The sequence below is a fragment of the Phacochoerus africanus genome, chromosome X (genome assembly GCF_016906955.1).
Source record: "Phacochoerus africanus isolate WHEZ1 chromosome X, ROS_Pafr_v1, whole genome shotgun sequence".
Classification (NCBI taxonomy): domain Eukaryota; kingdom Metazoa; phylum Chordata; class Mammalia; order Artiodactyla; family Suidae; genus Phacochoerus; species Phacochoerus africanus.
This window is the reverse complement of record NC_062560.1, coordinates 72,409,017-72,553,195: the sequence shown is the minus strand read 5'-3', so window position 1 is coordinate 72,553,195 and position 144,179 is coordinate 72,409,017. Positions and strand designations below refer to the sequence as shown.

Genomic DNA, 144,179 nt, shown 5'->3' with positions numbered 1-144,179 from the left:
ATCAGGTGTTGCTGTGGCTGTGGCGTAGACCAGCAGCTGTAGCTCTGATTAGACCCCTAGCCTGGGAAATTCCATATGCCATCAGTATGGCCCTAAAAAGACAAAAAAAAAAAAAAAGTCTAAGAGCATGGTCAATCTATTCTTCTTGATTGTGTTGGTGAGTTTTCCCAGTATTCCTTTCCCCTCCCCTATCACATTTATACTACACTGTTGTAATTATTTATCCTTGTTTTTATCATCCAATTCCACACTGTTTATTGCTTATATGAAATTTGAATACTTTGTAGAGTTGCAATTTTTCATTTTGCAGTTTTTGTCTTAAGAGCTGGGTCATTTTCTGCTCAGTAATATCTGTTTCAAATGGCTCTACCCAACTAAATAGTTTTGCTTTTGTTATTTGGTATTTTGGTTTTTAAACAAAATCTTGTTTATGAAACTTGGTATACAATCAGTATTTATAGGCTTAATAATTTTTATTTATAAGCATTCCTCAGATTCATTTTCCTCACCGTTTTCAAGTATTTTTATGCATATAATTTTATTTTTTATGTATTTAGTATTAACAGAGATTGAAAATATGGCCATAACTGGGAATATGTTGCAACATTGCTTGAAATGCAGGAAAAAGAACATGGGTCCTAAATGTTTATGAATATGGAAATTGATTTATAATGCCTCCATACATTGGAATATTATTCAGCTTTTTATAAGAGAATTTTCATTATGCTATTTATGTAAAAATTGCCCATCATAAATTGGAGGAGAAAACACATTGCAGAATATTTATATATGTGTCTATGTACGTAAGTATACATATATCTATCTATCTATCATCTACCTAAATATCTAGGAGAATACACATGATACACACAAACCTACTAACATTATTTACATATGGAGAGTGATTGGGGGGAGATCAGGAGGATTTCAGTTTTTATTTTATATCCTACTGTATCATTTGAATTTTCTATCTAAGTGTGTATTGTTCTTGTAGTTTAATAAGTGAATATTAACATAGAGTGGGAGGAAGGGAGGTAGGGAGGATTGGAAGGACATGCAGCCATATCATGTGGGAACATCTGGAAAGCTGATCACTATTTTCTCACTTAAGGAGATAGTAAATAGATGAAATAACCAAACAACAAGTCATTCCATGATATTTGCTGCAAACTTTTGAGAACTTCTTGAACATGGTAATAACATGTAAATAAGATGATGTTTAGGTTCATTTCTACCCTCAGATTTTATTATTCTAGCTCCAAGTAGTCTGTTAGGAGCCATGGGAGATATATAAGTAGAATAAAATATTTGTCTTCCAGAAATTGTCAAACATTTATCAAGTACAATTTTTTTCTTTTTTTCAAGAGGATCTTAGAATCTATGAGATGTACAAAGATGTTTACATACATGTGATGTATTTTTATAAATATAATATATATGTAATAGACATTATTCACCGATCCTCTAATAACGACTCTCCCCTTTCCCTTTCTAAATAATCTCAATCTTGTTTAGGTATCTGTTCCTTCTCATTTCAGTTCATATGCCTCAAACAAAACTGACTTTACCTCTTTTTCCAAAGGTAGGTCTAATAGATCCAGGAGTGAGCATATGACCCAGGTTGGTCCAATTCCAATGAAGGGCTTCCAATCAACTTCTTCAGATTATGTGAGAGAGATGTTCTTTCTGCTGCTAGGTATGAATGAGGAAGTCTGTAACCCTTGTTGTTACCTGCAAGTATCATATAAACTTAGGAGAAATTGCTTTAGGATGAAATTGATGCTGTGGAGAATAGAGACTTCCCCCCCAAATTAACAATCTATTGGTATCACTGAGCTGCTGAATCAACCATCTCTGAATCTCATCCCACCACTGGGATCCTTATTAAATAATAAATATCCTTATCACTTACGCCTCTTTGAATCAAGTTTTCTATTATCTGTGGATGAAATCATTATATATAATGTGCAAAGCACTTTTTGGTGATGGTGGTATTGCAGAGGGTTTATTTCTTTTCCTATATGGGCTAGCTTTTCCAAATATTTTACAATGTACTTGAATTACTGCTGTAATTAGGAAAGAAAAATAAGTGTTATTTTAAAATTATATTTTGTATTACAAGATCAACATATGCTCATTGTAGGAAATATGGAAAAGGGTAAAACAAAGCAAATCTTGTAAATACATTACTTCAAAATGGCATTTTATTGTGTCCTTCTAGTCTTTTTTCTATATATGCATATTTTTCTTTACAAAACTGAGATCACACCTTACATAACCTGCTTTTGCACTTATTAATATATTGTTTTATGAAGAGTATCCATGAAATTAAATTTATATGAGATAATATTAATGGCTGCATAATAGTTCATAATATAATATAGCAATACATTCTTGAATATTTGGGTTGGTCTTTACCCAGAAGTGGAATTGCTGGAAAATATGATAGATGAATTCTTAAAATTTGGAGGATCATCCATAGAGTTTTTCATATATTTTTCTATTGTTCTTGGCTTAACCAATTTATATTCCCACCAAGAGTGTATGAGGGTTCCTTTTTCTCTACATCCTTGCCAACACTTGTTATATCTTGTCTTCTTGATAACAGCCATTCTGACAGGCATGAAGTGATATCTCGTTCTGATTTTGATTTGCATTATTCCGATGATTAGTGATGTTGAGTCTTTTCATGTATCTGTTGGCCATTCTGATGTCATATTTGGGAAAATGTCTATTTATCTCCTCTGCCCATTTTTTTTCTTTTTTGATTGTCCTGTGGCATATGGAGTTCCCAGGCCAGGGATCAGATCCGAGCTGTGATTGCAACCTATGATACAGCTGCAGAAGTGCCTGGATCCCTAACCCACTGTGGTAGGCCAGGGATTGAACTTATGTCCCAGCACTCCAGAGCCTCGGATCCCGTTGAGCCAGAGGAGGAACTCCCCTAAGCCCATTTTTAATTGGACTGCTGGTTGTTGTTATTAAGTGGTTTGAGTTCTTTTTTCTTCATTTTTTTATTTTTATTTTTTAATTTGAAATATATTTTTTATTTTTAATTGCACAATACAATTTCTTTTCCTGCTGAACAGCATGGTGACCCAGTTACACATACATGTACACATTCTATTTTCTCACATTATCATGCTCCATCATAACTCACTGGACACATTTCAAGTGCTACACAGCAGGATCTCCTTGCTAATTCATTCAAAAGGCAACAGTTTGCATCCCTTAACCCCAAGCTCCCCATCCACCCCACTCCCTCCTCCGCCCCCTTGGCAACCACAAGTCTATTCTCCAAGTCCATGATTTTCTTTTCTGTGGAAAGGTTCATTTGTGTGTTATATTAGATACCAGATATAAGTGATACCATATGGTATTTGTCTTTCTGACTTATTTCACTCAGAATGAGAATCTCTAGTTCCATCCATGTTGCTGCAAATGGCGTTATGTTGTTCTGTTTTATGGCTGAGTAGTAGTCCATTGTGTATATACACCACATCTTCCTAATCCAATCATCTGTCAGTGGACATTTGGGTTGTTTCCATGTCTTGGCTATTGGGAATACAGCTGCGATGAGCATGTGGGTGCTTGTGTCTTTTTTAAGGAAAGTTTTGTCCAGCCATATGCCCAAGAGTGGGATTGCTAGGTCATATGATAGTTATATGTATAGATTTCTAAGGTACATTCATACTGTTCTCCATAGTGGTGGTACCAGCTTACATTTCCACCAAGAGTGCAAGAGAGTTCCCTTTTCTCCACACCCCCTCTAGCACTTGTTATTTGTAGACTTATTGATGATGGCTATTCTGACTGGTGTGAGGTGGTATCTCATGGTAATTTGGATCTGCGTTTCTCTAATAATCAGGAATGTTGAGCATTTTTTCATGTGTACATCTTCCTTAGAGAAATATCTATTCAGGTCTTTTGCCCATTTTTCCATTGGGTTGTTGGCTTTTTTGCTGTTGAGTTGTATAAGTTGCTGGTATATTTTAGAGATTAAGCCCGTGTCAGCTGCATCATTTGAAATTATTTTCTCCCAATCTGTAAATTGTCTTTTTTTTTTCTTGGTTTCCTTTGCTGTGCAAAAGCTTGTCCATTTGATTAGGTCCCATTGGTTTATTTTTGCTCTTATTTCTGTTGCCTTGGGAGAATGACCTGAAAAAACATTCATGAGGATGATGTCAGAGAATGGTTTGCCTATGTTTTCTTCCAGGAGTTTGATGGTCTCCAGTCTGATATTTTGGTCTTTCAGCCATTTTGAGTTTATTTTTGTGCATGGTGTGAGGGTGTGTTCCAGTTTCATTGCTTTGCATGCAGCTGTCCAGGTTTCCCGGCAATACTTGCTGAAAAGACTGCCTTTTTGCACTTATGTTCTCACCTCCTTTGTCCAAGATTAATTGACCATAGGTGTCTGGGTTTATTTCTGCATTCTCTATTCTGTTCCACTGGTCTGTCTGTCTGTTTTGATACCAGTACCACACTGCCTTGATGACTGTGGCTTTGTAATATTGCCTGAAGTCTGGGAGAGTTATGCTTCCTGCTTGGTTTTTGTTTCTCAGGAGTGCTTTGGCAATTCTGGGTCTTTTGTGGTTCCATATAAATGTTTGGATTGTTTGTTCTAGTTCTGTGAAAAGTGTCCGGGGTAATTTGAGAGGGATTGCATTGAATCTGTAGATTGCTTTGGGTAGTTGGCCATTTTTAAGATATTAATTTTTCCAATCCATGAACACGGGATATCTTTCCATTTCTTTACATCTTCTTTAATTTCCTTGATTAATGTTTTATAGTCCTCGGCACATAAGTCTTTCACCTCCTTGGTCAGGTGGATTCCCAGGTATTTGAGTTTTTGGGGTGCAGTTTTAAAAGGTGTTGTATTTTTGTATTCCTTTTCTAATATTTCATTGCTGGTATACAGAAATGCAACTGACTTCTGAATGTTCATCTTATAGCCTGCTACTTTGCTGAATTTATGAATCAGTTCAAGGAGTTTTGGGGTTGAGTCCTTAGGGTTTTCTGTGTCTAGTATCATATCATCTGCATACAGTGACAGTTGTATCTCTTCTCTTCCTATATGGATGCCTTTTATTTCTTTTGTGTGTCTAATTGCTGTGGCTAGGACTTCCAAAACTATGTTGAAGAGCAGTGGTGAGAGTGGGCATCCCTGTCTCGTTCCAGATTGGAGTGAGAAGGCTTTCAATTTTTCTCCATTGAGTATTATATTTTCTGTGGGTTTGCCATAAATGGCTTTGATTATGTTCAGGTATGTTCCCTCTATACCCACTTTGGTAAGAGTTTTTATTGTGAATGGATGTTGGACTTTGTCAAATGCTTTCTCAGCATCTATTGAGATGATCATGTGGGTTTTGACTTTTCTTTTGTGAATGTGGTGTATGACATTGATTGATTTGTGCATGTTGAACCATCCTTGTGAACCTGGGATGAACCCCATCTGGTCGTGGTGTACGATCTTTTTGATATGTTGTTGGATTCGGTTGTCTAAAATTTTGCTGAGAATTTTTGCATCTACGTTCATCAAAGATATTGGCCGATAGTTTTCTTTTTTGGTGGTATCTTTGTCTGGTTTTGGAATGAGGATGATGGTGGCATCATAGAATGTCTTTAGGAGCATTCCTTATTCCTCAACCTTTCAAAAAAGATTGAGGATGGGCACCAGATCCTCTTTGTGTTTTTGGTAGAATTCACCTGTGAAGCCATCTGGTCCCAGACTTTTATTTGTAGGGAGTGTTTTTATGACATATTCAATTTCATTTCTAGGGATCGGTCTGTTCAGTTGAGCTGTTTCTTCTTGATTCAGTTTTGGTAGGCTGTAAGACTCTAGAAAGGTGTCCATTTCTTCCAGGTTGTCAAATTTGCTGGCATACAATTGTTCATAGTATTCTCACATGGTTTTTTGTATTTCTGTAGTATCCGTTGTGATTTCTCCCTTTTCTTTTCTTATTTTGTTTACTTGGGTTCTTTCTCTCCTCTTCTGAGTGAGTCTAGCCAGGGGTTTGTCAATTCTGTTTACCTTTTCAAAGAACCAGCTCTTTGGTTTTACTGATTTTTTCTATTGTTTTTTAAATCTCTGTTATATTGATTTCCTCTTTGATCTTTATGAGTCCCTTCCTTCTGCTGACTTGAGGTGTTGTTTGTTCTTCATTTTCTAATTCATTTAGGTGGTGGGTTAAGTTGTTGATTTGAGATTTTTCTTCGTTTTTCAGGAAGGCCTGTATTGCTGTGAACTTCCCTCTGAGCCCTGATTTTGTGGCATCCCATAGATTCTGAGTGGTTGTGTCTTCATTATCATTTGTCTCAAGGTATTTTTTAATTCCCTTCTTGATTTCCTCATTGACCCATTGGTTTTTTTTTTTTTTTTAGTAGCATGTTGTTTAGTCTCCATGTAGTAAGTTTCTTTTTCTCATTTCTTTTCCTGTGGTTGATTTCTAGTTTCATGCCATTGTGGTCAGAGAAGATACTTGAAATGATTTCTATGCTCCTAAATTTGTTGAGGTTAGCTTTGTGCCCCAGGATGTGATCAATTCTTGAGAATGTTCCATGCACACTTGAGAAGAAAGTGTATTCTGATTTTTTTGGATGTAGTGTCCTGAAGATGTCGATTAAGTCTAACTTTTCTATTGTGTCATTTAGGATCTCTGTTGCTTTATTGGTTTTCTGTCTAGAGGATCTGTCCATTGATGTGCATGGAGTATTAAAGTCTCCTGCTATGATTGTATTCCCATCAATTTCTCCTTTTATGTCTCTTAGTATTTGTTGTATGTATCTGGTTGCTCCTAGATTAGGGGCATATATATTAATGAGTATAAAATGCTCTTCTTGAATGGATCCTTTTATCATTAGATAGTGTCCTTCTTTGTCTTTCTTTATGGCCTTCATTTTAAAGTCTATTGTGTCTGATATGAGTATTGCAACTCCTGCTTTCCTGTCATGTCCATCGGCATGAAATATCTTTGTCCATCCCCTCACTTTCGATCTATATGTGTCCTTTGTTCTAAGGTGAGTTTCTTGTAGACAGCAGACTGAAGGTTTTTGCTTTTTTATCCAATCTGCCACTCTGTGTCTTTTGACTGGAGCATTCAGTCCACTGACATTTAAGGCAATTATTGATAGATATGCATTTATTGCCATTTTAAACCTCATTTTCCCATTGAATCTATGATTCTCCATTCTTTCTGTCTCTTTTTGGTTGGATGGTCTCCAACTATTTTTTACTTGAGTGTTTTTGTTTTCATTTTTTGCGAATGTAATGTTTGGTTTTGATTTGTGGTTGCCCTGGTTTTTAAGTATTTTAACCCCTTCCTATAATTGTGTGTTTTAGCCTAATAGTCCTGTAGGTTCAAACTCTTCATTACCATACTAAAATTAAAAAAGAAAAGAAAAGAAGCTGTTTATTTCCTTACTTCCTTTGCCCACATTTTAATAATTTTATGTCTCTTTTTTTTCTTTTTAGTTTTAAACATCTTCATGTTCAGATCTGTATGCTGGCTTATTTGAGTGACTGCTCTCTGATTGCAGTTTCCTTCTTCCTAGTTCTTCCTCTGTTTTTTTTTCTTTAGAGAAACCCTTTCAGTATTTCTTTTAGAATAGGTTTTGTATTGCTGTATTCTTTCAGCTTTTCTTGTTGGAAAAAAAATTTATTTCCCCTGTTTAACCTTATTTATATAAAAGAACTAGAATTTATAATAATAAACCTTCCAAAATGAAAAATGTTGAATTCCACCACACATTTAGGGAAAATTTTTCTATACAATATCTTCCAGAAAATAGAAGAGGAAGGAAGACTTACAAATGTATTTTAAAGTCAGTCTTAAAAGCAGACAAAGACAATAGAAGAAAAGAAAACTATAAAGTATTAGCCCTTATGAGCATAAACTCAAAACTCCTCAACAAAGTATTAACAATTCAGGAATTTCCTGGTGGCTCAATGGGTTAACAATCTGGCATTGTTACTGCTGTGGCTCAGGTCACTGCTGTGATGTGGGTTTAATCCCTGGCCTGGGAACTTCCCATGCCATGGGTGCAGCCAAAAATATATATACTAACAATTCAAATCCAACAATATATGAAAAAACAATTATATATTATCAACAGAGGGATTTATCCCAGGAATGTAAGACTAATTCAACATTTAACAATCAGTTGGTATAATTCATGATATTAACAAACCAAAAAAGAAAAAAATATAGTCATCTCAGTTGATTCAGATAAAGCAGTTGACAAAATCCTAAATTCATGCCTGATGGTAAATCTGATAAAGGGCATCTAAAAAACCCCTCAGCATATATCATACTTAATGGTGAAAGATTAAATGTCTTTCCCCTATAATGAAAAACTAGCAAGGATATCTGCTCTCATCACTACTTGAAGTCCTTAATAGTTAAAAAAGGGAAGAAAATGAAATAAAAGTATTTATAATTTGAAAGGAAAAAAATAAAACTACCCTATTCTCAAATGACATGATTGTTTATGTAGACAACCTGAAGGAGTACAAAAAAACCTCTTGGAACTAATGTAAATAAGATTGAGATGACTGCAGGCTATAAGATGAACATACATAAATCAATAGTATTTCTATTGATAAAATGAAAAAGTATAAATTTAAATAAAAACAAACCTTAACATTTTTCACAACCCCCCAAGGGAAATATTAATGTATATCAAACAATATATGAGCTGTATGCTGAAAACTATATATCAAACAATATGTGAGCCATATGCTGAAAACTACAAAACACTGATGAAAGAACTCAAATAAGACCTAAGTTAATGAAAAATATCCCATATTCATAGACTGGAAGATTCCATATAGTTATAATGCCAATTCTCTCCAACTCTCTATAAATTTAATGCAATCCCATTAAAAATCCCAACAAGATTCTTTGTATATATACACAAGTGGATTTTTAAAATTATATGCAAAGATAAAAGTAATAGAATAGTCATAGCCATACTAGTTTAAAAAAAAAAAGAAAAGTTGGAGAATACATACTACTCAATATTAAGATCTACTATAGAGCTACAATAATCAAGACAGTATGGTATTGGAGAAAAGATAGACACAGAGATTGATGGAATCAGAAGAAAGAGTCCATATATAGACCCACACAAATATGGTCAATCAACTTTTGACAAAGATGTAAAAACGATTCAATGGATAAAAGCAATTCTTTTCAACAAATGGTGCTAGAACAACTGAATATGCACATGCAAAAAAAGATGAACTTTGGAGTTCCCTGGTGGCTAGTGGTTAAGGATCTGGTGTTGTCACTGCTGTGGCTCAGGTTCGATTCCTGGCCCAAAAAATTCTGTATGCCATGGATGAAGACAAAAAAAAAAAAAGAGAGAGAGAGAGAGAGAAAAGATGAACCTAAATCTAAACTTCTTACCATATGCAAAAGTTAACCCAAAATGGATTATAAACTTAAATATATTTCTAGAAAACTCATAGAAGAATACACAGGAACAAATTTTCATACCCTTGGGTTAAGCAAAGACGTATTAGATCTGACATCAAAAGCAAAATTCATAAAAGAAAAATTCACTATATTGGATTTCACCAAAATTCAAAACTTTGCTCTGCTAAGGACACCATAAATAGAATGAGAAGGCAAGCCACAATCTGGCAGACAATATTTGCAAATTATGTATCTGATAAAAGTCTTGTATCCAGAATACATTTTTAAAACTCTCAAGCTTCAATAATAAGAAAACAAACAATGCAATTTCTAAAAATGAACAAAAGATTTTGACAAACAATTCACCAAAGGAGATAAATGGGTGACAAGTAAGCATAAGAAATATGCTTCGCAGCATGAATCATTAGGGAAATTTAAGTTAAAACCACAATATACCATTAAATACTTAATAGATTGGAAATAAGTAGTAATAAAAACTTGACACTAGCAAGTGCTGACAAGGATTAGGAGCAACTGGAACATACTACCATTGCTGGTAGAACAGCAAAGTGGGTATGGCCACTTTGAAAAACATTTCGGCAATTTCTTATAAAGCTAAATATACACTTACCATGAGACCTATCAATCACACTTCTAGGTATTTATCCTAGAGAAGTTAAAATTTATGTTTACACAAAAGCCTACATGCAAACATTTATTATAGCTTTTTTTATAATTGCCCTAAACTAGAAACAGCCCAGATGCCTTTCAACAATTTTACATTCATACCATGGATTACTCAACAGTAAAATGGAATGGATTTTATATATGTAACAATATAGACAATTTTTTTGTCTTTTTAGGCCCACACCTGTGGCAAATGGAAGTTCCAAGGCTAGGTGTCAAATTGGAGCTGCAGCTGCTGGCCTACACCACAGCCACAGCAACACCAGATCCGAGATGTATCTGCAAACTATACCAAAGCTTGCAGCAGTGCCAGATCCTTAACCCACTGATCAAGGCCAGGGATTGAACCCTCATCCTCATGGATTCTAGTTGGGTTGGGTTTGTTACTCCTGAGCCACAACAGAACTCCTGGATGAATCTTAAGAGCATTTTACTAAGTTAAAGAATGTAAACTCCAAAGGATGCATATTATATCATTCCATTTATGAATTTATGGAAATGATAAATTGACAGTGATAAGGGATGCCAGAGGTTAGTACTGGAAAGAGGGAGTGAATACAAAGGGAATTATTCAAGGTGTTGGAATGGTTCTTTATCTTATCGGTGGTGGTGACTTCAAGAATTCATGCATGCATTAAGGTTCATGGAATAGTACACCAATAAGAAACTTAATTTTACTATTTGTCAACCAAAAATAATAATAATGACAATTTTTTTAAAATATATAATCATTAGCACTGGGATTCTGACTTCATGATCAGCACGTTGGGCATACTTGGCCCAGAGGAAGCCTTTAGTCTCCCTGGTGAATAATTTCTTGGGGCATTCTTGAAGGAAAGGGTTAATATTAATTATCAGGCCAGGAATTACTACAGGGTAATATCCAAAGAAAACTGTATTGATTATTAGGGAGACATTCCTTCCTTACTCTGAGGATAGAGAGAAGTCATTGGGAGGCATTTCCCCTGGTTTTTTGTCCTCAGAATCTTTTTCAAGACCCACAAGAGGCACATTTTTGTAGCTATATTAAAAAGTTGATATTTGTCAATGTGATTCAGTATGAGAAATTAATTACTTGTGAGTTGAATAACCATGACTACCTTTCTATTTTCTTCTTTTTCCTCCTCCCTTTTAAAAACAAAAACAAAATATAAAGATTGTCATATGCTTATGTATAGGTAATTCTGCAACAGATGAGAAATGACTGTATATATATACATGAATCAGAGGTGTTACAGTTCATCCATAGATACATTGCTCACTTTTATGATTTAAATAATAAGAAGTGTGATAGTCACTTTTATTTTCTGGCAATGTTAAATGAAGCAAAAGAGTTAGGATCTTGAAGATCCTACAGATTTATTTTATTACAAGTAAAAGTCGAATAGATATTCCAAGTGGGCTATACCTTTCTTTTTAAGCATGGCAGTTACAACATCAAAATCTTCTATCAGCTATGTTTATTTATTATTAAAATGGATAAAGTTTGAAGTAACTCAGAAAGGACATTTTTTTCTAAAAGGGCCATTTTGGGGAGTGCTCTTGTGGCTCAGTGAATTGGGGATCTGGTGTTGTCACTGCAGTGGCTTAGGCTGCCTCTGGGGTGTGGGGTCAGTCTCTGGCCCTGGAACTTACACATGCTACAGGCATGGCCAAATAAATAAATGGGCATTTTTCTCTAAAAGCCCAAATAGTAAATAATTTAGGATTTATAGGCCATTGAGTCTCTTTCTCAACTACTCAGCTATGCCATATACTGCAAAAGTGGCCACAGATAATATGCAAAGGAATAAAATTGGCTGTTACAATAAGTTTTAGTTACCCCCCAAAAAAGTGTAGGCCATAGTTTGCCAACCCCTATAATATAGGTGGTGATAAGTTTTTATTGATGTTGCTGTATGTTTTTTTAATGCTTTTAATATGTGCTTATTAGAGATTATTTTAAGGAAAAGTAAAACATTATTTTTTTCTTTTTTGGCCACACCTGCAGCCTATGGAAGTTCCCAGGCCAGGGATCAAATCTGAGCCACATCTGCAACCTACACCACAGCTTTGGCAAGGCCAAATCCTTAACCCACAATGCTGGGCCAGGGATCGAACTGACAAAGCCACAGAGTCCTATTTCCTAATTTTCTACACCCTTTAGAGAAATATCTAATTTTCTTCAAATTATAATAAAGGATAAGGGAGGTAGAAGTCAAAGGATATCTATTCCATATTTAGTTGGGATTCACAAAGTGTTACACTCTCTCAATAAGGGTGAATCAGAGATAAATCTTCCCATTCCCTATTCCTAGGATATTTCTAGAGAATTACTATCATGCTGAGTAGAGCAACAACAGTGAAGAAAAAGGAAAATCAATTCCCAAAGTTGGATTTGTACCCCAAATTTGTAGCAGCAGTATAAGTGGTATGATACAAGGAATCAGAATCTGTGAAACCAATTTAAAATGGTTTAAGACTGGTAGTACCCCCAAGCACCTGGAAGTAGTAAACCACAGCCTCTCTGGTGGAAGATCTTAGGCTCAGGAGAATCTTCTTAAATAAATTTGCCAGGAACAATGAACACCACAGTGAGTGGCAATCAATGACAAAAGGAACAAATACCATGAAGTAAATCAATAGATAAAATAATCAGACTCTTCAAGTCTGTAGACATTGGACTTATCAGATATAATATAAAACACCCATGCCAATTATTTGTCAAGAAATAAAAGACAAGTTTGAAAACATCTTCAGGGAAAGGGAACTATTAAAAAATGATATAGAAGACTTGAAAAGGAATTTTAGAAATAAAAAATTTATAAATGAAATATTAATTTTGGTGGATTAGTTTAATAGCAGATTAATCACAGCTCAAGAAAGAACTAATGAACTAGGATATAGGGAAGAAGAAATTTCCCAGAATGCATCAAAAGAGAAAAAAATATAGATAATACGAACAAAAAGATAACTAATGCAGTGGTAATGTGAGAAGATTTAATTAATGTCTCCTCTGAGTTCCAAAAGGAGGAAGAAAGAGAGAATGGAGCAGATTAAAATAAAAAAGGTAATGACTTAAAATTTTTTTTGTCTTTTTGCTTTTTCTAAGGCAACTCCTATGGCATATGGAGGTTCCCAGGATAGGGGTCTAATTGGAGCTATAGCTGCCGGCCTACAACAGAGCCACAGTGACACCAGATCCAAGCTACATCTGCAGCCTATACCACAACTCATGGAAACACTGGATCCTTAACCCACTGAGCAAGGAAGCTGCAAACTCATGGTTCCTAGTTGGATTCATTAACCACTGAGCCACGAAGGGAACTCCGTGACTTAGAATTTTTCAAAGCTGATTTAAGGCATGAATCTACTGGGTCAAAACACCAAATGAATCCCAACCAGGGAGATAAAAACAAATAACACTAAGACACATTGTAGTGAAAGTTCAGGAAATCTAAAAGTTAATAAAATTTAAAATCAGTCAGAAAAAGGAAATATTTAAAAGAGCAACAGAATGCAGACTGACTTCTTTACAGCCTCATAATAAGATGAAGCAGTCAATTAAATTATATCTTCAATACGCTCAAAGAAAATGACTGTCAACCTAAAAATGTATTATCAGTGAAAATGTTCTTTCAAGAATGAAGGATACTGGAGTTCCTGCTGAGATGCATTGAATTGGTGACATTTCTGCAGAACCAGGACACAGGTTCAATCCCCAGCCAGGTACAGTGGGTTAAAAGGATCTGGCCTTGCCACAGCTGCAGCGTAGGCTGCAACTGTGGCTTGGATCTGATGCCTGGCCCAGAAACTCCATACACAATAGGACAGCCAAAAAAAAAATATATGAAGGAGACTTATTTCAGTTTCCTATTCATGCATAAAAAATTACTCCAAAACATAGGGACTTAAAATAACAATTATTTTATTATCTCTCCCAGTTTTAGTAGGATGGACTTACTGGGGTAGTTCTGTGTTGAAATCTCATGCAAAATCAGACAAAGAATCTACAAAAAAATAATTACAGACTAATACCTTTGATGAATACAGATGCAAAAATATTCAACAAAAATTTAACAAACCAAATCCAACAATATATAAAAAGTATCATGCTACAACCAATTGGATTTATTCCAGGGTCACAAGGATGGTTAAACAATCACAAATCAATCAATGTGATATACCATATTAATGAAAGAAAGGATAAAAACCACATGATCTTCTCAATAGATGCAGAAAAGTTGACAAAATTCAATAGTCATTCACAATTAAAAGGTGTCATCAAAGTGGGTATAGAGGGAACATATCTCAACATAGTAAAGGCCATTTATGACAAACCCATAAACAACATCATACTCAATGGTGAAAAGCTGAAAGCCTCGGTCCAAATTGAGGCACAAGACAAGGATGCACACACTCACTACTTCTATTTAACATGTATGGGAAGTCCTATTGATAGCAATCAGACAAGAAAAAGAAATAAAAGATGTCCAAATTGGAAGGAAAGAGGTAAAATTGTCACTATTTGCAGATGATGATACTTTAAATAGAGAGCACTAAAGTATCAACCCAAAACTATTATGGCTAATAAATGAATTCAGCAAGGTTGCAGGATACAAAATTAATATATATAAATATTTTGCATTTCTATGCACTAATAAGGAAATATCAGAGAAACTAAAAACAATCTCATTTAAAATCACAGCAAAAAAGAATAAAATTCCTAGAAATAAACTTAACCAAGGAGGTGAAAGACCAGTACTCTGAAAACCATAAAACACTGATGACAGTTATTGAAGATGATACTAAGAAATGGAAAGGGTGTGGAGAAAAAGGAACCTTCCTACACTGTTGGAGGTACTGTAAATTGATGCAGCCACTATGGAAAACAATATGGAGTTTCCTTGAAAGACTAAAACAGAGTTGCCATATGATCCTGTGATCCCACTCCTGGGAATATATCTGGAAAAGATAAAAACTCTAATTTGAAAATATACATGCACACCAGTGTTCATAGCAGCACTATTTACAATACCCAAGACATGGAAGCAACCTGAATATCCATCAACAGAATAATGGATAAATATAGTGTACACACACACACACCCACACACATACACACACTGGAAAATTAATCAATTATAAAAAAGAATGAAATAATGCCATTTGCAGCAAATAGGTGAAGTAAGTCGGAGAAAGAAAAATATATGATACTGTTTATATATGGAATCTAAAAAATTGATACAGATGAACCTATTTACAAAACATATAGACTCATAGTCATAGAAAACAAACTCATGGTTACCAAAGGGAAAGAGGAAGAGAGATAAATTAGGAGGTTGGGATTAATATAACCACACTATTATTTATAAAATAGATAATCAACAAGGACCTACCATATAGAACAAGGAACTCTACTCAATATCTTGTAATAACTTGTAATGCAAAAGAATCTAAGAAAAGAATGTGTGTGTATATAACTGAATCACATTGCTATACACTTGAACCTAACACAACAGTACAAATCAACTACACTTCAATAATAAATAAAATAAAAATAAAATATGATATTAAAAAATAAATAGAAAGATATCCCATGATCTTGGATTGGAAGAATTAATATGGTTAAAATGGCCATACTACCTAAAGCAATCTACAATTAATTTAATATAATCCCTATCAAATATTCATGACATTTTTTACATGACCAGAGCAAATAATCCTGAAATTCATATGGAAATGACAAAAGGCCTAAATTGCTAAAGCAATCTTGAAAAAAAAAAAGAACAAAACTGGAGCTATAATACTCACAGACTTCAGACTACTCCAAAGCTACAGTAATCAAAACAGTGTGGCACTGGCACAAGACAGACACATAGATCAACGGAACAGAATAGAGAACTCAGAAATAAACTCATGTCCCTAAGGTCAATTAATTTATGACAAAGAAAGCAAGAATATCCAATGGGAAAAAGACAGTGTCTTCAACAAGTAATGTTGGGAAAACTGGACAGCTACATGTAAAACAAAAAGATTAGAACATTCTCTCACACTTCAAAATGGATTAAAGACCTAAATGTAGAACCTAAAACCATCAAACTCCTAGAAGAGAACATAGGAAGAACACTGACATAAATTGTAGCAATATTTTCTTAGATCAGTCTTCTGGGGCAAAAGAAATAAAAGCAAAAATAAACAAATGAGGCCTAATTAAACATCCAGTGTTCATGAATCAGAGAAATAAATATTGTTAAAGTGTCCATACTACCCAAAGCCATCTATAGATTCAATGCAATCCCTACCAAAATTCCAAAGATGTTTTTCATAGAAATAGAATAAACAATACTAAAATTTGTATGGAACTCCCTAAAATCTTGAGTGGCCAAAGCAATCCTAAGAAGAACAAAGCTGGAGGCATCAAACGTTCTGATTTCAAACTGTACTCCAAAGTTTTAGTAATTAAAACAGTATGCTTCTGGCATAAGAATAGACACATAGAGCAATGAAACAGAATAGAGATTAAATCCCTTCATATGCTGACAACAAATATTCAAAAGGGGGCCAAGAATGTCCAATGGGAGAAAGGATAGTCTCTTCAACAAAGGGTTTTGGGGAAAACAGGTGGAAATGCTGAATAATGAAAATAGATCCTATCTCACACTGCTCACAAAAATTAACTTAAAATGAGTCAAAGACTTAAACATTAGACCTGATTCCATAAAACTCCTAGAAGAAAATGCAGGGAAGAAGGTCCTCAACATTGATCTTGGCAATGATTTCTTGGATATGACACTAAAAACACAAACAACAAAAGCAAAAATCAACCAGTTGGAAGTACATTAAACTTAAAATCTTCTGCAAAGCAAAAGAAACAGTCAATAAAATGAAAAATCAATCTAAAGAATGGGAGAAAAATTTTGCAAATTATATACCAAATATTCAAAAAAGAACTCAAGAGGGTGGAGCAAGATGGTGCAGGAGTAAGAGGTCGTGCACACCTTCTCCCACAAACACATCAAAAAAACACATCTACGTATAAAACCACTTGCACAGAACATCAACTGAATGCTGGCAGAAGAACTTAAACCTCCAAAAATGGCAAAAAAAACTCTTGACTAACTGGGTAGAACAAAAGAAAAAAAGAGAGAGAGAAAAGGAATCATGATGGGACTAGCATTCCTGAGAGGGAGCTATGAAGGAGAAAAGGAACCCACCTCCTGGGAAGCCACCTAACTGACGAAAGATCAGCTGAGTCGGTGGGACCTCAAAGTCACCGAAAAATGTGCAGCAGCTGAACTGAGAAAAGCAAAGCAGAGTGAGAGCATCACAGATCATCTAAACCACCAACCCAGACACTACAGCCTGAGATGCTTGGGTGGGGGCTGGGTGCTGAGACTCAGGCTCCGAAAGTCAGTTCCAGGAAGAGAACTGGGGATGGCATGAGGGGCTAAGGAACACTGAGCCACAGGCTAGGGAGGGGAATGTCACAGCAGAGGGAACATTAGGAGAAGGTCCGGACCTGCAGGAGAGGCAAGGCGCCATTACTGGGGAGGGGAAAGGAGGAGGGGCGGGCCGCCATAGGAAACTCCCTGCTCCAGAGCGTGTGCATGCCCATGGGTTTAGAGGGTGGGGCAACTCTGCAGAGGCTACGGGTGGCAAGGAGCCTCCTGCTCCTTTAGCTGAGAAAAGGCGCTTCTCGTGCAGGCTACCAGTGGCCAGGCACCTATTCTGTGGGCGAAGGGCATCAGGGGTCTAAGCGCAATGTGGTGCCTCTTGCACAATCTACAGATGGCAGGGACAGATTTTGGTGGTCTTCTCAGAGGCCAGAAGGAGGCATGGCTTGCCACCACTGGTGGCCTGTGAGTGGGCTCCACCTGTGACCCCAGTCACCTCAGGGGTTGGCAAAAAGAAAAAAGAGGGCACTGCAACCAATCACCATAGGCTGTTGTTCTCACTCCCCTGGGAACAAACCCACCCTGCTGCTGCCACTGCCAAACTCTCTGGGTGGCAGCCAGACACTTAGTCACTGTCCCTTCCCAAGACCCTAAAACTAGGAGCAACTGATGCAGCACATTCTGTGTGGGCTAAGTGGACAGGGTGCTTCTTGCAAGGTCTGCAGGTGGCAGGGGCAAACCGCGCAGTTATCCCTGATTCCAGAAGTGGGTATGGCCCATTGCCATTGGAGATACCTGAACAAAAATCACTCGCAGCCCCATTTGCCTAAAGGGCACCACAGAGGAGGGCATTGTGACCAAACACCACCTGTTGGTGCTCTTGCACCCACGGGAACACACCCATCCTGCTGCTGCCACTGCCAAACGTTCTGGGCAGTACCCCCATGCCTGATCTCTGTCATTTCCCAGGATCCTTCAACTAGGAGCACTCTGTACAGCACCTCATATGTGGGCTAAGTGAGATGGGTTGCTTCATGCATGGTCTACAGATTGCAGGGGCAAACCACCACAGTTACCACTGACTCTAGAGATGGTCATAGCCTGCTCCCAATAGGGGGTCCCTGAACAGGCACCTACTGAGGTTCCAATCACCTCAGAGGAGGGCATTGCTGTTGTTGCTGTTGTTGCTCTCACTCCTCTGGGAACTCACGCACCCTGCTGTTGCTACTGCCAAATGCTCTGGTCAACTTGAAGATCTGCCTAGAGCTTATTACCACTTCCCAGGGCCCTGCAACTAGGAGTAGCCTATGCCACTTTCCTGCAGGTCCTTGCTGCTGTTGAAAGCCCAATGACCAGGCACTGACTGCTAGCCCTACCCATTGCCTCCTCCCTGAAAACACACTGAGCATCCTGGGAATAACAGCCTACTCACACCAAAGAAAGAGAGCAAATATTCAAACTCCCACAAAAAAAATAAATAAATAGTAACCACCCCCAAAATACAAAGGGTTATTCTTGCAATAAGTTGCCTTACAAGACTACACTTTGGCTTCCACAAACTCACAGAAAAAGAAAAACAAAAGCAAGATGAAGAAGCACAGAAACCACTCCCAGTTAAAGGAACAGGAGAATTCACCTAAAGCAGTCAACAATGAAGCAGACCTCTGCAGTCTGAAAGACATTGAGTTCAAAAAGAAGGTATTGAAAATACTGAGGGAATTAAGAGAGGCTATTAACAGTAAAGGAAATTCCTTTAGAAAGGAACTAGAAAATATAAGGAGGAGCCAAGGAAAAACTAGAAAATTCATCTGCAGAAATACAAACTGAGCTTAAGTCAATAAAGAGCAGAATGTATAATGCAGAGGAATGAATTAGTGATGTGGAAGATAAAATAATGGAAATCACCCAATCAGGACAGCAGACAGAAAACCAAATGAAACAACATAAAAGCAATATAAGAGACCTATGGGATAATATAAAGCAGGTAAATCTATGCATAATAGGAATTCCACAAGGAGTAGGAAAAGAAAAGGGGATTGAAAATATGAAGAAATTATCCTTGGAAACTTTCCAAATCTAAAGGATACTGATAACAAGATACAGAAAGCACAGAGGACCCCAAACGGGTTGAACCCACACAAGGCCACACCAAGACATATTATACTAAAAATGGCAAAAGTTAAAGAAAGCTTTCTGAGGGCAACAAGAGAAAAGCAAAGTGTTAATTACCCCCATAAGGCTATCAGCTGATTTCTCTACAGAAACACTACGGGCCAGAAGGGAGTGGCAAGATATATTTGAATTTCTGAAAGGAGAAAATCTGGAACCTAGAAAACTCTATCCAGCAAGAATATCATTACAAAATAGAAGGGGAAAAAAAGAATTTCTCCAACAAACAAAAGCTAAAAGAGTACAGCCACACTAAACCCATTCTAAAAGAAATACTGAAAGGGTTTCTCTAAAGAAAAAAAAAAAAACAGAGAGAGAGAAAAGAAAAAAACAAGAATTAGGATGGAGGAAACCACAACTGGAAAGCAGTCATTTAAATAAAGCAGCATACAGATCTGAACATAAAGATGTTTAAAAAAAAAAGAAAGAAAAAAAGAAAAGAGGGAGTTCCCGTCATGGCGCAGTGGTTAACGAATCCGACTAGGAACCATGAGGTTTCTGGTTCGGTGCCTGCCCTTGCTCAGTGGGTTAACAATCCGGCATTGCCGTGAGCTGTGGTGTAGGTCGCAGATGTGGCACAGATCCCACGTTGCTGTGGCTCTGGCGTAGGCCGGTGGCTACAGCTCTGATTCGACCCCTAGCCTGGGAACCTCCATATGCCGCGGGAGTGGCCCAAGAAATGGCAAAAAGACAAAAAAAAAAAAAGAAATCAAAATCATACAATGTGGGGAAGGAAAGTAAGAAACTATAGATTCTTTATTTATTTTAATGATGTATTTGAGCCTATTTGTATATCAGGCTAAAGCAAGCAGATATTAGAAGGGCTTAATGTGCTTAAAAAACAGGGCAACCACAAATCAAAACCAAACATTACATTCGCAAAAAATGAAAACAAAAAACTCAAGTAAAAAATAGTTGGAGACCATCCAACCAAAAAGAGATAGAAAGAATGGAGAATCATAGATTCAATGGGAAAATGAGGTTTAAAATGGCAATAAATGGGAGTTCCCTTCGTGGCCCAGTGGTTAACGAATCCGACTAGGAACCGCGGGGTTGCAGGTTTGATCCATGGCCTTGCTCAGTGGGTTAAGGATCTGGCGTTGCCGTGGGCTGTGGTGTAGGTCTCAGATGTGGCTCAGATCCCACGTTGCTGTGGCTCTGGCGTGGGCCGGTGGTTACAGCTCTGATTAGACCCCTAGCCTGGGAAGCTCTATATGCCGTAGGAGCAGCTCAAGAAAAGACAAAAAGACAGAAAAAAAAAAGAAAAGAAAAGAAAAGAATAAAATAAAATAAAATAAAATGGCAATAAATGCATATCTATCAATAATTGCCTTAAATGTCAGTGGACTGAATGCTCCAGTCAAAAGACACAGAGTGGCAGATTGGATAAAAAAGCAAAAACCTTCAGTCTGCTGTCTACAAGAAACTCACCTTAGAACAAAGGACACATATAGATCGAAAGTGAGGGGATGGACAAAGATATTTCATGCCGATGGACATGACAGGAAAGCAGGAGTTGCAATACTCATATCAGACACAATAGACTTTAAAATGAAGGCCATAAAGAAAGACAAAGAAGGACACTATCTAATGATAAAAGGATCCATTCAAGAAGAGCATTTTATACTCATTAATATATATGCCCCTAATCTAGGAGCAACCAGATACATACAACAAATACTAAGAGACATAAAAGGAGAAATTGATGGGAATACAATCATAGCAGGAGACTTTAATACTCCATGCACATCAATGGACAGATCCTCTAGACAGAAAACCAATAAAGCAACAGAGATCCTAAATGACACAATAGAAAAGTTAGACTTAATCGACATCTTCAGGACACTACATCCAAAAAAATCAGAATACACTTTCTTCTCAAGTGTGCATGGAACATTCTCAAGAATTGATCACATCCTGGGGCACAAAGCTAACCTCAACAAATTTAGGAGCATAGAAATCATTTCAAGTATCTTCTCTGACCACAATGGCATGAAACTAGAAATCAACCACAGGAAAAGAAATGAGAAAAAGAAACTTACTACATGGAGACTAAACAACATGCTACTAAAAAAAAAAAAAAACCAATGGGTCAATGAGGAAATCAAGAAGGGAATTAAAAAATACCTTGAGACAAATGATAATGAAGACACAACCACTCAGAATCTATGGGATGCCACAAAATCAGGGCTCAGAGGGAAGTTCACAGCAATACAGGCCTTCCTGAAAAACGAAGAAAAATCTCAAATCAACAACTTAACCCACCACCTAAATGAATTAGAAAATGAAGAACAAACAACACCTCAAGTCAGCAGAAGGAAGGGACTCATAAAGATCAAAGAGGAAATCAATATAACAGAGATTTAAAAAACAATAGAAAAAATCAGTAAAACCAAAGAGCTGGTTCTTTGAAAAGGTAAACAGAATTGACAAACCCCTGGCTAGACTCACTCAGAAGAGGAGAGAAAGAACCCAAGTAAACAAAATAAGAAAAGAAAAGGGAGAAATCACAACGGATACTACAGAAATACAAAAAACCATGTGAGAATACTATGAACAATTGTATGCCAGCAAATTTGACAACCTGGAAGAAATGGACACCTTTCTAGAGTCTTACAGCCTACCAAAACTGAATCAAGAAGAAACAGCTCAACTGAACAGACCGATCCCTAGAAATGAAATTGAATATGTCATAAAAACACTCCCTACAAATAAAAGTCTGGGACCAGATGGCTTCACAGGTGAATTCTACCAAAAACACAAAGAGGATCTGGTGCCCATCCTCAATCTTTTTTGAAAGGTTGAGGAATAAGGAATGCTCCTAAAGACATTCTATGATGCCACCATCATCCTCATTCCAAAACCAGACAAAGATACCACCAAAAAAGAAAACTATCGGCCAATATCTTTGATGAACGTAGATGCAAAAATTCTCAGCAAAATTTTAGACAACCGAATCCAACAACATATCAAAAAGATCGTACACCACGACCAGATGGGGTTCATCCCAGGTTCACAAGGATGGTTCAACATGCACAAATCAATCAATGTCATACACCACATTCACAAAAGAAAAGTCAAAACCCACATGATCATCTCAATAGATGCTGAGAAAGCATTTGACAAAGTCCAACATCCATTCACAATAAAAACTCTTACCAAAGTGGGTATAGAGGGAACATACCTGAACATAATCAAAGCCATTTATGGCAAACCCACAGCAAATATAATACTCAATGGAGAAAAATTGAAAGCCTTCTCACTCCAATCTGGAACGAGACAGGGATGCCCACTCTCACCACTGCTCTTCAACATAGTTTTGGAAGTCCTAGCCACAGCAATTAGACACACAAAAGAAATAAAAGGCATCCATATAGGAAGAGAAGAGATACAACTGTCACTGTATGCAGATGATATGATACTAGACACAGAAAACCCTAAGGACTCAACCCCAAAACTCCTTGAACTGATTCATAAATTCAGCAAAGTAGCAGGCTATAAGATGAACATTCAGAAGTCAGTTGCATTTCTGTATACCAGCAATGAAATATTAGAAAAGGAATACAAAAATACAACACCTTTTAAAACTGCACCCCAAAAACTCAAATACCTGGGAATCCACCTGACCAAGGAGGTGAAAGACTTATGTGCCGAGGACTATAAAACATTAATCAAGGAAATTAAAGAAGATGTAAAGAAATGGAAAGATATCCCGTGTTCATGGATTGGAAAAATTAATATCTTAAAAATGGCCAACTACCCAAAGCAATCTACAGATTCAATGCAATCCCTCTCAAATTACCCCGGACACTTTTCACAGAACTAGAACAAACAATCCAAACATTTATATGGAACCACAAAAGACCCAGAATTGCCAAAGCACTCCTGAGAAACAAAAACCAAGCAGGAAGCATAACTCTCCCAGACTTCAGGCAATATTACAAAGCCACAGTCATCAAGGCAGTGTGGTACTGGTATCAAAACAGACAGACAGACCAGTGGAACAGAATAGAGAATGCAGAAATAAACCCAGACACCTATGGTCAATTAATCTTGGACAAAGGAGGTGAGAACATAAGTGCAAAAAGGCAGTCTTTTCAGCAAGTATTGCCGGGAAACCTGGACAGCTGCATGCAAAGCAATGAAACTGGAACACACCCTCACACCATGCACAAAAATAAACTCAAAATGGCTGAAAGACCAAAATATCAGACTGGAGACCATCAAACTCCTGGAAGAAAACATAGGCAAACCATTCTCTGACATCATCCTCATGAATGTTTTTTCAGGTCATTCTCCCAAGGCAACAGAAATAAGAGCAAAAATAAACCAATGGGACCTAATCAAATGGACAAGCTTTTGCACAGCAAAGGAAACCAAGAAAAAAAAAAGACAATTTACAGATTGGGAGAAAATAATTTCAAATGATGCAGCTGACACGGGCTTAATCTCTAAAATATACCAGCAACTTATACAACTCAACAGCAAAAAAGCCAACAACCCAATGGAAAAATGGGCAAAAGACCTGAATAGATATTTCTCTAAGGAAGATGTACACATGAAAAAATGCTCAACATTCCTGATTATTAGAGAAACGCAGATCCAAATTACCATGAGATACCACCTCACACCAGTCAGAATAGCCATCATCAATAAGTCTACAAATAACAAGTGCTAGAGGGGGTGTGGAGAAAAGGGAACTCTCTTGCACTCTTGGTGGAAATGTAAGCTGGTACCACCACTATGGAGAACAGTATGAATGTACCTTAGAAATCTATACATATAACTATCATATGACCTAGCAATCCCACTCTTGGGCATATGGCTGGACAAAACTTTCCTTAAAAAAGACACAAGCACCCACATGCTCATCGCAGCTGTATTCCCAATAGCCAAGACATGGAAACAACCCAAATGTCCACTGACAGATGATTGGATTAGGAAGATGTGGTGTATATACACAATGGACTACTACTCAGCCATAAAACAGAACAACATAACGCCATTTGCAGCAACATGGATGGAACTAGAGATTCTCATTCTGAGTGAAATAAGTCAGAAAGACAAATACCATATGGTATCACTTATATCTGGTATCTAATATAACACACAAATGAACCTTTCCACAGAAAAGAAAATCATGGACTTGGAGAATAGACTTGTGGTTGCCAAGGGGGCGGAGGAGGGAGTGGGGTGGATGGGGAGCTTGGGGTTAAGGGATGCAAAGTACTAATCTTGGAATGGATTTACAATGAGTTCCTGCTGTGTAGCATTGAGAACTATGACTAGATACATACATCGCAACACAGCAATGGGAGGAAAAAATATGTATACATGTATGTGTAACTTGGTCCCCATGCTGTACAGTGGCAAAAAAAAACGTTAATCAGTTTATTTATTTCATATTGTGTCAGTTATGGTAGTTTTCAAGGAACTGGTCCACTTCTTCTAAGTTGGAGAATGTATGTGCATAGAGTTGTTCATAGGGTACTTTATTATCCTATTAATATTTGTGGAGTTGACAGTGCTATCTCATCTTTCATTCATGATTTTGGTTATTTATCCTTTCTTTTTTGTCTGTCTTATTAGAGTATTATCATTTTTATTGATTTTTTTTCAAAGAATAATCTTTTTGTTTTATTGATTTTCTCTATTCTTTTTCTGTTCTAATCTCATTGGTTTCAGTTTTTATTCTTATTTTCTTTCCTGTATTTGCTTTGGATACTCTTGTACATATATTTTTAATAATCTGATTACATTAAAATTACTCCTTTCCCATTGTGGCTCAGTGATTAACAAATCTGACTAGGAACTATGAGGTTGTGGGTTCATTTCCCGGCCTTGCTCAGTGGGTTAAGGATCCAGTGTTGCCATGAGCTGTGCTGTAGGTTGCAGACGCGGCTCGGATTCCACGTTGCTGTGGCTCTGGTGTAGGCTGGAGGCTATAGCTCTGATTCAACCTCTAGCCTCGGAACCTCCATATGCCGCAGGAGTGGCCCTAAAAAAGGCAAAAAGACAAAAAAAAATTACTCTGTATAGTTTCTCTAAATTATAACACAGATACCTAAAACAGATACCACAGTACTTTACCTTCTATCTAAGCTCTTCTATCCTAGCAAAGCTTTTAAAATTATAAAGGAAAGCCTTACAATCAAGCTTAATTTTATCTCTCCTTTTTTTAAAGTTGTGGGGCCTTCTCTGTGACTATGACATCTGGAATTTCCCCACTTCTGTTGTTTTCTCTTTTCTCAAGTCAGACCTGTCTCATACAGTACTTCCTACCATAGGCAGATTTCTATCTGCAAAACCATGACAAGCCCTTCCTTTATCCCAAGCCAAATCTAGAGCATAATCTTAAGAATTCCCATTTATTGTGTAGCTACTAGGTACCAGACACTGTGCCAAGCACTTTACATGCATTTTATCTAATCTACACAACAAGTCATTTGTTAGGGGCTATTAGCCATTTCATTCAGAAGAACAGAAGCTCAGAGAAGCAACACGATTTGCCAGGCCACACAGCTAATATGTGTTAGAGCAAAAATTTAAATCCAGGTCAGTCTGACTGCAAAGCTACACCCATTGACCCTATAGTATGGAGCCTTCAATATTCTCTTGTTATTAAAATGAAAATTTTATTTTAAATATCATAATACCTTAGATAGCTACAATTAATGTACTAGAGTATTGTTCATTCTCATCCTAACTTCTTCATATATGGAGAACAGTGTGACTCTAACACTCACCTTCACTTCTTTCTAGATTTTTAATCACCCACTCCTGAGATGCTTACAATTTCTTACCCAACACAGTGGAAGTCTCATTTTTCTGGCACTACTGCCTTCCTCTTTTGTCCAAGCCTGCCCCCAACATACTGGTATATGTCAAGGATTTTCAAACTTTATTGTGCATCAAAATCACAGAAGATCTTAAACAGATTGCTGGGCTCCAACTCTAGAGTTTCTGACTCAGTAGATCTGTGGTGGAGCCTAAGAATTTGCATTTCTAAAGATTTTCCAGGTGAAGAAGCTCCTGCTTCTGGTTCAAGGACCTCACTTTATAGTGGTATAGCTGATCAAATGGTCTTTGGCATGTTTTCATGGTAGAATTTCATTGTAGAATTATAAACTAGTTATGAATCTTCGCTTTATGAATTTAGTTTAAAACATGGAAGAAAAAAAGCACAAAGAAGAAAAAAGTCGGAAGAACACCGGTCACTAAAGCCATTCCACACAAAATATATTCCATCACCAACAAAACTTGAAAAACTCTACACATCATTGACCCATTTAGAAGATCACAGTGTCCATTAGCTTATGAAAGTCTATAAAGATTATGTCAATAAAGCTACTTTTCTAATTATTTTTAACCGACTATTGCTTAAACGTATTTGGTCACAAAACACTTTTCCAAGCACAACATGCTGTAGACTAGTGTTGATCAGGACATACTTTGATAAATGCTGCTGTAAAGCGATCTCTTTTACAGGAAAGGTCGCACATCCCTGGGGATCTGCCAGAATCATAGAGGCTTGGCGCCTGTTCAGCTGCAATCAGATCATACAGAGGAGTTATTTATTCTGTCCAGAATCTAGGTCTGATTTTCTCTAGTGTGGCTCTTGTAACATTGGAATTAGTTAGTTCTGGGAAAAATTATGCCCCACTTAAAATTTACTTAAGGACAGAGATTCAGAAACCATAATAAGGGGATACGAAGCATTTTCAGGGATCACCCATCTCTAAGTATGCGTATCATCAGACACTTGACAATCTGAATTTTGACTTGAATTTCTATCAGACTAAACTGTTCGGTATGTAACTTTGCCATTCATTATTTTAAAATAAAGACTATGATTTTTCATTTCTGATATTCCCAAACATTGCCTAGTCTAAAGTTTCCCAACAGTAGTTAAACAAGCAGAACTTTAAGTTCTGTCAGATGGCTGGAATGGAATTCTGCTAGATCAAGTGACTTGTACCCATTTAGTAAAACATAGATGCTTTCCTACAATCACCTCACTACCTTGGCCTTTAACTCCCTTAACAAATGCTCATTGATCTTTTCTTGATCATAGAGAAGGCAAAAGTAAAAAGATTTGAATAAAGTTGCTTTAGCTCTATCCTTTGCTATTACACTATTAGCCTGAAGCAATGGGTTAGGGCTAGAGATTTGAGCGTCAGCCCCATAAAACAGGAGGTGGAGTACAGCATTAGTCACACATGTAAAAACTCCACTGCTGATGCTGATGAAATTCATTCGGTGTTAAATTTATAATTTTTTATTATTTAATATTCAAAGATAGTTCTGTATATCAGTGTTGATAAAAATTACTGAATTGTTTTACCTTAATGGTTTTAGGTAGCTAAGCTTTTAAAAAACTAAAACTATGGAGTTCCCGTCGTGGCGCAGTGGTTAAGGAATCCGACTAGGAACCATGAGGTTGCGGGTTCCATCCCTGCCCTTGCTCAGTGGGTTGATGATCCAGCGTTGCCGTGAGCTGTGGTGTAGGTTGCAGACGCGGCTCGGATCCTGCATTGCTGTGGCTCTGGCGTGGGCTGGTGGCTACAGCTCTGATTAGACCCCTAGCCTGGGAACCTCCATATGCCGCGGGAGCGGCCCAAGAAATGGCAAAAAGACCAAAAAATAATAATAATAATAATAATAATAATAATAATAATAATAAATAAATAAAAATTAAAAACTAGAACTATAACCTCTTGGAACATTCATATTTGCTTTTCAAAGCCTGCTGTTTCACAAAAATCATACCACATCTGTGAATAATATATTTAAAAACCGTATATCTGGATAGTGTATTACAATTAGCAGGCACTTTTGCAGTTAATCCTAATAACAATTTTACGAGGTAGGTAAAATCAGGACAATTTCAGATGGCCTTCAAAACAGCTTAGTCAAAGCATAAATCACTGTTGTTGTTTTTATTACCAATAATGTATAAGGCAGATATTCCTCGTCTTTATTCCATCTCTTGATCCCACCATGTATATGGGAAGTTTCATTTTCTACTTTATTCATGTCTTTAGTTATTTGAATTTTTAAAGAATGAATTATTTGTATAATCAAAAACAATAAAGATTTTTAAAAGTCTGTTAGAACCGAATTAGCTTCTAAAGGGATATCACTCTAAGGGGAAATCAAATTCATAATCACATGACATTTTCTTCAGTACTAAACATAAAGTATCTATGTTACTGAGTGCAACAAAATAACTGCCAGGAATATAGTCAAAGATTCTCTGAAAAAGTCTGGCGCTGTGAATAAGAAATCAACTCAATATCTCATTCACCAATGTAAGAATAGTAGCATAATTACAAAGCTGGCAAAATGCATATACAGTGTCAATGCCTTGGGTTTTCAAGTAGAAAACAGAGCAAGTACCATCATTAAAAAGTCAAATATATTTATATGCATTTATTAATAAAAATAGGTGAATATTAATATTATTTGCACAAAGGAGAAATAATACAATTGGAGATGCAGATCAATGAAGGCATAATGAATTCTCAGGGAAGCACAGACTTTGGTGAGAATGATTGATAATTATCTCTGAGGTGAGAAAGGGTGATTAACATCTGTTTCATAGTTAGATGTGGTTTGTTAGTGTCTAATCTCATTTCTTATATACTATTCCTGAGCTTCAAGTTCTCTCTTTCTCATACCCAGACATGTGGAAAAATAATGGATTAATTTCAGGAATTGGATGAGGAAATTAGTTACATATATTAATTTTTGCCCAATTGTATCAAGGTGGTTGCCTCAAAATACCATCTATCCAAGGAACGTGGAGGGCAGGTATGGTCACTATTTTATAGATGAAAGAACTTTTATTTTCTGTCTCAACATCTTACTTTATTTACTAGGTCACCTCTTGCAGATTATTAATAGCACTGTGTGTGTGTGTTTGTGTGTATTTTAAATTCAGATTTCAACAATCAAACCTGACTGTATAACTCCACTTAATATCTGCTCCCTGTTCACATATAAAGCCTATTCAAAAATGATACTGCTAATGATATTAACAAGTTATCGATCTGATATTTTGCCAGGCTGTTTGTCAGGTCACATGTTTCTAATTAAACTTTCATTGATCCTTGAGGAACAGCATTGTAATGAACAAGGATTGGATTTGAAAACTCTGCACACAGCACACAAATATAAATCAAAATATACAATAAATTATTTTAAAGAGTTTTAAGGTCGATGTTCAGCATTTTGCATACCTGTCTCCCATTAAAAAAAATAAATAAATAAAAAATAAAACAAAAAAACCAAAGATTCGGAGTTCCCATTGTGGCTCAGTGGAAATAATCCAACTGGTATCCATAAGGATGTGGATTCAATCCCTGGCCTCACTCAGTGGGTCAGGGATCTGACATTGTTGTGAGCTGTTGTGTGGGTCACAGCCGTGGCTCAGATCCTGAGTTGCTGTTGCTGTGGCTGGCAGCTGCAGCTCATATTCGAACACTTGCCATGGAATTGGAATTTCCAAATGTCACGGAGTGGCCCTAAAAAGCAACAAACAAACAAAACCCAAAAAACCCCCAAACCGAACCAAAACAAAAAATCAAAGATTCCCCTTAAAAACACTTACTTGGAGTTCCCATCGTGGCGCAGTGGTTAAGGAATCCGACTAGGAACCATGAGATTGCGGGTTCCATCCCTGCCCTTGCTCAGTGGGTTAACAATCCGGCGTTGCAGTGAGATGTGGTGTAGGTCGCAGACGCAGCTCGGATCCTGCGTTGCTCTGGCTCTGTCTCAGGCTGGCAGCTACCGCTCCTATTAGACCCTTAGCCTGGGAACCTCCATATGCCGCGGGAGCGACCTAAGAAATGGCAAAAAGACAAAAGCAAAACAAAAAAAAAACACTTACCTGCTAGTAGTTCAAAACTGCTTTTTTTTTTTTTTTTTTTTACACCTTAAAGATATATTGGATGGCCATGGCTAGATACAGAACATAATTTAAATTTTTATCTAGCAGTGTAATATAGTAGGTAAGAACTTTGGCTCTAAAAATGAATAAACTTATGCTCAAATTCCAGGCTCATTTACTAGTAGTTTAACTTTGGGAAGTTTTCAGCTTCTCGGTGTCTCCACCTCAGTTTCTCACCATTAAACCCTTATAAATGTGTGAGAATGACAGATATTCCACGTAAAACTCCTGGCATGGTCAGAGTGAATGACCAGTAAATCACTACCTTTTGTTCGCTCAGCCGATAAAAACCTGGCTAGCCAGCTCCTTGATGTTCTCTTCCTATCCAGAATGATGATGTTCTCCTGGGTTTTCTGGTGTATATGCACACTAGAAAAACATCCCTTTTCTGAAGACACCTTCAGTGAGTGTTCTAGAGTTCAGTGGTGCTTAAATATCAGGTAAAATTTAGTGAATAAGTAGGCATGATGACTGTAATTTCCAGTAGTAATCAGTACAAGTGCAGAGCATATTTCAATCTCATTGTATCAGGTAAGACACCTCTCAGGACTTGCAGCCCCCTTAACAACTAGATATTAAAAAGGCAATCAAACTCACTGTTTCTTAAGGCACAAATAAAGTCAAGATACATTACTTTGTAAAAAGTGGAAACAATAAATATAAGTGCTAAAATGCAAAGCATTTGTGGAATGTTTAGTTTTTTCTTCACTGATTTCCCACTTATAGACAGTAATTTAATCATTTAGACAAATCTACATCAATTTAAATTAGAAAGACATAGGAGGCCTGGAGCAAGATAAACAGGTCCATAAAATAGAGAGAGTTGCTAGAAGGAGACCCCATAGCAATCTCCCTTAACTGCAATTACCAGCTGGGTTTTGCGAAGAATGCAAAATTTATCTCTGAAAACAAGTGTGTCCCTAGGCTAACACCTCATAGTTTGGTCTGGGAGTCCGGAATGATAATACTCAAGTTTGTAATTACCTTTGCTAAGCTTAAAAACCATGGCAAAGCCACTTTTATGTGACCTTTGTGATTTTTTTTCTCTAGTAACTTTTGGCATGGACATGTCTTTACCTATTTACAGTTCAAGTGAATGTCCAAGCCAGTGGACTTGGAAGATTTGCTCTTTCCAGACTTCCTTAGTCTACTGGGCAGCCTTGTAGCTGTCTCCATAGCATAGCAAGGCCTCTCCCACTAGTAAACCTGCCTGGCGATTCCACCCCTCTGGGGCGTGGCAGTACTATTTCCTGGAGCAATCTCCCAGGGTGGCTCCACTTTGCATTTGCACTCAACTACTTTGCTGCCTCCTCTGCAGCTGCCAGACCTGCTTCTGCTGCTGCTAAGGTAACTTTCGTGTCTCCCTGGGAGAGGTGATTGATAAAAGGCTTCTACATGTGTCTGCCTGCCTGCTTTCCCATTCCTTTCCTTTCATGAGTTCTCTTTGTTTGTTCCTTAGGGAGAGCATCTGGGGAGTACCTTGCTGACCACTGAGAATATGATGAGCTCAAGCTATTGGAATGAAAGAAGCAGCAGCTGTGGGACTCAGCAGTCCCCAGAGGGGCAGCAGTGCCAGCCCCAGCATTACCACTGGTACCATCAGTCAAGCCAAGCCCAGCAGCCTCCAGAAAAAAATGTAGTGTATGAGCGTGTGAGGACCTACAGTGGGCCCATGAACAAGGTGGTTCAGTCCTTGGACCCCATCAGCTCACAGGAAGTGCTCTCCCCTCTCAAAACTGCCTCCTCCTACCAAAACTTGGTTTGGAGCAACCATTCCCAGGTACTACAAAGAGAGCTATGCCAGAACAGTAGAAAGGGGAAATCTTGAACCTCATTTCTTTTCTTTTTGCTTCTCTGCCCCTGTTCTACAGGATATGATCTCTTGAATTGCAGCTATATCTGCAATGTGCAGTCACCTAAATTCCATCTCTTGGCTATTCTTTCATTTCCTAGTGCCCATAGCCATTTGTTTACCAGTTCCAATGCTTTTCATATTCAAAATAAAGCATAGGATGGCTCAGTTTTTGTTGGACTTCACTGGAATATCTGATCTGAGGTATTCCTTTTACTCCTACCAGAAAGCAATCCTCATCTTGACTACAGTCATTTTTATAAAGTAGGTTCCCACTGATTCAGTTCATATCAAAAGTAAATAGGTTTTTTGCGTCAAATATGGTGGCACAGGGCCAATGCATCTGTGGAGTGACTAGCAATTTTTATTTTGCTTAGCAAATAGTATGCTGCTCCATGATAAGTGACAGGCACAAATGCCTGTTTGATATGTCATATGTGTTTCATCTTCTAAAAAATGACACATTGGTTTTTTTTATAGCCAAGGTGAATAATTTATGGATATTAATAGAAGGAATATTGAAAGAGTGGATACAGGATTGAAGAAAGCAAGATGCAAGCAGTAGTTATATGAAAGCTAAAAATGGTGGAAGTCTAAGACACCCCTTAAACTGAAATAAATTTGTTTTTAATGAGGTTATCTTAGCATCAGTGTCTTGCCAATGAATGTGAAAGAACATTGCAAGACTATAAAATTAACAGCTCTCTGTCTGTTTTCATCTTTGACTCTCTTTACATTAAATTTGCATGTCTTTAAACTTTCTAAAAACTTATGTCCAAACTGAAATTTTGTTTCAAAGTACAAGTTGTACTGTGAAGAGCTCAAAAAGCAACGATTGGGATGATATTATTCTATGTTGCTTTATTATGCTGATCTGAAATAGTGTGGATTTTTTTTCCCCAAAAACAATTTTAAGAGGGATACGAAGCAACATATCTAAAGTATATAGTAAAACTGTTTTAAAAATAATTTTGTAAAGATATTGGTAACCCAATAACTGCAAAGGCCATGATTTTACTCTTTTATTTAAGTTCTAGCTTAGTTTGAGGGGGAAAAATCAGGAAGAAAAACCTCAGCATTTACTGTCAGTAAGTTCCTAGTTGAAAAAAACTTCACCTGCACTGAAGTCAAAGGGAAGGAAAAAAAGGTCAAAACTGCTGGTTTATGATAATAATAATGCAAAAGTACTTTCCAATATGCAATATTAGGATGTTAATGAACCACAAAGTGGGTGTTGCCTATATTCCTGAGCAGTCCTAAAACAATGCTAGGGATGAAAACAAGTTACCATGATTATAGGAATGCTAAAATCACCCTGTCTGGCATAGCTATTTAAATACATTGACCTCTTTTCCTATCAACTTCCTAGTAAAAGAAAGATAAATAGATATAAATTTAAAAGCTAAAATTTGGCAAATTATAAATACTGACCACAGAAAATTTTTTAGGATCACACTTTATTGTATACTCTAGTTCACCTTTCCTTTTTAATAATCCAGGGACCAAGCTGGTTGAGCTTTTTACAAGACTTACCTTCTTTCTACCTGCTATTTGCTAAGCGATTCTTAGAGCAGCTCCATCCTGAAATCTAATTCCCCAGAGAAGTTTATAAAGAGCCTTAGGGACAGAAAGTAGAGCCACAGGAACTGGGAATAGATACTGGAATGGAAGGTGTTGTGAAGTCTGAAATTATTTATCATTGAAAAGAAAGAAAAGTAAGGGCTGAATGAGGATGAGGGAGGTGAGGTTCTAGACGTGCGGTGAAGAAAATCAGAATCTTCATTCCCTTAGTGAAAAAAGCAGAAAGAAAATTTGATGATAAAATTTCAAACTGAGTTAGCTATCAAAGGGCATTCATAAATCCACTAAAAGGTAAATTTGGCAAGAAAGCTTTTAGATAGCTGCCACAAAGAATGTGACTAGGAAACTATTATTTTATTTCCTTTCTCCCTGTTTAGCGGCAGGATGACATGTACAAAGTAGGACCTGAAATTGATCTGAAATTACTTTCATGCTAACGAAATGGGTAAGATGGTGGCAGCACTATTATATACCATGCCAAGCACAAGCAAGCAGTACACATTATTTAAAATCCTTTTTTTTTTGTTTTGTTTTATGTATTAAAAATTCTCTCCTTAATATGCCCTGTTTGAAAGACATTTTGAGTTGCAATACAGCAATTATTCTGATGCTAGAGTTTGTGACCATGGCAGCTAGGAAATGGGTATTATAATCAATTGTTGGTTATCACGAATTCGTTTAAACTTTTGCTTTAAGTGTTTTTAGCATTTTGGGGTTTGGATGATATTTAAAGAATTCATAAGATTTTTAAAAATATATATAATTGTCAGTAGTAAAATATGTTCCTTTTGAGAAACTAAAGTTAATGCCACTCTGCTTTGCTTCCTGAATCTTAATTTTAGCTTATGTAGTAGACGTAAGATTTAACCAAATGCTTTTTGCAGCGCTTTAGTATTTTCTATTTCTGGCTTTTTAGTACATGTTTTTCCTTTATGGCCTTCTTGTGCACTAAAATGGTGTTTATAGACATAAACATATTTTAAATTTCTCCAGATACAATGTTGCTTTGTATCTTGTATACAACTGATCAGATATATTTTAGGATTCTCTCAGTTATTATTTTGTCTGATTGATACACTATTTCTCAGAGAAAACTGAATATAGAATCTAGTTGCTGGTGAAATTGTTTAAATTGATGGTAGAATCAAAATTACTAGCTTTATCCACATGAACAGGAAAAATCAAAAGCAGGCATAATCAAGGTCATAGGTGTATTTTAGAACTGAATGTGGTCTTGTAAATAAATGGAGTTCTAAAAACTACATAAAACAAAAGAAAAGCATTACAGTTCAACCTTTTAAAAGGCCTAAATATTAAACAGCCATCATTAACTCAAAATGAAATACTACCTAAATGAACAGCATCAATGTTAATACACACTGGACATGTATATTTCCCTTTCCATTAATTTAAGCTTTTTTACAAAGTTCAAGATATTTTCCATGTATATAGAGGAGCTCAGCTGTGTGAGAGAGAAATTGATTAAAATAAAATAATTTTAATACCAGTCATTCACTGAACACATATTTATTAAGTGCCTATGATGTAGGAAGCACTGAGATTATCTGGATAAATACCATTTGCTTATTCAGGAAGAGTCCACATTAAGGAGAGATACAAGACCTGGTCTCTAAGTGTTCTGTATGTCTATATTTCACTTAAAATATAGTTTTGTTCTTAGTCCATCAATATTTATTGAATGAAACAAATTTTGGTGCAACAACGGACCTCTTATAGCATTTATATGGATTGCCATTCTTTTCAAATTTGAAACTTGCAACCAAATTTAACTCAGAGAGCAACTGAGGGAAGAATGTGAGCTTATGAATGGCTTCTGCTCTCAATAACTATTCAGCTTGGGCTTTTCTTTGTTTACATGATTTTTTTTTTCCTTTTTCTTTGGTTACGAAGATTGTGGATAGCTCTCTTCCTATGCCAGGATTTCTATATACTATCAGAAAATGTTCCTGTTCCATGGGGATGGGTGTGTTGCTTTGATAAATTGTTGTTCAAAGGTGTGGTCACTAAAGTGAATAATTGTTCAGGGAAGTAGGTTGCCTGAAAAAGGAATGAGGTCATAGGGTAAATAAGCCCGAGTTTTCAGCTTTGGTCATCCCTTTTGTGCTTACAGTTAAATGAAGCTATAGAATTTGAGTGCAGCTAATTGCTGGGTGAAAATGCCCTTGCCAATTGTCTCTTGTTTAAGGGAGGTCTGATAAATTGCTGGGCCTGTTTTCAGTCAATGGCACTAGCAAGCTATCTATCACTGTGTGTGTGTGTGTGTGTGTGTGTGTGTGTGTGTGTGTGTGTGTGTGTGTGTGTGTGAGTGAAGGTGGGGGGCAAGGGGAAGAGAGGTGAACTTTTAACTATTGTGGTCCAAATTTTTTTTGACAATTCATGGTTAAATAAATGCAAGATTTGCCATGCTTTTGAACCCCATTTAAAAGTAAAAAATCTTTCTAAACAGGTATATTCGAGCTAACTTTCTTCACACCAGCAGCTATCTTAACTGTGCTTTTTTTATTTCCAGTGGAGCATATGTACTTCTGGGTTTTAAAGACAAAAAGCATGCATTGCAAAGCGACTGTGTACTTTATTTTCTTTCCTATTTTCCTTAAAGAAAAGAAGAGAAAGAATCCAGGAATGGGTCTCTTAAATGAGGAAATTTAGTTGGAGGGAAGGGAAGAAGTGAAGGAGTTCTAATACTATTACACTCTATTGCTTTTTTACTGAGAATACAATCACAGATTTTATTATAAATTAAGGAAGTGTTTATTTCATCTAAAGGGAGATCATTATAATTTACAGGTTTCTTTCTGTACAGAGTTCAGAACAGCTTCTCAACAATAACCTAAGGCATATATTTAGCCATGTTACTGGCTTCGAAAGCTTCTAACAAAAGCACCTCCCATGGTACTCAGAGAATTTATTCAAATGGCAGTTTGCCTTTGTAAATTCTGTCAACGTAAATGTCAGGTGGTTTTTAAAGGTATTACCTCTTTTGAAACTGTTCACCCTAGACTGTTCCTATGTCACTACTTTCAGTGATTCTCATAGTCACTAAAACTGACAGGAGCATCTACGAGGCTCACATGGTTTTCCTTCTTGGAACATTATTTTTTAGTTTTTAAGTAAAGTTTGAAAATTCAAATTAGGCAACAAGAAAGAGTTCCATGTTCATTTCAACACGTTTCCAAATATTTAGAGAACAAAGTCCTGCCCTGTGTATGCTCTTCCCAGCAGTCTTGCTGTCTCTCCTTTATGCATTGCACCAAGGTCTTGACCTCTTTGATCAGAGCTATCAATAGGAAAATGAAAACTGATAGATATTGACTGAAGATCAATCTTGACTGTAGAGTCTAAAGATCAGTCACAGAGAACACTGTGTGGAAAAAATACCCATACAAATGAACCTGTGTGTAATGTCTCAGGGAGAGCTACAAATAATAAATGTGCAGTGACTTTGGGAGTATTGAACTATGAAACAGTCCAGTATAGTGGCTAATAGTGTAAGCTTTGGTTTTAAACTTCTTCAGTTTAATTCCTGGTTCAGGCACTTTCTAGCTATGTGCCTCAGTTGCTGCATCTGTAAAATGGGGCAATAACACCTAACTTGTAAGACTGTTATTAGAGTCAAATGCAATAATATATGGTGAAAAATACATAGCATAGCACCTGACACATAGTAAGCGTTGATGCCCTAATACCCGGAATAAAAGACCTCTCAGAATCTCCTGTCCTCATTTGTAAAATGGAGATAATAATACCTTCCTTTAGGGTTATAGTAAGTATTGAATGAGATAACATATGAAGGTGTCCAGCTCAGAGTTAGCATTAATTCCTTCCCTTCGTATTATTGATTTATAAAAATATGTCTAGGCTCTTATGATGGAGGCTGATAATGTGAGAAAAAAGAATGTATACATGTATGTGTAACTGGGTCACCATGCTATATAGTAGAAAAGTGACAGAACACTGTAAACCAGCTATAATGGAAAAAAATAAAAATCATTGTATTAAAAAATAATAAATGAAATAAAAATAAAAATATAGCCAACAAAAGCTGCTAACTGCACTGCCAAAATAAGATGCTAAATTAAATGAATAGGCTATAAAGTAAGAGTTCCTTTGACACTGGAAAGATTAGGTAATAACATATGCTTGAAAGTCTTATTAGGGCTCTACTGGCTAAGAAAGACTAATGAGGAAAAGCATTAAAGCAATTTTCTACAACTCATGGTATATGATCAAAAGACTGGAACAGCAGGAATGCATTTATAATGTTTACTGGCATACATATCCTTTAGAAAGAGTAATTTGAAAGTTCCCATGCTCTTAGTGACTTTGAACTTGAATGTCAGTATTTGAAATGGAGGGGTTTTAGTGCACATTTTTTTCTTTTTCCTTTTTAAAATGTAGTGACGCTAAGCATTAAAGCTTACTTGCAGTCTGCCTCTTACCTACTGCTTCTTCTAGCACTGCACTTCCAGTAGGGTAGCATGTGGCTATTTACATTTAGGTTTAAATTAATTAAAATCAAATAAAGCTAATTATTCAGTTCCTTAGTCACAACAGCAGTAGGTCAGATATAAGACATTTCCACTACTGCAGACAGTTCTACTGGAAACTGCAGATCTATTTAAACTACACATTTAAATACAGAAATCCTTCTAAGATCATCACATACAAAGAAATTCATGGTGGTGCAAATGTGTGATCAAAGTGCTGCCAGCTTACATGATCAGCGATAATGGACACACAGGAATGAAACAAAAAAATGAAGCTGCAAAATTTCAAAGTAGATGTTTAGAATGACTCTTTCAGTAGAAGGAAAATTAAATTGATAAATCTTTTTAAAAGCAGTCAAATGAAAGATTTCTATGTATTATGCACATACAGTCATCCTTTGCTGATCCGAGGGGAATTGGTATCTGGACCAAAATTCGTGGGTCTTCAAATATCCTATATGAACTGATCTAGTATTTGCATATAACCTATGCATATCCTTTCTGTATTTTAAATCATCTTTAGGTTACTTATATACCTAAAACAATGTAAACGCTATGAAAATAGTTGCTAGAGCACACCAAATTCAAGTTTTGCTTTTTGAAACTTTCCAGATTTTCATTTTTTCCTAATATTTTCTTTTTTTCTTTTTTGGCTTTTTAGGGCTGCACCCATGGCATATGGAAGTTCCTAAGCTAGGGGGCAAATCGGAGCTGCAGCTGCTGGCTTATGCCAAAGTCGCAGCAACTAGGGATCCAAGCCTTGTCTCATGGCAATGCTTGATCCTCAACCCACTGAGCGAGGCCAGGCATGGAGCCTGCATCCACGTGGATACTAGTCAGATTCTTTTCCACTGCACCACAACGGGAACGGGAACTCATTTTCCTAATATTTTTAATCCTCCGTTGGTTGAATTTGCGGATGGAGAACTGTGGATACAGAGGGACGACTGTATCTATCCTTCTATCTATATAATTTCCCCAGAACCTCACTTTTTGAAAGAGCAAATGGTTAAAAAGAGGAAAAGATGAAAAAAAAAAAAAAAAAACTCCTCAATCAAAATGCATCTTCCTTTCCTTTGGGCACATGATATGGGTTTCATAGCTTCTTTGGAACTTCCTTTCTCTCTTAACCTACTGAATGAATTTTAAACTTTAGTAAATAAAGTTCAAATATCATTCCCATTTTTACAGATGAGGTAACCAAGGCACAGGACTTGCTTAGGTTCATATGGCTAGTATTATGTGATAGAATTGAGATTTAAATCTAAGCAGTCTAGTTCCAGGTCTAGACTTGTAACCACCATGCTATATTGTATATTCCTGATCTGCTCATTTGAATCTTATTTATGTTTTACAGTCTCTCATATCTAATTCCTGTTTATGCTTCATGATCATTTTCTTGTATGTACTCCCATTATGAACCATGCAAAATCTTTTGGGACACAAGCCAGGGCATAAATAAATAATAGAAACAAACATTTCAATATTTTAAAAGTATTATGTTGTTTACTAAGAAGGCAGAAATATTTTGTTGCTATTCAGAGTTTGTAATATACTTCTCTCATAAGTTTTATTGATTTTTTTTGTATCTAAACATGAAGTTCTAGCACTGGGTAATAAGTTGATTAATTTTAGTTATTTAAAGACTCATAAATATTTTGGGAGAACTTTGATAGAAATGTTATAAAGAAATAATATTGGCTTGTACCTTTTTGTGAAATTCATGATGTCAGCAATAGAATGACCCTGACTGTGGAATTTAGAATCTTTTCTAAAACTTTGATAATCAAGTTCCAAAATTATGTTCAATGATGTTAAAAAGTCTCCTTAAAACAGTCCTACCCTGTTTTTACGTTCTTATCTGCTACAACTCACCTTCTCCCACCTTGTGTTCCAGACACACTGTTCTTTGAACAAACTGAACATTTTGCCTCCCTTTCACCCCTTCCTTTGTTCAGTCCATTGTCTGCTCTGGCGGCATCCACCCTTCTGTCACATTTCTGCTGGAATTCTACTTATCCCTCAAAAATCATCTGGAAAGTTGTCTTCCTCAAGACATCTCCAACCCTGAATCTTCTCCCTCACTCTTCAATGTAGTACCCTGCTCCCACCTCTAACCCAGGTGTGGTCTTCTTTTAAAACTAGCATCACTTTTCATTATTTAACTATATGTGTTATAAGGTGTGTATAGTACTGAGTAGTATATTATTTTTGTGGTTCTTATTCTCTACCATGGACTGTACATTTGTTGAAGGTTAGGACTTTTTAAAAAATCAAAACTCAAAACCATTCAAAATAGTTGCTTTGAGGAGTAGAATAAAACTTCAGATCCACCCTTTCTCCTCCTCTCCCCTCTCCCTGCTCTGTTTGTGATTATGGCTTGCAAAAATGCCTGAATGTGGCTGTCAGCAGTGGCTTTAATAAAGATATATGATTAGGACTGTTCTGTGGATTTCACTCCTCTATGCCCTCTCTTTGATCTGAAAATGGAAAATAAGACACAAATTGCCTCTTTTAAACAGTGAACAACACATAAAATAAATATAAGAAAACTATTTAAGGGTTCCTCTGGTTAAGGATTTGGTGTTGTCATTGCTGGCTCTGGTTACTGTTTTGGCACAGGTTCAATCCCTGTCCAGGCAATTTCTGCATGGTGTGGGTGAAACCAAAAAAAAAAAAAAAAACTATTTAATAAGTTAATTAGTTTTTTAAAAAAATTTTTTTGAATATTCTTTCCTAAATTATATTTTTCAATATTATACTCGGTATATGCAAGGGAAATTATGTCTCCCTCAAGGAGGCAGAAACACTGTTGGTGAAGGGAGCCCCTACCCCTAATTCATAACTTCAGTGCCATTAAATCTGAGGATCTATTAGTGTGTCGTGTACACCTCTGATGGTACTTAAGAGGCTATTAGGTGGTATGAAATAACAGCCCATCACCTGGTGAGAAAACTCATCTATTCAGTTCTCTTTTCTTTTTCCGGGTCACTTCCATGCAAAAAGTTCAGTCTGGAACTAGTGTATCTTTTTTTACAGTACTTTTTATTACTCAATTACACTTATAGTATCCTTTTTATAGTATTTTTTATTACTCAATTACACTTACAGCATTTCCATCCCAAACCCCCACCTCCCAACCCAACCTGTCTCATTTGGAAACCAAAGTTTTTCAAAGTCTATGAGTCAGTATCTGTTCTGCAAAGAAGTTCATTGTGACCTTTCTTTAGATTCCACATGTAAGTGATAGCATTTGATGTTGGGGTCTCACTGTCTGACTGACCTCACTTAGCATGATAATTTCTAGGTCCATCCATGTTGCTAAAAATGCCAGTATTTCTTTCCTTTTAATGGCTAATATTCCATTGTGTCTATGTACCACATCTTCTTGAACTACTCCTCTGTCAATGGGCATTTAGGTTGTTTCCATGTCTTGGCTATTGTATATAGTGCTGCAATGAACAATGGAGTACATGTGTTTTTTTGAGTCATGGTTTTCTCTGGATGGATGCCCAGGAGTGGGATTGCTGGATCAAATGATAATTTTATTTTTAGTTTTCTGAGAAATCTCCATAATGTTTTCCACAGTGGTTGTACCAATTTACATTACCACCAACAGTGTAATAGGATTCCCTTTTCTCCACACTCTCTCCAGCATTTATTGTTTGTAGACTTTTTGATGATGGCCATTCTGGCCAGTGTAAGGTGGTACCTCATAGTGGTTTTGATTTGCATTTCTCTAATAATTAGTGATGCTGAACATCTTTTCATGTGTTTTTTTGGCCATCTGTATGTCTTCTTTGGAGAACTGTCTGTTTAGATCTTCTGCCCAGTTTTTGATGGTTTTTTTTTTTTTTTTTGGTGTTGAGCTGCAGGTGTTTATAAATTTGGAGATTAACCCCTTGTCAGTCGCTTCATTTGCAGATATTTTCTCCCATTCTGTGAATTGTCTTTTTGTGTTGTTTAGGGTTTCCTTTGCTGTGCAGAAACTTTTAAGTTTAGTTAAGTCCCATTTGTTTATTTTTGTTTTTATTGTTATTACTCTAGGTCATGGATCTGAGAAGATGTTGCTGTCATTTATGTCAGAGAGTGTTTGGCCTATGTTTTCCTCTAAGAGTTTTATAGCATCTAGTCTTATATTTAGGTCTTTAATCCATTTGGAGTTTATTTTTGTGTATGATGTTAGGGAGTGTTCTAATTTCATTCTTTTCCATGTGGTTGTCCAGTTTTCCCAGCACCACTTTTTTCCATTGAATATTCTTATCTCCTTTTTCTAGATTAGTTTACTGTAGGTGTGTGGGTTTAATTCTGGGCCTTCTATCCTGTTCCACTGATTTATATTTCTGTCTTTGTACCAGTACCATATGGTTTTGATGACTGTAGCTTTGTAGTATGGTCTTAAGTCAGGAAGCCTGATTCCTCCAGCTCCATTTTTCTTTTTCTGGGTCTTTTGTGCTTCCAAACAAACTTTAAAATATTTTGTTCAAGTTCTGTGAAAAACGTCCTTGGTAATCTGACAGGGATAGCTTTGAATCTGTAGATTGCCTTGAGTAGTATGGTCATTTTGATGATATTGATTCTTCCAGTCCAAGAGCATGGTATATCTCTCCATCTGTTTGGGTCATCTTTGATTTCCTTCATCAGCTTCTTATAATTTTCAGAAGTCCTAGCTATGACAATCAGAGAAGAGAAAGAAATAAAAGGAATCCAAATTGGAAGGGAAGATGTAAAACTGTCACTATTTGCAGATGACATGATACTACACCTAGAAAATCCTAAAGACACTACCAGAAAACTGTTAGAGCTCATTGAAGAATTTGGCAAAGTTGCAGGATACAAAACTAATAATTCTCTTAGTTTTAGATCTAGTTCTTGGATCTTACTAAGATCCAAGAGCATGGTATATTTGACTTGTTTATATTTGGTTAGTTTTTTTCTATAGACAAATATTTATCATTACTTATTATGGGAAATTTTGTTAAAGGATTTGTGATTCTGATCTGTCATCACATCATTTTGCTGGGATCTTGTTGTGATACTTCCTTTAACTGAATTAGCTTAAAGTTGTTAATTATTTTGCTTATAGAGATATTCCCTCTACCTCCCTGTATATTCTGTTAAGTGGAAGTGTTTTCTTTTATTGACTCTTACTCAGTTACCTGTAATTGTTATCGGTTGCATATCAGTTACAATGCCCTGAGATTCTTTCATAAAAACTAGTACTACTGTTCAGTATTTGCCCACATATCAAAATACATTTTGAACTCTCCAAGGAAATATTTTTAGCCTTATTTTTTTATCTATTTCTCTTTATCTCAGACTTCAGCTTGGATGCATACATTGCTGAATAAAATTATTTAAAAATCTTCAGAAACCTAATTACACCTCAGATTATATTCTGTAGAAAAGTTGCTTAAATTCCCTACAAACACTGCATAACACTCTTTGGCCCAAAAAACCTTCAGTGACACTTAATGTCTATAAATTTCTTTGTTTGACTTTAGAAGCCATCCATTAGCTGGCTCCCAGGGTCTTTACTTCCTGGAACTTCCCTTCTAGTGTTCTGTGTTTCAGCCAAAATATAAACTGTTGTTCTTTAAATATAGCCCCTCATTTTCCACAACTATGTTTTTGCGCACGTTGCTCTTACATTGAAATCTGCCTATTTCCTATCCTCACCAATCTAGATATCCTGAAATTATACTAATTTTTCAAGAAACTTTCCTCAGATGTAGCCTTGTGATGAAATCTTAAATTGTCTCAGGCTGAAGTTATCTCTTAGCCCTCGATTTCTGATTTTTCAAGGTCTTGCACCGAAATAATCCTGGAATTCAAAGTATGTCCTAAGTTTTTAAGATTTCCCTTCTAACCTAAAGGAGTATAACATCTCTCCAGCTTCTGCTTTCCCTTTCTCCACTGCACTGAATTATTCAAAAGCTCTTTCACCGTAACTGAGAAAACAGGGTCATTTGCATTTCAGGTGATTCATTAATTCTGGAAAACACAACAATTTTAAAACAGAAATAAGATATAGTTTTTTGACTAGTGAATTTTCCTTAAGGCAACTAGAATTTCCCTACTCGGATTTAGGTTATATCAAGGTGTAGGAACAATTCTCTCAAGTGATGTAGTGAAGTCACCCCAAAAAAAGAGTGATTTTTAATCCACTCTGATCTTAAATTGGTAATGGCATAAGTATTTTACTTTATAAGAAGAAGAGGAAGATGATGAAAATGAAAAAGGTGGGAAGTAGGAGGAAGAAGAGGAGGAGGAGTGGGAAGAAGGCTGCTATAACTTTCTCCAAGATGAAAGTTGTTACTTTAATCATTGTGGAAAAAACAGGCTTGAATTTTATACTAAACCTGAACCTACCTAATTATAAACAAAATTATTTTTCAACAAAACTCTACCTAAAGAAGGTTGCCAATAGGCAATATTTATGTATTTAGCAAATTTGAGTTACAGGACTAAATGACTCAATACTATACTGAATATTTGATCAGACAAGTTAAGGCCTTCCTGCAAAATTGAAGGGCTTAAGTGATAGGAGTATTAAATAAAAATCCAATGCTTTATTGAGTTTAGAGGTCTGTGCATACACTGTAAATATATCATGCTGTCTGTATTAAAAACCCTATTGAATTTGTAGAAGTTTAAATTATTTTATTAGTTCTGTTCTCTCACAGAGTCACTTACTGGTGGATCTCTTGTTTTCAGGGACCCAAAAGTTGCTTTTGACAGTAAATAATTTAAAAAGACAAAATATCTAACTCCCTGTCGTGTCTAGCACTGCAGGGCAGTGGGGAATCCTGGAAGAGGTTGTATGGGAAAAGATACATTTGCCTAGATCAATTCTAATAATGAAGGCTCAAAACAATTAAGTATAACCCAGGGAATTAATGTATCAGCTTTCCAAATACAAGAAGACTGAATAATTTCTTCATTTTAGGATCAGACTAATCTTTGTGCAAATACACCAATTTGCCTTTTGAGTCTCTACTATCTCAGCATCTGAACAATGTAACTCTGCCTATACTGCTATAAATATATGTCCTAAAGATGTAAAATCTATATCTATATCTATATATAATATATATGATATATTTGTACATATGTGTGCATTCCTACTTGGGTTAATTTCAGCAAGTTTATAAAACTCAGTACACTTTTTTATCTTAAAAACTAGTCCACATAGCTAGTAAATTTCATTCTGTTTAACTTTCTGATGTCATCAGATTTGAATAGGGTAAAGAGAAGGAAAAAGAACTATCATATACAGAACAGGTACAGGCAGTGTGCACTAATGGTATTCTCAAAAAAAAGAAAAAATCCTAACATTACTAGCCCCAGCCTAAAAATGTTAAAGTTTGCATAAAAACATCTTTCAGATATGAGTACTTTTACACATTGCTTATGGATGTGTAATTGACATAGCCATTTGGGAAATCAATAGGGCAGTGTCTGTTAAAAAGAATAATGCACATACTCTGTGCCCTTAGCAATCCCACTTTTTGGGATTCTAGAGAAATACTCACATTGCACAGGGATGCTCATTGCAACATAGTGAAAACCTAGAAACAATTTTTAAAAGATAGGTAAGTAAACAACTGTCAAAAAAACATTATGGAACACTATAAATTATTTAAAAGAATTAATTAAAACATTTATCTAATCTATAATGTAAACTATAGTTTGATTTACATTGCAGAATAATAAAAGCAGTGAATATTATTGTTTATACATATATATTTATGTAAAGATTTGCCTGACTATAAAGATTACTTCTGGGTAAGAGATTTGAAGGGAGGATGGTTAAGGGAAGATCTTTGACTTTATTCGTATACATTTTTATGTTAGAATCTTTTCATGTACTGTTTCATACTTAAAAAGCACCTTTTTATTTTCTTGTCTCTCTGAGCCTGCTTCTTTTGCATCTGTGGGCTAAATACACCTGCACTTGGTTATATTTATGACCATTTTCTTAAACCGAAGAACATGTACCTGTTTGGTATACAACCTTTAATTCTTTGCATTTGAGCAATTATCTTCAGCTACCAGCAGGAAATCTGAGAACATATTCAAAGACTGCCTTGAAACATTAAGCTTGCAGTATTGCTGTTGGTGTAACAGGGAGGAGGGATGAAAATGTTACAGATGAAGCAAAAGAAAAACAAAAGAAAAACCACAGTGTGCAAAACATTGGCAGTTTCAGAAAAACCACATAGTCCTGTTTTAAGAACAGCATGTTACATTATACACTTACATTATATTATATATTACATATGTATAATATATTACATATATAATATATTATATAATACATCTTATATCTTATATAATATATTACATATGTAATGTATATTATATATTATTAATTATATATTATATATTACATGTTACATTGTACACTTACATTATAACTATACTTCCAAATGAGTCTGTCAGTGTTTCCCTTGTAAGCCCACACTTCTTATTTTTGAGACCTTGATCTGAAGAGGAAAATACTTTCATTAGTTTAGGAATATATCCTGGAATTGGGTCAGTTGGTTGTAAATTATAGTAATGTATGAAGAAGTTGAGTAATGTGATCAACTTGCACAAATTATTATGCAGTTTGCTGATTTGGGAAAAATGTAAAGAAGGCCAGTGTAGTTGATAGAGTGACCATTTTATCTAATCATTATTAGAAATCATATTCTCACTGTCATGGATCATTTTTTAACATCAGAACCTACTCCTTGAAATTAAACTAGTAGCAGATCAAAGCATAAAGAGTCAGTTTAAAGTAATCTAAGGGCAGAAGTCTTAGTTGAGTTTTCAAAGGTAGTTTCCTATAATGGTTTCATTTTTTTTGACTTTTAATGTTTTTGTTTGACAGCTTTTGCATCTTGTTAATTGTAGATGTATAACAACATTGGGTGATACATCAGCAGAATTCTCAAAAAAGAAAAAGGGATGCAAACTAAGAGTGCAAGAAGAATGTGTTATGAAAGTATTCTAGAAATTATTTTTCACTAGGTTACTTAAAACAAAGGCATTCAGTAATGTGCTGCTTGGAAAGATGGACATCATCTAATATAGAACTTAATAATATTCTTTTTTCTTTTGGATGTTCCCAGGCTAGGGGTCGAATTGGAGCTGTAGCTGCTGGCCTACACCACAGCCACAGCAACGCAGGATCCCAGCTGCATCTGCGACATACACCACAGCTCACAGCAACTCTGGATTCTTAACCCATGAGCAAGGCAAGGGATCAGATCTGAATCCTTATGGATGCTAGTCAGATTTGTTTCTGCTGCGCCATAATAGGAACTCCAATAACGTTCTTATTTCCAACAAATTGGGTTATTATAAAAATAAAGGAAGTAATACCTTAAGAAGCTAAAATATTTAAATGGCATTGCTCAGTAACAGTTTCTGAACCCCCTTTTTTTTCTCTCAATAGGAACTCCATTCTCCAACTCTGAAAATATCTGCTTGTGCCCCAAGCACTCTACATTTAGCCCCAACTACTGAACAGGTATAATAAATTATGGATTAGATTAGGTTTTTTTATGTAAACCTTGCTTGTATGTTTAAGCAGTCTTTAGGCCCTCAAAGTTTTACACATTCACAAAAAATCAGGAACATAAAATTGGAAAGGAGAGTCTTACACATGAAAATCAGCTCAGCCCATTAAAAGAATGTAAAACAAGTGCTGTGAATTGAGATTTTTCAGTTTCATTGTCTACTCATACTGACTGCTTTTAGTTTGAGTGCTGTTTATTTTTAGTCAAGGATCTCCCACTGATTATATACACTTTAAGGGTCCTTGATTTCAGCACAAATAAAGTACCTAGCTCTTGGATTGATTGAGGACGTGGCTCTATGAGTGATAAAACAGTGTACATTTACCTCCAGAGAGAATAATTTATAGGGTCAGAACTAGCCCTTCTCAGAGGTACATGACTTGAAAGATACAAAAGGATCCAGTTCCCTTAGCCTTTATGACCTAATCCCTCCTTTAAAATTATTTTTGAATGTAGACATTATGTCTTCAAAAGGTACATGTAATAATTAAAAGCCACATTAACAAATATATGTTTAATGACCTAGTCTCATATATCTGAAAGTAAATTTGAAGTAAATATACCATAAAAAATCCTACATTTGTTAGTACTTAGGAGGGTAATATAAAGGGTGCAGTATCTGCAGGATACAGGAGGGAGAAAGATGCTGTTCTTAGAGAACATGCCTGTCTAGATGGAGGTGCCACAGTGGGAACATGAATAATAAGAGGACAATTAGACAAAATGTGGTTTATAGACCTGGGGTACAGTAAGGTAAAGGTGATATAATGTAGAACAAATAAGGTTATTGAAGAAACTAGGTGAGTTAAAGTCATATGCACTTATTCAGTGAACATTTGCTGAGTTATAAGTATGTACCAAATAACTGCACATAGATTAATTAGAACCAATCACTGTTCTCAGAGAACTCACAGACTAGCCTGGGTTACATACCTAACCAAACATAGGACAGTGGGATAAAGGCTACAACTGAGTTAGAAATGGAGCCTCAGTGGACCACCAAGATTGGATTATATCTTGGTAAAGTTAAGATGACTTAAATCACAGAGCTGTTTACTACATTCAAATCCAGTCATAACATTGCATTTACTGTTATTTTTCATAATGAAGGGGTTTAGAATTAGGTTTACTGTATGTTTTACTTCTGATAATAATATGTTTATGGTTGAAAAATTTGAAACTACAAAAGAATATAAAAAAGAAAAAATAGAAATCACTCATGATCCTTTCTCCTGCCTAGAGATATTATCCTTAGTATTTTGTTGCATTTTCTTCCATTCAAATAAAAAATTGAGATCATACCATAAATGCAGTTTTATATCTTCATTTTTCACCTAACCTTATATAATATCATGAGCTTTTAAATGTAAATTTGCATTACTGAAGATCATTATTTTAATGACTACATATTTCAGCCTATGGATGATTATTTAATCTTTCCCCTCTCCATAGGAAATTGTTCCTCCAACTGCACCCTCATCAACATTATTATTTTATTTTATTTTATTTTATTTTATTTTATTATTTTATTTTACTTTAGGGCCGCACCTGCAGCATATGGAAGTTCCAGGCTAAGGGTCCAGTCAGCGCTGCAACTGCTGGCCTATGCCATAGCCACAGCATCGCGGGATCTGAGCCATGTCTGTGACCTACACCACAGCTCATGGCAACGCCAGATCCTCACCCTACTGAGCAAGGCCAGGGATGAAAACCGCATCCTCATGGATACTAGTTGGGTTCTTAATCCACTGAGCCACAGCAGGAACTCCCAGCATTATTATTTTAACATTTTTTCCAGTTAAAATATGGTATTCTTTTGTTATGTTTATTTGATTCCTAGTTGGGTTGAATACCTTTTGTTTTCTATTAATCATCTGCTTTTCTGCTTTTATGCCATTTGCTCATTTTTCTATTGGTGTGAAGATTTTTTTCTAACTGAGGTATATAAAAGCTCTTTATAATAATGATATCGACTCTTTTTATATCAAAAGTTTACAAATGACTTTGTTCTAGTGTTTTATCTCCCTTTTAACATTATTATTATTATTTTTAATCTTTTTCTAGGGCCATACCTGCTGCATATGGAGGTTCCCAGCCCAGGGGTCTATGCCGGCCTACGCCAGAGCCACAACAATGTGGGATCCAAGCCACATCTGTGACCTACACCACAGCTCACGGCAACACCAGATCCTTAACCCACTGAGCAAGGCCAGGGATCGAACCCACAACCTCATGGTTCCTAGTCGGATTTGTTAACCACTGAGCCAGGACAGGAACTCCCCTTTTAACATTATTTATGACCTTCCCTGACCAATGCACTGAAGATTTAAATGTTTAAACACACACACACACACATTTTTCTCTTTGTGTCTCTTTTCATTTAAAATATAGGATGTACTTTCTAAATAGAAGATATGATTAATAAATATTAAGATATATTTTCTTCTAGTCATGGGGAATTTACAGTGAAACAACTATTTTGAGGCTCTTATCAAATGTAGTTTGGAATGCGTGATGAATTACCATGTAATGTATATAAGTAGAAATACCTAGGGAGTTCCTTTTGTGGTACAGTGGAAACAAACCCAACTAGTATCCATGAGGATGGGGATTTGATCCCTAGTCTTGCCCAGTGGATCAAAGGATCCCGCATTGCCACAAGCTGTGGTATAGGTTGCAGAGGCAGCTTGGATCTGGTGTTGCTGTGGCTGTGGTGTAGGTTGGCAGCTGTAGCTCCGATTCAACCCCTAGCCTGGGAACTTCCATATGCTGTGGGTGTGGTCCTAAAAAAAAAAAAGAAAAAAGATAAATACCTAGCATATTTAGGTATTTAATAATGCCAAGCCTGTAAACATATGTGTTTATGTTTCATATATGTTTTGAGACTGAAATTAACCAAACATAAACTCATATGTCATTTACGCCAGTGATTTTTACAGTTTCACTTTGAAAATTTCTCCCTATTATTGATTGCTCCAAGGTCACTAAATAACTATGATTTATGTGCAGTTTTATTTTTTCTTCACAGGAACTCCATTCTCCAACAGTGAAAGTCACTGCATATCCACAGACCACTATTAGGAGATATATAGTGCAAAATCCTGAACAGGTAAGCTATATCATGCACTCTTGCTCCAACCTATAATTCCTCAGAAGTTGATAGCTTAAATAAGAAGGGTGAGTCACTTACCAGATTCCTAAAATCAGATTGTTGGACTTTCTTCTAGTTATAAAGAGTTAATTTCTAAACATTAATATGAAAAAAAGTCTGGAATCTTTAATTCCAGACAACCATGTGCCTCAGAGATGCAGCAGTTCCAAGTAGCATGGAAATTCTTGGGTTATAAAGTCTTTCCATCTGTGCAGCACCACCCATGTGCTACAATGGATTTTTGTGCACTTTGAACCAAAGTAAAAAGGGACAAAGTTCTTTCACAGGCTTCATATAAAACTATCACCTGTTGCATTGGGGGTTAGAGTCTTTAGTCTATTTAGATTTGCCATTGAGATATGGGCTAGGAAGAAGAAAATGCAAAGTCAAAAGTTCAAATGTGTCTCCATGCCTTTGGTATTGCCTGTGGTGTATAAACTTTTGTGCCTAGTAATAAGGTCTTTTGAAAATTACATCATTATATCTTTTACAAAGATATACAACCTTATATTTTATAAACTAGGATATTATTCTCTGTCTTATTTTGAGGAGCAAATTATGTAAAAAAAAATCCCTATAGTATGTAATAAGCCTTCCTCAACACACACACACACACACACACACACTCTCTCTCTCTCTCACACACACACACACACACACACACACACACACACGCACACACACAGAGTCTCACTTTGGCTGCACCAGGTGGTTCTTCTATGGGTTTGTAAGGACAGAATTTTCACAAATAGAAACAATGTGCCCCAGATAATAATACAGCAATTCTTTGCTTTTTTCTTTGTTTTTCCAGTATTGCAGGAAACAATTCTCCATTCTCTCACAAAATAAAATTGATCATTTACTTCAGCCAAGGAAAGCAAAAGGTTAAATTTAAATTAGGGTAACACTCTTGGTACTAGTCTAGTTGGGTGGTGAGGATGTACTACTCTTCTGCTTGTATCTATCTCCCCTCTTCATTGTTTTTTGGGGTTTTTTTGTTTTTTGTTTTTTGTTTTTTGTTTTTTTTTTGCTTTTTAGGGTCACACCCATGGCATATGGAGGTTCCCAGGCTAGGGGTCCAATCAGAGTTACAGCTGCTGGCCACAGCCACAGCCACGCAGGATCAGAGGTGCGTCTGCAACCTATAGCACAGCTCATGACAATGCTGGATCCTTAACCCACTGAGAGAGGCCAGGGATAGAACCCGCAACCTTATGTTTCCTAGTCGGATTCATTTCTGCTGCGCCAGGATGGGAACTCCCGCCTCTTCTTTCTTTATTCATTTAGAATTTATTTTCTCATGTCTCTTTAGCTAGGGAGGCTGTTAGTTGTGCATGTGTGCATGTGTGAACCTATGAGCATGCAGGCTCTCTGTTGGAGGGGGTGATTGTTTTGGACATTTGCTTGGGTTTTCATATGTCTATGTAAATATCAAAAGAATGTGATTATGGTAAAGCAGCTGCTTGCTTCTTTTGCAGAATGAAGTGTTTAAGCAACAAATCTGAAAAATGTGTGTAGGGAAAGGGAGATAGTAGGAAGGCCTGGGACAGGAGAGTATGCCTCTTTCTACAACTTGACCAATGACTTTACGCTTTCCCCTTTTCCTTCCACTCTCTTTTTCTTCCTTTTGGCAACTGGGGAATATACTATACTTGGATGTGTACTATACTTGCTATCCGTGGCTTTCAAATAATTAGTTCTAGATGGCACCTTTTTTTTCATGATGTGAGAATTGCTATGTTTGCCTAGAATATATCTGCAGAAAGATTTAAATGTCAAATCATTGGAATTCCAACCCTCTTTGCCAGTAATTAATATGTGACTTTAGGTGAATTCTTACTCTTTAGTTAATGAGGAAATGAAAGAATTAATATTTATTGGATATACACTCCATGCTAGACAATTTACATATTTATCTCATTTAATCCTAAGAAACTGAGAAAACAGAAGCACAAAGTTTTCATTTATTCTGTGATATTTTATTGATTGCCTATGTGCCAAAAATTGCCCTAAGAACTAAGGATAGAGCAATGAACAAAAGAAAATGTCCCAGTCCTCTTGGAACTTAAGTTTTTAACTGGCCCCAAACCATTTTGTTTCAAAACAGCAGAGCTGGAAATGAAATTGAACAATGCAGCTACGGGAGAGAAATATTTGAGAATTGCGGTCTATTGACAATGTAGGTGAATTAGGATCCAGAGACCCACCTACATACCACCTTCCCCACCCCCATCCCCCTCAACCACAGTGTAATCACGAAAGCAGAGAAATTAGAAATATATATGCAAGTACATAACATATTTGTAACACTGAGCTTGCCTCTGTAAAGTCTTATTATTGTGGTTGTGTTCAACTGCAAAGAAGCAGATAGTTTCTCAGGGAGAAGATCTAGCAGAGGGTTAAAAAATGATCATTTTAAAGCTTGTTTAACTCTTTCCATTATTGAGGAATAAAACAAATTTCAATCTCCATACTTTATATACAAAAATAATCTAACTGGTTTTGCAGAACAGCTTAAAAATCCTGTCTAGATATATTCCCCATTTTATGTATCTTTTTGTTTTTTCTTTTAAATTCCCCTAGGAGAAGATTCTGGCTTACTTAAAATATTTATAATAATCCGAGCTTCTTAAATGGCAACTTTATCCTCTTTCACCTCCCAGTTTGTCTAATCTTTACTTCTTCTCCCTGTAATTATACTGATCTCAGCCCACCTCTCTTGTTATGATTTTGTTCTAACTCTGTTCAGCCTTTTTATTTTTGGTTGTTCCTGATCTTCCTTATTTTCCATTTATTGTCATTTTAATTTTTTAATTTTTTATTTATATTTTTTTATAATTTTTTTTGGTCTTTTTTTGCTATTTCTTGGGCCACTCCCGTGGCATATGGAGGTTCCCAGGCTAGGGGTCGAATCGGAGCTGTAGCCACCGGCCTACGCCAGAGCCACAGCAACGCAGGATCCAAGCCGCGTCTGCAACCTACACCACAGCTCACGGCAACGCCGGATTGTTAACCCACTGAGCAAGGGCAGGGACTGAATCCGCAACCTCATGGTTCCTAGTCGGATTCGTTAACCACTGCGCCACGACGGGAACTCCCATTTATTGTCATTTTAGTCAAGGGATTTATGCATTCTGGTATATAACCTGACTCAGAAATAGGGCAAATATTTTTGTTCCATAAGTAGATAGAACCCAACTGATATTAATCATTTTCATTAATTTTCCAGTTGCAGAACTCCTGCTGTAGGAAGGGCACTATACAGCCTTCAAATTGAAAAATAAAAGGAAATGACATCATTTCCAAACCCAAAAAGCTTACAATTCCTCTCAGAAAGGGGAAAAAGACATGTCTACACACAGCTATGTAAAATACATGGTGGGGTGTATGATAGATGCCATGAGAGAAATACAGACAAAGTCTTATTAGAGTTCAGAGGTTGGAGATAACACTTTTGTTTGGGGGAATCAGAGAAGGATTTATCATGGTATTTAAGGAATTATTTCAATGAATATTGTTATTGGTATCATTTTATTAGTGAGGGAACAAAAGCTTAAATAATGTGACTTGCTTAGGTCTTCTGACTAAATCAATCACTCTCTGTATTTTCTGACAGTTATTCTTGGAGTAGTTTTGCCAAGATTTAATAGCATATTAGATTTAGGGTTAAAAAGAAGAAAAATCAAATGTGACCTAAGCTGATTCAGTTTGAAATACTGGGAACATGGTAGCCCAATAAAAAGATTTAAGAAGTAAGAGAGAGGAGAAAATGGTTTGGGAAAGTGGAAGATTTTGTGATCTGTTTGAACTAGTAGCATTTGAGGTACATGGGAGGGAAGATGCCCAATAGGCAGTTAAAAAATGACTCGAGGAAGGTCACATTTGTGATAGAGACATAGGAGTTATTCCTCTTAAAGTTGTCCTCATACCTGTGGGAATGAGTGAGATAACTGAGAGGTAATGGAGAGGGGTTGAAGTCAGAACCTAAAACGCTGTCTCTGAAGAAACAGAAGGAAGGAGCCACTTTCACAGGCAAAGGAATTGCCAGTGAGAGATGTAAACACAGACTAGGTGAAGCAAATAGAGGGAGTGGTAAGCCATCTCAAATGAATAAAGGGCCAAGGAGGATGAGGTTTGAAAATAGAGTTTTTAAAATAGCAATGGTGATATTTGAGAGAGAAGTTGTACATTTGGAGGCAAAAATCGGATGCAAAAAGTAATGGGTAACTAGATCAGGAAGTGGAGGAAATGTGAGGATTACTCTTCTAAGAAGTGTATTGGTCAAAGGAAGGCGAGATGAGATGGTAGCTAAGGGAGAAAACAGTATCTTGGAGATCTCAGAGACTTATAGACAGAGGAAAATAACTAATAATAAAACTAAATATTCAACAGAGAACAAATGGGATACAATTCTGGAAGAGTCAAGAGTGGATACAGGGAGTTCCCATTGTGGCTCAGTGGTAATGAGCCTGACCAGTATCCACGAGGATGCCGGTTCGATCCCTGGCCTTGCTCAGTGGGTTAAGGATCTGGCATTGCCATGAGCTGTGGTGTAGTTTGTAGACACGGCTCAGATCCTGCGTTGCTGAAGCTATGGTGTAGGCCAGCAGCTGTAGCTCCTATTCAACCCCGAGCCTGGTGTGGGCGTGGCCCTAAAAAGATTTTTAAAAATAGTGGATAAAGGAGTTCTCTTGTGGTGCAGTGGGTTAAGGATCAGGTGATATCACTGCAGCAGCCTGGGCTGCTGCTGTAGTGTGGGCTTGATCCCTGGCCCAGGGACTTACACATGCTGTTAGGCACAGCAAAAAGAAAAAGAAAGTCTGGTTGTTGCTCAGAAACTTTTGAGAGCAGTTCTCCTGGGTTCTCTTACCCTGTTGTTTTCCTCCCAGGTGCTCCTTCCCAATAAAGTCTTTTGCTTTGTCAGAAAAAATGGTGCGGGGCGGTTAGGATCCTGGGTACAGATGGAAAAGTGACTTCCAGAAAAAAAAAACGAGTATATCTTTCACCATGATGAGTTGAAGGAGCAAAAACTGAAGAGAGGTTTTTGAGGTGGGGAGAAAATGGAGGAATCTCATTGGATAGATTATCTTAGTTTTCTCAGTAAGTAGAAGTGGGAACAAAGGAACAGGAGCACAAGGTATTGAAGAAAAGAAAGATTTGTAACCACAGTTACAGAGAATGTGATGAATACAAGTAGGACCATGAATGTTGGAAGGCCACTGAAAGTTGGATGACTTGAATTTGTACTGAGCCAAATCAACAAATCTTTAAAAATGTTTTTTTGAAATATAGTTGACTTACAATATTGTGAGGAAATCTTTTGAAAAAAATTTTCTCCAGCAAGATTTCATGGCCTGGGAACAATGAAGTAGATGCTGGGGATTATGTGCTTTGTTAGATGTGAGAGCTACTCCCAGAGGTTCTAAAATTAGTGATTAAATTATAAGATCAACCATTTGAAAACACCTGTTAATTTTTAGGTTGGCTCTGGCACCAATTCAAATGTAAGGTAGGAAAAAAATAAGCTGCCAAAATAGTGAAACTGTCTAGCAGCTCATTTGTCAGGAATCTAAGACTTAATTTCGCTGGCCTGTTTTATGCAGGGTGATTTATTTGTATTAATATTTGGTTTTACTTTCTTATAGATTTGGGGAAAGTAATAATCCTTTAAATTGAGAAATATTTCTTTCATTAGGTCATTTAAAATAACAAGTCCAACACACAGTTTAAGGAGAATCAACACTGTCAATACCTAAGTCATTTTTCTTTTTTAAAAAAATAATAATAGTTCAGCATATACAGTGAAATTTAGTTCACAGAGAAGAAAATTTTCATGCTTTTGCTAAATTTTTCCCCTACTAGAAGATGCTTATATCTTTAGGATGAAAGTTGATATCATCCCTTCTCATTCAATCATCTGTTCATTCACTATGTAGTATTCAAGATGGATAAAGTCAACAAGATTACTTTTGTATATTTTTAAACTTGATATCCTAGAAAAGTTCTAACAAGATGCTCATAAATTATTTTAAATTCAGTATGTATTTTAAATATTATATTACTGTATTATTCAAAACCAAGATCATCTATGCATTAAAATGACAATGTACTTTATCTATATGTTATTTTTCTTGTTGTAAAGTACTCTGCATTACTATCCCTATGGTAAAAGAGTTGAGCCTCAGAGAAGCTAAATGACTTGCCTAAATTTCCACAGCATGTTGGTATAGAGGCAGAACTGAAATCAAATTTCGTTACTCCAGAATTTTTTTCCATTATACCTGCTTCCACTAATTTTAGTAGTCAAATGCGACAGATTTGTAGTAGTCCAAATCTAATCTACTCTGTAATTCTCACCTGTTGACCTCTCTGAAGCATTTATGCCTTCACTCATTTATATCTATTGCCTCTTAAAAATTTCTCTTCTCTTGGCTTTATGACATTTTTTTTCCTTATGATTCTCATACCTCTTAAGACTAGTCTAGCTCTGTCTTTGATCTTCATTACCTTTTCAGCAATTGAGTGATTTTAATTAGAACTTCTAAGCATATGATTCTGAAATCTAGAATGGTAGCCATGAAATCCCCATTCAGTTCTAGGCATGTGTTTTCAACTATGTGCTATAAAAAGTCTTTTTGCTAGTTTTCAGTAAGTTCACACATGTTTAAGGGATTACTGTCAACTATATACTTTGCTAAGTGTTATGAGGAATATGAATCAGACTTAGATTCTTACCAGGAGAACATAAAACTCCATGTGTCCAACTTTACTGTTTTTGTTTTTGGTACCATTGGCCCAGTAGTAGATTCTTTGGGTTCATGATCTCAGATTCATCTTGGAAAAGTATTGTCCTTGATGATTTAGGATAATTTTCTAACTGGTTTCCTTACCTAAATTCTTTCCAGACCTCAATTAATCTTCCTGAAGTAGACTTATATTTAAAGGCATCTCACTGTTGGCAGAATTAAGTTCCATCTGCCAAGTATGTCTCCTATATAAAACATACACAATTTTCCAACCTTGATGTCTTGACTTATTTTGATTTTTTTCACCTGGAATACCATTTTCTTTCACCTCCTTATATTCAAAGACAACCTTAATATTCTCTCAGATGCCACCTGATCCAAGTAACCTATCTGAGCACTGCCAGATGGAACTCCCACAAGTTATTTCCCTGTTCCTTTTGTTGGCACCTGCCTTTTTCTTCCTTACCTTATAGACATGTGTATTCATACATCATCCAGACCAGGGATTAGCAAACTTTTCCTGTAAAGGGCTATATAGTAAATATTTTGGGCTTTGCTGGTCACATAGGGTCTTGGTCTTTTTCTTTTAACCTATAGTCTTTTAATAATATAAATACCATTCTTAGCTTGGCGACATTATAAAAATAAGCTTCTGGCTGTAATTTGATGAACCTTCATCAATATTCAATGCTCCTAGTAATGATTTAAGTTTGATTTGTGCTTTGTAATAATTATCAAAGTATAATGTGCATAGTAAGCTCTTAAACACATGTTACATGAGTGTAACTAACTACCAAAGCGGATTTTTTAAAATAAAAATACACACAAAATAGTTTCTAGGGGAATTCAAATACATATATATTTAGATTTAGTAATTCATCTGCTAGTCAAAATGAATCACTTATGTGTTTGTCTTACCAAAGTATCCCAGGAACATTTAGTTCAAGCATGCTTTATCCAAACTTAATTACAAGAAGTATATACTTTGGGTTCAAGAGTGTCTTTCCTTCTCAACAACCAGTGTTCTAAGAGCTTTTATAATAGCAGTCTACAAAAATGCTATCATATTTTGTTAATTTTGAAGTGATCCTAAACACATTAACTGGTAATGGGTTTGGCCAATCCCATTCTATACTGTTACCCTGTATTACAAAAATAAATTTGATTCGGGGTTTTTAACAAAATAGCCTCAATTCTTCCTATACAAGTGAAGAGTCATATGAAAACCAAAAGAGGGAGAGGAGTATAGTACATATTACATTTATTTTAGACTTCTGGTCTGATTCTTATTAGCTCTTCCCTGGTTTCTTTCAGATCTTGGACGTGTCATCAGCCTTTATTTCATTGGCTGACATCTTCTAAGTACTTGGATAATCCTACAATAATTTAGTTGATTATATGGAAATACAGTGGCTCTTAAAGCCTCTACTTTGTTCTCAGTATTCAAAAACATATGTTGTACTGTCTTAGCTTTGATTATAATCACAAATAAGAATTGTACACTTCAAGACCACCTGAATTGAGTTCCACGAAAAAAAAATTTAATATAATTCTACCTACTTTATGCTCAGCGGTGTCAAATTATGTTTATTTTGTATTTCTCCAATAATACTTTAGAATAAGGAGAAACTTGCCAGTGAACCCAATTTAGGTGAGGTTGACCTCATGCCTGTCTACTGCAGAGGAAACATTATATCTTGCCTTAGGAACAGAAACAAAAATCTTTCTCACCCCTTTCCAGTTTCCCCAAAACACTTTGTTAGGCCTTAGTAGTAGGAGAGATGGACTATCTTTATTACTATTTCCTCATATCTCTCAGAACCTTACTAGGATGTCATTCCACTCCTAAAGTCTGCCACTACCTCAGAGTTTATTGGAGACTGGATATTTGCTTAAGTTCAAATTCCTCTGAAAAGGTAACTTTCAAAGCAAAACGCAGTCTTTACTGTCTTTATAGGAATCACTGTCGCCATTCCTAAGAGGAGGCCATTTCTTTCCAGGAAACAATGTAATTTATGAAAAAACCATAAGAAAAGTGGAGAAGCTAAATACGGATCAGGTATGTAAAATTTGTTTTAAGGCTTATTTTATAAGTTTATACTTTTGAATTATGAATATTTTAATAGAGCTAAAATGGCATTCATTTGTCAAATGTCAGGCAAGACCACTATGAGTCATATAATAATACCTCATTATATCTGCAGCCCTTCATATCATCCTTAACACTTTAATTTCTGTTCCTCATTTGAAGTATTATTTTCCTCATTTTACTGACCTGGAAACTGAAATAAAGATATGTCCAGTCATAGAGAAAATTAATAGCAGAATCTGAACTTAATATAGATATCCCAGTGCTTTGTATCTTTTTTTCTAAACTGGGATCACAAAAATCGTAATTTAAGGCTTTGTAATTTTGTCTTAATTCATTTAATATGAAATGAATTTTTAGATGAACACTATGAACAGATCTGTAAAATACTGTACACTGTAAAAAGATCTAGCAAACTAAGTCAGGTTTTTGAAATTCCATTAAGCTTAATTGAGAGGTGGACTACAAATTACAACACTGCAGCAGGGTGATGGTAATTCCGTGTCATCTAGAGCTCCCCTCTCCCCCTGCCCATCCTTCCTTGGAGCAGAGTTGTTACTGCAGCCAGCAGAGGTATCACATTGCTCTGCTCAGTGGATACAATCATACCTAACCCAGACAAAGCCTGGGATTTATCTCTTGAACTAGGACAGCGTGTTAGTTTCTTAGGGCTGCTATAAAAAAGTACCACAATCCGGATGGCTTGAAACAACAGAAATTTATTGTTTCACAGTTCTGGAGGCCAGAAATATGAAATCACACGTTGGAAGGGCCAGGCTCACTCTAAAGCTTCTATTTGGAAGGAACTCTTCCCTGACAATCTCCTAGTTTCTGGTGGCTGCAGGCATTCCTTGGCTTGTAGACACATAACTTTAATTCTCCATTGTCACACAACATCCTCCCTGTGTGTCTTCACATGGTCTTCCCTCTGCACATGTTTGTTTCTGTGTCTAAATTCCCCCCTTTTTTAATGGAGTACCAGTCATATTTGATTAGGAGTCATCCTAATGCTTTCGTTTTAACTTGATTCTGAAGTACTGGGGCATAGGACTTCAACAAATCTTTTTTTGGAGGGGCACAATTTCAACACATAACAGGCAGTGAAATGTTATCAAGTGAATTTTGATCAAAAAATCATTTTTCTCATATACAAAAGAAACACTGAAACATATTAAATTCACCTTTTTCATTTTCCTTGGCATGAGAACATGTCTTATTTTTATAAACATTTATGGACAGTTGTTACCTAATATATAGAAACTATTGTATTAGCATTCATTTGATACCCAACAAAAATGCAATTAGTAAACTCATTTCAATAAGCATCCAAATCTTTAAGATTCTGATCTCCTTGGAAAACTGGATATAGTCTGAAGGGTTTTGGTATAGTACATATTAAACACATATTTTCCAGAGGAAGAGCAGAATATTTCAGAATACTACAATATCAAATAGAAAAATTTCATCTAACATGTCAGTTCTTCAAAGGGCACTTTTCTCAACCCACCAAATTATAACACCTGTCCTTTAACTAGACTGCCAAAACAATAAGGAATGTTTGAGACACATTTCATGTTGCTTCCAACTTCTTATTTCAAAGAGGATAAATAGCTTTTCTAAATCTTGGCCTTAAAGGAAAATATTGAATATACTGTAAATCATTATTCCTATGTATCTGGAACAATTAAAGAAGACTTTCTTTAAGAGAACATTGGTTCTACCTACTATTAACTTGAATATTGACTTTTATATGTTCACTTTTCTTATTAACGACAAATGATTTGTGAGTTTTGGAACTGTCATGGGAGACTGCTCAAGATAAAAGGAACCATGTGTACTGAACTACAACTGCTTTGATCTAGTTGAATTTCCTCAGTGATAGAGTTACAATAGGATGAGCTGTATAAAGCCAGAGTCTGGATGAACCTGTTTAATGTCACATGAGACTAACTCAAATAGGACTAGCTCTTAGGAGATGGAACCTGTTCAAAAAAGAGGTTTTTGTAGTGAAAGGGTAGTAAAGTAGTGCCAATTGCAATATAAGTATCCAATTCATATAAGTTGTACTCTGTGCATTTTTTCTTGATCAAAGAAGACAAAATATAGAGTTCCCATTGTGGTTCAGTAGGTTAAGGATGCAATGTATTCTCTCTGAAAATGCGGGTTCCATCCCTGGCCTCCTTCAGTGAGTTAGGGATCTGGTGTTGCCACAAGATGCAGCGACATTGCAGATGCGGCTCAGATCCAGCGTTGCCATAGCTGTGGCATAGGCTGGCAGCTGCAGCTCCTATTCAACCCCTAGCCTGGGAACTTCTATATGCCAAAGATGTGGTCATAAAAGGTGGAGGGGGAGAAGACAAAAATATATGATAAATCAGAAATGTTTGATCTTTTATACATTAAAAATTCAGCTTGGAGTATGCTTCAAAAGTATGAGAAATGTATGGATATCTTGCTTTGGAACAATGATTTTAGTTGTCAGGTGTAAGAATTGAAAGCCAAAAACCTGCTAAGACTTCAGCGGTACCAGTGAGTGTTCAGAGGCTCAGGGAAACCACAAGACATCCCAGGTAGAGAGACTTTCAGCATTTGATTCAAGAATCAACTGATTTTCTCAGACTATCCTTCTGCCTTTATCCTAATCTAGTGTATGAAGATATTTTGTAACATAAAAGAATAGATGAGGAGTTCCCGTCGTGGCGCAGTGGTTAATGAATCCGACTAGGAACCATGAGGTTGCAGGTTCGGTCCCTGCCCTTGCTCAGTGGGTTGACGATCCGGCGTTGCCATGAGCTGTGGTGTAGGTTGCAGACGCGGCTTGGATCCTGCGTTGCTGTGGCTCTGGCGTAGGCCTGTGGCTACAGCTCCGATTCCACCCCTAGCCTGGGAACCTCCATATGCCGCCGGAGCGGCCCAAAGAAATAGCAAAGACAAAAAAAAAAAAAAAAACCAGATGCTACATTCATCCTTGAAATTTGTGTAGAAGTTACTGATAGTACACAGTCAGGCTTGTGTAAGTAAACTATAGAGGTCTTACTTAGTGCTAGAATATTTGTAAAGTAGGTCATATTTGAAGAGAGCCTAGAGAGGATGAGTCTATGAACTGAATCTATGACCATTATTATCTAGATGTCTACCAAGGCAGTTTCTACTTATAAAATGTGTTTCTTTATATATTTTTTTCAAAATATTTCTGTATACATGAAAATATATTTGTATACATGGTAAAAAAATTTCAAGCATACAAAGTATTAAAAGGTCCAAAAAGAGTATAAAGGGAGAATAAAATGTATATAGTGAAAAAAAAACCCTTCTCCATCCTGACCCTCATGTCTCTCAGTTACTCTTCCCAGAGGCAGTCACTCTTAAAATGTTTTTGCTCTATGCATTAAATGCAGTTTTATATATTTATAAATATACATGTACATACATTAAAATATTACACAAAATACTATATTCATTCTTATGCATCTTGTTTTCTTCATTTAATATAGCTTGAAAATTGTTCTATATAAAAACCTTAAATTTGAGGTGTTTTACTTTATTATTATTATTATTTTTTGTCTTTTTGTCTTTTCTAGGGCTGCACCCATGTCATATGGAGATTCCCAGGCTAGGGGTCTAATTGGAGCTGTAGCCGCCGGCCTACATCAGAACCATAGCAATGCAGAATCCGAGTCGCATCCGCCACCTACACCACAGCTCACAGCAACACCAGATCCTTAACCCACTGAGCTAGGCCAGGGATCGAACCTACAACCTCATGGTTCCTAGACAGATTCATTAACCACTGAGCCATGACAGGAACTCCAGAAGTATTTTACTTTAATATAGGTCACTTTTCCACAGTCAAAATGAAATAGAGCATTGATTTTATACATTCAAAGTTAATTGTATGTGCATGAATGTAGTGTTATGATTCAAAATAGAGCATTTTTTTTCTTTGAAAACTGGCTTTCAGGTGCCTATTTTCAAAGTAGGATAATAACAAAATAATATAGAAAATTCAAGCATACCTGAGATCCCCAAAATTGAAATAACCAGACATGTTTTCTTATTCTCTGCTCTATACTAATACACAAAAAGGCCATAATAAATAAGCAGATAGTAGGGATTTAGTTTAAAAACAAGTTCCAGAATATTTTGAGGACTGTACAAATTCAGTTTAACGTTCTGAAAGAACTCAGACCAAGAAATCATGAGTTTGAGCCCCAGTTTTGCCATTAATTAGTTGTGTCACTATAAATAAGCCATCTGGCTTCTCTGGACTTCAGGGCTATTTTTTCCTTCTGCAAAATTAATGGGGTGGGAGTTCCCATTGTGGCTCAGTGGTAGTGAACTCGACTGGTATCCATGAGGATGTGGGTTCGATCCCTGGCCTTGCTCAGTCAGTTAAGGATCTGGTGTTGCTGTGAGCTGTGGTGTAAGTCACAAACATGGCTTGGATCTGGCATTGATGTGGCTGTGGTGTAGGCCAGCAGCTGTAGCTCTGATCTGACCCCTAGCCTGGAAACTTCCATGTGTGGTGGGTGTGGCCCTAAAAAGACAAAAAAATTTAATGGAGTGAATGAGGATTAAGTTGATGATGCTGATGATAAATATGATAATAATAAATATTTATTACCCACCTACTTTGTAGTAGTTACCTTGCAAACCATTAGTTAATTTACTTCTCATAGCAACCCAAAGAGATACATACTATCTTCATTTTTACAGATGAGGAAACTGAGGCTTATAAGGTTTGCATATGCAGTTTCCCAAGATCACAGTGTAAGTGGCGGAATCAGAGTTAGAATCAGGTGGCTGTGATCATCCAAATACTTAACCAAGTTTATCCAGATTCCATGTTTTCTGGATCTGAAGGCTCATTGACTGTTTTCCAATCCCTTTTTTAAATTTACGCTTGCTTTTCATAAGCATAGGAACTTCACCTACCCCCACTGTGATTCTAATATACTTCCTCACATTGAAAATCACTACATTATATTATTTTCTAATTTTATATCCATCAATATGTTCAGTATTGTAGTATTATTATGCAATTACATCCTGAAGTGCCTGTTGAATCATCAAAGAAATATTAATTAATATTAATATAATAGTTTTAGTGTTAAGTATAACTGGAATATTAATTTAATCAGAACATGCAATTCCCTGGCCAACTTGGTTAAGTATTTGGATGGTCACAGCCACCTGATCGAATAAAAATAGATTTCAATAAAATTTGTCCCAATGGAACAACTGAGGAAAATAGATCACTTATTATTAATCCCAGGGTTTGAATTATCTTGTGAAAGAACACATAAATTTGTTGAAATAGATTCAGTTGGGTTTTCTTTTAATAGCAATTTTTATTCTCAGTGACTGCTTTTGGTGTGTGTATATGTTTTAGGAATGCTATCCTCAGGTTCAATGCCATCATCACTTTGTCCAACAGCCTCAGATCATCTACTCTCCACACTGTCAACAATCTCATTCTAGCCAGCAAATACAAACAATCACAGGAAGTGATTTAATTTCTACAAACACTGGAAATGAACTGTGCCATGGTGGAGCAAATCATACACATGAGCAGGTAAGATTAATCAGCTTTTATATATAATCCTTTTATAAGGATATAATACTGAAATAATACTCTTAAACCTCTCTCACACTGCTGTACCAATTCCTACATTAAGTTTTCTTCAAAATATTGAGGAGTTATACCATTGGGATTTGTGTTTTGTTATGGCATTTTAAACTATTGCATTTGGAGTGGATAAGCAATGAGATCCTGCTGTATAACACAGGGAACTATATCCAGTTACTTGTGATGAAACATGTTGGAGGATAATGTGAGAAAAAGAATATATATATACATACATATATATATATATGTATGTATGTATGACTGGGTCACTTTTACAGAACCCTGTAAATCAACTATAATATAAAAAATAAAAATCATAAAATAAAAATGACAATAAATAAATAAATAAAAACAAATTTTTTCATCTCTTCTCAGAAAACAAAATAATTCATGTCTACTAATAAATCTACGAGGGAAGTTAGGAATCGATGAATACCTAATTTCTAGCTGATCGTCAGTTCTAAAATATGTCCAATTGTTGTACAATATTAAATATTTTAATGAAGTATGGTATTTAAATGAACAATGAATTGGAAATGATGTTGTCTGAGGTGATTGTAGTGGTCACATTTCACAAGCTGGTAATTACTTCCTATATTTTTTCTTTGAAAATGTGGTATATTAACTCAAGTCAGAATATGTGAACATTTTATTGTATCAACAAAATAGAAACTAAAATTTAGTTGCTAAGAATAAATCTCTTGGGACACAATCATCAGTGACTAATTTATATTCTGAATACTTTCAAATCTTGTAAACATCTGTTTTACAAGTGTTAAAGGCAAAAAGATTTCAACTGGGAGATCTAGGAGAGCTTTGTTGAGGAGATAGAGGTTGATCTGGGCTTTGAAGAGTGAGCAGAATTTCCATGTGTGGTACTGTGGTGTGGCATGGACGTCCCAAGAACAGGAAATCACGTAAACAAAGTCATATATTGGGGAAAGTATATTTTGGATTTTGGGAATAGTTAATGTTTCAGTTTGTATGGCAAGGAAGACATGGGATGAAGAGTACTAGAGCGTAGGTTTAAAATAATACATTAAGGCCAGATCATGAGGTCTTTGGAGGTAATGTTTAAAATTTTGAACTTTATTTGGCAGGCAATGGAGAGCGAGTGAAAATACTGATAGGTAGGATTTAGGAGGTTTATTCTAGCAGTTTTGTACAAGATAGATTGGAATATTGATTAATCTTTTCTCGCAATGATCAAATGAAGAAGGTATCATCGTTGCACTTATTGCTCAGATAAGAAGCTAAGTTTCAGAGACATTACATTACTGGAAAAGGCTCGCACAAAAATAAAAGAAAATAAAAGGGAGTTCCTATTGTGGCTCAGTGGTTAGTGAACCTGACTAGCATCCATGAGGATGAGGGTTTGATCCTTGGCCTCCTTCAGTGGGTTAAGGATCTGGCATTGCCATGACCTCTGGTGTAGGTCACAGATGCGGCTTGCATCTGGCATTTCTGTTGCTGTGGCTGTGGTGTAGGCTAGCAGCTGCAGCTCCAATTGGACCTCTAGCCTGGGAACCTCCATATGTGGCAGGTGCAACCCAAAAAGACAAAAAGACAAAAAAAAAAAAAAAAAAAAAGGCTTTCACAGCTAGCATCTGGTAGAGCCAGGGTTCATATATAGATAGCCTGACTCTGGAGCTTATCGAGAGCTCCCTTTTGAAACTGAGGCAGTAATGTGGAGAGTCCTTGCTCAATAATGTAAACATGAATAGAGAAATGGATTAAGAGTCTGCCGCCAGGGAGGTATGGTGATAGAAAGTAGACTAGCTTCCAGGTAGAAAGACCTGGGTTCTAGTCCTAGCTATGTCCCTTTCAAGCTGTGTGTTCTTTAAAAATACTAAATCTCTCAGAAATATCTTCATCCATAAAATTTAGGTAGTAATGTCTACTTCACATGGTTGATGTAAAGAGTAAATGAAAATATATGTTTGACATGCTTCATAAATTATAAAGTCTACAACATGAAAAAATGCCACAGAGAAGGCTTTGCAGAGAGAACATTATTAAAAGCTATTTCAAAAGTCAAAACATAAAACTTAAACTTAGAATAATGGCAGTGAGAATGGAGTAAAGGACAGTTATCAGAGATGGAAACAATATTACAGGTTTAAGAATCTTGTCCAGTGGCATTGGTAAGCTATGATATCCTTTCATTAGTTGTGTACAATTAATAATATATCTAACCAGATCAGCTATTGTCTGTTTAGAAAATGGGCAGAGTTGGGTAACTAATATATTTCTTTCTATTTTTATTATTCTACTTCAGTTTGAGATACCCATATAGCTTTGTTAAAGTCTGGAGGCTTTTTTATAGATTTTTTTTCCTGGTTTTTCAGTTTATACAGTTAAAGTTGAAGTACTGCGGGAAACAGAATAGTGCCCTGGGGAGCTTAGGAATTTCCATCTCTGTGGATAACGTAGCATTGGATCCACTCCTGGAGTTAGGATGGGGTAACCTGATTGTGCAGATCCCATGGATAAAGGAGGGCAGAGAATGAGTTGTCCCCTAGGCTCCTTGGTGTTTACATGTCTCTTCCACATGAATGGAAGAGTCTCTAAAGAGTATTAGAGTAGATGTCAGGCTTTTTTTTTAAATTTTGTTTTGTTTTGTTTTAGGGCTGCACATGCAGCATATGAAAGTTCCCAGGCTAGGGGCTGACTCAGAGCTGCAGCTGACAGCCTATGGCACAGCCACAGCAACGCAGGATCCGAGTGGTGTCTGCAACCTATACCACAGCTCACGGCAATGCTGGATCCTTAACCCACTGAGCAAGGCCAGGGATTGAACCCAAATCCTCATGGATACTATTTGGGTTCCTTACCTCTGAGGCACAATGGGAACCCTAGTTAGGCTGTTTAAAACTAAAGATTGACCCATGTTTAGTTTTTGTTTAGAGTAAAATTGCAATTTGGAAATGGCATAATAAAGTAGAAAGAACATAGACTATCAATTCAGTTATCTGGGTTTACAAAACCTGATCCCGCTGAGCTGCATGATCCTACATAATTGACTAGCCAGACTGATGTAATTGACTTGACTAAACCTGTGTATAAAAGAGGGCGAATCACACTTAACTTGCAGTGTATCTACAATAGGATTGAGATAAAATATGTAAAGTATCCAGCTCAGTGCCAAGGACAAAGTAGATGCATGTTTGACTCTCTACCTTTTTCTCCTCCAACCCCAGGAACCAAATTTTTCAAAGCATCAAAGTAAGGAATTGGTTCCAGGAGTTCCCTGGTGGCTCAGCAGGTTAAGGACCCAGTGTTGTCACTGCTGTGGCACAGGTTTGATCCCTGGCCTGGGAAATTTCCACATGCTATGGGCATGACTAAAGAAAGAAAAAAAGAAAAAGAAAAGAAAGAAAAGAAAGTTGTTCCCATTGTGATGATATTTTTAAATGAAACTAAATCACCTTTAAAGTGCTTTCCAAGAAGCAAAAAGCATTAAGCTGTTTTTGAAAATCGGGTGTCCAATACCTGGTTTCAAAATATTTTTATAGAATGAATTTATGTATGTTTTCCATAATTCTCCTTAAAAACATCATCATTTTGGTTTTAAGTTCAAAACATCACTGATCACATTTCCTTCCCTAAGGACACTAAGAATAAAGTGCTGTGATCATTTTCGTGCCATTAGCAAGGAACAGATAATTCCACATATGTTAGTGACAGGGAAAAAAAGCTCAGCAGAACTCATTTTACAAGTTGTCATACAGGTGGTGTTTATAAGAAAGACTCAAATAATTATATATATTGCATGTACAACTCTTTTCCACTTGGCCTGGGGCGTCCAAGAAAACTTTTAAAGTCGTGGGAAGATGTAAGAGTCCTGCTCACTTGGATAGATGCCTTTATTCCGTTGTCTGAAATTTTAACTTTTGTCAACATCAAGGCAGCACAGATCTTCTTGTCAGGTGCTTTTTTTTTTTTTTTTTTTGATGTTCCAAAGGCTTTTATTTTTATTTTTTATTACTCGAATTTATCACATCTGTAGGTGTATAATGATCATAACAATCTAATTTCACAGGATTTCCATCCCACAGCCCAGGCACATCGCCCCACCCCCCAAACTGTCTCCTCCAGAGACCATAAGTTTTTCAATGTCTGTGAGTCAGCATCTGTTCTGCAAAGAAGTTCCGTCTGTCCTTTTTTTCAGATTCCACATGTCAGTGAAAGCATTTGATGTTGGTGTCTCATTGTATGGCTGACTTAACTTAGCATGATAGTTTCTAGGTCCATCCATGTTGCAAAAAATGCTGGCATTTCATTCCTTTTAATGGCTGAGTAATATTCCATTGTGTATATGTACCACCTCTTCTTGAGCCACTCCTCTGTCGATGGACATTTAGGTTGTTTCCATGTCTTGGCTATTGTAAATAGTGCTGCAATGAACATTGGAGTACATGTGTCTTTGAGAGTCGTGGTTTTCTCTGGATAGATGCCCAGGAGTGGGATTGCTGGATCAAATGGTAGTTCTATGTGTAGTTTTCTGAGGAATCTCCATACTGTTTTCCACAGTGGTTGCACCCATTTACAATCCCACCAACAGTGTACTAGGGTTCCTTTTTCTCCACACCCTCTCCAGCACTTCTTGTTTGTAGACTTTTGGATGATGGCCATTCTGGCTGGCGTAAGGTGGTACCTCATCGTGGTTTTGATTTGTATTTCTCTAATGATGAGTGATGTTGAACATCTTTTCATGTGTTTCTCTGCCATCTGTATGTCTTCTTTGGAGAATTGTCTGTTTAGATCTTCTGCCCATTTTTGGATGGGGTTGTTTGTTTTTTTGGTATGGAGTCAAATGCTTTTTTTCACAAGTATCTAGGAAGCTTGTTACAGTGTTTGTTTAACATAAGTCATTCACTAATGATGGAAACTCTGGGCTGCTTAGCTCAATAAACTCAGCAGTTCTGCCTGTTCCCTCACTCATTCACATGTGGCTCCAATGCCTCTCCATATTTATTGCCTTCTTCATGTCAGTTATTGAAAATGAGTGTCTTTTGTGTAAAATTCTATCCCCTGCTATCCTTTTCAAAAATTTAATTCATATTTGTTTTAGGACTATTTTTCCCTCAACACCACCCTTCTCTGTCTCCTGCTAACTCCTGCTCTTGTGCCCTTTTGAACTCTTGTTCTGTGGCAAACAAGAGTGGTTATTTATTTAGTCTTTTAAAAATAGTTTTTATTTTTTAAATCAAAGTAATGAATATATATAGTTTAAAAGGTCAAATAGTATTAAATGGCATATAACAAACAGCAATTTCCTGTCCCAACCCTTTCCATGCTCGCCTGATCCCCAGAGGCAACCATTTTCAACTCTTTGCTTTTTCTTCTGGTATTTACCTCTAAATAGCTACATAGTATGAATATACTTAAGCTGTTATTTTTTATTTATTAATGTTGTATATCATATGTTGGTAATTCTGGTACATAAGGATTTAGTTCTATTAACCCCCCCATCTACCTGTTTCCATCCCTTTCATCATCCTAATATAGTTAAATACACATTTTTGTGGCTAAATCATTATTCTGTGTTTATATTATTGTTGCTGTGAAACTATTTATTGCTGATCCAATTTGTGTACTATTTTGCTGCTTTTATTAGTACAGCTTTTATTTGTTCATGTTAATAATAACCTAAAGTTTTTCATGTGTTTGGTTTTCTTTGTATCTACTGTTAATTCATTTCTCAGTACAGTTTTATATAGCCAAGTGTTTTGCTTTTTGTTAATCAACCATTTCCTCTTTTTAAAACCTTGCAATCTGTATACACTGCTCTTCTTGGCTCATATTATCACTATTACTGCTGACCTTCCAGACACTCTCCCCATCCTTCAAGAGTTTCACTGGCAGGCTTACAATCTTTTCCCCACTTTCCCCTGACCCCTGCCCTGGAATGATCTATGAGAACATCACCACTCAGATCAGTGACCTTTCCCATGCTCTGTCCTCATGTTTCTTCATCACCCATAATTTCTTAATTTCTATCATATCTCCAGCCCTCAGATTTTGGCCACTCCTTAAACCCCCTCATCACTCGAAAACTATTTAATCTGAAATTCTGAATGTCTCCTTCTCTTATCACCACTTTCTTACTCCATCTCCTGTCCCTCATTCCCATTGAGCCTTGCCCTCAGCAAGCTCTCTGTCAGACTGGTGTACCTTGTCGGCTGATTCAACAATGATTTTGCTAGAAACACTTAAAGTCTTTGTTGCCTTCTCTGACTAGTCCTCACTTTGCTGATCCCTCAGTTTGGATAGACTCTGCTCCTGGATTTTGACTTCTTTGTGTGCTAGAGAAAGTTCACAAACTAGGCCAATTTAGTCTCGTACAAATCGTCTCTATCTTGGTAGACTCCCTCTGTTTCTAGACAGTCCTTTTAGCTAATTCTAATTGACTTGCCACCACGGTCCTCAATATCTACTCTTTATTTTTCCCACACTCTTTATTCGCCAGATCCTACTGCTGTTCTCTCACACTCTGCAGGTGGTCTTGCCTTCTACTGAGAATGGGTAGTGGAACTTAGATTTTATTGTGCACCAGAATCAGCGGGAGGGCTTGTTTAAATAGAGATTGCTGGGACCTGATATTTACATTTCCAAGTTTACTGGTTATCCTAATATTACTTGGTCCAGGAACCACAATTTGAGTTCACTATGTGAACTCCTTCAACACCTTACTTCATTGAAAAATTTCTTTGTACTTTCAGCAAACTTCTGATTCTTTTGATCTTCAAGAATTAAGACTCTAACCTTATCTTCAAGGTGACTTCCCTTAGCAACCCTACCAATTTATTGATTTATGATCTCATCTCTTTCATTCCTTTCACCTTCAAAATCCCTGAAGTAGGGAAGCATACTCACTGCTGCCATTTCCTCATTACCCACACATCCTTTAACACTTTGAAATCCAAATTCTAGGTTCAACATTCTCATGAAACTGCTTTTATTGACATCTAAGTTGCAATTTACACTTCCTTTTTTGCTTTGTTCTCATCTTAGTCCAGTTCAACAGCATGTGACACTGTTGATCCACTGTACTTTTTTTTTTTTTTTTGCTGTAGACCAGGGATTGAACTCATGCTATGGCAGTGACGCAAGCCCCTGCAGCGACAACACTGGATCCTTAAACTGCTGAACCACAAGGAAACTCCCAATCCATTGTATTCTTGATATCCTTTCTTCCCATTATACTGTGCTATTGCTTCTAATTCTTCTTCTCAGGGTTCTCTTTCTTTTTTCATCAGGATATCTTCCCCAAGGACCCATCCTTAGCCTTCTTCTCCTTTCTCTACCCACACTCCCTTGACTGTATGGTATAAAATCTCTTCTATGACCTTTACATGAACAACTCCCCCAGCTTTCTTCCTAAGCTCTAATCCATCATTTTTACTGGACTGGTTGCTGCTGGGGGTTACTCATAGAGAATTAAATTAGGTCTTTACTGTTGTTATAAATAAAGTCTTCATTTTGGAATTGTGTTCATTATATAATACATTCAATTCAGTAACAACAGTTATTGAAAATCTTCTATGTACCAGATACTGTATAATGCAACATTTCTTTTCTAAAATATCTATGGAGATTAAAATAGCAGTGAGGATTTTCAGAACCTAAAATTCTGACACTTTTTCTCCTGCTAGGATTTCTTTGTGTGGTACAAAATAGGAAGAGACCAATTATGGTTTTTTTTTTAACTTTGTTAGCCAAATTATGTTGTACTTAAAATGTATTTTATTTCACAGGGGATTAATGCTCACTGAATTAACTATCATTTCAGTCTGACAACTAATATATGTCCTAAATCAAAGCAAAATTAATGAAGCAGTAATCTTATTTATATACAAGTGTCACCATATCATAATAAGTTTTGCCAGATAATAGTCTATACTGTGTAACCTTTTCTTAATAGTGATGTTTTCCTTTGTCATATAGTAAAAATTTACTGCTCAGGAAGGTTGACTCAGGAGGGTCAAGCACAACAGACCTTATTATTTAACATGTTCATGACCTTTTAGAGGGTTAGGCATTTATGTATAATTGCTTTTATGTAGCATGGCATTTTAAACAGTTTTAATCCACTAAGCAACCATTGTGAATAGGTGAAAAATGCACACATTTAGTGGAGATAAATTTAATTAAGACAATACCCTCTACTACTAGATTACTAATGGACTGTGACTTGTACCTCGATCATAAACTGTCCTTGGTCCTGAACAGGATTCTCACAAATGTGTGCCATTAAGCTTGAAGGCAAGAAAATATAAATAGCTCAGCTGAAATCTGCAACTGTTGTGTGTCTATTATCTGCAGGACTTAATAATCACTACCACTGAATTTCATAAATGTGGTTGGTTAAAAGTATCATCTTTGACTATCAAACTTTATATAATGTAGATGCTAGCAAGAAAATTCCACCCCTGGAACCTCATAGACCACAAATAAGAAATAAAACCTCAGATTGGAGGCAGGACAAGAACTTCAAAGACTCTAGTGAGGCGAAGCCCTGGTTTTCCTTTACAATGTACTTACTTTCTACAGATTTTCTGAAAAAAATGACTAATTTGCCTTTGATTTCACACCTAAATGTTGTTGCTTTGCCTTGGGTTTGTGGCATTATTTCTAATCAAAGGCTTTTTACTAGCAATCAGAGACAAAGGATTGGAGGTGCTTGGCCATTATTACAGTCAAATAGTGATCTGATTAAAGGTATTTGATGGATGCATGCTAAAGAATCTTTAATAATTTTTGTAAATTTTTGAGAAATATCCTTTGTGTATCTGGGTACAACTCTTTTTCAGCACAGTTTGTATTCCTGGCCTGTTTATATGTGAAAAGCTAAAGCTATTATCTAAGATTGACATTTGACATTTGAGATAGATCTCATTCATCAGGCAGAAAAGTTTATATGAGGTACTTTCTTATCTCAAGTATCTTATCAACTCAATATTGTCACTGAGAGAAAACCTCCATCCATTTGAGCTATCATTATTCTGACTGAAAACATTCATGTTTCCTTGGAAGGTTCCCTATCTTGGCTTTTGCAAGGCAACAAGAACATGGTTTTGAGCCAACTCTAAAAGAAATGTCAAAAACACACCTACAGATGGTTCCAATAAAGCTCATAAGCTCTATTGACCTTTGACCTGTGATTTAGTAATCGAAAATATTTCTAGCTGGCACATCATAGTGTGCCAATTTAAGGAATTTCATTTTATTGTTGAGCATAGTCCTGTAAAAGATTTAACAGCAGATGAAAATCTGATTTGTTTGGAGTACCCATTGTGGCTTAGCATCTTGAGGACCCAACTAGTATCTATGAGGATGTGGGCTTGATCTCTGTCCTTGGTCAGTAGATTAAGGATTCAGCATTGCCATAAATGCGGCATAGGTCACAGATGTGGTTCGAATCTGACCTTGCTGTGGCTGTGGTGTAGGCCGGCAGCTGAGGCTCCAATTCAACCCCTAGCCTGGGAACTTGGATATGTCATGGGTGTGGCACTAAAAAAAAAAAAAATAGGAAAGAAAGAAAAAGAAAATCTGACTTCTCTGTCCTCTCCCGTCCAAACTGTTGAACCCTACTGGGTTTTGGTTTTTACTGTATTATGCAAATGTTATTGTAAAATGTAGACTCCGCAAAACTGAAGAGGAATATATACAAAAAGCAATTAAATTTTACTCCCTGCTTTTCTACTTTGGCATCTCTTTTGTCAATAGAACCCATTCTTGGGAGTTCCCGTCCATCGTGGCTCAGTGGTTAATGAATCCGACTAGGAACCATGAGGTTGCGGGTTCGATCCCTGGCCTCGGTCAGTGGGTTGAGGATCTGGCATTGCCGTGAGCTGTGGTGTAGGTTGTAGACATGGCTTAGATCCCGCGTTGCTGTGGCTGTGGCGTAGACCAGCAGCTGTAGCTCTGATTAGACCCCTAGCTTGGGAACCTTCATATGCTGTGAGTGTGGCCCTAGAAAAAGACCAAAACAAACAAACAAACAAACAAACAAAACCACTCTGCTCCTACCTTTTCTCTAGCTGATTAAAATTTATGACCTAACTTCAGCTGTATTTTATATAGTTTCACACTAAGAAAATCAAACTATTCATTGTTTCAACTCCCAGCCCAACTAACCTCCAAAATAATGCAGTTAGGGCCCATGTAATTCCTAAATTGCTGAAAAAAACAACCAGAAGAGGTCTTCTGGGGAGGCAATGTTATGTAGTGGTTACAAGATATCATTACCTCATTTAATCTTTACGTCAAGTCCATAGGACTATGTCTGGCACATAGTAAGAGCTAAATAACTTTTAGTTATTATCATTTCTCAAAATAAAATCATCTCCCTTTGGTAACTTTTAACACCTCTTTTTATGTATGAACACTGACACCATATTGATGCCAGTCATTCCCTGTCCTGGACTCTGATTCTTTATTTGGCTCACTGAAATCACATGAAGAAAAGTTTTAGTAGTGGCACTAGAGATTCATATTGGTAAAGAATTATGTACTCAAAAAGTTTACTAGTGTACAATGCAATGAGAGGAGAAAATTTGTGCAAAAACTTAAAAAGAAAGAAATAATTTCAAACTATAAAATTACTTTGTAAAATTAATCAAACTGGAAAGGAAACCTCCACACACAATTTTCACAGCATTATGAGGGGATTACAATTGATTTAGAGAGAAAAATATGCAGAATGCCAAGCATATCAAATTAGTTGTTTGCAGATTCTAACAGGGAGCTCTCTGCTTGAATATCCTTGAAAAATGCCCTTCTCTACTTGGGAAAGTTAACGGTTTTGGAAGGGACACACACACACAGGTGAGGCAGGAAGGGGCTATCTATCTGGCCAGCTACAGCAATGAAGTAACCTGAAGATCAGTGGAATGACATTGACATAATAGCTAGATTATCCTCTTATCCAGTTAACCTTGATCTTTAAAATCATATTTGAAACCATGTTTTAAGGCCACTCCCAGTTTGGTGTGGCATAAGGAAGAAATGCATGAATAAAATATGAAATTAAAAGTTAGTGATTATTCTAGTAAATCAATTTATACTTTATTTTTTATTTTTATTTTTATTTTTTTTTCCTTTTTGCCATTTCTTGGGCTGCTCCCCAAGTTCCCAGGCTGGGGTCCAATTGGAACTATAGCCGCCGGTCTATACCACAGCCACAGCAACTCAGGATCCGAGCTGCGTCTTCGACCTACACCACAGCTCACGGCAACGCCAGATCCTTAACCCACTGAGCGAGCCCAGGAATCGAACCCGCAACCTCATGGTTCTTAGTCGGATTCGTTAACCACTGAGCCACGACGGAACTCCAATACTTTAATTTTTTTAAAAGTATAAAACCAAGGAGTTCCCATCATGGCTCAGTGGTTAACGAACCCGACTAGTATCCATGAGGATGTGGGTTTGATCCCTGGCCTTGTTCAGTGGGTTAAGGATCCTACATTGCTGTGAGCTCTGGTTTAGGTTGCAGAGGCAGCTTGGATCTGGCATTGCTGTGGCTGTGGATGTAGGCCAGCAGCTATAACTCTGATTTGAGCCCTAGCATGGGAACCTCCATACGTCGTGGGTGTGGCCCTAAAAAGACAAAAGACAAAAAAAAAGTCTTGCTAATTTCTCTTTTAAAAAAAGTATAACCCCCCCCCCAAATTAGTGATTATTCTGAATAAAAACTTGGCTATATATATTTGACCTTCATTTCCTTATAGGAGTCTGACACTGAGGAGGAGCTGGCCTCCAAGATTAAAAATCTAAGTAGAACTCAAATGTCAGTCTCCAGCTCTTACAAGGAGTTCAGTTTAGTTGCCGCAATTACGCTTACCCAAACTTAGAAAAAGGCTGTGATGGCTCACCATGATATTCTTGAGGAAATGCTGCCTAGGCTCTTTTTTGCCTTCTTAACTATTCTTGGCTAGCTACTTTAAGAGAGAAACTTGTAAAAAAAATATTTCCAGAATCAGTTGTCTCATTTGGCATTTGAGGTCACCTATCATTTCAATGAGTACTTACTGAACAACTGTAGAGTGTTTAAATAGAATCATGCTATGACTCATTCTTTACTCTTAAGTTTGTTTATTTCTTTTGGGTAGGGAGAAGGTGCTGAGAGAATAAAAAAAAATCTTACTTAGGACACTATTCATAGTAATTTGTGTTTAGGATTTCAAATGTCTCTGAGGACTATGAATTTTCCATATTTCACTCTGAGCTACTTTTTCCCATGTCAGATTGACTTGATATTCAGCCCAAATAATAAATGGAAGGAATTCAACAAGAAATAATAAAAATACACTGAATTGAGAAGATTTATTTAATTTAACTTTAAGCTATACTAGTTCATCAAGCTGATTGTCACTGAGAAATACAAGTCCAAATGAAATTCATCTATATTCAGCATGATTCAAATAACTCACATTTTCTTTTTGAACAAGGGACAGATGAATAAGCCACATGATGATGAGCAATTCAAAGAATTTGATTTACTTCTTTTACTTTTTATTTAAGCATCTATATTCAAGAAGTTTTATATAAATTACTCAAATTTTGCATTCATTAGGTCACTTAGACTTGAGTGAAATGAAATTGAAAATGCCATTGCAATGTTGCTTTTCCTTTAAATTCCTCCCATATTGGAAAATGTATATAACAGCTGCAAAGAAAATTTAGTGGGTTGATTCATGTTACGACTTTGTGAAGTTACTTGTATTAATAGGTTACTTCACTTTTTTTCCTTTCACATCAAAATATCTGTGAACTTGAAACACAGTATTATTTTTAATTGTGATTTATGTTTTCTTCAGGTGATAATGCAGGATGATGGCCCTGAAAAATTGGACCCCAAGTATTTTGGAGAGTTGCTTGCTGATCTAAGCCGTAAAAATACGGATCTATATCACTGCCTGTTAGAACATTTGCAGAGAATTGGAGGAAGGTACTGTAAATATATCATTTGCCTTGATGTTGTAGCTTTCAAACATTTTACAATACCCTGGTATTTTGTAATAGACTATTTTTTAGAGCAATTTTAGGCTCACAGCAAAACTCAGGTACTTTCAGTGGGGAAACAGAGCAACTCTATGAGCAGATCTGAGCAAATGTCTTATTTTAAAACTTGATTTACTTTATGAAAATCATCAAAGAGATCATGCAGGCTATTTTGGGGTCAGTAAAGATTTCTATGGACCTTCTTTTGTAATATACTTTGATGACAAATGCAACCTCTTGGACAAGAAGCTCAGAAAATGCACAGCATATTATGACTTGTTTTAACATATTATACTGATAATATAAGATACAATCCCATTGCCAACCCACTACTGTTTATCTTCCACTGATATGTGTTCAATATATGAAGGCCAAGGTTAATACACACTTAGGGTTATATACTATTACCGATGTTATATATTATTTTAACATCATATATCACATATAATATAAGAAATATAAATTATATAAATATGTATATTATACAATATTATATAATAATATACATATTTAAATATATAAATAATTTGTCAACTGTTCATGTGTAGATGAGAGCATGTTACGTCATGAAATAAATTCCATCAGTTATACTCCAAAAATTGCCTTCTACTACGTAGTCACATCATATATGTGGTCATCTGTCAGGCAAAGTCTAGGAAAGCTCCATAAATTCAGAAAAATCTTGAGGATAAAGGAATGTTAGTAGAATTTTTTTCTAATTCAGACTTCACTAACTACATTCTTCTACTTCTTAGAAATCTGTAATCTCTTCTCTATCTCTTTTCTCTCCACTTATTACAATTCTTTGTTTTTTAGCTCCCTCTTCCCTGACTTTTCTTGCTTTCTTATTCATGATTGCAACCATTCTCTTACCATCACCCTCAACTGCTTTGCCTCTTTATTGTCCTTCCCACTTAGCAAAATGTTGACTCTAGATTAGTCTGGCTCACAGCTTTATCTGCTGTTTTCTTTTTTTCTCCATCCAATACTCATTACCCACTACTCCTAAAATCAGGCACTACCCCATTAGTTTTATTTATGCTGGTTTCCTTGGTGCTTAGTGTGATGCTTAATAAATATTTGTTGATTGTATAAATGAATGCCTTTTCTATGTTACATTCATGCAGTTGAACACAGAGAAAAGTACAGCCCCACAGCCATTTATTTGAACTGAAGTCTTTTTTTTTTTTTTTTTTGGCTGGACCCCTGGTATGAGGAGGTTCCTGGGCTGGGAACCAGGAATAGAACTTGTGCTACAGCAGTGACCCTAACCACTGCAGTGCCAACAGATCCTTAACCCCCCACACCACTAGAGAACTCCTAAACTGAAATTATAATTAATGCATCATTTCCATCTTCAGCTAGGATTTAATCACTGTTTTCTACAAATCAACATCCTCTCTCATTACCTAAACAACTATTTCACACATACATTCATTTGCATAAGGTCACCACCTTAAAATCTTTCCCCTCATTCTGAGTAGTTTATTATTTATTGAGTGTCCACAATATGCCAGACACTGGGCCAAGTGCTTTTTTAATATTATCTAATTCACGCAGTAGCTATAGAAAGTTTCAAATGGACACCCAAAGAGAATAAATTATTAAGATCACACAGCTGCTAAGCGCTTGAGATGGATTCAAACGTTTTTACGTATCCTTATACCTATAAACCACAACTAGCTTTTCTGCAAAGCTTTCTCTAGTTATTCACTGTGGTCTAGGTGTTCCTCTTCTATGCATTAATCATACTCTGTGAATATTTCTGTCAAAGTATCACATTGTAAAATCAAGAGCATATAGAGACATAGTCTTAGGTACCCTGATTGTAAATCCAGAGTTCATATACTGGGTTCATGTCCCCACTTTTGTTACACGTTGGATGTGTACCATCAGGCAACTTGTTTAACTTTTTAACCTCTTGTACTTCAGTTTCTTCATCTGTAAAATAGGGATTATAATAACAATGCTTACTTCATTGATTTATTATAAGCAGTAAATAATTTATTTAAGACATGTACTTACAAGCAGCAGGAGCATCATGTGAGAAGTTGGAAATTGATCTAAAGGATCAAAAACTCTGGGTAGGGCCAAGCAACAAACTTTTCAGAGGATTCTGATACCACTGACCTAAGGCCACAAAAGTAGCATATTCTGGGACTAGAACCTATGGGAAAACTTTTTTTCCTTAGGTAAATAAATCACTTAACCTTTCATACTAGATATTTATCTCTAAATTTAACATATTGCAGACAAATTTTAAAACATCAATTTTGAATCATCGAACTTGAAAAGGTGTCAGAATTTTGACCAATTTTAACATTGCTCAAATTTTGCCCTGGATCAATTATGTTTGTGCGACTTACAGGGCAAGATAATATTTGTGTTTGTATTTCCAAAACCAGTTCAGAGCACATGGCCTTGACAAAATTGCTACTTAATAAAGGTTTACAGAATGAGAGCTAAATATATTCTAAATTTATTAATCTCACATTATTTAGAAGTAGACAAAGTAACTGAGCAAGGGAAGTGAAATTATTGTATAATGATCATCCAGGTAAAGGTGTAACCTGCGGTTTTTAAATAACTTCCTCTCATTGAGAGTTTTGATGAATATATAGGGATGACCTAAATGTGTAATTAAGCATGGCAAAGCTTTTTTTTTTTTTTTTTTTTGTCTTTTCTAGGGTCGCACCCACAGCATATGGAGGTTCCCAGGCTAGGGGTCTAATTGGAGCTGTAGCTGCTGGCCTAGGCCACAGCCACTGCAATGTGGGATCCCGGCCACATCTGCGACCTACACCACAGCTCACAGCAACGCCAGATCCTTAACCCACTGAACAAGGCCAGGGATGGAACCCACAACCTCATGGTTCCTAGTCGGATTCGTTAACCACTGAGCCATGCCGGGAACTCTTTTTTTCTTTTTCTTTTCTTTTTTTTTTAAGCACTGCAAAGCATTGAATTTAATTTCAAGAGTAGCTAAAAATACCAAAAAAAGAAAATAGAAATTTAGTGCCTCCACGTTAGTAAACACTCTAGAATGGAGAGGTTCTCATAAAATTTTGGTGCTAATAGTTTCTGTTTGACAGAAGGTTGTCAATTTCTTTCTCTTCATTCCTTCCCTCTCTTCCTCCTTTCTTTTATCATTTTTCCTCCCTATTTCTTCCTTCCTAGGAGGTGAGATTGCATATAGTGAGTATCAGTCTTTTTTTTTCCTCTGCTGCTGTAATTCTAGCCACCACCCCCTTGTGCTGAATAAAGATGTAATCCACACTGACCTTTCCACATCTCCATGCTGTTTTCTTTGTTGCCTCTCTCTCCTTCCTCTTTTGTGTCCACTTGTCTTCTCTTTCTAAATTGCAATTCAGCAGTAAGTGGGCTGGAGGATCAGAATTAAGGGAGGTTGTCCTATGAAACCATTTCGGTTACATTTGTAAATTCCAGTATCAAGTGCTGTTGATTTTTCCTTGTTTTGTTTGTTTTGTTTTCTTGTTTGTAGAAGAAATAAATGACTAGCAATACATGTACTTGATGGCATTGGAATTAAGATTTTAAACACTTTAAAAGGTCTATTACTACTGTGATAATTTCAGTTAACAGTAATGTAGGACTACTATAATTGCACTATGATTCATATTTTTACCTTGTTTTAGCTTCCAATATATACATTCAGTTCCTTTAGTAACACATTAAAAAAGTAGAAGATATTTTTTTTTCTCTAGGGCCTCCCCACAATTTCTATTTTGGGCAATACAGGAAATACCACATATATCATACAGGCGATTGCACATATGCAGTCATGCCCCCAGGAAATGAAATCTTCAATCCTTATTCTCCACATTAGCTTGTATATTTTTATAAATGCATGCAAGAGGTTTTGCACAGTGATTATCAATGTAAGCAATATATTAACTCATAGGCATTTGCTTAGAAGATAAAGGTAGGAGCTAGTGTACCAGCTTATTATCTCTAAAATACTTTTTTGTTTTAGTTGAAGACATGGCAATTACACATCTATGATATCCTGAGGTTGTCTTACTTTAAAATACTCTGTCTTGCTGTCGGAACATGTGTACTGTTTTTTTAGAAGTATGTTCACCAAATGTATTCGGGGCCCAATTTTTCTACTAAGTGCAGAGGGAACAAGTAGGCAAAAATAAAGGCCTGTTGCCACTGACAACACTAGAACTGTATCCTTCCCAGCTTTCACTATTCTCCAAAGGAGCAAGTGTCAGGCTGATAAAACCACTAATAATTCTCTTGCAGCATTTGTCTACCTAAGATGGCTTCACAAAGGGCCTCATGGACATCTTGACACTGGAAATTCTATTATTTCACTAGAATTTTGATCATGTTGCTTAAGGCCATGTCCCTATGTAAACATTTGAATATCCTTTAAGCTTTGTCACTGCCATCTATACTGTAGTGTAGATTGAATGAATTAGTCTTATCTTGCAAATTTTGATTTTGATAAAAAAAAGGTGCGAATAACTAAAGACACTGTAGGGAGAAGCTGTAATCAGCATTGAAAGGGAGTAATACATGGAGGAAAAAAAAAGATTGGAAATAGAGAACCACTATTGTTACTTATTCACTCAGGTAGTACTTATTGTCAAACACTGAGGGCATTTACATCTAGCCGCAAACAGACTGGTGTTAATGGATGGCACTAATTCTGCATGTTCTATTGGTTTATTTGGATATTGTTCATTTTAAATAATTAGCTAGTTCCAGGAAAATTATCTTTATTTTTTTACAAAGTACCATTTTAGTTAGCTTTAAAATTTTCATTTGGGTATTCCCATTGTGGCAAAGTGGAAACTAATCCGACTAGGAACCATGAGGTTGCGGGTTCAATCCCTGGCCTCGCTCAGTGGGTTAAGGATCTGGCGTTGCTGTGAGCTGTGGTGTAGGTTGCAGACACGACTCAGATCTGATGTGGCTGCAGCTGTGGCGTAGGCTGGCAGCTGTAGCTCCGATTTGACCCCTAGCCTGGAAACAAAAGAAAAGAAAAACAAAATAAATAAATAAAATTTTCATTTGGTTTATAAATTGAATTGGTGCTGTAGTAAGAGAAAATAATTACAACACTGGCATTTATTTATATATGATCTATGTATAAATTTTCCTATTGTCTTTTTTTTTCATTCTTGCAGCAAACAGGACTTTGAGTCTACAAATGAGGTAAGTGCAAAAAGAGTTAAAAAACAAATAGAGGTGATAACAAAGCAAATTCTGATATTTCCACTAATAATAATATTGTTTTAGTTTGGTATCTTTATTAGACTGGAAACATATATCAGTGGAAGAAACAATGATTCTTTTGCCTTTAAAGTGATATAACCATTTATATCTTTGTAATGGCTATAAAAATGATAATTGTAAAATAATACTTATTTACACAAAAAATGTTTTCTCAGCTGTCACCTTATGATTTAATTTGTCTTTGCTTATCAGAACATTTAAAAGTTCATTGTTTTAGAAAACTGAAATCAACATTAACCAAATAAATAGCAAATTTTTTTTCATGTTTTTCATAATCTTGTATATCCCACGCCCAATAGCCAGCAACTTGAAGTAAATTTTTTTCAAGTATTAATTCTATTATATATGCACATTTTGTTTAATAATTACTTTTAATGGATAGGTCATCAAATAGAGAAAGAACTGATTTTAATGTAATAAAAAGCACAGTGGCCTCTTTTATGTTTATTTTCATCTTTATTTCCAATGTATTGTTATACTGCATTCATTACAGTACTTCAGTAAGCCCTCAATTGCCTTCATGAAGTATTGACTTCAATTCAGCTTTTCACTAAAAATTTGTTGAAGTTTCTCAGTGTTGTGGTGCCAACATCATAATCTTTCAAAAGTTACCACTGCTGCATGTAAATTCTTAATAAACCCTTATTTTTTTATTTCCCTAAATTTCCATTATTAAAAAGTCAGCCTCTAAAATGTCATATCTACCACCAAACAAAACTTCGAGTTGTTGAAAGATATATTGAAATAAACTGTTAATGGGACATAAGAGATCACCCTGTTGTTTTTAAACTGCTCTTTTTAAAAATAGAAATGGATGATTTCCCACTGTGGCACAGTGGGTTAAGAATCCAACTGCAGTGGCTCAGGTTGCTGTGGAAATATGGGTTCAATCCCTGGCCTGGAGAAGTGGGTTAAAGGATCTGGTGTTGCCACAGCTGTTGCAGCTGTGACTCGATTCAATCCCTTCCCTAGGAACCTCCATATGCCGCAGGTGTGGCCATTAAAAAAAAAAATAGAAATGGAGTATCTGGTTGTCCCCAACTTTTCCCTAAAATTCCTAGAAATCAGGGTTATTTCCAGGGTGTATGTAGTATAATCAGTTTTTTAAAAGTAAGAACTGATAAGATTAGAAGTAAAGTTTATAGCAATTATTACCCAAAAAGTGAAATAATCTTCTGTCCCTAAAATACATCCCTCTGCACAAAAGTCTGCGGACTGCTGACCCACAATTAAAACACTAATGTATATCTGTTAATGGATACACCTCTCTTTTCTTACAGTCGGAAGACATTGAATTGTTGATTCCAAAAGGATTGTCAGAATTTACAAAACAGCAAATTCGCTATATTCTGCAGGTGAGATGGGGACAAGAGCGGCTGTGAATTCAACACTAACAAACCACTAGCCGAAGATGTTTCCTTTAATTAAAAACAGAAAGTTCCAAATTAAAATTCTTTTTCACAAGAGTTGATTATACTTTGATTAAACAAGAGTTACATTATTGTTTGGTCAGACTATCAAACATTAGTATTGAATGACTAGCATTCAGGAAATCATTATAGAAATATTGTTTCCAGCTGTGGAATACCCTTATTCTCTCCTCATTGCTGTAGCACAACTTTACTCTTAATTTATAGGCTTTGCCCTCTTCTTCTCCATTCTACTTTCTATACCCCCCCCCCCACCACTGGCAGTGAGCGATGGAAAGGCCAGTGCCTTGATTTTCCTGAATTGTGGAAGGCTAGTAAATTCTCCTACAATGAAGGAAGAGACAGATCAAGGTAGATGCTAAGGAATTACTGCTAAAAAGGAGAATACAGGATACAATGAACTTCTTCGCCAAACAAAAACTGACTCACAGACTTCGAAAAACTTATGGTTACCAAAGAAATGTTGTGGGGGGAGGGATGAGCCAAGGCTTTGGGATGGGAATGTTGTAAAACTGGGTTTGATGGTAGTTGTACAACTATAAATATAATAAAATTCGTTGAGTTAAAAAAAGAATACACGTGTTTGCAGTAAAGGATTCTAAAGATAATCTAGCTTTGTCTAGTGAGGCAGATTTCTAAGTTTGATATTTGGTCTGAAATCTTTGTGGATCATCCACATATTGGACCTGGCATTATCTGTGAAGCTTAAATGAAATATTTTTAATGGCACACAGTTTGTATTATAAAGAGACAGTGGTGTGGGAAACATATGTTCTGCAGAACATGAATTTTGGAGACATACTAGATTTTATTTCTGGGGATGGGATGTCCATCCAAAGTGCATTCATGGCCTATTTCTTCAGAAAAACTCAGAATATTTACATCAAACTTCCTGAGGAACATTGGTCTGTAGTTTTCTTTCCTTATATTCTCTTTGGTTTTGGCTTCAGGATAATCTAGCTTCATAGAATGAACTGAGAAATGTTTCTTCCTTTTCTATTTTCTGGAAGAAACTGTATAGATATGATATTAACTCTTCTTTAAACATTTGCTATAATCATTTCAGTGAAAATATCTGGGCATGGATATTTATTTTTCAGTAGTTTTAAAAAATTCTAAATTTAATTCCTTAGTAGTTATAGGTCTATTCAAATGATCTGTTTCACACTTGAGTTGTGGTAGCCTGTGTTTTTCAAGGAGGGAATCCATTTCATCTAACTTGTCGAATGTATATGTGTACAATTATTCATAGTATTCCCTTATTATCCTTTTTTTTTTTTGTCTTTTTGCCATTTCTTGGGTCGCTCCCGCGGCATATGGAGGTTCCCAGGCTAAGGGTCTAATCGGAGTTGTAGATGCCAGCCTATGCCAGAGCCACAGCAACGCGGGATCCGAGCTGCGCCTGTGACCTACACCGCAGCTCATGGCAACGCTGGATCGTTAACCCACTGAGCAAGGGCAGGGATTGAACCCACAACCTCATGGTTCCTAGTCGGATTCATTAACCACTGCGCCACGACGGGAACTCCCTTTATTATCCTTTTGACATCTGCAGGATCTGTATTACTATCTCCTATTTAATTCCTAATACTAGTGATTTGTGTTTTCTCTTTTTTTGTCAGTCTTATTGGAGGTTTATCAATTTTATTGATTTTTCTTCAAGGACTATAGTTTAGTTTTATTGATCTTTTCTATTGCTTTCCTGTTTACACTTCCACTGAATTTTTTTTTCCCTCTTGTCTGTATTATTTCTTTCCTTTGCTTGCTTTGGTTTAATTTGCTCTTCTTTTCCTAGTTTTTTGACATAGGTAGTTAGAGTGTTGATTTCAGACCTTTCCTATTTTTTGTTGTTGTTGTTGTTGTTGTTGTTGTTGTTGCTATTTCTTGGGCCGCTCCCGCGGCTTATGGAGGTTCCCAGGCTAGGGGTCCAATCGGAGCTGTAGCCACCGGCCTACGCCGGAGCCACAGCAACGCGGGATCCGAGCCGCGTCTGCAACCCACACCACAGCTCAGGGCAACGCCGGATCGTTAACCCACTGAGCAAGGGCAGGGACCGAACCCGCAACCTCATGGTTCCTAGTCGGATTCGTTAACCACTGCGCCACGACGGGAACTCCCCTATTTTCTAATGTAAGCTTTTAGGGCTATAAATATCCTCTCAGCATGGCTTTAGTTGTGTCTCACAAGTTATGTATTTTCATTTTATTTTTTATTTTTAGTTTTATGTATTTTTTAAAATCTCCCTTTAGATTTCTGCTTAGACTGGTGGATTATTTAAAAATGTATTATTTAGTTTCCAAGTGTTTAGAGACTTTCCTATTGTCTTTCTGCTATTCATCTCTAATTTGATTCTGCTGTGGTCAGAAAATATACTCCATATGAGATCTTTTTTTTTTTCTTTTTGGTCACACCTGTGGAATGTGGAAATTCCCTGGCCAGGGATTGAACCCATGCCACAGCAGCAACCAGAGTTGCTTCAGTGACAATGCTGGATCCTTAACCAGGTATGCAACAAGCGAACTCCTGAGATCATTTTTTTTTTTTTTTGAAATTGTTGTTTTGTTTTATAGTCAAGGATATGGTCTATTTTGATATATATTCCATGGGAACATGAAAGGAATATCTATTTTTGAATGAAGTATTCTATAAATGCTGATTAGATCTCTTGGTTGATGGTGCTGTTGAATTCTTATGTAATATTTTTGGTCATTTTTTGCCAAGTAGTTTTATCAGTTGCTGAGAGAGGGGTATAAAATTCTTCAGTTATAGCTGTGAATTTGTCTATTTCTCCTTTCAGTTCTATCAGTTTTTGTTTGATATATTTTGCAGGTCTGTTGTGGTGCATAAACATTTAGGATTGTTTTGTCTTCTCGGTGGACTGACACTTTTACCATAAAGTAATGTCCCTCACTGTGTCCCTGGTAATTTTCTTTGCTAAGTCATTTTTATCTAATATCAACATAGCATTCCTGCTTTCTTTTGATTAATGTTTGCTCAATGCATCTTTTGTTTATAATGTTTTATTTTCATTATGTATATTTCAATTTTCATTATATTTAAAAAGTTAGGTCATTTTTTTTTTAAAAAAATTACTCTGTCGGTTTCTTGTAACTAGTATATTTAGACCAAGCTGTAATTATTAATACGTTGGGGTTAGATATGCTATTTTTATCTTTTGTTTTCTGTTCACTCTCTCTGTTTTTTCTTTCTCTGTTCTCTTTGTTTTGCTTCCTGTAAATTACTTGAACATGTTTTAGAATTCCATTTTGATTTCTCTCTAGTCCTTTTGAGTATAGCACTTAGTATACCTTTTTTAGTGGTTTCTTCTAAGTATTACATTATATATCCACAACTTATTCCAGTATATTGATGTCAACATTTTATCAATTTCAGTGAACTCTAGAAAACTTTGCTTCCTTTATTTCTCTTTAGCCTCCACATTTATAATGTCTAAAATATTAGAGACACATCAGTATTATAATTTTTTCTTTAATCATGAAATATAATTTAGAAAATGTAAGAGAAGGAAAACCTACTCTATTAATCTATATTTTTGCTTACCATGTTACTTTTTCTTTCTTGATATTCAAAATTCCTCCTTATATCATTTTCTTTCTCTTCAGAGAACTTCCTTAGCAACTTTCTTTTAGGGTAGGTCTGCCAGTGAAAAATTCTTTTCATTTTTTTCATCTGAAAGTATTATTTCCCCTTCATTCTTCTTTTTTCTTTTTTTTTAAGATTTTAATTTTTTCTATTATAGTCGATTTACAGTGTTCTGTCAATTTCTGCTGTACACCAAAGTGACCCAGTGCCCTTCATTCTTAAAGATTTTTTTCATTGGATACAGAATTTGCTGTTGACATTTATTTCAGCGTTTAAAAATGGTGTGCCACAGGGAGTTCCTCTTGTGGCTCAGTGGAAATGAACCCAACTAGTATCCATGAGGATGTGGGTTCAATCACTGGCCTCGCTCAGTGGGTTAAGGATCTGGCATTGCCGTGAGCTGTGGTGTAAGTTGCAGATGCGGCTCGGATCCTGCAGTGCTGTGGCTGTGGTATAGACCGGCAGCTGTAGCTCCGATTCGACCCCTAGCCTGGGAACTTCCATATGCCACATCTGCAGCCCTAAAAAGAAAAAAAGGAAAGGAAAAAAAATGGTGTGCCACTTCCTTCTGGCCTCTTTGGTTTCTCATGACAAACCAGCTATTATTTGAATTGCTATTCCCAATAGTTAAAAGTTTCTCTTGGTGCTTTTAATATTGTAAATTTATCTTCAGTTTTAAGAAGTTTGACTGATGTGACCTGGCATGGATTTCTTTGGGTTTATCCTCTTTGGGATTTTCTGAACTTCTTGAAGTTATATGTTTATGGTTTTTTGTTTTTGTTTTTGTTAATTTGGGAAAGATTATAGCCATTATGTCTTCAAATCTTTCTCAGCTACATCTTCTTTCTTTTTTCCTTTTAAAACTCTGATGACATGAATGTTAGCTATATGTCATATTCCCATTGGTCTCTGAGGCTCTGTTCAATTTTTTTCCAATCTATTTTCTCTCTGATGTTCAGAATGAGTATTTTCTACTGTTCTACCTTCAGGTTCACTGATTCTTTGCTCTGTCCTTTCCATTCTGCTTTTTAGTCCATCCACTGTGGTTTTTGTTTTTTCAGTTATTGAGTATTTCAGTTCTAAAATTTCCAGTTCATTATTCTTTGTAACTTCTATTTCTTTTCTGAGATTTTCTGTTTTGTTGCTGAGACTTCCTATTTTTTATTTGTTTTAAATCTTTGTAATTTCTTGTTGAAGTATTTTTAAGACAGCTGTTTTAAAAGCCTTATCAGATAATTCTAACATTTCTGATATCTTGATGTTGGAAGGTACTAACTTTTTTTCTTATCAAGTTGGTATTTTCCTGGTTCTTGGATGATGAGTACTTTTCTAATTGAAACATGGACATTTGGAGTATTATTTATGACTCTGGATCTTGTGCAGGTCTTCTGTTTTAGCAGGTCTCCTCTTATACTGAAACAAGGGGAAATAGGGGCACTGTTTATTACTGCCAGGTGGGAGTGGAAGTCCAGGTTCTCCATTCTGCCTCTGTTGACACAAGTTGGGGGAGTAGTTCTTTGTTCCTCCTGGGCAGGGGTAGGGATTGTGGTTCTCTACTAGGCCCCCACTGATAACAGCCTGGTTTGGATGAAGAAGAGTGTCTTATTACCATTCCCCTCTTGGCCTCTACTGACACTGCAAGGTGAGTGGCCTCATTTCTGTTGGGCAGTGATGAAAAGTCTTGACTCCACTAAGAATCCTCTGACATGACTCCAGCAGGGAGGTTGAGAGAGAGAGAGAGAAAATCTAGGTTCCTTCTTGGCCTTTAATGGTTTGAGTGGGAGTAGAGTTATAGGTTCTTTTTCTGTGGTACTTGGCTGGAATAGAGTGGTTATTTTCTAAATGTTACCTTCCTTGCTAGGCTACCCTTTTCATGGTACTTTGGCTAGAGAGAGCAGGATTTTCTAGGGACTTTTGTTGTCTGTATCCACCAGTATTTCAGGGTTACTGACTTTCCCAACACTACTCTTATATATGAAGCAAAAAGAAAACCCAGGAACTCACTTTTGTGTTATTTTTCAGCTCTCAGTGTTCCTAACCAGACTTCATTCTTTTTTTTTTTTCATTTTTCAGAGTCTTTTTATGTTTGTTTTATACGTAGAGTCTAGGGCTTTTAGTTATACTTAGTAAGAGGAACAGAGAAAAATATATCTGCTCTATCTTTTCTGAAACAGAAGTTGCCTGTTTTTGAAACCATTTTTCTTTGAAGAAATGAGTTTAATCTAGTGAGAAGGTTTTTCCTCCCTCTTCTTTAAAATGTGAGATGTTTCTATACTTCAAGGTTAAACTTAATTAATATTATATTCTTAACTCAGGCAAAATCCATTCATTTGGCAGCAAACTTAGGAGATGCAATATACTATTTGAAGGTTGACTGCCTCATCTTTTTAATTCTTTAAATAGAGAATAAAAAGTAAATCTGAAAATTTGCTGATAGATTTCTGTGGTGAGAAAGATGATACTTCATCATGGAAAAAATGATAGACCCTTGTACTAATCACATAGCTATGATGGCTTCAGGAATATTGCTTGCATTAGTTATGCATGTTATCGACAGAATGCCCTGCATCACTATTTTAATATTGCCATATCAAAAATGAAACTTAATAAGTTTGCTTGTAGGAAGAGAAAAATAAGATTATTATTACTTATATTGCTTATTTTTATATGCTAGTAAAAATAAACCATCAATTGTTTTCTTCCTCCAGATGAGGGGTATGTCTGATAAATCACTCCGGCTAGTGTTGTCCACATTCAGCAACATACGTGAGGAGCTTGGACATCTTCAGAACGACTTGACAGTAACATTTATTTTGATTTTTTCTTTCCAAAGCCTTTGTTGTTCCTATAACATAGAAATCAAAGCATTCAGGCTACCTTTTAGAAATTTAATACACTACACCAATGTTATGCTCACCTGGATATAGTTTTTTTTCTTGAAACAGTTAATTGGATTTGGGAGAGGAGTAAAGAGCTATTCAGTGTGCAAATGAAAGAAAGTTGGGTGCACACTTATTTATTTACCACTAAGGTAATTTAATGCTTAAAGCCAAGGAATAGTTTGTAAAATTAGAATAATCTGACTCATTGATTGGGAATTTCCTCTTTTCTATAATAATATGGCATACTTTGAATTTCTTTGACTACTTGAAAACTTTTTTCTCCAAGACCATAACCTTTTCTCTTTTCTATTTTAATTGGTGTTCTTCATGCCATCAGCTAGATAGATTCAGAATACTTTCCATACATTAAATAACTCCTTGAGGACTTTGGAGTGGGGTTTTTTGTTTGTTTCTGAGTTCTGATGAAAGCATTTAGACTATAATTTGAAAATTGACCACCTGCTGAGATTAACAAGGAGTCTTTGTAGATTGAAGAAAAACATTAAAAGAATTCAGAAGGCACTGCTTCATTGCACATAGAATTAGTCAATCCATCCAAATGATCAATTTCAATGCAGGCTTTAAAAGTTTCAATCCTCTTGTATCCTATATTTTGATTAACTTTTAAGAATTCTGTTTTATTAAACAACTACAAATGAAACAAGTGCTTATTTAAAACTTCAAGTGTATACAGGTCTTTGTATTATGTAACTGTTGAAAAGTTTCTGTAATTTTGAGTCATAACAAATAATTTTGTTTCTAGTCACTGGAAAATGACAAGATAAGACTTGAGAAAGACTTGGCATTCAAAGAAACTCAAATAAAAGAGTATGAAGAACTCTTGGCATCAGTGAGAGCAAATAATCGCCAGCAGCATGTAAGTTATTTTTATTGAAAATAAACTACATTGGGGGAGTTCCCATTGTGGCTCAGCAGAAAAAAATCTGACTAGCATTCATGAAGATGTAGGTTTGATCCCTGGGCTTGCTCAGCGGGTTAGGGATCCAGCCTTGCCGTGAGCTGTGGTGTAGGTCGCAGATGTGGCTCAGATCTGGTGTTGCTGTGGCTGTGGTGTGGGCCAGCAGCTGCAGCTCTGATTCGATCCCTTGCCTGGAAACCTCCATATGCTGTGGGTGTGGCCCTAAAATGACAGGAAAAAAAAAAGAAAAAAGAAAATAACCTAGATTGATAGTTTTTCATATGCGCAATTACTAGCACACTGGAGTTATGAGATACAATCCATACAATTAAAATGATGGAACAACTTGTTCATATGAGAACTGAGTGGCTTTTGGTAGTTCCAATGACTGAAGCCCTCTCAGAAAAATAGATAACCTTAAGTATTTTAGATGTAAAGTATACACAATTCACAGTTATCTATACTGTTGAGTGACAAAAATTTTATAAATATTCAAAGTTAATTCATTCATTTAATCTACTAATGTGTTGATTAAAAAGCTTTTATAGATCTTAACACGTTTGTGCAATGAGTAATTGAATGAATGGAACTCTAGAAGTTTTCTCCAGACACCTGAGCAGAGATGATTCTTGGGAAATTGTAATAAATTGATAAGGCTGATCCATTTCTAAACTTTGCTCCCATGACAGTCCGAAATTTTGGCTCAGTTTCGAGTTGTCACATAATCAGGCATAAGGTAATTTTGGTGCCTACTAGAAGGTAGGTTACAGTATTGTCAAAGAGTAGCAAGAGTCAGATTGCTAAATTGGTATATTGAAAGTTCATCTAATCTTGATTTCCTCTCATTCAAGATAGGCAAGTGAGAGTAATATATTTTATGGCTGATTTAACTTACTATATAAAGGTAAAGACATAAGAAAACTGGACATGGAAAAATATTTGCTTTGTTTCACTGAATTAATCAACTAAAGAGCACTCTCTCCCAAGAAGTAGAATCCATTTTTCTTATTTACTGGGTCTTCTTTCCAGCAAGGACTTCAAGACTCAACCTTAAAATGCCAAGCATTGGAAGAAAACAATCTCTCTCTTCAGCATACCCTATCAGACATAGAATACAGACTAAAAGAACTGGAATATTGTAAGCGTAATTTAGAGCAAGAGAATAAAAATCTTAAAATTCAGGTATTGAAATTTTGTTTTAAATATATGTTATTGCCTTAATGATACCATAGTAATCCTGGTGTTGACTATATATATCCCAATATATATCCTATTCATCTTGAGAAAATACGTACACTGCTTTCTGATGATCTCCCATGTAGTTAGGTTGTAACTCACTGCCATTTGAGCTATATAAAGCAATTCCTAAAAATTGCTCTCATTTCAGTTCTTGTTTAATCATGTGGTTTTCATCTAATGTTAAGTCTTGTAATATAATATGTATTTCCCTCATAGCAGTCTAATTCCAAAAGATTATTTTGCCTTGTGTAGGTTTCTGAGACTTGCACAAGTCCGATGCTGCAGGCTAAAATGGATGAGATTGGCAACCATTACATGGAGATGCTAAAAAACTTAAGAATGGAGAAAGATAGAGAGATCTGCAAACTAAGGGTATGTATATCCTACAATGCATAAATAAGCAGGTCAGCACAGACTTTCTAATTAGACAATTATAGTTTCAAGTTTAATGCTACAAAAAAAGTCAACTGAAGGTAGAATTTTAGGAATATTCTATAGAAACTTTTAAATACACATCACTGTATAGAGAATATTACTAAACTGATTTCTAATTTAGCATTTATTTATTTATTGCTTTTGGTGGCAGGGGTGAAACTTTATGATCTGGCTTAAAATTTGCTTATGCAGGCAAGAGCAACTTTCAAGATTATCCAGTGAAGCCGCATTTGAATTCATAAAAATCCTCACTTGACTTTGAGGGATGATACATAGCAAGAACTTTGTCAAGCACAAGGAATTATGTTCCTATAATTAGCATCAAAATTAAGGTTATATTGGGAGTTACTGCTGTGGCACAGTGTGTTAAGAATCCTACTGTGGCAGCTCGAGTTCCTATGGAGGTATGGGTTTGATCCCTGGCCTGGTGCAGTGGGTTAAAGGGTCGAGTGTTGCCACAGCTGTGGTATAGGTTGTAGTTGTGGCTCAGATTTAGTTCCTGGCCTGGAAATTTCCATATGTTGTGGGCAATCAGATAAAAAAATAAATAATGTGGTATTTGTGAGAATAAGAATACATTGCCTTATCTTGTCTAGGTCAAATTGATAAGCCCATAATTTACTGATTCCTAAATGTAGTTATGTAAACTCAAGTACTTTAATAGAAAAACTGACCACAGAGTGTTCTCTCCAAATATTGTACAATCTTTCCCCAAAATCAAAATGAAAAAAATAGAATTTGTTCAAAAATCTACTGATTTTTCTTGTAGATCTCCTCCACTGATTTCTTTTCCATTCCAACATTACTAATAACACTTTAACTCAATAGCCATTTGTGCACATATAAATGAGGTAAAGAGGAAAATGGAAAGGATTTGGAGTCAGAAGACCTGTCGTTAAGTTGCAGCTGTGTTGTGCAATATACATGTAGCTGTTGTGACTTTGTGTCATTTAACATCTCTGGATCTCATTTACTTGTTTTGTAAATACAAAGGTATAATAATACTTATCTCAGAGGGATGCTGTGAGGACTGAGGTAAGTCATGCAGGAGGAATATTTTATGAACTGCAAATCATGATACATCATTAGTTATTATTATGAGTTTTCCTTAGTTAATATTTGAAGGAATATAAAGTACTATTTTCTTAGCCTCATTTTAATTCTTGTTGCTCAGGACTGTTACGTAGACAATGCTTAGGTAGGCCTAAATAGTAAAGTCACCTTTAAGAAATAAGAAATTACACAATTCCCATTGTGGCTGAGTGGCTTAAGAATCTGACTTGTCTCTGTGAGGATACAGGTTCGATCCCTGGCCCTGCTCCTTGGGTTAAGGATCTGGCATTGCCACAAGCTGTAGTGTAGGTCACAGACGTGGCTCCAATCCAGTGTTGCTGTGGCCATGGCATAGGCTGGCAACTGATTAGACCTTTTGCCTGGGAACTTCCATATGCCAAAAAAAGAAATGAGAAATTCCTAATCATTTCAATTCATATTTTACATTCATAAACTCTGTAAATTGGTACTTATTGGTATTTTGCTCTTCATTTCATAACTAGCTGTATGACCTTATGTCACTTAACCTCTCTGGAACTCAGTTACCCATTTTGTTAAATGAGAATTATAACTCTTATTTGTTTTTAAATCCTTAGACTCAGTTAAATCAGTACCAAAAGGATGTTTCAAGAAGAGAGGGAAGTTGTAGTGACTTCCAATTCAAGCTTCATGAACTGACAAGCTTGCTGGAAGAGAAGGATTCCCTTATAAAGCGTCAGTCAGAGGTAACAGAGAAGGGGTAGAGGTGAAGAGGAACAATACAACTCAGGCCTATAGGATAGATACTTACCCATGAACTAGAAAAGGACACATTTCCAATACTTATTTTATTCATGAAATAGAATGTGAGTTGCTATGAAGTAGAAGATGCTTATTTCAGAATAAATCATTTAAATGAAAGCTAGAATTGAAGCAAAAAATTTTGCTATTGTGCCTTTAATATTTTAATACATTAATATTCTATCTAATTAACAGTAAAATTCCCATTAAGACTGTGAGCTGCTTCAGCAAGGGATTGTGTTATATTGCTTTATCCGTAGTATGTAGCCCCAGGATCTGAAGGAAGAAACTACCAAAAATGTTGGCTAGTGTTGTATTGCTGTTATTAGCAAATGGTACTTTAAGTAACATTCAGTGATAGACTTTCTGTTAGGAAACAGTATCTGTTTCCATATTGAAGTTTAAATACTTTTCTGCTATGGCTACACTTTTAAAACTTTTTGGAACAAAATTTTCATATCTTCATCTTGAGAACCATGCCCATTTGATCTCATGTTATCCCTTAAACATAGACATCCTATACTGGATAGTGAATTCCTACACAGGCTTATAATGTAACTTATTAAGTACCATGAAGCAAGGATATATGGAATTCAACTAGTGGGATTGGGAAGTTTCCATCGTGGCTCAGCGGCAACGAAGCTGACTAGTATCATGAGGACACGGCTTTGATCCCTGGCCTTACTCAGTGGGTTAAGGATCCAGTATTGCTGTGGGCTGTGGTATAGGCCCGCAGCTGTAGGTCCAATTCAGCTCCTAGCCTGGGAACTTCCACATGTCGCAGGTGTGGCCCTAAAAAGACAAAAAAACAAACAAAAAGAAACAAGTGGGATTGGAACATTCTTACCTCAAGGCTAAAAAGGAAGGGAAAAATGTAATTATTCTTATAACTTTGTTAAATGTTCAAACATACTTCTTTCCTCATGTTTCTACTGTTCTCAAATGATTATATTGTCTTTTATTTGTAAGGAACTCTCAAAGTTGAGACAAGAAATATATTCATCTCATAACCAACCCTCCAGTGGTGGAAGGACTACTATTACCACTAGAAAGTAATGTATTTCTAATGAAATTTGATTATGACTTTGGTTATGTTATAATCCAAGTTATAGCATGTTTAATTGATATATAAACCCCTAGACAGAGTTTGGTGTTTTCTGCAAGCCAGTAATTTGCTGAAGAACGTTCACAAAAAATATAGCTATTGTTACTTTAAATAAAAATCAGCAGCACACTTTTCCTGTATTTAAAATACATTAAGTACAATGGAAGTGAAAAGTAAATAATTAGTTGTTTAACCAACTATATTAGCCAAAACTCTATCAGTTGCACATGCCAGAAAGCCAACTTAAACTGGGGATTAGTTAATTCACTTAATTGGGATTGCTTGGTGTCCAGATGGATTTGTGTGATCAAAATATATCTTCAGAAATCTGTCTTTATCTCTTGGCTTTGCTCTTTCCCTTATAGATATTGTTCTTAGCAGGGTCTTTCTTCATACTAGCTTACATCTCAGCAATATAGCCAAACTAAATAGAAAATAAATTTTTATGAATAGTTTCAGTAAAAGTCTACTTCAGATAGATCATATAAGTGGAATGAAACAAAATGTGGTCTTTGATGACTGGATTCTTTGACTTTGCATGTTTTTAAGATTCATCCATGTTTTAGCATGTGTCAGTAATTAATTGCTTTTTGTTACTAAATAATATTCCATTTTCTGGATATATAACATTTTTTTAATCCATGAATCAATTGATGAATATTTGAACTGTTTTTTTTTCACATTCCTTTTTTTTACAATGATTTTTATTTTTTCCATTATAGCTGGTTTACAGTGTTCTGTCAATTTTCTACTGAATAGCAAGGTGATCCAGTCACACATACATGTATACATTCTTTATTCTCACATTATCATGCTCCGTCACACGTGACTAGATATAGTTCCCAGTGCTATAGAGCAGAATCTCATTGCTTATCCATTCCAAAGATAATAGTTTGCATTGATTAACCCCAAATTCCCAATCCATCCCACTGCCTTCCTCTCCCCATTGGCAACCACAAGTCTGTTCTTCATGGCCATGATTTGTGGAAAGGTTCATTTGTGCCATATATTAGATTCCAGATACAACTGAGATCATATGGTATATGTCTTTCTCTTTTTGACTTACTTCACTTAGTATGATAGTCTCTAGTTTCATCCACGTTGCTGCAAATGGCACTATTTTCTTCTTTTTAATGTCTGAGTAGTATTCCATTGTGTATATATACCACTTCTTAATCCATTCATCTGTTGATGGACATTTGGGTGGTTTCCATGTCTTGGTGATTGTGAATAGTGCTGCAATGAACGTATGGTGCATGTGTCTCTTTCAAGGAAAGTTTTGTCTGGATACATGCCCAAGAGCAGGATTTCTGAGTCATATGGCAGTTCTATGTATAGTTTTCTAAGGTACCTCCATACTGTTTTCATAGTGGTTGTACCAGTTTACATTCCCACCAACAGTACTGGAGGGTAGTATTTTCTCCCATTCTGTAAGTTGTCTTTTTGGGGTTTTTTATGGTTTTCTTTGCTGTGCAAAAGCTTGTCAGTTTGAATAGGTCCCATTGGTTTATTTTTGCTTTTATTTCTGTTGCTTTGGGAGACTGATCTGAGAAAACATTTGTAAGGTTGATATCAGAGAATGTTTTGCCTATGTTCTCTTGTAGGAGTTTAATGGTGTCTTGTCCCATATATTTTGAGTGGTTGTGTCTTCATTATCATTTGTCTCAAGGTAGTTTTTAATTTCCTTCTTGATTTCCTCATCAACCTATTGGTTTTTTAGTAGCATGTTGTTTAGTCTCTATGTAGTAAGTTTTTTCTCATTTCTTTTCCTGTGGTTGATTTCTCGTTTCATGCCATTGTGGTCAGAGAAGATACTTGAAATAATTTCTATATCCTTAAATTTGTTGAGGTTAGCTTTGTGCCCCAATATGTGATCAATCCTTGAGAACGTTCCAGGTGCACTTGAGAAGAATGTATATTCTGATTTTTTTGGATGTAATATCCTGAAAATGTTGATTAAGTCTAACTTTTCTACTGTGTCCTTTAGGATCTCTGTTGCCTTATTGATTTTCTATCTAGAGGATCTGTCCACGGATGTGAGTGGGGTGTGAAAGTCTCCTACTATGATTGTATTCCCATAACTTTCTCTTTTTATGTCTGTTAGTATTTGTTGTAGGTATCTGGGTGCTCCTCTATTAGGGCATATATATTGATGATTGTAATATCCTCTTCTTGAATGGATCTTTTAACCACTAAATAGTGTTCTTCTTTGTCTTTCTTTATGGCTTTCGTTATAAAGTCTGTTTTGTCTGATATAAGTATTCCAACTCTTGCTTTCCTGCCTTTTCCATTGTCATGAAATATCTTTTCCCATCCCCTCACTTTCAATCTATAAGTGTTCTTTACCCTATAGTGAGTCTCTTGTAGACAGCAGATTGTAGGTTTTTGCTTTTTTATACAATCTGCCATTCTATATCTTTTGATTGGATCATTCAGTCCATTGACATTTAAGGCAATTATTTATAAATATGTATTTATTGCCATTTTAAACCTTGTTTTCCAGTTGATTCTATATTTCTCTTTTCTTTTTTGGGTTGGATGATTTCCATTTATTTTATGCTTGAGTACTTTTCTTTTTAGTTTTTGTAAATGTTTGGTTTTGATTTGTGGCTTCCCTGTTTTTTAAGTATGTTAACCCCCTTCTTGTATCTGATTGCTTTAGCCCGATAGTCATATAGGCTTAAACGCATTACTAAAATTAAAAAAAAGAATCTATATTTTCTTACTTTCCTTCCCCACATTCTATGATTTTGAAGTCTTTTTTTAACATCTTCATGTTTAGATCTGTATGCTGGCTTATTTAATTGATCGCTTTCTGATTGTGGTTTCCTCCATCCTATTTCTTCTTACTTTTTTTTTTTTAATTTAGAGAAGCCCTTTTGGTATTTCTTTTAGAATTGGTTTAGTATTGCTGTACTCCTTTAGCTTTTGTTTGTTGGAGAAATTCTTTATTTCCCCTTCTATTTTAAATGATATTCTAGGTTGCAAATTTTTTCCTTTAAGCATTTTAAATATATCTTGCCACTCCCTTCTGGCCTATAGTGTTTCTGTAGAGAAATAGCTGATAGCCTTATGGGGGTTCCCTTATAATTAACTCTTTGCTTTTCTCTTGCTGCCTTTAGAATCCTCTGTTTATGTTTAACTTTTGCCATTTTTATTATAATATATCTTGGTGTGATCCTATTTGGGTTCAACTTGTTTGGAGCCCTCTGTGCTTCCTGTATTTGATATCAGTTTCCTTTACATTTGGAAAGATTTCAGATATAATTTCTTCAAATATATTTTCAATCACCTTTTCTTTTTCTTCTCCTTCTGGAATTTCTGTTATTCATAGATTGGTCTGCTTTATATTATGCCATAGGTCTCATATCGCTTTCATGTTTTTTTCATTTGGTTTTCTGTCTGCTGTCCTGATCAGGTGATTTCCATTATTCTATCTTCCAAGTCACTAATTTGTTCCTCTGCATTATTCATTCTGCTCTTTAGTGCCTTTATCTCAGTTTGCATCTCTGCAAATGAATTTTATAATTTTTCTATGTTCCTCCTTATATTTTCTAGTTCCTTTCTAAAGGAATCTGCATTAATGTTCATATCTGCTCTTAATTACTTGATATTCAGCCTTAATTCCTTCAGTATTTTCATTACCTCCCTTTTGAACTCAGTGTCTGTCAAACTGCAGAGGTCTGTTTCATCATTTGCTGCTTCATGTGAGTTCTGTTCTTTTACCTGGGAATTGTTCCTGAGCTTCTTCCTTTACAGCTTCCTCTCAGGAATGCTAGTCCCATCGTGATTCCTTCTCTCTCTCTCTCTTTTTCTTTTGTTCTATCCAGGGTTTCTTGCCCGTTTTGGAGATTTAAGTTCTTCCAGCATTCAATAGATGTTCTGTGTGAGTCGTTTTACATGTAGAGGTGTTTTCTTAATGTGTTTGTGGGAGAAGGTGAGCACGATGTCTTATTCCTCTACCATCTTGATCTGCATCTGAGATGTTTTCAATTTTTGGCTATTATGAACAATCATATTGTAAATGTCTGTGAACAAATTTGTGTGGACAAATGTCTTCATTTGTTTTGAATATATACCTAGGTATAAAATTGCTGAGCACATGGTAACTTTTTGAAGAACTGCTAAAATTTTCCAAAGCAGCTATACCATGTTACACTCCCATCAGCAGAGGCTTATAGTTTCTCTCCATCATCCCTAATATTTGTTATTGTCCATCTCTTGGATTATAGCCATCCTAACAGGTGTGGTGAAGTTGTATCTCATTGCAGTTTTGATTTGTAGTTCTCTAATAATTAGAGTTGCTTAGTATTTTTTCATGTGCTTATTGCTTATTTGTACATCTTCTTTGAAGAAATGACAGTCACAATGATTATGGCAGTGTAGATGTCTTTGGAGTTAGTGTTTTCATTTTATTCTGATAAATACCCAGAAGTGAAATTGCTAGATCATATGGTAGTTCTATTTTTAAGTTTTTGAGGAACCTCCATACTGTTTTCCATAGTGGTTGTACCAGTTTGCATTATCATCAACAGTGCACAGGTGTTCCCTTTTCAACACATCCTTGCCAACACTTGCTCTTACTTGTTTTTTTGATAATAGCCATTCTAAGACAGGTGCAAGGTGATGTCATCTCTTTCTATATCTATAAATTGTGTGCTCTCTCTTTCTTTGCTAACCAGTCTGGTTAGAACTATATCAATTTTAATGATATTCTTGAAATTTCTTCATTATTTTGTCTGTTTTATTGGCTTATTAGTTTTATTTCTTTTTAACGACTGTTAAATGTTTAAATTATTCTGTTTTATTAGTCTACCTTCAAGTTATATACCTCATCACATGTAGCACACAAAGTTTATGATAGTATGCTTCCATTTCCCTTTCATGATCTTTTTTGCTATTATTGTCATCTATATTTAATTTTACATACAAGCCTACATATACAGTATTATTTTTGCTCTCAATAGTCAATTATTTTTAAGGAGATAATTAAAACAAAAAATGTTTTTAATTTACCCACATTTTATCATTCCAGTGCTGTTCATTCTTTTGCTTTGATCCAAATTTCCATCTGATATCATTTTACCTCTGCCTGAGGTAATTCCTTTAACATTTCTGTCATGCTTCTATGCTGGTGAAGATGTCTCTTGGATTTTTATGTCTGAAAACAGATTTTTTTTTTTTTGGTCTTGGGCTACACCTGTGGCATATGGAGGTTCCCAGGCTAGGGGTCGAACTGGAGCTGTAGCTGTGGTGTAGCTGCTGGCCTATACCACAGCCATAGCAATGCAGGGTCTGAGCTGCATTTGCGACCTACACCACACCCCATGGCACAGCCATCCTCATGGATACTTGTCATGTTCATTACTGCTGAGCCACAATGGGAACTCCCTGAAAACAGTTTTAATTTTGCCTTCATTATTCAGTTATTTTTGCTGTGTATAGAATAGCAAACTGATAGATTTTTTTCAATACTTTAAAGATGTCACTCCACTATCTTCTGACTTTCACTGTGCCAGATAAGAAGTTTAATGTTAATCTTATGATTATTCCTCTGCATAATTCCTTTTTTCCTCTGGCAAAATTCCAATTGTTTTCAGCAATTTGATAATGATTTGCCTCTATGTGTTTTTCTTCATCATTCTTTTTCTTGAGTTTTGCTGAGCTTCTTGGATCTCTGTGTTTAGTTTCTATCAAATTTGGAAGGAATCGGGTCATTATTTCTTCAATTATTTTTTGTCTCCTGCCAATCCTGTAGGACTTCAGTTACACATATATGAGGCATCTGATATTTTACATGGCTAACTCATACTCTATACATATTTTTTCAGTCTTTTTTTTCTCTTGTGTTTGATTTTGGATAATTAATGTCTTCAAATTTAGAAGTATTTTCTTCTGCAGTACCCAATTTTTTGTTAATCCCACACAATATAACTTTCATCTTTGTAAGTCCAATGTAGATTATTATAGCCTCTATCATCCTCACTGTGTTCATACTTTCCTCTTACTGATTATACATTTTATATATTTTATACATTTTTAAAATATTTCTATGGATCAACCCTCGCTTACTTATTTATCTATTGTTTCTTGGTTTGTTTTTACTAATTTATTTTTTCTTCATTATCAGTCTTACATTCCTGCTTCATTCCCTGCCTACTAATTCTTTTATTGAGTGCCATATAGTATGAATTGACATACTTGAGTTCTGGATTTTGGGGGTACTACTCTTAAGAATTTTGGAGATTTGTTCTGAGAGATGGTTAAGTTACTTGGAAACAGTATAGTACTTTCAACTCTTGCTTTTAAACTCTATTAGAACAACCTGCAATCTAGGACTAGGTTGTCCCACTACTAAGGCAATAGTCTTTTGTAGTGTCTACCTAATGCCCTCTAGTATTAGGAGGTCTTTCCACTCTGGTTAGTGGAACAAAGACTATTTCCTTCACTATATGTACTCCAGGAATTTCAAGGCTACTCCTTTTCAGTGATTCTTTCCCCAGCCTCAGTAGATTTTCACATGCCTACAGTGATCGGTACTCACCCAAAGACTTGCGGGGAATCCTCTACACATCTCTTGAACTCTCTCCATCTATATAGCTCTCTCCTGTCTGTTATTCCGCCCCACAAATTCTGCCTCCAGGCAGTAGGCTAGGCATTTGTAAGGCTCATATCATTTGCTTCCCTTCTCTGGGATCATGATCTTGTGCTGCCAGTGGTCCATCATTGCCAGAAGCAGAAGTACCTCCCTCTTACTCTATTGAAAATAGTAGTAGTAAATCTTTGTACACTGATTTTCCTTTTAGAAAGAGTCAAAACTCATTCAGAGCCAAATTAATTAAATAAGGAGACTCAAACTAAAAAGTAATGACTAAAAAGTAATGGATGTTATTTTCTTGTCCATCTTGGAAACTAACTTTTTTTTTCTCTATAGGTATAGGACACAATATCCAATCTTAGGCCTCCTATATGATGACTATGAATATATACCACCAGGTAGTGACACACAGACTATTGTGATTGAGAAAACAGAAGACAAATGGACTTGTGTAAGTTCACTTGGACATTTCTGGAGTATATAAATAGGGAGAAAAAAATCTTAAGACCATTGTGTTGTATTAGCAGAGTTTCTCAACTTCAGCACTGTTTTGGGGAGAGTAATTTATTGTGGGGGTCCACCCTGCACATTTTAGGACATTCTAAAACCATATAGGACCTGACTTTAGCACTATGAAAATTACAGCCTCTGTTTTTTTATGTTAAAAACTTCTTAGGTACTAAAAGCAGGCAAAACTAATCTATGGTTATTATCAAAGTCAGGGAGTGGTTATTCTTGAGGGTGGGTACTGAATGGAAGGAAACATAAGGAGGACTACTGAGGTACTATGAATATGCTGTTTGTTGATCTGAGTGACAGTTCCATATGCATGTTCAATTTGTAAAATTTCATTTAGTTGTACACCTATATCTGTACTTTTTCTATGTTTATTATATTTCAAAAAAGGCTTAAAATGCTTAAGTACATTATGATGAGCAATAGATAAATTTATGTGAATCAATTCTACAGAATCTTTTGGAGAAATTTTTAAATTATAGATTTATAGTTAATAAAATAGTGCAGATTATAATTAATAAATTACTGCAGGTGTAGCTAATAAAATTAAATATCGGGTTTAATTCTGTTGAACAAGCTTAACCAAAAGATTTGGTCGAAAAAACAAAAAAATTCAGAAAGTTATTGGCTCTGAAACCCTTCTCTATAATCAAGTCATCAATCTTGGATATATGGTTATCTATCATCAGTGAAAGCAAGCAACATTTAATAACTCCAAAATGAGAATAATTTGAGCTTTGAAATATATTGTGTTTCTTGGGTCATTAATTAGTTGAGAATTACTTATTACTACTTATTAACTAATAAAGGGTACTTGGTGGCCAAGAACCAGATGAGCAACAAGAGAAAGTCAGCATAAGATTTAGAAATTGTCACTCAAATACTGTTTGCTGCTGAAACTTAATATTGAGAAGCAATTGCCACTACTAACCACATGTCCTCTAGAGGTGGCATCAATGGAAGGATTGGCCAAATAAAGGGTCTACAGAAAAATAGCCATTACTTCTCCCTTCATTAAAAATGTACAGCAATGAATATCAAACTTGATATCTGAAGAGAATAGAAACTGATAGCAAGTTCAAAATGTATTTAAGTAAATTTTATTTACAGAGACGTTGACATATTTAACCTCTAAATATGACACCAAGGACTAAATCTACTCAATTCTCCCTCCCGTATGCTTAAAGTCATTTGAAACATATAACTTGACTAAAGTCAGACAAACCACTGTTTTGTTGAATATAGATATAAAAGAGTGCAAAAACACTACTGTGCATTTCCTTTAGCATTATTCATATCAATTTAAATTGTTTTTATAACTGTGTGCATACAATAACAATGTCTTAAATTAATTATAAGCCAGTTCTAAACTAATTTTTTTTCTTTTCTAGCCATGAATGAATCTCCAATTCAAAGGAATTTTTTTGGTCTTCATTAGTACTTGGTTATTTTTCCATGACTAAAGCTAACCGATATTTTAAACCATGCTGCTACCCAGCAAGTCCACTGGAATTCATTAGTTATACAGATGATAGTTTCTCTAGCCATGTATAAGGCCTGAATCCTTTCCATCACATTTTTGTATTCAACATAACAATACACCACTTGTTTAAACTTCAATTATAGACACTATAGGACTTAATGCAATATTTTTCAAGAGGGTGTTTCCCAGACACTGAATTAATTTGTTGGGGTAATGATTTTACAAGTTATCCAATTAGAAGATTTTCTGATTTAGATGTGCAATTCAGCTACAAGAGTAAGCACTATTTTTTAATGACAAAAATCAAGACTATTGAATTGAAAAAAAATTGACTAGTGCATGGTATAGACATTATGTATTTGCTTTTCTCATATTAAACCTTGAGATTAAAGAAATTATTTATTACATGCTATTTATACCTCTTAGAGATATAACTAAATCAAAGGTGATGGTTAATTTCATTTAGCAGGGAAGTGGGATTTTTTAAAAATAACTAAATCTACTAAATGGCACATTATGCTATTTTGGTTCTAAGTACATATCAGTGATATGGTAAATCTGTTCTTTTGACGCATATCCCCAAATGAGCCCATTCATTTCCTTAAAAACACATAACAGTATATATTAGTAGTGGGTGGAAGGAAAGTGGACATTTTTAATAGTGGTATACAAAACATTAAATTGAAATACTACATAAAAGCTTAAAGAATAAAAATAGCAACAACAAATACTTGATATCTGCTACTTAGGAGAAAGAGATTTTATAGTAGAGTATTTAATATACTTAGAAGTTAGCTGAATAATTGGATTCCAATGACCTAAGTGAACTAAAGTATTTTCTAAATGCCTTCATAGATAAGAATGAAATTTTAAAATTTCAACTCCTCTGATTAAGAATTAGCAAAAATTAAAATGTTTGCATTTGACAAAGTACAGACTAAGGTAACATAAATTTGAGTTTACATGTGAATGAGGTTTTGCACTGAAATGTCTCTGCAAATATCTACATAGAAGTCTATCTTTCTTTTTAATTATGTCTTGATATGAAGCTAAAAGTCTTATTTTATTATTTTAATACTTTAAAATGTTAAGCTCTATAATGTATATTGATATAATTCCAATCATTACTATTTTGTGATAGAAGATGTTTAACATTCTTCATGAGCTGTGTAGTCCTTATATTTTTTTCCCTTGGTGTAGGAACAGGAGGGATGTTTCTTTTCTGTTAACTACTCATATATGTAACTAACAAAATTGTGCCGTGTTATCTACCTATTACATATGATAAAAATGGAAGTTTTTAGTAGCCTGATAGTAAACTGCCACCATAACTATTTGAAAATTATAACAAGTTTGATTTTCCCAAAATACTCTTCAGTAAAAATAAGTGCCCAAATTTGGGATAGTTAAATCAGCACTTCATCAGCTCACTTAATCTATGCATAATGAGAGAAGGGGGTTCACAACAAGGTGCTTATTATACTTAACAAAGTTAAATGTATGTATTTCTTTTCTAATTTTTGATTAAGATCAATAGAAATAGTAGTGATTTTTTTTTTTTTCCTCTCACAAGTTTCCCACAGCTTATCTCTGAAAATGGCAAAGGTATTGACAGGTGAGGAATGCCTGTTTATCTAATTTCTATTCCAGTATATTTTGCTTTTAAGATGTCAAATAAAATGGAGACTGTGAAATGACATACAAAGTAATTTGTTTAAGTGTCTAAATAAAATATGTATCTGTATGGTCTAGGAATCCTAGTAGGAAACCTGTGGGATACATTTTTAGCTTAGCTGCATATTTTTGTCAGGAAGTTATTATCATGTGAATGCTGTTTTATTTTTTTTGTTTGTTTTTCTGTCTTTTTGCCATTTCTTGGACCGCTTCTGTGGCATATGGAGGTTCCCAGGCTAGGGGTCTAATCGGAGCTGTAGCTGCCAGCCTATGCCAGAGCCACAGCAACGCAGGATCCGAGCCGTGTCTGTGACCTACACCACAGCTCACGGCAATGCCGGATCATTAACCCACTGAGCAAGGCCAGGGATCGAACCCACAACCTCATGGTTCCTAGTCGGATTCATTAACCACTGCGCCACAATGGGAACTCCTGAATGCTATGTTAGAGCTTAACAACCACCACTATAAAAAATTCCTGATGTGGACTACAAGAGACAATACTTTAAAGTTGGACATCTGATTGATGCAGCTTTCTGCTTTAAATGAAAATTTCTTTGCTTACATACCTAGTCTTCTAAGTTCCATAACTCACTAAATTCATATCTAGATACCATAAAACATTCTTCCCATCTTTGTGATGGTGCTTTAACTGTAATACTTGTCTTTACACAAACAGTACAAAAGGAACAAAATAAAGCTTAAAAAATTACACTTCACCATCCAATTTAGATCACTTTAACAAGAAGCCATTCTTTTTTCCAGTTCCTATAATCTACAAAGATAACATGTAGACATAATTCTCTTGAAAGTAAACAAGCTGTGAAAAGACTTTCTTAGAAGGCATTTCTCCCCCACCACACAAACAAAATTTATTGGCTTTCCATAATACTTTTTTTGTCTAATAAAAAAATGAAGTATTTCATGCTCATCCTAGAATAAATAATTTTTAAACTAAAGAATGGAATAAATAATTACATCTGTCTGATAAAACCATTCATCTTCAGTGACAAAATTAGACATATCCTTTTTGAGTATATGAAAGAACAATGAAATAGTTATATGACATAATTACATGATAGCCAGGCAGTCTTAGTAATCTTGGATTGGTCTCTTGTAGATGAGATGTTAAGTCCAGGGTCTTTATGTTTAGTTTCCCATCCCACTTTTTGTTATTAAATTTTATGTTCCAGGGAGTCCCCATCATGGCTCAGCAGGTTAAGAACTGGACTAGTATCCATGAAGATGCTGTTCAATCCCTCACCTGTTGAGTAGGTCGCAGACGCGGCTCAGATCTGGTGTTGCTGTGGCTGTGGCACAGGCTGGCAGCTGCAGCTCCAATTCAACTCCAGCCTGGGAACTTCCATATGCCATAGTTGCGGCCCTAAAAGGAAAAAAAAAAAAGTTTATGTTCCAGAGATTCTTTATGTCAAGGGATAGACTTTGCAATGTAATACTTTAATAGCTGGTTTGCTCACATACACAGTGTTGAACACTTCCTCAACTGTGCCAAGATATAACAAATCAGACAAATTTCATAGGCTTTTTTTGAAGTAGTTCCCTAAAGGGGTCTGATGAGGTAGGCTGGAATCTAGGCTTACAGGGTTTTCAAGTCAGATGGAAAGTGACTGGGACTTTCTTACATTATGGGTTAAATAGTTCCAATATTGCCAATTGGTCTAAAATTTTTATTATTATTTGTCCAAGTTTTAAAAAGATTTCCCTTTGGAATAGTTACTTGGGTAATGCTCAAACAGTGAGCATTGCCCTAGCAACTGGAACAAGGCAGGTGAAAACACTTTTAGTTTGAGATATCTAGTGCTTAAGCCTTGACTCTACAAAATGCACAATTCCTCTTGCAGGGCCTCTAGAGTACCAATAAAAATAGCCAGTTCCTTTCTATATAAAAGCCAAGGTTCTGAGACCTTTGTTAACTAGTATCAACTTATTTACAAGCTAATTCTTTTGGTAGGACAGAGTGGAATTGAACAAAGTTGAAGGGATTTTCTTATTCAATATTCTAGGGTTCTAATCTAGTTCTGCATTTTCTCTAAATAAAGCCTTATCAATCCTAAAAGCTTTATTCAGTAGAACTCAAATTCTAGCCAGTTTTTTCTTGATTCTCATAATAAAGAGAAATAGAACTATCTGAACAAGAGGATTCTTTAGTTCCTCTGCATTCATAGAAGGTGAGTCTTTTTTTCCTGGAAGCAAGCATATTTGAGGTTAAGAACTGTGCTATACCTTCCTTCAAAAATTCTTAAAAATATATCTGGGATTTACTTCAAATTAAACCAGTGAAAGAAGGGGGTATCAAAATAAACAAAAGAGGGGTAGGTAGGTGACCACAGAAGGGAAGAAGAGTAAAGATGAAACAAAATTGGCCATGAAGTGATGATTGCTGAAGCTGAGTGATGGCTTATATTGTATATAGTTGAAATTTTTCTGCAGTAAAAGTTGTCTATCATATTGTATTATCTATCATACATATCTTTAAGGGAAGGTCAAGGTTCAAGCTGCTGGGTGTCCTGTTATGAGGTCTGAGTTGAATTTGAGAACTCTGAGTATTTCTAAATATTTTCCTCTCCATCATGGTATAGGCCACTTAGAAGTGACAATCAGACAAATCTATCTCCACATGACCCTGAACTGTTTTGGAAAAATGCCTTCTTTTAGTAATTCCCAAATTCTCCTTGTGAAAGTACTTTGACTTACATTTTTAGGTCTTATAAGGCAGGCCTATATTGGTAAAATCTATATTTTTAACACAAATCTTTCGATTGATGCAGGGGCTGAATTCTTATCTGTCCTATCTTGACTCAGGTTTTCTAGACCCAATTTATATGAAAGAAAATCCACTGCTTTCCACTGGTTCCACTGTAACCAGGAACAACTGGAATAATCTCTTCATATGGGTTCCCTGCTCCCCTTGTCTCCCCTCAGTACATTCTTCACACAGCCTCCACAATGATCTTAAAACCCTCCAATGACTTCCCATTTCAAAATCTCACAGATCTCATCTCTCATCAGTCCCCCTTACCATGGTCCATCTCATCTCAGGTTATTTGCATTTGCTGGTATTTTTCTCTGCATTGAATGTTCTTGCACAAGATCTTCTTATGACTGGTTCCTTTTTGCCATTCACATCTCAGCTCAAATGCCATGTCCTCAGTATGGATTTCCTCTATCTACTCACCCACAGATATTGAGCAAAGTTGCCAAACTGCACCAGAATTACATTGGGGGCTTTGTCTAATGCATTACTATTATGGAGGTTTGCTATCCCATATATACTGAATTAGAATACGTATTTTAACAAGATCCCTAGGTGAACCCTAGACATTAAAGCTTAAAGCACTGGTCTAATATGTGATGGCTAAGAGATTTCTTCTTTTTCTATGAGTAATCATTAAGGAATAATTAACTCAATTGACAAAGAGCCTTAGGTAATAGTGCTATATGTCTAGGTACAGGAATTCTATTGAAAGCTAACTAGTTTGAATATAGTAGGTTATTTTAAGCCCATCAGCAGAAATCTCTTCCAAATACTTTTCTCTTTGAATGTATATTGGCCTACTGGGAATATAATTATATTCATTTTTTTTCAGGATTGTGTTATTTAAGCAGGTTTAGAATTTTTAGTCTTCTCTAAGTCTCAAGTATTAAGATGGGCAACTTTAAAGCATTCCATTTTGGTTTTAGCAAAAACACAAACTTTTGAGGAATAATCATGCTGTCGACATTGTAACTTTAAATTCCTAGCTCAAGTTGTTAATGAACAAAATTCTATAAGATGTTAAACTGCAGGCCAAACTGCCTAAGATCAATTTTAAAGTGAAAACTCTTTTAATGAAGAATGAACATTACAACACTTTAAACAAACTAATAAAACCTTGAAATGCAATAAATGCTTTTTATTGTATGCTCATTTCAATGAGTAACATTTAGAAATAATCTCACGTAACAGTGACAATCTTATTTTACAGCGTGTACATCATTTACAACCACATGACACACAATTTTAGATTTTCCAAATTTAATATTCTGAAGTTAAGAAAGATAAAAAATTTACTCTCAAGGAACTGATTCTTATCTGGTGCAAAAACAAAAGTGAACATTATCTGAAAACACAAAGCCACAGTATAGCATGAAGTAAAATTACATTTTAATAATGTTGAACAGCTGAGTGTAAACATGAAGCAACTAAAACTTAAAAGTACACATCATATGCATTACATTTATGAACAGGATTTTCATTAAATTTCCCTAAACCAGCTTTTTATATTAAGCGCCATTTTGATTTGCAGCATGCTAACACAAAGCGTTGTTAAAGGGATGCATATTTTAAATTTATACACTGTAAACTGAATATCCACCTTCAAACTCTATTGGCAGCATAATGTTTTGTTAAATACTGCATAAATACTGCCTCATACTGAAAATGCATGTTAACATGGTATAGATTTTAAAAATCAAAAATTTCAATGGCATAAAATTGCACCTTTAAACATTAGAGCAAGTAAGACTAGAACAATCATACTTGCTAATAAGACTCCTAAAAAAACCTCTAAACATTATAATATTTAAGAAAACTGTGTTCTCTCAATTTAATCTTTAGATCATTAAGAAATATAGTGCTAGCTTTGCAACACTACTGTTGCATCCATTTTAGAAAGCCACATTCAACTCAAATATGCTCTTTTCATATAGGCCATACTGAACAATTATCAACTTGAACATCAAAAAAAGGGGAATTTTAATCTTTAGACTTCACAAAATGCTATATTTTAAACATCTTATCCCATCATAAAATCTTAGCAGCTCTGAAGTTCTTTTAAAAAGTACTGAATCTAACCTGTTTTCCAAGGAAATTTCTTTTAATGAATACACAAAACTTTTGCCATTTCTGGAATTCAATTTCCAGGTACCATATAAAAGGCTCAATGACTAAGTGACTGATGGATGACTGCATTTTATTTCCCCAACCCATTTCTAAAACTGCATAAAAGTGAGGCTTGCTTGCTACAGCAAAGCATCACTAACTCCTCAATTAGGTATGATCTTTTCAGAAACACTGTCTCTAGTATGATCAGCCAAATCAAGTGGTTGTCTTTGCCCTTCCCCTCTAGTTTAATTATGCATATAATACTATTAAATAGACAATAAGGTTTTCTGCAACCATTCTATGGTGCTCCTTAAATCTTTAGGCAATTTCAAAGGGCTATGAGGTCCCCCATCAATTCAAATATCTTAAGATCTTTAATAAAAGAAATGTAAATTTAAGATTTAACATCAAGCTTTATAACCAGGTGAAACAGTTTATGAAATTATCTTCCCATGTAGCATGTCATATTTTCTAAATAGCTTCTTTCTTTATATATTGATCTTATTACATAAGAGCCTCCTTGTGGTGCCTCATTATATGCTGATTTTTCTCTGATGGTCTTCGGAATCCTTTCTTGCAGAATTCACACCTGTGTGGATAGTCTTTTGTATGTATTGATATCACATGTCGTTTAAAGCCAGATGCATCTGTAGTGCTGTATTCACAATACTCACATTGGTAAATCTTCCTTCCAGTATGAGTCTTCATATGCTTTTTGAGCTCATTTTGTTGTCTAAACCCTCTTTTGCACCTTTTACATTTCAATGACTGATCTTTAGTATGAACTGAAAGGATATGACCACTGAGAATAAATGGATCTGATGTTTTAAAGTCACAGTGCCTACACTGATGAATCTTCCTACCCTTATGGATATCACTATGTTTTTTGAGCTCAGAAGGACGATGGAAACCTTTATCACAGACCTCACATTTGTGAGGAAAATCCTTAGTGTGGACAGATATGATGTGCCGCTTAAGGTCACTTGAGTTGGTACTCTTATGGTCACAATGAGGACACTGATGTGTCTTATGTCCTTGAAACAAATCCAGATGGCGCTGCAGCTCCTTCTCATCACCAAATGCTTGGGGACAGTGCTCACATTTATATGGCAAATTGTTACCATGCTTAGACTTAATGTGAGTTTTCAAATTTGATTGATCTGCACACCTGAAGACACAATATTGACACTGATATGGCTTCTCACCAGTATGGGTTCTCATATGTTTCTTGAGTTCAGAAGGATGTCGAAAGCCCTTCCCACATTCAACACAAACATGAGGAAAATTCTTGCTGTGAACAGCCAGTAAATGTCGGTTTAACAGTCCTTGTTCTGCAGTTTCATAGTCACAGTATTTGCACTTGTGCATCTTCGGCTCCTTATCTCTTAATATAAGTTTATTTGAACTCAGTGGACTAGCCTCTCTGTATCTTCGTGTATATTCTGTAAACTCATGGGTTTTGTCAACTTTGTTTATAAGCTTATGGCTTTCTAAGTGATTATGGAAACTCACCTTCTTGTTAGTTGTAAAGTCACAATCTGTACACTGATATTTTTTTCTCATCAAATGATCAGGATGATTCTTCATGTGTCTTTTCAAGAATCCCCTGGATTTAAACTTTTTTGTGCAAATATGGCAAGGGTATACTGTCAGAGGCTGTCCGTCAGGGCCTATTATAACAGCTAGATAAAAAAAATAGGGAAGTTGTGACATTTGGCCAGACTGTTTTAAAGGGTTTTACAATAAAGGCAGCAAAATTAGCTGACATTCACAATATGAGACCTATACTAGTTAATAAAACCCCATAAGGTAAAATGCACATTAAAAGCAATTTATAATAAAGCAGCTCACTAAAAAAGTTAATGAGCAGAACTCTACTAGAGACAATTTACCTACCAAAATGCTCTATCACATGCACTTTGTAAACTTGAAACAGGCATCCTTTATTGTTAAATCAACCTGAAAATTCTCTTATCAACATCATTTAGGTAAAAAACAAACAAGCACAGTTTTATTGTGTACCAGTAAAACATAGTACATAGGAATAGTACTACACTATAAACATCTGACATATTCTCAGGTTACAAAAAATACTTCCATATTTAAATTAATTATAATATACATAAAGTGATGTATTACTATTTTACCTGTTTGCCACTGTCTCGTTTCTCCCCTTCTCCTCTTCTTAGCTTTTTGCTTAAGGACTTTATTTGTATTAACGCTATCACAAATTTGAAGGTATTGTGCTGCTGTACTACTTCTGTTTTCTAATGTTGAGTCCAAAGTATTTCCTGAAAAAAAAATTGATACACCATTAAACTATACCTATTTGTAATTATTTGGCTTTGGTTAGATGAATTACTAGAGAGGACATGGCATTCAGTTGCCGCTGCAGTACTAAATTTCACAAAGTACACCAATCTTCTTCTCTCTCTTTTGTACTATTACACACACATGAACATATGCAAACACTTTAAATATGAAAATAACGTTAAAATATCCCAATTTATTCACTCTAAAGGAATAAACTAATAAGGTGAATATAACATAAGAAACTGAATTTTATGACCCTAAACAAAATCTTGGTATCAGATCAACTTCTCACCAATGAAGGCTGACGAAATTAAAGAGATTTAGCAAAGAAATTTACACCTGTCAGCTAACCAATAAAATCATGGTGACTATTTGTAATACATGATGAATAACAGATTTCTTGTTATTTATGCTTTAGAATAGTTTACTTAATGTTAAAAGTATTAAGTATTAAGATTGATTTTTTAAGTATCAAGATAAATGTGGCAGGCCATTTACCACAATTTCAGTGGGATCGGTATATACAGAATAAAGTACTTAATAAAATTGCAGTCCTCACAATATCTTGTGTTATGCAATTTAGTTTAAAAATGTAGACCTAAGAAACTGTTTAGCTTAAATGCTATGACATATATGCCTGATTAATTCTCATGAAATCTACCTTTATTTATCTATTTATTTTTTGTCTTTTTGCCTTTTTCTAGGGCCGCTCCTGTGGCATATGGAGATTCCCAGGCTAGGGGTTGAATTGGAGCCAGAGCCACAGCAACATGGGATCTGAGCCGCGTCTGCAACCTACACCACAGCTCACGGCAACGCAGGATCCTTAACCCACTGAGCAAGGCCAGGGAACGAACCCGCAACCTCATGGTTCCTAGTCGGATTCGTTAACCACTGCGCCACGACGGGAACTCTGAAATCTACCTTTAAATTTAGAGAGTCGAATGTTTCTTTCCTAAGGATAGAAACAGAAAAGGTCAGAGACTTTATCATAAGAAAAAGTCCCCTTGCTTAAGAAAATAAAAAGAAAACCATGGAATAAAGTACACTATATGAAGTGTATTAAAACTAAAAAAAATTAAGCTAACACGTGTTTTATGTAACAGCTATATAAATCTACTGATTGCCACAGAAATTAGAAAACACGTTCTCCTCAAGGAAGACTTAACAAGTGGTTGATATTATGGATAATTTTTACTTTCATGTCAGAGTAATTTCTATTTTGTAATTTTTTCCATAGTAAGCATTCATGGCCCATGCAGTGAACAGCCTGATATTTGTGTCTTGAGGTAAATCTAAAATGAATTGCATTCACAGAGCAACACACATTATGTCTCTATAGAAATTAATCAATTCCCCAAAGAGATAAACTCTTATAACTAACTAGATATGACCAGGCAAGTAAAAGTCTACCAAATGTGTCTGCACACACAAACTAATAACTATCTACTGAGCAGTATAAAAAATCAGCTACTTAGCTTATATCTCATATACAATGCTCTCTCACCTGATGACTGACAATCTTCATACCTTCGAGAAACTCTTCTTTCATCTCCTAAAAAAAAAGACTAATTAAAAACTGATAGACTGACTATAATGACTACCAGTGGATCACATCTAAATCTATAAAATCTTACTTTGATCACCGTTCCTTGGATTAAACCTTTTTGGTTGTTGAGTTCTTCCATTTCCATAGATTAGGAAATTTCACACCAAAAACATGGGCTGCTGTCAGCATCCTTGGAACTACTAACATCTAGAACAACCTTACTTTTTAAATATAACCTGGGTAGATATTTCTGCAGAAAACCCTCAAAATTGAAGATGCTCAATAAATGACTGTTGAATGAATGAACCTTTGGAAAAACCAAGTTAAGATAAATTAATGCATTTGAACAACAAAATTTTTCAAATAAAGAGTATACCTGGACCCTCTTGTAAATTAAGTAGGAATTTGATACAACAGAAAGGGAGAAAATAGCTTGCTAAATTTACCCTCCATTATGTACTTTCTAGAAGAGCACACCTGGATTTCTGTTCTTTTTCAAAACCCCAATATCTTACTATTTGTGGTTTTAATACATGAAATAACTTTTTCCAAAAAGGGAAGGATCAATTTTCAAAGGCTATTCCTATTTTAGAAAAATAAAACTTTTTATGGCTCTCATTTATACTAGTAGGAATTAAAATAAATCCTACTGAAAAACAAAATGCATTAAGCAAGGTTCATTTAAAATCATACTGGTATGAAAATCATGTAAGTAACTAGAAATGAATCAGTCCACAGCAAAACATTTTATAATATTAGCCAACTCATGGGGGGGGGCATTAGCACAGCATATTTAATGACCTAAAGACTGATCAAATAGATATGTTATGTACTTATCAGGTGAAAAAATGCCAGTGTCCTACCATATGCCGCAGCCCAGACAACAGAGACAATTGTTTTATTAACATCAGAGTCCTCAAGCTGAGTCTCAGGGAGAGAAGTTCCTTCCTCTTCCCCTACAATGACTTCCATGTAAACTTCATCTGCTATTTCAGCACAACCTAAATTTTAGAAATAATTGTTTGTTTATAACCCCAAATATTTAATAAATGGGTAAAAATTTCCAAATAATTATCTTTCAACTTTCAAGATTTCTATTTAGTTAATTTTAAAATTATATTGGGCACTTTGGAGGCTAATGCCACTGAGACAATCATTTATAAAATTCCTATTCTCCTCTTGGAACCTAGTCCTGTGAAAATGACTTTTAGAGTATATAAAACATGTGCACTTGATTCTACAGTCCACTGAACATTACAAATTTATAAGAAAAGAAGTATTCCATAATTCTGCCTTATAGTTCTTTGGAATTCAGAAAGCATTTTCCATACAATCAATACAAGAAAGTGGTCCATGCTATCCCACATACTATAACTTATATGTAGTACTTTACATGCAATGAAAAATAGTAAAAAATACTAGTAACTAAAAAAAGAATTACAAATTAAGTAAAACCATATATAGGTATTATATAAAATGCAGGCACTCAAGTATATGTGGAACCAATTAAGAGGCAGAATTTTCAGAGATCCTACTGAAGACAAAAGCATTGAGATATTTTTTAAAAAATACAGTATTAGGGTAAAATATTTAAACCAGAGGATCAATAAGTATATTTTATGTGAAATAATCCATTTAGATTTAACCTGTTAAATAAAAAACTGACTTGAATTTATGCTTTTCCTTTCATTCACATATAGGATTTTCTATTTACTACTGGAAAACATGGGGAAAATATGGGAAAAAAGTTATCCCTCTCCTCCTAGTTTTCCCTTCTTTCAATTAACCAGAAAGAGACACTGATCTACATTTTCTACATCCCCATGGAATTAACCTATTAATAATCCCACCTTCTACTGTGCCTATTTTTACTGATCAATAAATAAAAAAATAATTTAGAGATCAAATAGAAAGTATTTAATTCTTTCTCTCTAAATGAATCCCCTAGGTTTGTTTTGAGATTTTCAGCTCTGCTATTATTATTCATGTTCAGGATTGGAATTCAGCTCCCCATGGCTTTCAGGGAAGGAAATTTGCGGAGTGGGGATCACAGTGCACAGGTAAAACTATTGTCAACATAATGCACTGAAGTGGAGCTCTTGCCCCTTAGGAAAAAACAAAGTAGTTTTTGTCTCAGCATGGCAAGACAGAAAAAGCCTTAGGGAAGGGCTGCAGTCCTACTCTAGGTGAGGAAAAAGTAGGCAGAGAGTAAAATGTCTTCTAAGGAAACGTGTATCATGGCAGGAAAGAAAATCTCATGAGGTTTTTTTCACCCTGTTGGTACCCAGCCCCAAGAAACCTTAAGCAGAAATAAGCTGGAGACCATCAAAGGCCTAACAAGTAAAGATCTTGGCAGTTTGACTTGGAAGAATACTTACTCAGCTAATCCTAATCCCTCAGTGGCAGAACAACCAGTTAGCCCTCCCCCTGCTACATTCAGAGAAGTCAACAGTGCTCACTACCATGAGCAAAGAACACTGGCAGCAGAGTTAGGCAGACATGTGTTCAAATCCTATCTTCCTCACTTAATATTGGAATGATCTTGGTTAATTGTATAGCTTCCCTAAGCAATTTTTTTCCTTCTATACAACAGGGATAATACCACCTACCTCAGAGATGAGTTATGAGAATTAAATAAGATAATATATATGCAACATATTCAATAACACACACAAAGGAGAGTCTCAGTAATTCCCTATGTATTTGTGGGCTCTACTACAGTCAGAAACCATATATTGCTAATCTCTGTATCCCTAGAATCTGAGACACAGTATTTTTAGTTTGCTCATTTGAACAATACACATGCACGAATGGTCAAAAAGACTCTTCCCTTTTTAAATTATAACCTGAAGGGTCAGACTTATTGTATTGAATTTTGTTCCTAGGTAGTGCTTGAATCTCTGAGATTGCTTTACTTTTTAAAAAAGAATGCATGATGGTTACTGATAAGTCATTACAGTGCCTTTTTTTCTTACTGATATCATCTTCTTCCTGAGAAGAATCTTTAACTGCCATGTAAACCATCTTCTCCCGCTGCATTCGGCTCTGGTCAAGCACTCCAGCTACAGAATGTCCACTGGTGTACTCACTCTCTGTAACAATTTCTGTTCCACCTTAAAAGGTAAATAAAATGCATGTCAAAATCACTAATCATGGAATAATTCCCTAAATTAGTAAGGAGGATATATAAAAAGTATTTTCTTTTAGAAAAATATCCCCCCAAATATTCCAACATAAATTTCTAAATGTCAATTTTCTTAAAAGTTGCACTTTACACTTTCAAGCATCCTCAACAACAAATGTTAACACTAACGTCACACTTGTATATGCCAAGCACTAAGTAAGTCTTTTACATGTATTTACCCATTTAACTCTCACAATACCTTTATAAGGCTATACCATTACAGCCATTTTACAAATGAGGAAACTGATGCAGGAGGAGGCTAATTTACCAAAGGCCACTCATTAAATGCCAGAACTAGGATTAAAATCCAAGCAGTCTGCCTCCAGCCTGTCCTTAAATACTCATCATTTCCTACTCTAAACCAAATCCCCTCTTCTCATTTGAAACAAATTTTTGATATTTCAACTAGAATATTCTACTCATGTTTGAAATAATCTAAGCATAACTTGGTCTGTATTCCTGCTTTATATTTACATATAATTTTAAAATATTTCATACTCAAAGAAACTTATGAAAAAGTTGTACTTTGAAGGCATTAGAATTTTGTCAGAAAATATAGATTCTAATTCCTAACTATTATAGAAATAAATTAAATTTAGTCTTTGTACCTATTTCAACATCATCTTCAGCCTCGGCTTTGAATATATACACTTTTATTACTTCTGAGCCAAATCCATCTTCTTTAACATCTTCTTGTGAACCATCACTGCCGATTTTTAATGGTGTGTTCCCCATATGCTCTAATTTTTCCCCAACATCATCCACTGGAAAATATGAATAGGAAACTACTTCAGTCAAAAAGTACCACTGACATTTAGTCGGTGTTAAGCATGAGTGCAATGTAAAATAATGCATTAACCACCTACCCACTATGTTAATTTTTTTAATCTTTTTTTTTTTTTTTAGGGCCACAACCGTGGCATAAGGAGGTTTCCAGGCTAGGGGTCCAATGAGAGCTGTAGCCACCGGCCAGAGCCACAGCAAAGCGGGATCCAAGCCACGTCTGCGACCTACTCACAGCTCATGGCAACACCGGATCCTTAACTCACTGAGCGAGGCCAGGAATCAAACCCATGTCCTCATGGATGCTAGTCGGGTTTGATAACTGCTGAGCTAGGATGGGAACGCCACCCTACTATGTTAATGACCTATTTTGCAAATTTTTTTTTTTGCCTTTTTGCCTTTTCTAGGGCCACTCCCGCAGCATATAGAGGTTCCCAGGCTAGGGGTCTAATTGGAGCTGTAGCTGCCGGCCTATGCCAGAGCCACAGCAACATGGAACCCGAGCCGCGTCTGCGACCCACACCACAGCTCACAGCAAAGCCGGATGCTTAACCCACTGAGCAAGGCCAGGGATCGAACCCGCAATCTTATGGCTCCTAATCGGATTCATTAACCACTGAGCCACGACGGTCCATGCAACCATTAAAAGTGGTTACAAGGCAGATACACTACATGACCACAATTACATTAAAAACTTACTCACAGATTTCAATTTATATATGTAAAATATTCTTAACCACACAGCTTTAATTAAAATTGGGGGAGTTCCCGTCGTGGCTCAGTGGGTTATGAACCTATTATCCATGAGGGGGTGGTTAGATCCCTGGCCTTGCTCAGCAGGTTAAGGATCCTGCATTGCTGTGAACTGTGGTGTAGAAATAAAATAAAATAATATAAAATGGTTTGGGGAAAGATTAAATAATCTTCCATCACATTCAACATTTTTTTTTTTGCTTTTTAGGGCAGCAACCATGGCATATGGAGGTTACCAGGCTAGAGGTCTAACAGGAGCTACAGGTGCTGGTCTATGCCACAGCCACAGCAACACCAAATCTTAGCCTGACCTACACCACAGCTCAAGGCAACGCCGGACCCTTACTTAACCCGCTGAGCAAGGCCAGGGATGGAACCCACAACTGCATAGTTCCTAGTCGGATTTGTTTCTGCTGTGCCACAATGGGAATTCCACATTCAACATTTTAAGTTAAATCATAACACCAAAATTAGTAACAGAAAACTTATAAAATAATGTGGTACTCATAACATAAGCTGATATAAACAATTACCAAATAGCAGTAAAAAACCAATTAACATGATATCTAGTATTAAAAAAGAGAGAAAACACCTAATTTATTTTATTAAAAGGACTTTTTAGAGATCATAAAAATAAAATCTTAGTAAATACTTCTAATTCTTGTTGAGTCAATAGAAGACAACTTCTAATCAGAAATCTTGTATAGTTCTAGGTTTGCCATGTATGCTTTGCTTCAAAATCATATATAAAAGTAAAGTAATAATATTACTTACATTTTAAGGGTACTTAAACTTGATTCTTTAAGAATAGTACTTAGTTTCAAGTGACTACTATGCACAAAGTATGCAATGAATATATTGCATTTATAAAGTCTGTTCTTGGATATAAATATTAAACAATATATTCCCCCAAATAGTATATGTCTGCCATTCTTTAATTTCAATGCTCGTCCTGTCCCTACAGAAACAATGTAATCTAAATTGAAAATCTGCTCCTCCCTACCATATATATTGTAATATCAAATATGAAACATAAAATCATGAAGCCTCTGACTGTATCTAAACAATTCCAGAACTAGTGAAAACTATGTGACATTAAAAAGCTTTTAATTTTATACTCTTAAAATATGAATTTCAGAAAGATCTAAATGGGTCAAAGTCTACATTTTCTCTACCTCAATTTCAAATCTGATACATGCAAATTCAAAAATATTCGTTTGGCCTTTCAAAATGGTGAAAAACAACACATTTTAGAAATTCTTTCTGCACTGCGAAGTAATTTTAATTTTGTGATTAAACATAAATGCTTCCACACTAAGAGTTCAAATAGTTGTCTAGAAAGAGAACACCTAAATGATCAAAATAGAAAAATATTTTCACTTCATCACAGCCCCTATTACTAATTTTTTTGACAAAAAATTTTTTGGCTGCACCTGAGGCATGCAGAAGTTCTCATGCCAGGGATGGAACCTGTGTCATAGCTGCGACCCAAGCCATGGCAGTGACAATGCCAGACACTTATCTCGCCTTATACAAAATTATGTTACTGAAAGAAATATAAACTGATTTTATAGGTAAAAAAAATTTGAAAAAAAAAAAAAAGGGAGTTCCCGTCGTGGCGCAGTGGTTAACGAATCCGACTAGGAACCATGAGGTTGCAGGTTCGGTCCCTGCCCTTGCTCAGTGGGTTAACGATCCGGCGTTGCCCTGAGCTGTGGTGTAGGCTGCAGACGCAGCTCGGATCCTGCGTTGCTGTGGCTCTGGTGTAGGCCGGTGGCTACAGCTCCGATTGGACCCCTAGCCTGGGAACCTCCATATGCCGTGGGAGCGGCCCAAGAAATAGCAAAAAGACAAAAAAAAAAAATTTGAATGCATTATATCAGTTCATTATTTAAAAGACCCTCCCTCCAGTGAAGCTTTTCACAAAGGAAATCACCACCCATAAATGTCTTAGGTGTTAGGTTTTTTTTTTTTTTAAAAAAAAAAAAAGCACATCTGGGATAACTTTAGACAGATACAGTTACAAGTGCAAGAGACTAACCATCTGCTAATATAAAGGAAATGGTGACATTTGGTCTCAAAGTGGAAAAAACTAAGGTGGACCGCAGAGACTGAGAGAAGACAAACTCCCTACCACTAAAACTCAGCTGCTGATAAGAACTCCTTATTGGAATAGTCGGGAATTCAGGAACAAAATAAAAATGTTTTAGTCCTCAATTTTATCTCTTAGGGTAGTTTGAAGGTATCCTGGGAAAAAAAGAGGACTTTTAAAAAATAACATTGAGCACTTTCCTGGCAATTTATTCTCTTAATTCCTGACAGAGTCAATGGTCAATAGAAACTAACAGGTTAAAAACCTGACTTGAATATTAAGAGATGAAGAAAAAGAAAAAAACTAAATCAAAATAGAATAAAAGAAAATAAATGAAAATGGTATGAAAAAGTAACTAGTCCCAATTTGAAAATTCTAACCACTATAAAATTGGTCAAAAATCTGGTTGGTGAGAAAATAAATGGTATAAGAAATATTTAATTTTTATCTATTTTCTACACTAAAAATTGTTTTAAAGGGATTTTTTAAAAAGTGTTGCTGTTTCTTTAATAATTAAGGAGGTAATTAATCTCACTCCAAATTACCCCTAAAATGACCCCACAGCAGTAATACTATTATTTGAACAACACAATGTTCTTTATAATTTTCAGTCTAATTCTGTTAGACTTGAAGGACAGAAGTCCTTTGCATTTCACATACATGGTAAGATCAAGATAAATATTCTAAAAACTCTTAAAAAACTTTCAGAATCAAATCATAGAAAATATGTTGAGCTGTATCACAACAAATGATTTTTAAATTTTAGATCACTTTAAACCAAAGAGTTTAGTTTGACAAGTATGCTTTTAATGACATGCTGAATTTATTTTGGTACAGAAAGACTCTAACTTTTGCCACACCATTTTATATAACCATAGTTTTTATTTTTTTTAAATGTCAGGTTAGATTAAGATGTATTATGGAGTTGCTTTACATATAAATTTTTAAAAAAGTAGTAACATTTGCAGAGACTCTTTTAGTGGCTCTAATCATTCCCTTAAAAACAATGTAAATATTCACTTTCAAAAGTGCTTACAGAGGAAAAAAGTTAATACTTCAGAGTCATATTTACAAATTAAATCTAATTGTTTGTAGTTTTAAATTCACCAAAACACACATATATAACATACAATCACTTTATACACACATACACACATTCCACCTGATAGTGCACTTTCCAATCATCTATTATTTTCAAAAGAAAAGAACAAAAAATCCTCCCTTAAAAAGTGAAGTCTCCATCTAACCTTTACTCCTTCTAGCATGATCCCTTCAAATTTTATAAAGACTAGACCCACTTAATCCTCAAGCTCCATCAGTAACTTATCATGAGATTTTTATTATTGTTACTGAAATCTACCACTTAAAATGAGAACAACATATTTCTATCTTCCTCATTCAGATAGAATGTCTTAAGGACATCATAAGGCAGTCTGAAATAAATACATTACATTATTTAAAATATGTTAAAGTATTTTTAAATAGACTATACACATATATAAACAAACAAAATAAACGGGGAGAACTGTAGAACAAAATCTGAGTTGATGATTTACTTTTCAAGTACTTAATAAAAAAACTAATTATACATTTCTTGTCATATTATGCTTAAATTTCCAAGCAAAACTGAACTGACAATTCCAGTACCTGCCATATTAAAAAGAAAGCAGTGGTCACATAAAATAAACTTCTCATTTTGAAATATATACATTTACCATTAAAATTTTGTGTCACCTAATGTTCTTTTAAAATCTTTCAATTATATATTTTGGTTCTAAGATTATAATCTGCATTATTTTACTTCATTGTGGGTATGAATTTTCACTAAGTAAATTAAAAGCATGAGCAAAAATTCAAAAAAGCACCTCAATAACACAGCTTTGAAAAAAATTATTTTTCAAAAAGATTACCTCCATGACTTTTACTGAATAGATTCCCCCATCCCATAAAACCTGTGCATGTTATATATAAATCAGTCTACCAAGTAATCACAGATTTTAAGTTTCACTTACAAGATATCATTAAGTAGTCTTCAGAAGTGCTCTTGACATCATCATCATCATCATCATCGTCATCATCATCATCATCATCTTCGGTTTTAATAGTAACTGTAGAACCGGGAACACCAGCTGCTTGAATCACAGTTTCTGTATCTGAATTAGTTACAAGAACTTCCTCTGATACCATTGTGGGAGAGTCAACTCCTGAAACACAATCTTGGACCACATGTTCTAAGTGTCCATCAGGACCAGTAACAAGGTCAGCCACAAAAACCTGCTCAGGTACTCTAACAGTTTCTGTAATTAGCTCAGATGTCAAGATGTGATCACCATCATCTTCCTCTAAATCTTCTTCAATAGCAACATCAGCCTCAAGTACAGTTTCAGGAACAATTACACCTTCTGTTACTACATCAGTCTCAGTGATGATATCAGGCCCATGGACAACTTCAGCTGCAAGGCCATGATCAAGAGTTATCCCATCATCTGTGACAACATCAGAAACTAATACAGCCTCAGGAACTGAAACAACAATATGGTCTCCATCGATATGTGCAGTACCAGCCATTCCAGCCACTATAATACAAACAATTATCCAAAAAAGTAATTTTATTAAAAGTACTATATTTAATATATTTTATATATATTTAATATTTAATATATTAAGTAATTTAGTTTCAAGTAAAACAAAGAAGCCACATTGAAATACCACTATACACCAATTAGAACAGTTAAAATAAAAACAAGAGAGTTCCTGTTGTGGCACAACAGAAATGAATTCCAACTTGTATCCATGAGGATGCAGGTTTGATACCAGGCCTTGCTCAGTGGGTTAAGGATCCAGGGTTGCCATGAGCTGTGGTGTAGGTCACAGATGCGGCTCAGATGTGGCATTGCTCTGACTGTGGAGAAGGCCGGCAGCTGTAGCTCTGATTTGACCCCTAGCCTGGGAACTTCCATATGCTGCCGGTGCGGCCCTAAAGAGCAAAAAAACCAAAAACCAAAAAAAAAACCCACCACATGTTGGTGAGAATGCAGAGAAACTGGATCTCTCGTAGTAATGGTAGCAGCCATGCACTCTGGCATTATCCCCAGAGATATTAAAGCATACATTTACCCAAAAAACTGTACATGAATATTCATAACAGCTCATACTAGCTATTTTCCTAGCAGCAAAAAAATTGAAAATAACTCAAATGTCCTTTAGCAGGTGAATGTTTCTGACACATCCTTACTATGGAATACTACTTGGCAATAAAAAAGGGACAAACTCCGAGTTCCTGTTGTGGCTCAGTAGAAACAAATCCGGCCAGTATCCATGAGGATGCGGGTTTGATCCCTGGCCCACTCAGTGGGTTAAAGTTCCAGCGTTGCTGTGAGCTGTGGTGTAGGTCGCAGACGCGGCTCGGATCTGGCTTTGCTGGTATAGACTGGCAACTGCAGTTCCGATTTGAACCCTAGCCTGGGAATTTCCATATGCCACAGGTGTGGCCCTAAAAAAGGTGGGGGGCAAACTATTCATATGTTCAACAACATAAGTCAATTGCTAGAAAATTATGCTGAATGAAAAAAAGTCATTTACAAAGGTTACTGTACTGTATAATATATAAATGGAATCTTTTATATAACATTATCAAAATTCTGAAACTATAGAGATGGAGAACAGATTAGCAGTTGCCAAGGGTGGGGGTATGTATGAACGCTTTGGCACAGCATATATATGGTGATGGAACAGTTCTGTATCATCATTGGTGTCTACACAAATCTATATATGGGACAAAACTGCCCAGGACTATATACACTCACACACATACAAATGGTAAAAAGTGAATGAGGTCTGTAGTCTAGTTAACATCAATGCGCCAATGTTAATTTCCTGTTTTTAATATTGCACTACAGTTATTTTAAGATGGCAACATTGGAGGAAGATGAATAAAGGGTATACAGGACCCAAGTACTATTTTTTCTATTTCCTGCGAATCTAGCACTTCAAAAAATTAAAATTCAAATAAAAAGGACACACAAACATAAAAGGCTGCTATGTTAAACTGAGTTAATATGACAAGCTTAATACATTAGAAAATATGTATTATAAACATAAAAGTCCCTGAACTTCTTTATAAGAATTACTATATTCAAAAGTAGAAAGCATCTTTTAACATCTGACTTAGGGAAGAAAAAACCTCATTGTAGACAAAAATTTGGTTTATTAACAAGCATAATATAGACTCTAAATTGTATTAAATTCTAAATTAATAACACCCCAACACATACAAAAATATAGTGAAAAGGGAAAGCTGCCTTTCAGGAATATCTTCCTTTCAACCCTTCTGTATCCTTCTCACTATTCTCAAACTCTCACCTATACCACTGTATTACCCCCAAGGGACACAGTCTCAACCTTGAAATTCTGGTAGATAAAGGGGATATGTATAGAACAAGTACTTTCTATTCACTTGTTATATCGTTGGCCATTTTTGGAGACAGGGAGAAGGAGGGGGTTCAAATTTAGTATTCAACCGAACTAGAAATGTGATTTTTAGCAAGGAAAAATTAAATGATAAGCCTGTAAAATTCACAGTATTGAAATTCTACATATATGTGAAATAAAATTAATATTTTATAAAATCTTTTCACAAGTCAGATATAAACTGTGGGAAATTCCATTTATTTTAAAACATTACTGGAGAGTAGTTTGGTTCTTGAGAGTAGACACTAGGGAAAGATGGAAAGATAGAATAATGCTAATGTGGGCTTGGGTTCAGATTAACCTGTTTGGGAGGATTCTAAGGAGATGGAATAAGTACTATGCAATTTACCTAGTCAGATCTAAACCAAAAAAAAAAAAAATCTAAATATGCTTGTTTACCTTGAACGAAATCGTTTAAGGATCCTAGATCAAGAATTGACGAGTTCCCCAGAGTACTAACAGATTACTAAGACCGAGATCCAAGGATGACTTTTATTAAATTTTGGTCTTTCCTCTTATCAGCTTATCTATTAGATTCCACTGAATTTCTAAACAAAGTCATTTATTTTAGCTATACACTACTAGCTATATTTATTGAGAACTAATCATGTACCAAGCAACCTAATACTTTTACATATGTTATCTCATTTAAGCCTCAGAACTGTGTAATAAGGTGAGTGTTATTATCCTTATTTTAATTATGAGGTAACTATGGTTTGGAGAGATTAAATAAGCTTAACCAAGGTTCAAAGTGCGAACTGAACTCATTGTTTTACTCTGGACAAGCTTTATTTTTATTTGTCTAAACAAGGAGAATAGAATTTACTTACTCTAGAGATTGTTTTTTTAAGAAATTTGTAGGGTTAACCAAGTGAGTCACTACTAAGAGAATAGTAAAAAAGAGAATAAAAAGACCTACCAGAGAGTCACTCATTTAAATCTTAAGGCCTTTGGTAAGTAGCATTAAAGGGCATTAAAAATTTATCTCACTAGGTAGCAAATTATAAATTATATAAAATATCATTTAAAAATGTGAAACCAATTACATAACGAGATAACAATAAGAAACAAATCATCGTTTCAACCATGTCTCTTTTAATAAAGTTATTTCATTTAAATATGAATACCTGAAATTTCCCCAGGACAGCATAAAATTTGGTATTTGTTGGGTTTGTCTTGGGTCACTACCTAAGGCTATTTTTCTATGTAAGTCTCAAAGCAATATGGACTTTTTCAGCAATAAAATTTTAAGCAAAATTAAATGCAATGGCACAGATTCCAAGGACAACTATTACACTGAGACATGCACAAAGTTATTACATAAAGCATACTACTCTAAAACTTAAACTCTGACCTATCCTTCAGAGGAAATTGTTCCAATGCATTTTTGAATTAAATTAATAGTTCAGATTCTTAACATAGTAGCCATTTCATCCCAACCAAAAATCTTATAGAATTAGAAATCCTGTAACACATAATGTGTTTACTTGGCTAGCTCTACCTATATACACTAAACTCTTTTTTGTTGTTGCTTTTTTTTAGGGCCCCACCCACAGCATATGGAAGTTCCCAGGCCAGGGGCTGAATTGGAGCTTCACCTGCCATCCTATGCCACAGCCACAGCAATGCCAGATTTAAGCCTCATCTGCGACCTACACTGCAGCTCATGGCAATGCCAGATCTTTAACCCACTGAGTGAGGCCAAGGATCGAACCCACATCCTCACGGATACTAGCTGGGTTTGTTACTGCTGAGCCACAACTCCATACTAAACTCTTATGTTTCAACAATATCATTAATTTATGGGATCTCAGATATCCCAAGTTTTGACATTTGCCAAAACTTTAAAGAAAATTTAAGTATTTTCTAATGAAATTTTAGAATTTGGAAAGCTTAGTATTAGATCTAATAAGGGGTTAATTCAAGACATTGAAGAGGAACAAATGAAAGGAAGGTAAGAGGAATACCAAGTAAATATTCACCAGCACCAATCAGACATTTTTTTGATCTTTAAAAGGAATAGAGTTTTACTTACTAATAGGCAACGTCTTTAGGAGTGAGGGAAATTCTTGCACTTTACCAGATGCTACAAGGTAGGTAGCATTTTGTATTAAATGGACAAAACACTGTATTTCTTCCATTTAAAAACATATTATTTTTAAAAGGTAAAAAATTAGAGTTCACATTTCAACCAAAACTCAATTTACCAAACTGAATTTCAAGTGTTCCAGTATTTGAAAAACTACCTCCAGCAAAGAAGTCACAAAATTTGTGAAATCTCTTACTCTTCAGCCTTCTGTCCTTCTGGAATTTATTGCTATACTTTTTAAACCTAAAATCACTTCTAAGTCATTCATAATCAATGCAATTCACTTCAGACTCTTTCAGGAATCCATGATTCCTTTCTATTTAATCAATTAACTACACAGTCATCTTCATTCCCACCACATCAGACAGAAACATCAAGGAATCGAGAACTGGAAAGGATATTAAATGTTATCTAGTCCAACCCACCCATAAAAGTGAATTAAGTAATTTGCCCAAGTTTATACAGATAAGTAATAGGACTGCAAAGGCTAGAATCCAGTTCTTCTGATTCTCATTATTACTGTAGGCTTTACAACATGAGACAAAATAACATATTCAACCATATTATCTACAAATAGTAGAGTATTTTCTTTTTTGTTTTGGCTGAATCTGCTGCATGCAGAAGCTTCCAGGCCAGCAATCAAACCCATCCCACAGCAGCAACCCAGGCCTGCCACTGCAGTGGCAAGGCAGGATCCTCAACCTGCTGCTCCAGTAGGAGCATGTTCTTTTTTTTTTAATTTATTTATTTATTTATTTATTTATTTTTCCACTGTACAGCATGGAGCATGTTCTTAATTGAGCAAAGTATTGCTTGTTGTAATCCTCCATTCTTAATTTCATCTTTAACAATTCCACAATATCTCATGTTTCTGTTTACTTTTTATTCCAATTTGCTATTTGTCTACTCTCACTCTGATCTTTTCTTTAATTCTTACCACCTATCCTTGTCTCTTAAATTTTAGATACCTCTCTTCTATCATTCAGATGGACCCTGCCCAAATCCAGTTCCTTTGTTGACAGTCAATGGAGTCTTATAATCTTTACTGAAATGACTACTGTTAAGAGGCTACTGAAAAACCTGGCTACAGAAGCAGGGAATTTTTTCTTTTTGGAAAAAAGAATATAATGCTATTGGGAACAACTTTGAGGATATGGCATCAGAATATAATTAATCTCATAGTGCAATATATTCCTCTATTTCTATATAAGCATTTAAATTCTTTGAAATGTCTGAAGTACTTCTTTTTCCAGCTTTATTAACACTGCAACTTAAAATGTATTTTAGAACACCAATTTTCCTATATAAGGACTGATGTAGGTATTTATGCATTGAATTTTTCATTTCCAATGACAATATAAACCACAATATTCCAAGTTTCCTTATCCAATTTTCCCACGAAATTATAAGAATGATTTTAACTAGACTACTGACATACAGAGCTACTTTAAGAAAATAAGTCTTATAGGAGTTCCTGCTGTGGTAACAAACCCGACTATTATCCATGAGGATACGGGTTCAATCTCTGGCCCTGCTCAGTGGGTTAAGGACCTGGTGTTGCTGTGAGCTGCAGTGCAGGTAGGTCACAGACTCTGCTCGAATCTGGCATTGCATTGCTATGGCTGTGGCTGGCAGCTGCAGCTACAATTCAACTCCCTAGCCCAGGAACTTCCATTTGCTGTGGGTAGCCTCCCCCACCCCCCAAAAAAAAAGAAAGAAAAAAAAAAAGAAAAGAAGCCCTACAAATGTATTTTCCTGGCAAAAGAACAGTTTGTCATTGTAATTCTCCCTTTCCCCAACATAGTTTTGATATTTAGTATGTTCTGACTTTTAAAAAAGAAACAAATATATGACAAAGAAAATGCTTTACCAAAATCCTGCATAATCATAGTATGGGCCATTCTGGAGTCTGATGTGTGCAATCCAAGACTTCCACCACCTGAATCCATACTTAGCAAAATTCATTCACAAATCTCTGTAAAAGAAATGGTTTTAAAAACAGCTTAAATACATTTAGGCCAAAGTCAGTTGTTTTGAGAAATAAATGCAACTGAAAATGTGCCTCTCAACCAGGTGTGCAAATCTCATTACAAAGGAAAACAAAACAAGCAAAAACCTTGATTAGATGCTTTAATGTGACAACTATAAATAAAAGGGCCAAGTGGAAGCAAATCAAAGATAACGGAGAAATAGTATAGTAAGGGTGATGAACCATAGGGAAGTGATAGAAGCAAGCAAAAACAAACAAACAAAAAAAACCCAAAATTGTAGCACTGAGGTTCCAGTTAAAATACAGGTTATATAAGAAGAAAAAGGAGAACAAGATGACAACAGACAATAGTTGGGATATATATACATTACTAGAGGACTCAGGTGTCTAGTATTAGTGAATTTCATCCAGTGGCTCTCATCCATTTCTTCCAGACCCAGATCAGCCCTGCAGCGTAGCTCTGCAGATAAACTTGTTTCACCTCTGGCTCCTGGGGGTTCTACTTATAATGTAAAATGTTCTATCCCAGTTTCCCTGGAGTTCTTTGAGCCAGTAAGGACTTCTGGCCTCACTCTACTACATTCTCTTGTCTCACAGTTTTGAGGACTCGTGAAACATGACTGCTTCCTAAATATGGTAGAGATAAGATCAATCACATACAAACATTTAGCAAATTGTTTCTTTCAGAATACCTTTTACTTGAATTGTAAAACCGATTTTTTTTTCATTAATAGTCAATAAAGTCACACTAGCTTTGTGCTTGTTTTGAAAGCAAGGGCTCAACCTATTTCATTCCAAATGACTTATCCTATATTTAAGATCACCAGATAGTGTGGAACCCTAAGTCAGATTCTGTCACTCAAAATATTTCTTGCAACTACATATATATTTCCCTTCCAAACATAATAGTCTAAGTAAACCAACCCAAAAAAATCTATCAGTTTTATAAAACATTCCTTCATTTTTAGTTTGGAATATTTAATAAATTGGGCTATACTGCACAAAAGATGAAAAGATTAAGTTTCAGAAAGTTTTAGAAAGCTGCCATGTAAGACAACATAATCTAACCTTAAGTACAGGAGATCACTAAGATTTTTTTCCCCTTGCCTCAAAGTTCTGAAGGTGTACAGGAGGCAGAAGATTCTCACAGAGTAATCTTTATCAACATGTAAATCAAAATCCTACAGCAGTAGGTGACATCTGTGTTTCAAAATGACACAAACAAAATTACTTTATATGTGAGCAAAATTACACATTTTTAGAAATTCTTAGCTGTATTTTGTTATCTTTTTTCAAATACCACATTGTTTTCTACCTTTCAAAGGGAAGTCAAGTGGGGGCAAGAGTGTTCATAATAAACTTCCTGAGTCTTCACAGAGATAAATTAAAATGGCTAAGGACTTTTTTTTAACATTTAAAGCAGTGTACTATTTCAAATTTAATTAGACTAATTAACTTAATATAGCACATAACAGAACAATTACAAATGTTTTAAAAATGTTTTTAAAATGTTTTAAACACTTAATTTTGTTTAATTATTAAGATAAACATTAAGTAATTTGATAATCACCTTAATCCAAGTGTCTTGAAGAAACTGTAGATTTCCTTACTTAGATATTGTAAAATAAAATCTGCAGCACTTTTTGTTATTTTTCCTTCTGCACTATGTTATTTTCTTTGGAAAAACGTTCTTTTTACCTATTATAAAAAGTACATTCGCAATTACATATTTTAAAACATTTTAAACCAAATCTTTTACACAACTTAAGAATTTGTCCTTACACTTTAATGTGCAGGGTGAGGTTGAGAAAGGTTCACATGCTCAAATCTGTTAATCTAACTGAAGGGATTCCAAAAGAAACAACTGCCTACAATGATATAACCAACGTTCTACATAAGCAATTCTATTACACTTAGAATTCAACCGATTGATTAAACCAAAATCTTCTCTAAAGCGTATTTTTAAAAATCACTAGCATTATCTTATTTTGGAAAGTGAAGAACCAACCAAGGGCAATCTTTATCCTTGCCAAATCCATGGGGGAAAATCTGCACTAGTGCTCAATGAAGTGTATAAATTTTAACACATAGTGCAACTATTATGGGAAGTATCACACTGTAAGAATACTAAACAAATAAACTGGAGCACCTTTTTCCCATATAGGAAGTTTCAATAAGATCAATAATGAATGAGCTATGATAATAGCAGTGTCTTAAGGATTCAATAGCCAACAGGCTACTCAGTCTTCTCAAGAGTGTATTTTACAGCCTTATTGAATGGAGGTAACCACCAAGTACTCTTCAAGTAAACATCTTTCAATCAATATACGGGGAGCAGAAATCACAAAACAAGACACCCACCCACCCATTCTACTCTCATCTGTCTCCTCTAAACAGAGCTCATTCTGATCCAGCTTCTCGATGATGTAAATAGGGTGAGGGGCCGGAGAGAAATCCTAAGGCGGCAGAGCAAGAGAATGCGAAAGTAGTATTTGCAGAGATCGGAGACAAAGGAGCCCTGGCAAGTAGCAGTATTGCAGCTTTGGACGCAACCCTCTTCCCGCATAAGTCTCCCTTTACCACGATCATGCCAAGTTTCAATCATTTTGAGCAAAACGTACACACGCGCCCTCCCATATATTACCCATCCGCCTGGATCGTCAACCGAACAAGAGAACCTTCGCAGTGGAAAGGCAGAAAGCGAAGAAACAAGAATACCCTTTCCCCTCCTCCTTCTCACTCGGTGCAGCGGTCGCCACCGCTGCTACCCACGCCGTGCTGCCCAACCCCTCATCCCCCTTCTCCCTCTGCCCCGCTACACGGGAGACGGCGGCTGGGAACCAAAATGGTGGTGGTGTAGCGGAGGCGACAGTCGCCGCACACGGCCCTCTCCTTCCCAGGCTCTGACGGCTCCCTAGCCCCTAAAATGCCCGATTCGGTGCAACCTTATCGCAAACGCCGCCAGCCCTCGCGCTTTCCAAGGTTACCAACAGCGGCGGGCGGGGGAGGGGGCGGGGTGCGACTGCGAGGAATATGGGGGGAGGTCGCCTAGAGAAAATACCAGGGGGCCGCCGCATTCTTCACTTCACCGTTTTGTTTTCCGCCATTTTCCCATCACCCCAAACCACCGACGGCCTCCACGACGGCTCTCGTCCCCGGGTGCTGTGGCCTCGGGGAAGAAGAGGTCGGCTGAGGGGGAAATAATTCTCTCAATTCCTCCTGCCATCCGCTGCTGCGGAAGGCAAACAGTCTGCCCGAGGGGGAGGGAACGCTTAGGGACTAGACGCCACTTCCATTGTTCCCTTTGCCCTACAGTACGTGCTGGGTGTGAGCCTCTCCTCCCCTCACGCAAGCAACAGTGAGAGCAGAGGACCCGAGTCCCTCTACTTCCTCTTCAGGAATCTCCTTACCTGCCGCCGCCGCCGCCGCCGCCAGTAAGATTCTGACCGCGCTCGGGATTTCTGCGGGGGGGCGGCAGCTGTGGATCCGTAAGCTCCTCACATTCGGGTTTCCGAGGTTCCGCAGCTCGAGCCAATCACAAGCTACTCTGCGTCTGGGAGGCGCGCCGCCTCGTCCTCCTTTATATCGAGGCTGACATGCTGAGGTTGCATTACGTCACGCTCCCCTTGCTGCAGGGTAGGGGGCTGAGGGGGGAGCGGGCACGCGCGCGCACGCGGTCAACTGAGAAGCCCGCGTTGGGTTTCTGCAGGGAGACCCCGCGGACTTGCAAAGCTGAGGTTGCGGTGCCGGGAGAGCCCCAGTGCGCAGGCCTAGGTCTTGGCGCGCCCCTAAGGAGTTTCCGTGGGAAGATTTTCTGTTTTCCAGGTTTCCCAAGGGAGAGAAAGAGCGGGAGGAGGAAAGTCAATGACTGAACGGCCACTCACTGAAGGTCTCATAGATGTTGGACAACGTTAAAAAAAAATCAGCCCTACCCACTAGAATTTGACCAATTAAGCTCACCAGAGTGATGAGGTATGCCTCCCCCAAATGAAACTCTTGTGTTTTACAGTTTCCCTCTTTTCCTCCTTTATTCCTTTTATATTTCGTAATGGTAGACAATTCGATGAAGAAAGAAAAATCATAGAAGGGAAAGGTGGACAAGGGACCTAAATGGAGTGAATACGAAATAGCTTTTGAATGTGTCACTTTCAGCTTGTGTCTGCACAAAATGGGAGAACAGTGAGAAATTCAGTAGTGATGAGTAGGGAAAAGAGTGATGAGATGTAACTAATAGGTTACATTTGCAAAGGGCCTTATGTTCTGAAAATTTAGCTTTAGTACAATGAGCATTTGGAATGAATACCAGTGTTGAAGCAGGGAAAGGGTACGATCCTTTAAAAAAAAAAGAATAAGGTAGCATTGCCTTTGCCTAAGTAATTTGAGCATTCTACAATTAAAACATGTTACTGTTCTCGATTGGTTAGATATTTTCTCCAGGTGTCTATATCCTACTATACCACTAAAGGTTTTGAGAAAAGTAGAGGAGACACGAGCTGAAAGCCCTGGCACAGTGTCTGGCTTATACAAGATCTGGAGTCCGAAAGCTGTCTGTGAACAGAGCCAAGTAGTAAATATTTTCAGCTTTGAAGGCTATGGGGTCTCTGTCACAGCTATTCAAACCTGCAATTGTAGCCCCAAAGCAGCCCTAGACATTACGTACAGAAATGAGCATGTCTGTGTTCCAGTAGAACTTCATTTATGGGCACTGATGTTTGAATTTTGTCATTTTAAGGTGTCATAAAAAAAGCTCTAAATTTTTGAAAAACTATTTAAAAATGTAAAAAAATATTCTTAGTCTCAGGCCATTAAAAACACACACACACACACACAAAAACACGCAGCCATACAGATTTGGCCTGTGCACTGTAGTTTGCTGACTCCTATAGGTGTTATTTATTTACACTTTCATTTTCCCTCCTAGATGAAGAAAGGTATTTTTTTCAGTGTATTTCCATACATGACATGTTTCTGTATTGGATACCCTGGCAAATACTATTTAAAAGGTCTTCTCCCAGTAATAATTCCAGTAGGATACATGTGGGGTTTTTACATCAACAAACTTTTGTGAACAATACATTGTGGTAGATAATTTTTGAAACCTGAAGATCATCCTTGCTCCTCCCTCTTTCTCTGGTCCATCAAAATGTCCTGAGACTTATACTTCCTTAATATCTGTGTAATTCATCCATTTGTTTTTCATTCCTAATATCATTACCTTGTTCAGGTTCACATCCCTTCTTACCTGGATTACTGCAACACCGTCCTAACTGTTCCTCTGTGTCTGTTTGCTCATCATATCCTGAAATTAGAAATCATCAAATCAAGCCTCCCTCTTCCATTTTCACTTCAGTTAAGGCCCTCAGCTAACAACTGTGAAATAATCTCCTAACTCATTTCTCTGCTCCAAGTCTCTCTTTACTAGGCTTGATATCTTTTACACTGTAGAGTCTATACCACCACAGAGGCCACTTGCATAACAAAACAAACAAAACTTATATCTCAGTCCCCTGCTTAAACATTGCTGTCAATTCCCACTACAGGTCCAGGATGACTTTCGGGCAAAGAGAAGAGACTTGTGGGACTCCCAGCTGGGCAACAATATGGAAGACCATCCAATGTCTTTTAGATATTTGGTCAATATTTATTTTAAGGGTAATTAAATGCTATGTTAAGGATGGTTGTGCTATTATTTTATTTTTTTATTTTTACTTTTTTTGTCTTTTTGCCTTTTCTAGGGCCACTTCCCGCAGCATATGGAGGTTCCCAGGCTAGGGGTCTAATCAGAGCTGTAGCAGCTGGCCTACACCACAGCTCACAGCAACGCCAGATCCTTAACCCACTGAGCAAGGCCAGGGATCGAACCTGCAGCCTCGTGGTTCCTAGTCAGATTTGTTAACCACTGCGCCACGAAGGGAACTCCTGTGCTATTATTTTAAATAATAATTGTTGCTTTTATATTCATGCTTCAGCTTTTGGCATTTTCACATTAGCCCCAGACCAATAATATTAGTTAGGTGCTATAAACTCTTTGTAATTTGTAGCTTGCTTTGTTTCGTAGCTCGCTCACTTCACTTCCTCTACTTCCCATGGTAATCTTGGACAGTTAATAGTGTTTTGCTATGGTACATTTAGAAACCGCATGTTGCTGTCTCTTCTTCCTCATATGCTTCTAGAGTCGGTTTGTCATCAGCTATATTCCCTTTAACCTCATCCTCTCCTATGAAAACTCAACCTTCTTGCTGTAACTGTCACATGACCGTTTCCCAAGGAAATCATCTAAAATAAATTAATATAAGCTTATTCAGGATCATTTAGAAGACCACTTTGTAAGTGAACACTGTCATACATTATCAACTCTCACATTTGTATTTACAAGCACATCGACACCAGATAGTACCACTGTAATTGCTTTGGGTTGATATAAAATAGAGTCAGACTTTGTAAATTATATGGTCCTATGCTAGGTGTGCGGTACATAATGCAATTTCTTGGCAGTTGGAATAAAGTGGTGGGGAAAGTGAGTCATCCCATAGCATACAATAAGATAAACTACACTCAATATGCTATTGTGGTGTCATATTCATGTTGTGAAATGTAATTTAGTTTCAGCAAAACAATATAAAGCATAATATTAAATTAATGCTGTTAATTTATTTAGTCATTTACCATTTTGGTTTTGTAATTATATTAGCACCATAAGCCTAAGACATTTATTTATATATAGCTCTACTATTATTTACATTTAAGTAACATTATAATGAAACTAGCTGAAATTAGCATTGATGGTACAAATATTTTCCTTTAGTCTATAATAAAAAATACAAATTGATGCACAAAATGATGCATAAAAACTATTCTACAGAAAAAGTATCAGGACTTTTTGCAGGTAATAGCTAATTCTGGGTTTGAGATAGGAAATAAATAAGATCAAATTGTGTGCTATTGTTGTGTCAGTGAGCAAGAAAACCATCAAAGACTAGTGGGATCATGTCAAAAGAACACAAGAGCATCAAAAAAATAGTAGTAACTGCATGATTACTAAGCAATTGAAACACATTGACTATGTAAAAAATCATGAGTTTAAGGATACTGAAAGAGAGAGAAATAGAGATTCCCTCCCCCCCCCACCCCAGAACCCCACCAAAGAAAAACCTCATTGGATACCGTTTGAAATAAATATCAACTCCTTACTCCGATAATTAGCAATTAAAATAACTCATTATTTTATTCTGCTTTTCCTGTACAAACTACTTCAAGACAACCAAATAAACCTATGTTGATGTGAGAAAGTTCTTTTTTCACAAGAAATATAATAACTATAGAGGAAACATAGAAATAAATGTAGAAAATCACCATTTACAACCTTTAATGAAGTAACAGATCCAAGCAATGATCATAAGTAGGTGAAACATTAGATGAAAGACTGATGGAAAACTTTATAAAGGAGTTGAGGCTGCCATCACCTAAACCCTCTAATCAGCTTTTCCCCATCCTTACCAGCATTTGGTATTATAACTGTATTTTAATTTCAGCTGGCCTAATAGATGTGTAGTGATATCTCATTGTGGTGTTAATTTGCATTTGTCTGATAGCTAATATTGTTAAACATACTTTGTGTGCTAATTTGCTATAACCTGTTTTGGTGAAGTGTCTTTTTAACTTATTTACCCATCGTTTAATGTAGTTGTTTCCTTATTGATTAGTTTCACACTTTTAAATATATATATACATATATATATGACGCAAGTCCTTTATCAGACATGTGATTTGCAGATATTTTTCTGTCTATTGTCACCTGATCTTTTCTTTTTCTTCACAGTGTCTTTTTTCAGCAAATTAATTTTTTTCTTAAAGTATAGTTGATTTACAATGTTTCTTCAATTTCTGTTGTACAGCAAAGTGACCCAGTCATATACAGTTCCCTGTGCTGTACAGTAGGAGCCCATTGCCCATCCATTCTAAATGTTATAGTTTGCATTCACCAACCCCAAACTCCCTGTCCATCCCACTCCCTCCCCCTCCCTCCTGGCAACCACAAGTCTGCTCTCTATGTCCATGATCTGTTTCTGTTTTGTGGATAGTCTTCAAAAATTTTTAAATTTGATGTTTTAAAATTTGATGAAATCCAATTTATCAATTTTTCTTAGATAGATTTTGCTTTGGTGTGGATTCTAAGAATTCTTTGCCTACTTTCAGCTCAAAAAACATGTTTATCCTTTTTATTTCCTAAAAGTTTTATTGTTTTTGGCTTTACATTTACATCTATGGTCTTTGCATAAAGTGTGAGATTTAGTTTGAGGTTCATTTTTATGTGTATAGATGACGGAAGATTCCAACAACATTTCTTAAAAAGATTACCCTTTCTCCAAAGAGATTTTGCATGTTTACAAAAAAATCAAATGGTCATATTTATGTAAGTCCGTATCTGTCCTATTTATTTGTTTCCGTAGATCTGTGTGTTATCTGTCTCTTCACCAATACCACACTGACCTGATTACTTTAGCTTTTTTAATGTGTCCTAAAATTAACTAGTGTAATTTTTCCAGCTTTGTTTTTCTTTTTCAAAATGCTATTAGCAATTCTCCTTTATTTTAATATCATTTTGATTGATATTGTGTAAATCCGTAGATCTCTGAGGAGAATTGATGTCTTTACCCTGTCGATTCTTCTAATTCATATAACACAGTATGTTCATTTATTTAGATCTTCTTGGGTTATTTCATCAGCATTATTTAGTTTTCAGAATTCAGCTTCTGTACATGTTTTGTTAGATTTATACCTAAGTATTTCATTTGAGGGGAACTATTGTGTTTTTGTTTTTGTTTTTGTTTTTTTAATTTGGTTTCCAATTGTTCTGTGTCTTTAGCTTTAAGCACTTTGATTATAATGTGCCCAGGCTTAGATTTCTTTCAGTTTGTCCTGTTTGGAGTCCACTCAGCTTCTTTTTGTTTGTATATTTATATCAGATAATTTGCCAAATTTGGGATATTTTCAGCTGTTATTTCTTTTTTCTTTTCCTTTTTCTTATTTATTTTTATTAAACTATAGTTAATTTACAGTGTTGTGTCAATTTCTGCTGTACATCATAGTGACCCAGTCACACATATATATACATTTTTTTCTTATACCATCTTCCATCATGGTCTATCCCAAGACACTGGATATAGTTCCCTGTGCTGTACAGTAAGACCTCATTGCTTATCCATTCTTTGAATACTCTTTCAGCACCATAATCTTTTTCTAATGTTTTTGATTATATGAAGTTTAGACATTTTGTTGTTGTACCACAGGTCCCTAAGACTTTGTTAATTTTTTTCAATCTTTTTTCCTTTTGTTGTGAGTGGCCATACACTGGCTTAAACTTTGTGCTTTAGAATACCCCAGTGGTATGCTGGTAAACAGTCTGGGGGAAGATGGGAACCTTGATATATAGTATTTACTGATTTCCATGGTGTAAATACTCCCACCATGCGCAATTTTCAACTACCAATGTGACATCATTGAATGCTGACCACTTTGGAAGCTACTTGGCAATGTCTGCTAAAGCTGAACATATGCATGCCCTAATACATAGCAATTCCTCTCCTAGGTATAAACCCATCAGAAATGCATACGTAAGCACAACAATAACAACAACAAAATATGTCCAAGAACATTTATAGCATTATTCAAAATAGCCAGAAACTGGGAAAACAATAAATGTCACCAAGTCATTCATTCATTCGTATTCTTTGAGTGCCTACTGAGCACCCGACGCTTGTTTAGTGTGTCTTTGCCTTTTGGAGTTTTCACTCTAGTTGAGGAATACAGATAATAAACAAAACAAACAAATACATACAAATTGTAGAAACTGCTATGTAAGAAAAGGAGTGAGTGTTCAGGTAATATATAAAGCTTCTCCAAGAAAGTGATATAAGTACTATATAGCCTGAGACTTTAAGAAGATTTTAGTCAGAAGAAGAGTTGAGAAATAGCAACACACAGAAAGAAGAAGCATACATGAAAGCCTGGGGCCAGAACAAAATTTATGCATTTAAGAAACTGAAAAAAGTCAGTGTGGCTGGATCATGGTAGGTGAGGGGGAGAGCAATTCAAGATGTAGTTGAAAACATGCAGATCATTCAGGGCTTTGTAACGAGTTTGTATTTTATTTTATTCACAATTAAAAGTCATTGAAATCCTATTAAGTATTTTTTGTATTCTCAATAGGATCTAAGTATTTTTTGTATTCTTTATCCATAATCGAGGCTGGCATCATCTCTTACTTGGATTACTGCAATAATTTCCTAACAGGTCTGTTCCCTTCTTTCAGTCTGTCCTTTTCCTAACCATAAAAGAGATCTTTTAAAAATGCAAATCTAATCATTATGCTATCTTTCAAGGGTTCCCCTTTATTCTACAAGATAAGGTTCAACTCTTTAACCAGGTTTATAATACCTAGGCCTGATGTGACAAAAACACATTATGACTTTCATGAGCCTTAGGCATTTTTGCCTTCCTCCATGAGAATATACTAAAAATTACATTTTTTGACTGAGCTGTTATAAAGGCTAATATAATTCAGGCTAGATTCATTATTATATATTCATTCTTCTTTTTCTTCCTATTTTAAAATAAAATTAAAACATTTTCATGACCTTTAAAGGTATCATGGGTCCTAGCCATTGTGCCTATTTTACTTAATGATGTGTAAACCCTATTAGTGTGACATAGCTCCAGCCCAACTCTATATTCATTAATGGATTAATTCAGAAAATATTTGCTGAGTACCTACTCTATGCCAAACACTGTTCTAGGAACTAGGAGTACATCAATGAACAAAAAAGGCAAAAAACCATGACTTCATATTGCTATCATTCTATTGAGGGAGAGAGACAAAAGGTAAACAAATGATTAAGTAGAATGAGTGGTCCGATAGCCAGTGATGAAACCAGGAAGAAGGGTGTTGGTTTGAAATTTAAAATAGAATGTTCAGGGAAAACCTTACTTAGAATATGTTATTTATACAGACACCTGAAAGAGATGAGGGAGTGAGCTAGGTGGATATCTGGGAGCAAAACATTTCAAATAGAGGGAACAGCAAATGTAAAGGTCTTGAGACAGGAATTTATCTAGTGTATAGCTGAGTAGCAAGGAAGCCAGTGTAGTTGGAGCCAGAGATAAAGATGGATCAGATCATGGGCATTTTGTCATTATAACAACTTTGACTTTTTCTTTGAGGGAAATGGAGGGTTTTGACTATGGAAGTGACATGATTTGACATATAGTTTATTATCCTGGCTGCTGTGTTGAGAGTAGACTATAGCAGTGCAAAGGATAAAACAAGAAAACCATTTAGGAAGTAATTACAACAATCCAGATGAGAGGTAATGACGGCTTTGATAATGTGGTAGCAGTACGTGGTGAGAAATAGTCAGATCATCTATCTATCTATCTATCTATCTATCTATCTATCTATCTATCTATCTATCATCTATCTATCTATTTTTTTCTTTTTAGGGCCGTACCCACGGCACATAGAGGTTCCCAGGCTGTGGATCAAATAGGAGCCAAAGCTGCCAGTCTACAGCACAGCCACAGCAATGCCAGGTAGGTCTGTGACCTACACCACATCTCACAGCAATGTGAGATCTTTAACCCACTGAGCGAGACCAGGGATCAAACCAGCATCCTCACAGATACTAGTCAGATTCGTTACCGCTGTGCCACAATAGGAAATCTTCTAGATATGTTTTTAAGGTACACATATGTTTTACTGATAGATTGAGTATGGGGCTGAGAGAAAGACAGAAGTCAAGGATGATTGCAAAGTTTTCAGCCTGAATAACTGGAAGGATGAAATTGCTACCAACTAAAATGGAGAAATGTATAGAAAGAAAGCACATTTTTAATGAGTTCAGTTGTGGACCTGTTTGTGATGCCTGTTAACTAACTATCCACGTAGACTTCAGGGAGAAAGTCCAGGATAAAAATATAAAATTTAGAGATGATGAAGAAAGAGTATAGATACAAAAAGGAGGAAACATATTGAGAGAAGGGAATTGTTTAGAGATCAGAAAAGTGAGGATGAATCAGCAAAAGAGACTGAGAAGGAGAGAATAGCAAGCAAGGAAGAAAACCAGTAGAATATGTCATTTTAGAAGCCAGGTGAAGGAAGTGTTTTGAGAAGGGAGTGATCAACTGCATCAAATGCTACCGATAGTTCAAATAAGATGGGGACTGAGAATTGATCACTGGAGTTAACAACGTCAGGGTTATCGGTGACCTAAAGAGAAGTTCCAGTGGAGTGATAGGAGGAAAAGCCTAGTTGGATGAATTCTAAAGAGAATGGGATGGGAGGAGTTGAAAACTATG

General features: G+C 35.9%; 2 protein-coding genes across 8 annotated transcripts; one reads left to right on the top strand and one right to left on the bottom strand.

Moving 5' to 3' along the window:
- The first annotated feature begins 31,873 nt into the window (after positions 1–31,873).
- On the top strand, positions 31,874–106,379 carry POF1B (POF1B actin binding protein). Of its 2 annotated transcripts, none has more exons than XM_047764554.1 (17): positions 31,874–31,946; positions 32,059–32,379; positions 47,986–48,060; positions 51,138–51,218; positions 59,964–60,065; positions 65,488–65,670; positions 78,549–78,679; positions 83,892–83,919; positions 85,281–85,355; positions 91,742–91,834; positions 92,679–92,792; positions 93,864–94,016; positions 94,326–94,445; positions 96,158–96,286; positions 97,311–97,393; positions 104,381–104,495; positions 105,952–106,379. In XM_047764554.1, the coding sequence occupies exons 2-17, from the start codon at positions 32,098–32,100 to the stop codon at positions 105,955–105,957; spliced, it is 1,770 nt and encodes a 589-aa protein (XP_047620510.1). In that variant the 5' UTR covers positions 31,874–31,946; positions 32,059–32,097; the 3' UTR covers positions 105,958–106,379. The 2 variants fall into 2 exon arrangements, with proteins under 2 accessions (XP_047620510.1, XP_047620511.1); XM_047764555.1 differs by having other exon boundaries at positions 31,890–31,946; positions 65,533–65,670.
- A 5,224-nt stretch (positions 106,380–111,603) lies between these two features.
- On the bottom strand, positions 111,604–135,637 carry ZNF711 (zinc finger protein 711). 6 transcript variants are annotated; one of them, XM_047765335.1, is made up of 11 exons: positions 135,236–135,637; positions 133,396–133,523; positions 132,192–132,452; positions 131,706–131,810; positions 125,289–125,852; positions 120,257–120,412; positions 119,440–119,577; positions 117,328–117,465; positions 116,423–116,470; positions 114,750–114,893; positions 111,604–114,284 (listed from the first exon to the last, which is right to left on the bottom strand). In XM_047765335.1, exons 4-11 carry the CDS (start codon positions 131,782–131,784, stop codon positions 113,107–113,109), a joined length of 2,445 nt encoding a protein of 814 aa, XP_047621291.1. In that variant the 5' UTR covers positions 131,785–131,810; positions 132,192–132,452; positions 133,396–133,523; positions 135,236–135,637; the 3' UTR covers positions 111,604–113,106. The 6 variants fall into 6 exon arrangements, with proteins under 6 accessions (XP_047621291.1, XP_047621290.1, XP_047621294.1 ...); XM_047765334.1 differs by having other exon boundaries at positions 132,197–132,452; XM_047765338.1 differs by lacking the exon at positions 117,328–117,465 and having other exon boundaries at positions 132,197–132,452; positions 135,236–135,633.
- Between the last annotated feature and the right edge of the window lie 8,542 nt (positions 135,638–144,179).

What these genes read in the sequence shown, in the direction of transcription:
- POF1B (XM_047764554.1), top strand. Translation starts at nt 32,098, where the DNA reads ATGATGAGCTCAAGCTATTGGAATGAAAGAAGCAGCAGCTGTGGGACT. An exon ending in CAAATCATACACATGAGCAG is followed by an intron (nt 65,671 to 78,548) that starts GTAAGATTAATC and finishes TGTTTTCTTCAG; the next exon opens with GTGATAATGCAGGATGATGG. An exon ending in CAAATAATCGCCAGCAGCAT is followed by an intron (nt 92,793 to 93,863) that starts GTAAGTTATTTT and finishes TCTTCTTTCCAG; the next exon opens with CAAGGACTTCAAGACTCAAC.
- ZNF711 (XM_047765335.1), bottom strand. Translation starts at nt 131,784, where the DNA reads ATGGATTCAGGTGGTGGAAGTCTTGGATTGCACACATCAGACTCCAGA. An exon ending in AGACTACTTAATGATATCTT is followed by an intron (nt 120,413 to 125,288) that starts GTAAGTGAAACT and finishes CATATTTTCCAG; the next exon opens with TGGATGATGTTGGGGAAAAA. An exon ending in TGAAGATTGTCAGTCATCAG is followed by an intron (nt 114,894 to 116,422) that starts GTGAGAGAGCAT and finishes TTTTTTTTTCAG; the next exon opens with GAAATACTTTGGACTCAACA.